The 105,738-nt window shown below is 44.1% G+C and overlaps 12 non-coding genes across 12 annotated transcripts; all 12 read right to left on the bottom strand.

The window, feature by feature from the left end:
• Window positions 1–2,296: 2,296 nt before the first annotated feature.
• Window positions 2,297–2,415, bottom strand: LOC138361736 (5S ribosomal RNA). The gene has a single exon (XR_011227145.1). It is a non-coding gene; the product is annotated as a 5S ribosomal RNA (ribosomal RNA).
• An 8,179-nt stretch (window positions 2,416–10,594) lies between these two features.
• LOC138361745 (5S ribosomal RNA) lies at window positions 10,595–10,713 on the bottom strand. The gene has a single exon (XR_011227153.1). It is a non-coding gene; the product is annotated as a 5S ribosomal RNA (ribosomal RNA).
• Window positions 10,714–18,823: 8,110 nt separating this feature from the next.
• Window positions 18,824–18,942, bottom strand: LOC138361746 (5S ribosomal RNA). Its single transcript, XR_011227154.1, has one exon. It is a non-coding gene; the product is annotated as a 5S ribosomal RNA (ribosomal RNA).
• Window positions 18,943–27,211: 8,269 nt separating this feature from the next.
• LOC138361747 (5S ribosomal RNA) lies at window positions 27,212–27,330 on the bottom strand. Its single transcript, XR_011227155.1, has one exon. It is a non-coding gene; the product is annotated as a 5S ribosomal RNA (ribosomal RNA).
• A 10,465-nt stretch (window positions 27,331–37,795) lies between these two features.
• On the bottom strand, window positions 37,796–37,914 carry LOC138361748 (5S ribosomal RNA). Its single transcript, XR_011227157.1, has one exon. It is a non-coding gene; the product is annotated as a 5S ribosomal RNA (ribosomal RNA).
• An 8,290-nt stretch (window positions 37,915–46,204) lies between these two features.
• Window positions 46,205–46,323, bottom strand: LOC138361737 (5S ribosomal RNA). Its single transcript, XR_011227146.1, has one exon. It is a non-coding gene; the product is annotated as a 5S ribosomal RNA (ribosomal RNA).
• A 13,396-nt stretch (window positions 46,324–59,719) lies between these two features.
• LOC138361738 (5S ribosomal RNA) lies at window positions 59,720–59,838 on the bottom strand. The gene has a single exon (XR_011227147.1). It is a non-coding gene; the product is annotated as a 5S ribosomal RNA (ribosomal RNA).
• A 10,439-nt stretch (window positions 59,839–70,277) lies between these two features.
• Window positions 70,278–70,396, bottom strand: LOC138361739 (5S ribosomal RNA). Its single transcript, XR_011227148.1, has one exon. It is a non-coding gene; the product is annotated as a 5S ribosomal RNA (ribosomal RNA).
• An 8,258-nt stretch (window positions 70,397–78,654) lies between these two features.
• On the bottom strand, window positions 78,655–78,773 carry LOC138361740 (5S ribosomal RNA). Its single transcript, XR_011227149.1, has one exon. It is a non-coding gene; the product is annotated as a 5S ribosomal RNA (ribosomal RNA).
• An 8,251-nt stretch (window positions 78,774–87,024) lies between these two features.
• Window positions 87,025–87,143, bottom strand: LOC138361741 (5S ribosomal RNA). Its single transcript, XR_011227150.1, has one exon. It is a non-coding gene; the product is annotated as a 5S ribosomal RNA (ribosomal RNA).
• An 8,229-nt stretch (window positions 87,144–95,372) lies between these two features.
• On the bottom strand, window positions 95,373–95,491 carry LOC138361743 (5S ribosomal RNA). Its single transcript, XR_011227151.1, has one exon. It is a non-coding gene; the product is annotated as a 5S ribosomal RNA (ribosomal RNA).
• An 8,259-nt stretch (window positions 95,492–103,750) lies between these two features.
• On the bottom strand, window positions 103,751–103,869 carry LOC138361744 (5S ribosomal RNA). The gene has a single exon (XR_011227152.1). It is a non-coding gene; the product is annotated as a 5S ribosomal RNA (ribosomal RNA).
• Between the last annotated feature and the right edge of the window lie 1,869 nt (window positions 103,870–105,738).

Raw genomic sequence — 105,738 nt, forward strand, 5'->3', positions numbered from 1 at the left:
TCTTTCACTAGACGTATGAATGAATAAATGATCAAGGTTTTAATGTGTTTCATGAATATATATATATATATATATATATATATATATATATATATATATATATATATATTATATATATATATATATATATATATATTAATACTTGTGAACCAGAATATGTTTGAGCAGCAGCGATCGTGCCTGCCATTGGCCGAAGTGCAACAATTCAAATAATTTAAAGGGCCTGCTCGGGTATATAAGAGAGGCTGGGAGACTGGGGCCGGTGGTGGGTGATGGGTGATGAGTGATGGTGTGGTGTGGTGTGGTGTTGTTAAGAGTTGATTTACGGCCAGCCAGCCAGCCAGCCAGCCAGCCAGCTGCAGCCAAGGCAGGGCAGGGCAAGGCAAGGCAAGGCAAGGCAAGGCAAGGCAAGGCAAGGCAAGGCAAGGCAAGGCAAGGCAAGGCAAGGCAGGCAGGCAGGCAGGCAGGCAGCCAGGCAGCCAGGCAGCCAGACAGGCAGGCAGGCAGGCAGGCAGGCAGGCAGGCAGCAGGCAGGCAGGCAGGCAGGCAGGCAGGCAGGCAGGCAGGCAGGCAGCAGGCAGCCAGGCAGGCAGGCAGGCAGGCAGGCAGGCAGGCAGGCAGGCAGGCAGGCAGGCAGGCAGCAGGCAGCCAGCCAGCCAGCCAGCCAGCCAGCCAGCCAGCCAGCCAGCCAGCCAGCCAGCCAGCCAGCCAGCCAGCCAGCCACTCCCACTTTGTATTTATATGCATTCAATTTATATTCAAACATTATATATGTTAAGGGCCTTGTTTTAGTGTTTATTTTAAAAATGACAAACATCGAGTCATTTTACCAGTCCTTTAGCGTTAACGGTGATGCATTTTAAAACTGAACATAAATCGCCTTTTCTGGATATATCAAATATCGAATCCGCTTAATGTGCCTACAATTCAATCATTCAAAAAATACATAATTTACATCAAGCCTTTTCATAGAACAGACAATAAGATTTGTACATGCAAAAAAAAAAAAAATCCTTTAAGTTATCAATACAATGTGAGAAAACTTTACTTTTATAACTAAAGTTGCACAATTATACCAACTCTATGGTGGCTGGGTTGTAAGGTGTGTGGCTGGTGTTTTGGAAGTCGCGAGTTCAAACGACCCAATGGGAATAATACTTTTTTTTTTTGCCATACAATCTTCCTAATACTATTATGTAGGTTTGTGTGTGTTTTTTTATTCATTCTTTGGTTTTATAGATGACATACATATTGACTCCTTTTACCGGTCCTTAATTAGGCTCTGGGGAAGCAATGGTGGTGGTGGTGGTGGTGGTGGTGCATTTAAAACTAAACCAAAAATCACCAGTTCTGGACGCGTCAAATATCATATCCGCTTAATGTGTCTACAACCTAATTACTTAAAACTACACTATTTAATTCATTCATATCATGTGCATATTGGTCATTATGCTCATACAACCGACATCAAAATTTATTTTCATTATTAGAATCATACATTTCATCAAGTAATACAGATACAAAGAGATTTTCTTTCTGAGAAGACCGTTAGTATTGGCTTGCAGGCAGGCAGGCAGGCAGGCATTTGAGGGTTATTATTTCGCCTGTTGATTGGGGGGAGGGTTGATGTGTTAGGGGGTTTTCGGTTAGATGTGGTGGTGGTGATTGGTGGTGGTGATTGGTGGTGATTGGTGGTGATTGGTGGTGGTGGTGTGGTGGTGGTGGTAGTAGGTGGGAGTTGGGGTGGGGGGGGGGGGGGGGGGGGGGGGGGAGGGAAGGGGAGGGGAATGATGGTCTGTGGATTCCTTCTCCGTACCCTTTACATATAAGCAAAAATATGCCTTCTTGTGGGTATAGAAACATTAACACAAATTATATCAGTAACTGATATTGTAGCCTTTTAAACAGAAAAGATTTGTACATACAAATACTTTTTAATTATCATTTATTTGTGGAAATGGCATTTACGTCATTAAATTGATACCTCAGCATCAAGCTAGTGTCCTGCAGCAGTGGTCCAGTGGTAAAGTGTATATAAGTGATGCGTATTCTTGGAGTTGCGAGTTCAAACCCGGATTAAGCTATATATATATATATATACAACATGTTTTGTTTTGGTTGTTTGTTTTTGTATAAAGCCTCACACAATATCTATATTAAGCGAGTTTGTTTTAAACATGACATACATATTAATTCATTTTACCAGGCCTTATTCCACACAACCGTGAATTTCCCGTGGAGCCAGCCATTCAAACAAAAACAAACGAAACAAAACAAAACAAAACAAAAACATTATTGCCAACAGCATTTGGTGTTCCCAGGCGGTCACCCATCCAAGTACTAACCAAACCCAACGTTGCTTAACTTCGCTGATCGGACGAGAAGCGGTGTTCTCAACGTGGTATGGCCGTTGGCATGAGACTGCCTACACATTGTGGCTAATAACCAACTCTTTTAAGTCATCGCGGCAGGATACGGACCTGCTTGTGGTGTCTTAATGGTAATTGTATCCTAACATATTTTTGTCTCCTTGGCATGGATATTTAACATCGTTTATTCAGTCTTGGGTTTATGTTCTTTCGCCATTTACAGACATTTTACATCTACCTACTTCCTCAGCCTGCCCTGCCAATTTCTAATGAATTTGTGGATTTTCTTTTGTAATACAAACATGTGTGTGCTCATCTGCTCTTCAGTTTTTATGATATTTGTCTCATCTGTCCTGCTTTATGATACTTTTACAAAGAACATGAACAAATGCTTCTATTTTAGAGAAGATATGGGATCCAGGTTTCGGAGCCGTAAAACCAACCGTCGTGATTGGTGGACGAGTTGCCAGGTTGCAGCTTCTGTACCGTGCCGGCACATAAATAGGTTCGGCTCAAGCGGCGGCAGCATCATTCCCCCGTGACTGTCTGAGCGTCTCTCATCACCTTGGTTGGTTCATCATCATCATGGTAGAAGCAAAGCCTACCAAGAAGGCTGCGGCTGCTGCTGCTGTGGTGGCCACCACCAGGAAACCTCGCGTCCAGGTTGCTCACCCGAAAACTAGTCAAATGGTTCTAGCCGCGGTCGCAGCACTCAAAGACCGTAAGGGCTCGTCTCTACAAGCAATCAAGAAGTACGTTGTTGCCAACAACAAAGTCGAGGCTGCCAAGATCGCCATTTACATCCGAAGATTTCTCAAGAAAGCAGTGGCTGACGGCATTCTTGTTCAGACCAAGGGAAGTGGAGCTAGTGGATCATTCAAGCTGGCCGTAGCAGAGAAGAGGGCCGTTCTAACTCCCAAGAAAGCCACCACAACCAAGAAACCATCTACAGCAGCAAAGAAGGCCGTGGTAACTCCCAAGAAAGCCGCCACAAGCAACAAACCACCTACAGCCTTGAAAAAGAAGCAGCAGCAGCAGCAGCAGCTTGTTGTTGGGAACAAAAAGCCCAAAATAAAGAGAGCTTCAAAATCTCCCAAACCACCCAAGGCAAAGAAAGCTGTCAAAAAAACAACAAAGGCAAAATAAACGACGACATGCAAGCAGCATGAATACACATGACAATAAACATCCAGGCCTCCCCCCTCAGTGGAGGGGCCTCATATGATTCCAAAAAAGAGTTTAGTTTTGTAGACAAATAAATCATTACTTTTGGGGTAGATTTACTCTGTATATATATATATATATATATATATATATATATATATATATAATATATATATATATATATATATATATATTATATATATATTATTACATCTATATTATATATATATTATATATATATATATATATATAATATATATATATATATTATAATATACATCTATATTATATATATATATATAATATACATATATATATATATATATATATATATATATATATATATATATATATATATATTATATACATGGGTGAGGTGATATGGTACCAAAGTTTTGGGTAAGGTGATTGACATTTACACAAGATAAAACACGAACCAATGGGAATAAAAACATAAGAATGGAAGTAACTGCAGAAGGCCTATTGGCCCATAACACAAGCACTTCCTCTTGATGCTTCTATATTGGTTCAGAGTCTTGAAGCTATAATAATAATAATAATATATATATATTATATATATATATATATATATATATATATATATATATATATATATATATATATATATACACACAAAACTAAATAGTCTTGTTAGACAAATTGCCCCTATTAGAGGCAAGTTGACTAACAAGCCGAATGACTGGCAATTGTTTTGAATTTGAGTTAAATCTAACATAGAAATGTAATCAAACCTAACCTAACCTATGCTAACCCAAGCTAAGCTAACCTAACCTAACCTAAGCTAACCCAAGCTAAGCTAAGCTAACCTAACCTAAGCTAAGCTAACCTAACCTAACCCAGCAATTCATGATCTTAATATAATACTGTTAATTGGATAAACCAATTTGGAAAGAAATGTTCGAAAATAACAAAATTAACTGTGCTTGTTAGGAAAATTGGGCCTTGCATACTTGTCCCAATAGTGTGGTTCTCGCTTTTAGGTACGACATAAACGTATACCTAAGTTGAGAGAGAAAAAGATTCTCACTCAAACATGCATATCGATTGCCAGTCCTGAATTCTGGGTAGATATTCGTGTCCTCCCTTTTCATTTACCATCATTTGGATACTATCAAAACAGCTCTGAGAAGGATAAAATGAATAAAACGGGTAGCTCACTCATGTAAAAAGGAAGAGTTGGGAAAGATCTCTCTCTCTCTCTCTCCCCCTCACACCCCCCCCCCCCCCCACCAATGATCCTGCTCTGCTAGTATATAACGTAACAAACCTTCCCCCCCCCCCCCCCCAATCAGAGTCCCTTTAAGCATGCGAGGATAAAAAATAGATTTCATAAGACCCAATGTGCTAGCTGATATCAAAACAATTTATGTTATCGTCTATTAAGCCCTTCAGTAAAAAAGTATAGGGACCTAATTAGGTCCCGTTTTGAGGTGGTGGTGGGTGGAATCGATGGATTAGCCAAGCTCTTATCCGCCGAATCCGTAGAGGGTACGACCCTGGCGCTTCAGAGCGTACACCACGTCCATGGCAGTGACGGTCTTCCTCTTGGCGTGTTCCGTGTAGGTTACAGCATCACGGATGACGTTCTCGAGGAACACCTTCAGGACGCCACGGGTCTCTTCGTAGATGAGACCCGAAATACGCTTGACGCCGCCACGACGAGCTAAGCGACGAATAGCGGGCTTGGTGATGCCCTGGATGTTGTCACGTAGCACCTTACGATGACGCTTGGCGCCACCCTTTCCGAGTCCCTTGCCTCCCTTGCCGCGTCCAGTCATGGTGTTGTAGTTGTGTGAATCGAATTGACGAATGCCCGCACGATTTCCCGACTATATCCCATCAAGCGGACGTACTAGTAGCATTGCAACTCCTGCCTGCCCTTACTTTACGCTTGTGGTCGAATAGACACGGCTTTCTCACAACGCTTTCAAAACTGCAGTTGCCTACTCGTCTGTTTCACGTCCCTGTGAAATGACTTTTGCACAAATCCAAAAAATAGAGCAAAATCAGCGATAATAGTGATTGAGGTGAGCCGCCTGTTGGCTGCAGCCAGAGGAAGGAGGGGAGGGGCAACGGGGTGACGTAGGCGAGTCGAGCAGCCAATGGCGCTCGAGCAAGCGCCTCGAGACGGCGTATATAAGCAAAAATTTTTCGGCGCCGGCCATCACAAACCACAGTTGTTCACCATGGCTCGCACCAAGCAGACTGCTCGCAAGTCCACGGGAGGCAAGGCTCCTCGTAAGCAGCTGGCCACCAAGGCAGCACGCAAGTCTGCTCCTGCCACAGGGGGTGTGAAGAAGCCTCACCGTTACAGGCCCGGAACGGTCGCCCTGCGTGAGATCCGTCGTTACCAGAAGAGCACCGAGTTGCTCATCAGGAAACTTCCCTTCCAGCGTCTGGTGCGCGAGATTGCCCAGGACTTCAAGACCGATCTTCGCTTCCAGTCGTCTGCCGTCATGGCTTTACAGGAGGCATCCGAGGCTTACCTGGTCGGTCTCTTCGAGGACACTAACCTCTGTGCCATCCACGCCAAGCGTGTCACCATCATGCCAAAGGACATTCAGCTTGCTCGCCGTATCCGTGGAGAGCGTGCATAAGCTAAATCGACCACCCTAGTATACACCAAACTCGGCCCTTCTCAGGGCCAAAATATCCTTCTAAGGAGATTTCAGACATTCCTAGCATCAGTCATATGAATTAACCTTCATCTACACATATAATAAATAAATAAATAAATAAATAAACAAATACACTAATTTAGGTGTCATACATACACGTGATATCAATAAATCAAGTCATTTGTAGTACAACCTGTTCTCTTACAAACAAAACGCCGTCGCTTTTCGCTCTTATGCACTGTCAAGGATCACCCACCCCCCCCACCCCCCCAAAATAAAAATTGTCATACTGTACTAGAAATAAAAGCAGCTTGTATAAGTGACATACTGTCCAGTCCTGTTTTATTCTGTTTTCGGTCCTCTGGCTTAATCTGTTAAGTTAGGAGATGACATTTTAAATTAACCGTTTTCTTGACATTTTCAAACCTAAGAGGGTGGCCTGCATAGTAATCCTAATGTGGAACATAACAATGAATCTCTAATCTCTAGAAAAAAGATACCGAGTGCTTATATGTGTTGAGAGAGAGAGAGAGAGAGAGAGAGAGAGAGAGAGAGAGAGAGAGAGAGAGAGAGAGAGAGAGAGAGGAGAGAGAGAGAGAGAGAGAGACACAGACAGACAGACAGACAGACAGACAGACAGACAGACAAGACAGACAGACAGACAGACAGACAGACAGACAGACAGACAGACAGACAGACAGACTGAGAGAGAGAAACACACACAGACAGTTTCATAAATATTCTCATTTTATAGCTATTTGCTTTCAGTGACAGAGGTTTTTGTTATAATAGTATTGGTGTCTAACACTCACAATCTCTTTAGAAATTAAAGTGTGGCTCCAATGGAGCCGAGTTTGTTGGTTTGAGGCCAAGCCACCACCACAGGGCAGTAAGTAAGCCGTTTACTTGGAGGAGGTGTACTTGGTGACGGCCTTAGTGCCCTCAGAGACGGCGTGCTTGGCCAGTTCTCCGGGCAACAGGAGCCTTACAGCCGTCTGGATCTCCCGACTGGTAATGGTGGAACGCTTGTTGTAGTGGGCCAGGCGAGAAGCCTCGGCGGCGATGCGCTCGAAGATGTCGTTCACGAACGAGTTCATGATCGACATGGCTTTGGAAGAGATACCAGTGTCGGGGTGGACCTGCTTCAGCACTTTGTAGATGTAGATGCTGTAGCTCTCCTTCCTCCTGCGCTTCTTTTTCTTATCGCCCTTGGCAATGGCCTTCTGGGCCTTTCCGGCCTTCTTGGCAGCCTTTCCAGATGCCTTGGGTGGCATGATGATGCTCGTGCTGGCTGGCGTTGCGATACAATAATGAACTTTTGCGCGAGTCGAGCTTTCCTTTTATATCCCGCTCGCGACTCAGCTCAGAGCGGGTCGCGTGGCGGAGCGCGCTGATTGGTCAGTGGCGGACTCCCTTGATCCTGAGCGGGGTATATAACACGAAGCTCGATCTGCGGGGACGGCATTAAAACACCAAAACAAACCCACAACAGCAGCAGCAATGTCAGGACGCGGCAAGGGAGGCAAAGTGAAGGGCAAGTCAAAGTCTCGCTCCAGCAGGGCCGGACTTCAGTTCCCCGTGGGCAGAATTCACCGTCTGCGCGTAAGGGGCAACTACGCCGAACGCGTCGGTGCTGGCGCTCCTGTCTACCTGGCAGCCGTCATGGAATACCTCGCTGCCGAAGTTCTCGAGCTCGCCGGTAACGCCGCACGTGACAACAAGAAGACCCGTATCATCCCACGTCACTTGCAGTTGGCCATCCGCAACGACGAAGAACTCAACAAACTTCTGTCTGGCGTAACCATTGCACAGGGAGGTGTTCTTCCAAACATTCAGGCAGTTCTTTTGCCAAAGAAGACAGAGAAGAAGTAAGCACTTCTGCCACCCACCAGCGACAAATACCATAACCAGGCTCCATCCGGAGCCACACACACTTTAATAGAGAGATTCAAGTAGACAATCAACTTTCAAACATTAATAATAACATTTATATTGATTTCATTTGGAATGTGTACATAACAAACAAACAAAACAAAATTATAGGGGATATTCAGCATCACTTGGAATATTAACCAATCATATAAATCCAATATATATTTTATATTTTACTTAAGCGAGGAATTCATATTCTATCCATTTTTAATCATACAAATGAACAAAAGCAATTCTCACTAGACGTAATGATGAATAAATGATCAAGGTTTAATGTGTTTCATGAATATATATATATATATATATATATATATATATATATATATATATATATATATATATATATATATATATATATATTAATACTTGTGAACCAGAATATGTTTGAGCAGCAGCGATCGTGCCTGCCATTGGCCGAAGTGCAACAATTCAAATAATTTAAAGGGCCTGCTCGGGTATATAAGAGAGGCTGGGAGACTGGGGCCGGTGGTGGTTGATGGGTGATGAGTGATGGTGTGGTGTGGTGTGGTGTTGTTAAGAGTTGATTTACGGCCAGCCAGCCAGCCAGCCAGCCAGCCAGCTGCAGCCAAGGCAGGGCAGGGCAAGCAAGGCAGGCAAGCAAGGCAAGGCAAGGCCAAGGCAAGGCAAGGCAAGGCAAGGCAGCAGGCAGGCAGGCAGGCAGCCAGGCAGCCAGGCAGCCAGACAGGCAGGCAGGCAGGCAGGCAGGCAGGCAGGCAGGCAGGCAGGCAGGCGGCAGGCAGGCAAGGCAGGCAGGCAGGCAGGCAGGCCAGGCAGGCAGGCAGGCAGGCAGGCAGGCAGGCAGGCAGGCAGGCAGGCAGCAGGCAGCCAGCCAGCCAGCCAGCCAGCCAGCCAGCCAGCCAGCCAGCCAGCCAGCAGCCAGCCAGCCAGCCAGCCACCACTCCCACTTTGTATTTATATGCATTCAATTTATATTCAAACATTATATATGTTAAGGGCCTTGTTTTAGTGTTTATTTTAAAAATGACAACATCGAGGTCATTTTACCAGTCCTTTAGCGTTAACGGTGATGCATTTTAAAACTGAACATAAATCGCCTTTTCTGGATATATCAAATATCGAATCCGCTTAATGTGCCTACAATTCAATCATTCAAAAAATACATAGATTTACATCAAGCCTTTTCATAGAACAGACAATAAGATTTGTACATGCAAAAAAAAAAAAAAATCCTTTAAGTTATCAATACAATGTGAGAAAACTTTACTTTTATAACTAAAGTTGCACAATTATACCAACTCTATGGTGGCTGGGTTGTAAGGTGTGTGGCTGGTGTTTTGGAAGTCGCGAGTTCAAACGACCCAATGGGAATAATACTTTTTTTTTTGCCATACAATCTTCCTAATACTATTATGTAGGTTTGTGTGTGTGTTTTTTTATTCATTCTTTGGTTTTATAGATGACATACATATTGACTCCTTTACCGGTCCTTATTAGGCTCTGGGGAAGCAATGGTGGTGGTGGTGGTGGTGGTGGTGCATTTAAAACTAAACCAAAAATCACCAGTTCTGGACGCGTCAAATATCATATCCGCTTAATGTGTCTACAACCTAATTACTTAAAAACTACACTATTTAATTCATTCATATCATGTGCATATTGGTCATTATGCTCATACAACCGACATCAAAATTTATTTTCATTATTAGAATCATACATTTCATCAAGTAATACAGATACAAAGAGATTTTCTTTCTGAGAAGACCGTTAGTATTGGCTTGCAGGCAGGCAGGCAGGCAGGCATTTGAGGGTTATTATTTCGCCTGTTGATTGGGGGGAGGGTTGATGTGTTAGGGGGTTTTCGGTTAGATGTGGTGGTGGTGATTGGTGGTGATTGGTGGTGATTGGTGGTGATTGGTGGTGGTTGGTGGTGGTGGTGGTGTGTGTGGTAGTAGGTGGGAGTGGGGGGGGGGGGGGGGGGGGGGGGAGGGAAGGGGAGGGGAATGATGGTCTGTGGATTCCTTCTCCGTACCCTTACATATAAGCAAAAATATGCCTTCTTGTGGGTATAGAAACATTAACACAAATTATATCAGTAACTGATATTGTAGCCTTTTAAACAGAAAAGATTTGTACATACAAATACTTTTAATTATCATTTATTTGTGGAAATGGCATTTACGTCATTAAATTGATACCTCAGCATCAAGCTAGTGTCCTGCAGCAGTGGTCCAGTGGTAAAGTGTATATAAGTGATGCGTATTCTTGGAGTTGCGAGTTCAAACCCGGATTAAGCTATATATATATATATACAACATGTTTTGTTTTGGTTGTTTGTTTTTGTATAAAGCCTCACACAATATCTATATTAAGCGAGTTTGTTTTAAACATGACATACATATTAATTCATTTTACCAGGCCTTATTCCACACAACTCCGTGAATTTCCCGTGGAGCCAGCCATTCAAACAAAAACAAACGAAACAAAACAAAACAAAACAAAAAACATTATTGCCAACAGCATTTGGTGTTCCCAGGCGGTCACCCATCCAAGTACTAACCAAACCCAACGTTGCTTAACTTCGCTGATCGGACGAGAAGCGGTGTTCTCAACGTGGTATGGCCGTTGGCATGAGACTGCCTACACATTGTGGCTAATAACCAACTCTTTTAAGTCATCGCGGCAGGATACGGACCTGCTTGTGGTGTCTTAATGGTAATTGTATCCTAACATATTTTTGTCTCCTTGGCATGGATATTTAACATCGTTTATTTCAGTCTTGGGTTTATGTTCTTTCGCCATTTACAGACATTTTACATCTACCTACTTCCTCAGCCTGCCCTGCCAATTTCTAATGAATTTGTGGATTTTCTTTTGTAATACAAACATGTGTGTGCTCATCTGCTCTTCAGTTTTTATGATATTTGTCTCATCTGTCCTGCTTTATGATACTTTTACAAAGAACATGAACAAATGCTTCTATTTTAGAGAAGATATGGGATCCAGGTTTCGGAGCCGTAAAACCAACCGTCGTGATTGGTGGACGAGTTGCCAGGTTGCAGCTTCTGTACCGTGCCGGCACATAAATAGGTTCGGCTCAAGCGGCGGCAGCATCATTCCCCCGTGACTGTCTGAGCGTCTCTCATCACCTTGGTTGGTCTCATCATCATCATGGTAGAAGCAAAGCCTACCAAGAAGGCTGCGGCTGCTGCTGCTGTGGTGGCCACCACCAGGAAACCTCGCGTCCAGGTTGCTCACCCGAAAACTAGTCAAATGGTTCTAGCCGCGGTCGCAGCACTCAAAGACCGTAAGGGCTCGTCTCTACAAGCAATCAAGAAGTACGTTGTTGCCAACAACAAAGTCGAGGCTGCCAAGATCGCCATTTACATCCGAAGATTTCTCAAGAAAGCAGTGGCTGACGGCATTCTTGTTCAGACCAAGGGAAGTGGAGCTAGTGGATCATTCAAGCTGGCCGTAGCAGAGAAGAGGGCCGTTCTAACTCCCAAGAAAGCCACCACAACCAAGAAACCATCTACAGCAGCAAAGAAGGCCGTGGTAACTCCCAAGAAAGCCGCCACAAGCAACAAACCACCTACAGCCTTGAAAAAGAAGCAGCAGCAGCAGCAGCTTGTTGTTGGGAACAAAAAGCCCAAAATAAAGAGAGCTTCAAAATCTCCCAAACCACCCAAGGCAAAGAAAGCTGTCAAGAAAACAACAAAGGCAAAATAAACGACGACATGCAAGCAGCATGAATACACATGACAATAAACATCCAGGCCTCCCCCCTCAGTGGAGGGCCTCATATGATTCCAAAAAGAGTTTAGTTTTGTAGACAAATAAATCATTACTTTTGGGGTAGATTTACTCTGTATATTATATATTATATATATATATTATATATATATATATTATATATATATATATATATATATATATATATATTATATATATATATATATTATATATACACATGGGTGAGGTGATATGGTACCAAAGTTTTGGGTAAGGTGATTGACATTTACACAAGATAAAACACGAACCAATGGGAATAAAACATAAGAATGGAAGTAACTGCAGAAGGCCTATTGGCCCATAACACAAGCACTTCCTCTTGATGCTTCTATATTGGTTCGGAGTCTTGAAGCTATAATAATATATATATATATATATATATATATATATATTATATATATATATATATATATATATATATATATATATATATATATATATATATATACACACAAAACTAAATAGTCTTGTTAGACAAATTGCCCCTATTAGAGGCAAGTTGACTAACAAGCCGAATGACTGCAATTGTTTTGAATTTGAGTTAAATCTAACATAGAAATGTAATCAAACCTAACCTAACCTATGCTAACCCAAGCTAAGCTAACCTAACCTAACCTAAGCTAACCAAGCTAAGCTAAGCTAACCTAACCTAACCTAAGCTAAGCTAACCCTAACCTAACCCAGCAATTCATGATCTTAATATAATACTGTTAATTGGATAAACCAATTTGGAAAGAAATGTTCGAAAATAACAAAATTAACTGTGCTTGTTAGGAAAATTGGGCCTTGCATACTTGTCCCAATAGTGTGGTTCTCGCTTTTAGGTACGACATAAACGTATACCTAAGTTGAGAGAGAAAAAGATTCGCACTCAAACATGCATATCGATTGCCAGTCCTGAATTCTGGGTAGATATTCGTGTCCTCCCTTTTCATTTACCATCATTTGGATACTATCAAAACAGCTCTGAGAAGGATAAAATGAATAAAACGGGTAGCTCACTCATGTAAAAAGGAAGAGTTGGGAAAGATCTCTCTCTCTCTCTCTCTCCTCCCTCACACCCCCCCCCCCCCCCCACCAATGATCCTGCTCTGCTAGTATATAACGTAACAAACCTTCCCCCCCCCCCCCCCCAATCAGAGTCCCTTTAAGCATGCGAGGATAAAAAATAGATTTCATAAGACCCAATGTGCTAGCTGATATCAAAACAATTTATGTTATCGTCTATTAAGCCCTTCAGTAAAAAAGTATAGGGACCTAATTAGGTCCCGTTTTGAGGTGGTGGTGGGTGGAATCGATGGATTAGCCAAGCTCTTATCCGCCGAATCCGTAGAGGGTACGACCCTGGCGCTTCAGAGCGTACACCACGTCCATGGCAGTGACGGTCTTCCTCTTGGCGTGTTCCGTGTAGGTTACAGCATCACGGATGACGTTCTCGAGGAACACCTTCAGGACGCCACGGGTCTCTTCGTAGATGAGACCCGAAATACGCTTGACGCCGCCACGACGAGCTAAGCGACGAATAGCGGGCTTGGTGATGCCCTGGATGTTGTCACGTAGCACCTTACGATGACGCTTGGCGCCACCCTTTCCGAGTCCCTTGCCTCCCTTGCCGCGTCCAGTCATGGTGTTGAAGTTGTGTGAATCGAATTGACGAATGCCCGCACGATTTCCCGACTATATCCCATCAAGCGGACGTACTAGTAGCATTGCAACTCCTGCCTGCCCTTACTTTACGCTTGTGGTCGAATAGACACGGCTTTCTCACAACGCTTTCAAAACTGCAGTTGCCTACTCGTCTGTTTCACGTCCCTGTGAAATGACTTTTGCACAAATCCAAAAAATAGAGCAAAATCAGCGATAATAGTGATTGAGGTGAGCCGCCTGTTGGCTGCAGCCAGAGGAAGGAGGGGAGGGGCAACGGGGTGACGTAGGCGAGTCGAGCAGCCAATGGCGCTCGAGCAAGCGCCTCGAGACGGCGTATATAAGCAAAAATTTTTCGGCGCCGGCCATCACAAACCACAGTTGTTCACCATGGCTCGCACCAAGCAGACTGCTCGCAAGTCCACGGGAGGCAAGGCTCCTCGTAAGCAGCTGGCCACCAAGGCAGCACGCAAGTCTGCTCCTGCCACAGGGGGTGTGAAGAAGCCTCACCGTTACAGGCCCGGAACGGTCGCCCTGCGTGAGATCCGTCGTTACCAGAAGAGCACCGAGTTGCTCATCAGGAAACTTCCCTTCCAGCGTCTGGTGCGCGAGATTGCCCAGGACTTCAAGACCGATCTTCGCTTCCAGTCGTCTGCCGTCATGGCTTTACAGGAGGCATCCGAGGCTTACCTGGTCGGTCTCTTCGAGGACACTAACCTCTGTGCCATCCACGCCAAGCGTGTCACCATCATGCCAAAGGACATTCAGCTTGCTCGCCGTATCCGTGGAGAGCGTGCATAAGCTAAATCGACCACCCTAGTATACACCAAACTCGGCCCTTCTCAGGGCCAAAATATCCTTCTAAGGAGATTTCAGACATTCCTAGCATCAGTCATATGAATTAACCTTCATCTACACATATAATAAATAAATAAATAAATAAATAAACAAATACACTAATTTAGGTGTCATACATACACGTGATATCAATAAATCAAGTCATTTGTAGTACAACCTGTTCTCTTACAAACAAAACGCCGTCGCTTTTCGCTCTTATGCACTGTCAAGGATCACCCACCCCCCCCACCCCCCCCAAAATAAAAATTGTCATACTGTACTAGAAATAAAAGCAGCTTGTATAAGTGACATACTGTCCAGTCCTGTTTTATTCTGTTTTCGGTCCTCTGGCTTAATCTGTTAAGTTAGGAGATGACATTTTAAATTAACCGTTTTCTTGACATTTTCAAACCTAAGAGGGTGGCCTGCATAGTAATCCTAATGTGGAACATAACAATGAATCTCTAATCTCTAGAAAAAAGATACCGAGTGCTTATATGTGTTGAGAGAGAGAGAGAGAGAGAGAGAGAGAGAGAGAGAGAGAGAGAGAGAGAGAGAGAGAGAGAGAGAGAGAGAGAGAGAGAGAGAGAGAGAGAGAGAGACACAGACAGACAGACAGACAGACAGACAGACAGACAGACAAGACAGACAGACAGACAGACAGACAGACAGACAGACAGACAGACAGACAGACAGAGACTGAGAGAGAGAAACACACACAGACAGTTTCATAAATATTCTCATTTTATAGCTATTTGCTTTCAGTGACAGAGGTTTTTGTTATAATAGTATTGGTGTCTAACACTCACAATCTCTTTAGAAATTAAAGTGTGGCTCCAATGGAGCCGAGTTTGTTGGTTTGAGGCCAAGCCACCACCACAGGGCAGTAAGTAAGCCGTTTACTTGGAGGAGGTGTACTTGGTGACGGCCTTAGTGCCCTCAGAGACGGCGTGCTTGGCCAGTTCTCCGGGCAACAGGAGCCTTACAGCCGTCTGGATCTCCCGACTGGTAATGGTGGAACGCTTGTTGTAGTGGGCCAGGCGAGAAGCCTCGGCGGCGATGCGCTCGAAGATGTCGTTCACGAACGAGTTCATGATCGACATGGCTTTGGAAGAGATACCAGTGTCGGGGTGGACCTGCTTCAGCACTTTGTAGATGTAGATGCTGTAGCTCTCCTTCCTCCTGCGCTTCTTTTTCTTATCGCCCTTGGCAATGGCCTTCTGGGCCTTTCCGGCCTTCTTGGCAGCCTTTCCAGATGCCTTGGGTGGCATGATGATGCTCGTGCTGGCTGGCGTTGCGATACAATAATGAACTTTTGCGCGAGTCGAGCTTTCCTTTTATATCCCGCTCGCGACTCAGCTCAGAGCGGGTCGCGTGGCGGAGCGCGCTGATTGGTCAGTGGCGGACTCCCTTGATCCTGAGCGGGGTATATAACACGAAGCTCGATCTGCGGGCCGGCATTAAAACACCACAAACCCACAACAGCAGCAGCAATGTCAGGACGCGGCAAGGGAGGCAAAGTGAAGGGCAAGTCAAAGTCTCGCTCCAGCAGGGCCGGACTTCAGTTCCCCGTGGGCAGAATTCACCGTCTGCTGCGTAAGGGCAACTACGCCGAACGCGTCGGTGCTGGCGCTCCTGTCTACCTGGCAGCCGTCATGGAATACCTCGCTGCCGAAGTTCTCGAGCTCGCCGGTAACGCCGCACGTGACAACAAGAAGACCCGTATCATCCCACGTCACTTGCAGTTGGCCATCCGCAACGACGAAGAACTCAACAAACTTCTGTCTGGCGTAACCATTGCACAGGGAGGTGTTCTTCCAAACATTCAGGCAGTTCTTTTGCCAAAGAAGACAGAGAAGAAGTAAGCACTTCTGCCACCCACCGCGACAAATACCATAACCAGGCTCCATCCGGAGCCACACACACTTTAATAGAGAGATTCAAGTAGACAATCAACTTTCAAACATTAATAATAACATTTATATTGATTTCATTTGGAATGTGTACATAACAAACAAACAAAACAAAATTATAGGGGATATTCAGCATCACTTGGAATATTAACCAATCATATAAATCCAATATATATTTTATATTTTACTTTAAGCGAGGAATTCATATTCTATCCATTTTTAATCATACAAATGAACAAAAGCAATTCTTCACTAGACGTAATGAATGAATAAATGATCAAGGTTTTAATGTGTTTCATGAATATATATATATATATATATATATATATATATATATATATATATATATATATATATATATATATATATATATATATATATATATATATTAATACTTGTGAACCAGAATATGTTTGAGCAGCAGCGATCGTGCCTGCCATTGGCCGAAGTGCAACAATTCAAATAATTTAAAGGGCCTGCTCGGGTATATAAGAGAGGCTGGGAGACTGGGGCCGGTGGTGGGTGATGGGTGATGAGTGATGGTGTGGTGTGGTGTGGTGTTGTTAAGAGTTGATTTACGGCCAGCCAGCCAGCCAGCCAGCCAGCCAGCTGCAGCCAAGGCAGGGCAGGGCAAGGCAAGGCAAGGCAAGGCAAGGCAAGGCAAGGCAAGGCAAGGCAAGGCAAGGCAAGGCAAGGCAAGGCAGGCAGGCAGGCAGGCAGGCAGGCAGCCAGGCAGCCAGGCAGCCAGACAGGCAGGCAGGCAGGCAGGCAGGCAGGCAGGCAGGCAGGCAGGCAGGCAGGCAGGCAGGCAGGCAGGCAGGCAGGCAGCCAGGCAGGCAGGCAGGCAGGCAGGCAGGCAGGCAGGCAGGCAGGCAGGCAGGCAGGCAGCCAGGCAGCCAGCCAGCCAGCCAGCCAGCCAGCCAGCCAGCCAGCCAGCCAGCCAGCCAGCCAGCCAGCCAGCCAGCCACTCCCACTTTGTATTTATATGCATTCAATTTATATTCAAACATTATATATGTTAAGGGCCTTGTTTTAGTGTTTATTTTAAAAATGACAAACATCGAGTCATTTTACCAGTCCTTTAGCGTTAACGGTGATGCATTTTAAAACTGAACATAAATCGCCTTTTCTGGATATATCAAATATCGAATCCGCTTAATGTGCCTACAATTCAATCATTCAAAAAATACATAATTTACATCAAGCCTTTTCATAGAACAGACAATAAGATTTGTACATGCAAAAAAAAAAAAAAATCCTTTAAGTTATCAATACAATGTGAGAAAACTTTACTTTTATAACTAAAGTTGCACAATTATACCAACTCTATGGTGGCTGGGTTGTAAGGTGTGTGGCTGGTGTTTTGGAAGTCGCGAGTTCAAACGACCCAATGGGAATAATACTTTTTTTTTTTTGCCATACAATCTTCCTAATACTATTATGTAGGTTTGTGTGTGTTTTTTTATTCATTCTTTGGTTTTATAGATGACATACATATTGACTCCTTTTACCGGTCCTTAATTAGGCTCTGGGGAAGCAATGGTGGTGGTGGTGGTGGTGGTGGTGGTGCATTTAAAACTAAACCAAAAATCACCAGTTCTGGACGCGTCAAATATCATATCCGCTTAATGTGTCTACAACCTAATTACTTAAAACTACACTATTTAATTCATTCATATCATGTGCATATTGGTCATTATGCTCATACAACCGACATCAAAATTTATTTTCATTATTAGAATCATACATTTCATCAAGTAATACAGATACAAAGAGATTTTCTTTCTGAGAAGACCGTTAGTATTGGCTTGCAGGCAGGCAGGCAGGCAGGCATTTGAGGGTTATTATTTCGCCTGTTGATTGGGGGGAGGGTTGATGTGTTAGGGGGTTTTCGGTTAGATGTGGTGGTGGTGATTGGTGGTGGTGATTGGTGGTGATTGGTGGTGATTGGTGGTGGTGGTGGTGGTGGTGGTGGTAGTAGGTGGGAGTTGGGGGTGGGGGGGGGGGGGGGGGGGGGGGGGGGGAGGGAAGGGGAGGGGAATGATGGTCTGTGGATTCCTTCTCCGTACCCTTTACATATAAGCAAAAATATGCCTTCTTGTGGGTATAGAAACATTAACACAAATTATATCAGTAACTGATATTGTAGCCTTTTAAACAGAAAAGATTTGTACATACAAATACTTTTTAATTATCATTTATTTGTGGAAATGGCATTTACGTCATTAAATTGATACCTCAGCATCAAGCTAGTGTCCTGCAGCAGTGGTCCAGTGGTAAAGTGTATATAAGTGATGCGTATTCTTGGAGTTGCGAGTTCAAACCCGGATTAAGCTATATATATATATATATATACAACATGTTTTGTTTTGGTTGTTTGTTTTTGTATAAAGCCTCACACAATATCTATATTAAGCGAGTTTGTTTTAAACATGACATACATATTAATTCATTTTACCAGGCCTTATTCCACACAACTCCGTGAATTTCCCGTGGAGCCAGCCATTCAAACAAAAACAAACGAAACAAAACAAAACAAAACAAAAAACATTATTGCCAACAGCATTTGGTGTTCCCAGGCGGTCACCCATCCAAGTACTAACCAAACCCAACGTTGCTTAACTTCGCTGATCGGACGAGAAGCGGTGTTCTCAACGTGGTATGGCCGTTGGCATGAGACTGCCTACACATTGTGGCTAATAACCAACTCTTTTAAGTCATCGCGGCAGGATACGGACCTGCTTGTGGTGTCTTAATGGTAATTGTATCCTAACATATTTTTGTCTCCTTGGCATGGATATTTAACATCGTTTATTCAGTCTTGGGTTTATGTTCTTTCGCCATTTACAGACATTTTACATCTACCTACTTCCTCAGCCTGCCCTGCCAATTTCTAATGAATTTGTGGATTTTCTTTTGTAATACAAACATGTGTGTGCTCATCTGCTCTTCAGTTTTTATGATATTTGTCTCATCTGTCCTGCTTTATGATACTTTTACAAAGAACATGAACAAATGCTTCTATTTTAGAGAAGATATGGGATCCAGGTTTCGGAGCCGTAAAACCAACCGTCGTGATTGGTGGACGAGTTGCCAGGTTGCAGCTTCTGTACCGTGCCGGCACATAAATAGGTTCGGCTCAAGCGGCGGCAGCATCATTCCCCCGTGACTGTCTGAGCGTCTCTCATCACCTTGGTTGGTTCATCATCATCATGGTAGAAGCAAAGCCTACCAAGAAGGCTGCGGCTGCTGCTGCTGTGGTGGCCACCACCAGGAAACCTCGCGTCCAGGTTGCTCACCCGAAAACTAGTCAAATGGTTCTAGCCGCGGTCGCAGCACTCAAAGACCGTAAGGGCTCGTCTCTACAAGCAATCAAGAAGTACGTTGTTGCCAACAACAAAGTCGAGGCTGCCAAGATCGCCATTTACATCCGAAGATTTCTCAAGAAAGCAGTGGCTGACGGCATTCTTGTTCAGACCAAGGGAAGTGGAGCTAGTGGATCATTCAAGCTGGCCGTAGCAGAGAAGAGGGCCGTTCTAACTCCCAAGAAAGCCACCACAACCAAGAAACCATCTACAGCAGCAAAGAAGGCCGTGGTAACTCCCAAGAAAGCCGCCACAAGCAACAAACCACCTACAGCCTTGAAAAAGAAGCAGCAGCAGCAGCAGCAGCTTGTTGTTGGGAACAAAAAGCCCAAAATAAAGAGAGCTTCAAAATCTCCCAAACCACCCAAGGCAAAGAAAGCTGTCAAAAAAACAACAAAGGCAAAATAAACGACGACATGCAAGCAGCATGAATACACATGACAATAAACATCCAGGCCTCCCCCCTCAGTGGAGGGGCCTCATATGATTCCAAAAAAGAGTTTAGTTTTGTAGACAAATAAATCATTACTTTTGGGGTAGATTTACTCTGTATATTATATATATATATATATATATATATATATATATATATATATATATATATATATATATATATATATATATATATATATATATATATATATATATCTATATATATATATATATATATATATATATATATATATATATTATATATATATAATATACATCTATATTATATATATATATATAATATACATATATATATATATATATATATATATATATATATATATATATATATATATATATATATATATACATGGGTGAGGTGATATGGTACCAAAGTTTTGGGTAAGGTGATTGACATTTACACAAGATAAAACACGAACCAATGGGAATAAAAACATAAGAATGGAAGTAACTGCAGAAGGCCTATTGGCCCATAACACAAGCACTTCCTCTTGATGCTTCTATATTGGTTCAGAGTCTTGAAGCTATAATAATAATAATATATATATATATATATATATATATATATATATATATATATATATATATATATATATATATATATATATATATATATATATATATATATACACACAAAACTAAATAGTCTTGTTAGACAAATTGCCCCTATTAGAGGCAAGTTGACTAACAAGCCGAATGACTGGCAATTGTTTTGAATTTGAGTTAAATCTAACATAGAAATGTAATCAAACCTAACCTAACCTATGCTAACCCAAGCTAAGCTAACCTAACCTAACCTAAGCTAACCCAAGCTAAGCTAAGCTAACCTAACCTAACCTAAGCTAAGCTAACCTAACCTAACCCAGCAATTCATGATCTTAATATAATACTGTTAATTGGATAAACCAATTTGGAAAGAAATGTTCGAAAATAACAAAATTAACTGTGCTTGTTAGGAAAATTGGGCCTTGCATACTTGTCCCAATAGTGTGGTTCTCGCTTTTAGGTACGACATAAACGTATACCTAAGTTGAGAGAGAAAAAGATTCTCACTCAAACATGCATATCGATTGCCAGTCCTGAATTCTGGGTAGATATTCGTGTCCTCCCTTTTCATTTACCATCATTTGGATACTATCAAAACAGCTCTGAGAAGGATAAAATGAATAAAACGGGTAGCTCACTCATGTAAAAAGGAAGAGTTGGGAAAGATCTCTCTCTCTCTCTCTCCCCCTCACACCCCCCCCCCCCCCCCCACCAATGATCCTGCTCTGCTAGTATATAACGTAACAAACCTTCCCCCCCCCCCCCCCCCAATCAGAGTCCCTTTAAGCATGCGAGGATAAAAAATAGATTTCATAAGACCCAATGTGCTAGCTGATATCAAAACAATTTATGTTATCGTCTATTAAGCCCTTCAGTAAAAAAGTATAGGGACCTAATTAGGTCCCGTTTTGAGGTGGTGGTGGGTGGAATCGATGGATTAGCCAAGCTCTTATCCGCCGAATCCGTAGAGGGTACGACCCTGGCGCTTCAGAGCGTACACCACGTCCATGGCAGTGACGGTCTTCCTCTTGGCGTGTTCCGTGTAGGTTACAGCATCACGGATGACGTTCTCGAGGAACACCTTCAGGACGCCACGGGTCTCTTCGTAGATGAGACCCGAAATACGCTTGACGCCGCCACGACGAGCTAAGCGACGAATAGCGGGCTTGGTGATGCCCTGGATGTTGTCACGTAGCACCTTACGATGACGCTTGGCGCCACCCTTTCCGAGTCCCTTGCCTCCCTTGCCGCGTCCAGTCATGGTGTTGTAGTTGTGTGAATCGAATTGACGAATGCCCGCACGATTTCCCGACTATATCCCATCAAGCGGACGTACTAGTAGCATTGCAACTCCTGCCTGCCCTTACTTTACGCTTGTGGTCGAATAGACACGGCTTTCTCACAACGCTTTCAAAACTGCAGTTGCCTACTCGTCTGTTTCACGTCCCTGTGAAATGACTTTTGCACAAATCCAAAAAATAGAGCAAAATCAGCGATAATAGTGATTGAGGTGAGCCGCCTGTTGGCTGCAGCCAGAGGAAGGAGGGGAGGGGCAACGGGGTGACGTAGGCGAGTCGAGCAGCCAATGGCGCTCGAGCAAGCGCCTCGAGACGGCGTATATAAGCAAAAATTTTTCGGCGCCGGCCATCACAAACCACAGTTGTTCACCATGGCTCGCACCAAGCAGACTGCTCGCAAGTCCACGGGAGGCAAGGCTCCTCGTAAGCAGCTGGCCACCAAGGCAGCACGCAAGTCTGCTCCTGCCACAGGGGGTGTGAAGAAGCCTCACCGTTACAGGCCCGGAACGGTCGCCCTGCGTGAGATCCGTCGTTACCAGAAGAGCACCGAGTTGCTCATCAGGAAACTTCCCTTCCAGCGTCTGGTGCGCGAGATTGCCCAGGACTTCAAGACCGATCTTCGCTTCCAGTCGTCTGCCGTCATGGCTTTACAGGAGGCATCCGAGGCTTACCTGGTCGGTCTCTTCGAGGACACTAACCTCTGTGCCATCCACGCCAAGCGTGTCACCATCATGCCAAAGGACATTCAGCTTGCTCGCCGTATCCGTGGAGAGCGTGCATAAGCTAAATCGACCACCCTAGTATACACCAAACTCGGCCCTTCTCAGGGCCAAAATATCCTTCTAAGGAGATTTCAGACATTCCTAGCATCAGTCATATGAATTAACCTTCATCTACACATATAATAAATAAATAAATAAATAAATAAACAAATACACTAATTTAGGTGTCATACATACACGTGATATCAATAAATCAAGTCATTTGTAGTACAACCTGTTCTCTTACAAACAAAACGCCGTCGCTTTTCGCTCTTATGCACTGTCAAGGATCACCCACCCCCCCCACCCCCCCAAAATAAAAATTGTCATACTGTACTAGAAATAAAAGCAGCTTGTATAAGTGACATACTGTCCAGTCCTGTTTTATTCTGTTTTCGGTCCTCTGGCTTAATCTGTTAAGTTAGGAGATGACATTTTAAATTAACCGTTTTCTTGACATTTTCAAACCTAAGAGGGTGGCCTGCATAGTAATCCTAATGTGGAACATAACAATGAATCTCTAATCTCTAGAAAAAAGATACCGAGTGCTTATATGTGTTGAGAGAGAGAGAGAGAGAGAGAGAGAGAGAGAGAGAGAGAGAGAGAGAGAGAGAGAGAGAGAGAGAGAGAGAGAGAGAGAGAGAGAGAGAGAGAGAGAGAGACACAGACAGACAGACAGACAGACAGACAGACAGACAGACAAGACAGACAGACAGACAGACAGACAGACAGACAGACAGACAGACAGACAGACAGAGACTGAGAGAGAGAAACACACACAGACAGTTTCATAAATATTCTCATTTTATAGCTATTTGCTTTCAGTGACAGAGGTTTTTGTTATAATAGTATTGGTGTCTAACACTCACAATCTCTTTAGAAATTAAAGTGTGGCTCCAATGGAGCCGAGTTTGTTGGTTTGAGGCCAAGCCACCACCACAGGGCAGTAAGTAAGCCGTTTACTTGGAGGAGGTGTACTTGGTGACGGCCTTAGTGCCCTCAGAGACGGCGTGCTTGGCCAGTTCTCCGGGCAACAGGAGCCTTACAGCCGTCTGGATCTCCCGACTGGTAATGGTGGAACGCTTGTTGTAGTGGGCCAGGCGAGAAGCCTCGGCGGCGATGCGCTCGAAGATGTCGTTCACGAACGAGTTCATGATCGACATGGCTTTGGAAGAGATACCAGTGTCGGGGTGGACCTGCTTCAGCACTTTGTAGATGTAGATGCTGTAGCTCTCCTTCCTCCTGCGCTTCTTTTTCTTATCGCCCTTGGCAATGGCCTTCTGGGCCTTTCCGGCCTTCTTGGCAGCCTTTCCAGATGCCTTGGGTGGCATGATGATGCTCGTGCTGGCTGGCGTTGCGATACAATAATGAACTTTTGCGCGAGTCGAGCTTTCCTTTTATATCCCGCTCGCGACTCAGCTCAGAGCGGGTCGCGTGGCGGAGCGCGCTGATTGGTCAGTGGCGGACTCCCTTGATCCTGAGCGGGGTATATAACACGAAGCTCGATCTGCGGGCCGGCATTAAAACACCACAAACCCACAACAGCAGCAGCAATGTCAGGACGCGGCAAGGGAGGCAAAGTGAAGGGCAAGTCAAAGTCTCGCTCCAGCAGGGCCGGACTTCAGTTCCCCGTGGGCAGAATTCACCGTCTGCTGCGTAAGGGCAACTACGCCGAACGCGTCGGTGCTGGCGCTCCTGTCTACCTGGCAGCCGTCATGGAATACCTCGCTGCCGAAGTTCTCGAGCTCGCCGGTAACGCCGCACGTGACAACAAGAAGACCCGTATCATCCCACGTCACTTGCAGTTGGCCATCCGCAACGACGAAGAACTCAACAAACTTCTGTCTGGCGTAACCATTGCACAGGGAGGTGTTCTTCCAAACATTCAGGCAGTTCTTTTGCCAAAGAAGACAGAGAAGAAGTAAGCACTTCTGCCACCCACCGCGACAAATACCATAACCAGGCTCCATCCGGAGCCACACACACTTTAATAGAGAGATTCAAGTAGACAATCAACTTTCAAACATTAATAATAACATTTATATTGATTTCATTTGGAATGTGTACATAACAAACAAACAAAACAAAATTATAGGGGATATTCAGCATCACTTGGAATATTAACCAATCATATAAATCCAATATATATTTTATATTTTACTTTAAGCGAGGAATTCATATTCTATCCATTTTTAATCATACAAATGAACAAAAGCAATTCTTCACTAGACGTAATGAATGAATAAATGATCAAGGTTTTAATGTGTTTCATGAATATATATATATATATATATATATATATATATATATATATATATATATATATATATATATATATATATATATATATATATATATATTAATACTTGTGAACCAGAATATGTTTGAGCAGCAGCGATCGTGCCTGCCATTGGCCGAAGTGCAACAATTCAAATAATTTAAAGGGCCTGCTCGGGTATATAAGAGAGGCTGGGAGACTGGGGCCGGTGGTGGGTGATGGGTGATGAGTGATGGTGTGGTGTGGTGTGGTGTTGTTAAGAGTTGATTTACGGCCAGCCAGCCAGCCAGCCAGCCAGCCAGCTGCAGCCAAGGCAGGGCAGGGCAAGGCAAGGCAAGGCAAGGCAAGGCAAGGCAAGGCAAGGCAAGGCAAGGCAAGGCAAGGCAAGGCAAGGCAGGCAGGCAGGCAGGCAGGCAGCCAGGCAGCCAGGCAGCCAGACAGGCAGGCAGGCAGGCAGGCAGGCAGGCAGGCAGGCAGGCAGGCAGGCAGGCAGGCAGGCAGGCAGGCAGGCAGGCAGCCAGGCAGGCAGGCAGGCAGGCAGGCAGGCAGGCAGGCAGGCAGGCAGGCAGGCAGGCAGCCAGGCAGCCAGCCAGCCAGCCAGCCAGCCAGCCAGCCAGCCAGCCAGCCAGCCAGCCAGCCAGCCAGCCAGCCAGCCAGCCACTCCCACTTTGTATTTATATGCATTCAATTTATATTCAAACATTATATATGTTAAGGGCCTTGTTTTAGTGTTTATTTTAAAAATGACAAACATCGAGTCATTTTACCAGTCCTTTAGCGTTAACGGTGATGCATTTTAAAACTGAACATAAATCGCCTTTTCTGGATATATCAAATATCGAATCCGCTTAATGTGCCTACAATTCAATCATTCAAAAAATACATAATTTACATCAAGCCTTTTCATAGAACAGACAATAAGATTTGTACATGCAAAAAAAAAAAAAAATCCTTTAAGTTATCAATACAATGTGAGAAAACTTTACTTTTATAACTAAAGTTGCACAATTATACCAACTCTATGGTGGCTGGGTTGTAAGGTGTGTGGCTGGTGTTTTGGAAGTCGCGAGTTCAAACGACCCAATGGGAATAATACTTTTTTTTTTTTGCCATACAATCTTCCTAATACTATTATGTAGGTTTGTGTGTGTTTTTTTATTCATTCTTTGGTTTTATAGATGACATACATATTGACTCCTTTTACCGGTCCTTAATTAGGCTCTGGGGAAGCAATGGTGGTGGTGGTGGTGGTGGTGGTGGTGCATTTAAAACTAAACCAAAAATCACCAGTTCTGGACGCGTCAAATATCATATCCGCTTAATGTGTCTACAACCTAATTACTTAAAACTACACTATTTAATTCATTCATATCATGTGCATATTGGTCATTATGCTCATACAACCGACATCAAAATTTATTTTCATTATTAGAATCATACATTTCATCAAGTAATACAGATACAAAGAGATTTTCTTTCTGAGAAGACCGTTAGTATTGGCTTGCAGGCAGGCAGGCAGGCAGGCATTTGAGGGTTATTATTTCGCCTGTTGATTGGGGGGAGGGTTGATGTGTTAGGGGGTTTTCGGTTAGATGTGGTGGTGGTGATTGGTGGTGGTGATTGGTGGTGATTGGTGGTGATTGGTGGTGGTGGTGGTGGTGGTGGTGGTAGTAGGTGGGAGTTGGGGGTGGGGGGGGGGGGGGGGGGGGGGAGGGAAGGGGAGGGGAATGATGGTCTGTGGATTCCTTCTCCGTACCCTTTACATATAAGCAAAAATATGCCTTCTTGTGGGTATAGAAACATTAACACAAATTATATCAGTAACTGATATTGTAGCCTTTTAAACAGAAAAGATTTGTACATACAAATACTTTTTAATTATCATTTATTTGTGGAAATGGCATTTACGTCATTAAATTGATACCTCAGCATCAAGCTAGTGTCCTGCAGCAGTGGTCCAGTGGTAAAGTGTATATAAGTGATGCGTATTCTTGGAGTTGCGAGTTCAAACCCGGATTAAGCTATATATATATATATATATACAACATGTTTTGTTTTGGTTGTTTGTTTTTGTATAAAGCCTCACACAATATCTATATTAAGCGAGTTTGTTTTAAACATGACATACATATTAATTCATTTTACCAGGCCTTATTCCACACAACTCCGTGAATTTCCCGTGGAGCCAGCCATTCAAACAAAAACAAACGAAACAAAACAAAACAAAACAAAAAACATTATTGCCAACAGCATTTGGTGTTCCCAGGCGGTCACCCATCCAAGTACTAACCAAACCCAACGTTGCTTAACTTCGCTGATCGGACGAGAAGCGGTGTTCTCAACGTGGTATGGCCGTTGGCATGAGACTGCCTACACATTGTGGCTAATAACCAACTCTTTTAAGTCATCGCGGCAGGATACGGACCTGCTTGTGGTGTCTTAATGGTAATTGTATCCTAACATATTTTTGTCTCCTTGGCATGGATATTTAACATCGTTTATTCAGTCTTGGGTTTATGTTCTTTCGCCATTTACAGACATTTTACATCTACCTACTTCCTCAGCCTGCCCTGCCAATTTCTAATGAATTTGTGGATTTTCTTTTGTAATACAAACATGTGTGTGCTCATCTGCTCTTCAGTTTTTATGATATTTGTCTCATCTGTCCTGCTTTATGATACTTTTACAAAGAACATGAACAAATGCTTCTATTTTAGAGAAGATATGGGATCCAGGTTTCGGAGCCGTAAAACCAACCGTCGTGATTGGTGGACGAGTTGCCAGGTTGCAGCTTCTGTACCGTGCCGGCACATAAATAGGTTCGGCTCAAGCGGCGGCAGCATCATTCCCCCGTGACTGTCTGAGCGTCTCTCATCACCTTGGTTGGTTCATCATCATCATGGTAGAAGCAAAGCCTACCAAGAAGGCTGCGGCTGCTGCTGCTGTGGTGGCCACCACCAGGAAACCTCGCGTCCAGGTTGCTCACCCGAAAACTAGTCAAATGGTTCTAGCCGCGGTCGCAGCACTCAAAGACCGTAAGGGCTCGTCTCTACAAGCAATCAAGAAGTACGTTGTTGCCAACAACAAAGTCGAGGCTGCCAAGATCGCCATTTACATCCGAAGATTTCTCAAGAAAGCAGTGGCTGACGGCATTCTTGTTCAGACCAAGGGAAGTGGAGCTAGTGGATCATTCAAGCTGGCCGTAGCAGAGAAGAGGGCCGTTCTAACTCCCAAGAAAGCCACCACAACCAAGAAACCATCTACAGCAGCAAAGAAGGCCGTGGTAACTCCCAAGAAAGCCGCCACAAGCAACAAACCACCTACAGCCTTGAAAAAGAAGCAGCAGCAGCAGCAGCAGCTTGTTGTTGGGAACAAAAAGCCCAAAATAAAGAGAGCTTCAAAATCTCCCAAACCACCCAAGGCAAAGAAAGCTGTCAAAAAAACAACAAAGGCAAAATAAACGACGACATGCAAGCAGCATGAATACACATGACAATAAACATCCAGGCCTCCCCCCTCAGTGGAGGGGCCTCATATGATTCCAAAAAAGAGTTTAGTTTTGTAGACAAATAAATCATTACTTTTGGGGTAGATTTACTCTGTATATTATATATATATATATATATATATATATATATATATATATATATATATATATATATATATATATATATATATATATAATATACATCTATATTATATATATATATATATATATATATATATATATATATATATATATATATATATATATATATAATATACATCTATATTATATATATATATATAATATACATATATATATATATATATATATATATATATATATATATATATATATATATATATATACATGGGTGAGGTGATATGGTACCAAAGTTTTGGGTAAGGTGATTGACATTTACACAAGATAAAACACGAACCAATGGGAATAAAAACATAAGAATGGAAGTAACTGCAGAAGGCCTATTGGCCCATAACACAAGCACTTCCTCTTGATGCTTCTATATTGGTTCAGAGTCTTGAAGCTATAATAATAATAATATATATATATATATATATATATATATATATATATATATATATATATATATATATATATATATATATATATATATATATATATATATATACACACAAAACTAAATAGTCTTGTTAGACAAATTGCCCCTATTAGAGGCAAGTTGACTAACAAGCCGAATGACTGGCAATTGTTTTGAATTTGAGTTAAATCTAACATAGAAATGTAATCAAACCTAACCTAACCTATGCTAACCCAAGCTAAGCTAACCTAACCTAACCTAAGCTAACCCAAGCTAAGCTAAGCTAACCTAACCTAAGCTAAGCTAACCTAACCTAACCCAGCAATTCATGATCTTAATATAATACTGTTAATTGGATAAACCAATTTGGAAAGAAATGTTCGAAAATAACAAAATTAACTGTGCTTGTTAGGAAAATTGGGCCTTGCATACTTGTCCCAATAGTGTGGTTCTCGCTTTTAGGTACGACATAAACGTATACCTAAGTTGAGAGAGAAAAAGATTCTCACTCAAACATGCATATCGATTGCCAGTCCTGAATTCTGGGTAGATATTCGTGTCCTCCCTTTTCATTTACCATCATTTGGATACTATCAAAACAGCTCTGAGAAGGATAAAATGAATAAAACGGGTAGCTCACTCATGTAAAAAGGAAGAGTTGGGAAAGATCTCTCTCTCTCTCTCTCCCCCTCACACCCCCCCCCCCCCCCCACCAATGATCCTGCTCTGCTAGTATATAACGTAACAAACCTTCCCCCCCCCCCCCCCCCCAATCAGAGTCCCTTTAAGCATGCGAGGATAAAAAATAGATTTCATAAGACCCAATGTGCTAGCTGATATCAAAACAATTTATGTTATCGTCTATTAAGCCCTTCAGTAAAAAAGTATAGGGACCTAATTAGGTCCCGTTTTGAGGTGGTGGTGGGTGGAATCGATGGATTAGCCAAGCTCTTATCCGCCGAATCCGTAGAGGGTACGACCCTGGCGCTTCAGAGCGTACACCACGTCCATGGCAGTGACGGTCTTCCTCTTGGCGTGTTCCGTGTAGGTTACAGCATCACGGATGACGTTCTCGAGGAACACCTTCAGGACGCCACGGGTCTCTTCGTAGATGAGACCCGAAATACGCTTGACGCCGCCACGACGAGCTAAGCGACGAATAGCGGGCTTGGTGATGCCCTGGATGTTGTCACGTAGCACCTTACGATGACGCTTGGCGCCACCCTTTCCGAGTCCCTTGCCTCCCTTGCCGCGTCCAGTCATGGTGTTGTAGTTGTGTGAATCGAATTGACGAATGCCCGCACGATTTCCCGACTATATCCCATCAAGCGGACGTACTAGTAGCATTGCAACTCCTGCCTGCCCTTACTTTACGCTTGTGGTCGAATAGACACGGCTTTCTCACAACGCTTTCAAAACTGCAGTTGCCTACTCGTCTGTTTCACGTCCCTGTGAAATGACTTTTGCACAAATCCAAAAAATAGAGCAAAATCAGCGATAATAGTGATTGAGGTGAGCCGCCTGTTGGCTGCAGCCAGAGGAAGGAGGGGAGGGGCAACGGGGTGACGTAGGCGAGTCGAGCAGCCAATGGCGCTCGAGCAAGCGCCTCGAGACGGCGTATATAAGCAAAAATTTTTCGGCGCCGGCCATCAGATCACGCATCACGAGATCACATCAGATCACGAGCAACCGTCGCGGTCGGACGTGCTCGCGTTGCTCCAGCTCTTCTCTCTCGCACCTAGTACTGCAGGGTGGATAAACAATTGGCAGCAGACTTGCGTCTCTCTAGATGGTCAGACCCCACTCCTAACTTGGTATTTTATGCCGGGTAGAGACGGGAGGCCATCTTCAGTGACGTGTAGTCTTTGAGAGAGATCCATCGGCCTCCAGGAAGCTCATTATGCGTCACAAACGCTTCAAGATCAGGGGTACGCCCCTCAACGAACATCCATTCTCCAAGACATCTCTCCTGAAGCTCTTTAAAGACGTTGCAGGAGTAACACCCAACGACATCAAGCAGGAAGGCACGGACATCCTTTTCTTCTTTTATAGTGAGGAGGAAGTCGACAAACTTCTGTCTTACAGCGCTAACTTCTCCAACCAACACCTTCGTCTCAACTTCCCACGCCAGTACCTGGCTGAACACTCTGTCGTTATTCACGATCTCAGTCAATGGATCGTGGAACAAGATGACGCTGATGATAGTGCGTTCATGCACGACTTCAAGGCATCAAACCCGGACCTACGGCTTCACCAAGCTCAATTCTTCAATTCAAGTCGCTCCCTGAAGCTGACCTTCGAGACGGTAGCTTCGGCTACTATGGCTACCAGAAATGGAGTTTACAGCTTTGGAATTCACATTCCGCCTTTCCGTGTGAAGATGGAACGTTTTCACATCGTCAACCAGTGCCTCCGATGCTACGAGTACACCCACTCCACCAGCAAATGTACCCAGCGGATTCAGAAGTGTAGCCTCTGCTCAGCTGACCACCATTACTCCATCTGCAAGTCTGAAACACTATGCTGCTTGCTGTGCAAAGGCGATCATCCAGCAATCTCCATACATTGTCCTCACAGACAAAACGCTATTAAAAACATGGAGAAATCCACATCTTCAACCGGAGCCAGTACCTCTGAAGCAACAAGCCAATCAGCGACCACCTCTACTTCAGGTTTCAACGCCCAAGCCGCCATCTTCCCGGAGCTCCCGGGAGGACGTCCCACTGCTACTACCAGCCAATGGGGAGCCAGCTCCCAAACGCCAACCAGCGATTCGTCGAGCCAGCCATCGCCACCGGCCCAACCAAAGACAAAGCTAATTGGGCAGAGCACAGTAAAAGCTCTGATATCAACAGCCAGAATTACTGCTGGCAATAACCCCCGAGAATTCGTGAGGCTTCTGAAAATTCTGTACAAGGCGAACGGTCTCCCTACCTTCATTGTTCCTGAGGAAGTTTTCAACGCTCCGCGTTCATCTCCAACAACTGACCCTGTAGAGGAGGATGCTGACTCTACATCCGACGACGACGATTCCGCCACTGCAATGCAGCCCTCAGATCCTGTTCGGGTACCTACAGCTCACAAGACTCTGCCTCATGTGACCCCCACTTCTGCATCAGTTCCCGTTACCAACCATGACATCACTGTGAACGCAGCCACGCTTTCTGACATACTGTCAGCTCCTGCTCCACACGCTTCTCCAGCTGCTGCTGTCCCTTCACCCGTCTCAGTGGCGAATTTCGCTGCTATCGACCCTTGGTGTGACCCTATAGAGGGTACCGACTATGCAGCACCTTCTGCTGCAGTACCTACCGCTGTTACACACCCTCCGAGAACTCTACCTTCAAGACATCAACCCTCAAGAACCCAACCTTCAAGAAATCTACCCCAGCGTGTCAACACCCCTGCTCCTCACTCATCTGATGAATCGGATGAGGACGTATCTGTCGGTACACCATCACCCCCAAGGAAAGATCACCTTCAAGCATCAACACGAACCGTGACCACCAAGACCGACAAGCCCAAAAAAAAGAACAACGATCAAAGTTTGGTGAAATCAACAAGAAAGAAGACTCCTAACGAACTGACTTAACATCATCTGACATCAAACCTCCACTGCCAGCTGCTTGCGTTCCCGGCCTCTGTGTGTATTGCAAATGACACCCCACTCAATTCTACTTTCATCTGATCAAGCTCAAATCCACGGTGGTTGGGCCACCGATCTTTCATCTCCCCTCTTCACCTCATCTCCAGATCCTTGCTCAAGATTTCTGCAACCTCGCCCCGTTCTTCCATCCCCTGCTTGCCAGCTCTATGGACTTTTTAATCCGTTAATCCGGCCATCACAAACCACAGTTGTTCACCATGGCTCGCACCAAGCAGACTGCTCGCAAGTCCACGGGAGGCAAGGCTCCTCGTAAGCAGCTGGCCACCAAGGCAGCACGCAAGTCTGCTCCTGCCACAGGGGGTGTGAAGAAGCCTCACCGTTACAGGCCCGGAACGGTCGCCCTGCGTGAGATCCGTCGTTACCAGAAGAGCACCGAGTTGCTCATCAGGAAACTTCCCTTCCAGCGTCTGGTGCGCGAGATTGCCCAGGACTTCAAGACCGATCTTCGCTTCCAGTCGTCTGCCGTCATGGCTTTACAGGAGGCATCCGAGGCTTACCTGGTCGGTCTCTTCGAGGACACTAACCTCTGTGCCATCCACGCCAAGCGTGTCACCATCATGCCAAAGGACATTCAGCTTGCTCGCCGTATCCGTGGAGAGCGTGCATAAGCTAAATCGACCACCCTAGTATACACCAAACTCGGCCCTTCTCAGGGCCAAAATATCCTTCTAAGGAGATTTCAGACATTCCTAGCATCAGTCATATGAATTAACCTTCATCTACACATATAATAAATAAATAAATAAATAAATAAACAAATACACTAATTTAGGTGTCATACATACACGTGATATCAATAAATCAAGTCATTTGTAGTACAACCTGTTCTCTTACAAACAAAACGCCGTCGCTTTTCGCTCTTATGCACTGTCAAGGATCACCCACCCCCCCCACCCCCCCAAAATAAAAATTGTCATACTGTACTAGAAATAAAAGCAGCTTGTATAAGTGACATACTGTCCAGTCCTGTTTTATTCTGTTTTCGGTCCTCTGGCTTAATCTGTTAAGTTAGGAGATGACATTTTAAATTAACCGTTTTCTTGACATTTTCAAACCTAAGAGGGTGGCCTGCATAGTAATCCTAATGTGGAACATAACAATGAATCTCTAATCTCTAGAAAAAAGATACCGAGTGCTTATATGTGTTGAGAGAGAGAGAGAGAGAGAGAGAGAGAGAGAGAGAGAGAGAGAGAGAGAGAGAGAGAGAGAGAGAGAGAGAGAGAGAGAGAGAGAGAGAGAGAGACACAGACAGACAGACAGACAGACAGACAGACAGACAGACAAGACAGACAGACAGACAGACAGACAGACAGACAGACAGACAGACAGACAGACAGAGACTGAGAGAGAGAAACACACACAGACAGTTTCATAAATATTCTCATTTTATAGCTATTTGCTTTCAGTGACAGAGGTTTTTGTTATAATAGTATTGGTGTCTAACACTCACAATCTCTTTAGAAATTAAAGTGTGGCTCCAATGGAGCCGAGTTTGTTGGTTTGAGGCCAAGCCACCACCACAGGGCAGTAAGTAAGCCGTTTACTTGGAGGAGGTGTACTTGGTGACGGCCTTAGTGCCCTCAGAGACGGCGTGCTTGGCCAGTTCTCCGGGCAACAGGAGCCTTACAGCCGTCTGGATCTCCCGACTGGTAATGGTGGAACGCTTGTTGTAGTGGGCCAGGCGAGAAGCCTCGGCGGCGATGCGCTCGAAGATGTCGTTCACGAACGAGTTCATGATCGACATGGCTTTGGAAGAGATACCAGTGTCGGGGTGGACCTGCTTCAGCACTTTGTAGATGTAGATGCTGTAGCTCTCCTTCCTCCTGCGCTTCTTTTTCTTATCGCCCTTGGCAATGGCCTTCTGGGCCTTTCCGGCCTTCTTGGCAGCCTTTCCAGATGCCTTGGGTGGCATGATGATGCTCGTGCTGGCTGGCGTTGCGATACAATAATGAACTTTTGCGCGAGTCGAGCTTTCCTTTTATATCCCGCTCGCGACTCAGCTCAGAGCGGGTCGCGTGGCGGAGCGCGCTGATTGGTCAGTGGCGGACTCCCTTGATCCTGAGCGGGGTATATAACACGAAGCTCGATCTGCGGGCCGGCATTAAAACACCACAAACCCACAACAGCAGCAGCAATGTCAGGACGCGGCAAGGGAGGCAAAGTGAAGGGCAAGTCAAAGTCTCGCTCCAGCAGGGCCGGACTTCAGTTCCCCGTGGGCAGAATTCACCGTCTGCTGCGTAAGGGCAACTACGCCGAACGCGTCGGTGCTGGCGCTCCTGTCTACCTGGCAGCCGTCATGGAATACCTCGCTGCCGAAGTTCTCGAGCTCGCCGGTAACGCCGCACGTGACAACAAGAAGACCCGTATCATCCCACGTCACTTGCAGTTGGCCATCCGCAACGACGAAGAACTCAACAAACTTCTGTCTGGCGTAACCATTGCACAGGGAGGTGTTCTTCCAAACATTCAGGCAGTTCTTTTGCCAAAGAAGACAGAGAAGAAGTAAGCACTTCTGCCACCCACCGCGACAAATACCATAACCAGGCTCCATCCGGAGCCACACACACTTTAATAGAGAGATTCAAGTAGACAATCAACTTTCAAACATTAATAATAACATTTATATTGATTTCATTTGGAATGTGTACATAACAAACAAACAAAACAAAATTATAGGGGATATTCAGCATCACTTGGAATATTAACCAATCATATAAATCCAATATATATTTTATATTTTACTTTAAGCGAGGAATTCATATTCTATCCATTTTTAATCATACAAATGAACAAAAGCAATTCTTCACTAGACGTAATGAATGAATAAATGATCAAGGTTTTAATGTGTTTCATGAATATATATATATATATATATATATATATATATATATATATATATATATATATATATATATATATATATATATATATATATATATATATTAATACTTGTGAACCAGAATATGTTTGAGCAGCAGCGATCGTGCCTGCCATTGGCCGAAGTGCAACAATTCAAATAATTTAAAGGGCCTGCTCGGGTATATAAGAGAGGCTGGGAGACTGGGGCCGGTGGTGGGTGATGGGTGATGAGTGATGGTGTGGTGTGGTGTGGTGTTGTTAAGAGTTGATTTACGGCCAGCCAGCCAGCCAGCCAGCCAGCCAGCTGCAGCCAAGGCAGGGCAGGGCAAGGCAAGGCAAGGCAAGGCAAGGCAAGGCAAGGCAAGGCAAGGCAAGGCAAGGCAAGGCAAGGCAAGGCAGGCAGGCAGGCAGGCAGGCAGCCAGGCAGCCAGGCAGCCAGACAGGCAGGCAGGCAGGCAGGCAGGCAGGCAGGCAGGCAGGCAGGCAGGCAGGCAGGCAGGCAGGCAGGCAGGCAGGCAGGCAGGCAGGCAGCCAGGCAGGCAGGCAGGCAGGCAGGCAGGCAGGCAGGCAGGCAGGCAGGCAGGCAGGCAGCCAGGCAGCCAGCCAGCCAGCCAGCCAGCCAGCCAGCCAGCCAGCCAGCCAGCCAGCCAGCCAGCCAGCCAGCCAGCCAGCCACTCCCACTTTGTATTTATATGCATTCAATTTATATTCAAACATTATATATGTTAAGGGCCTTGTTTTAGTGTTTATTTTAAAAATGACAAACATCGAGTCATTTTACCAGTCCTTTAGCGTTAACGGTGATGCATTTTAAAACTGAACATAAATCGCCTTTTCTGGATATATCAAATATCGAATCCGCTTAATGTGCCTACAATTCAATCATTCAAAAAATACATAATTTACATCAAGCCTTTTCATAGAACAGACAATAAGATTTGTACATGCAAAAAAAAAAAAAAATCCTTTAAGTTATCAATACAATGTGAGAAAACTTTACTTTTATAACTAAAGTTGCACAATTATACCAACTCTATGGTGGCTGGGTTGTAAGGTGTGTGGCTGGTGTTTTGGAAGTCGCGAGTTCAAACGACCCAATGGGAATAATACTTTTTTTTTTTTGCCATACAATCTTCCTAATACTATTATGTAGGTTTGTGTGTGTTTTTTTATTCATTCTTTGGTTTTATAGATGACATACATATTGACTCCTTTTACCGGTCCTTAATTAGGCTCTGGGGAAGCAATGGTGGTGGTGGTGGTGGTGGTGGTGGTGCATTTAAAACTAAACCAAAAATCACCAGTTCTGGACGCGTCAAATATCATATCCGCTTAATGTGTCTACAACCTAATTACTTAAAACTACACTATTTAATTCATTCATATCATGTGCATATTGGTCATTATGCTCATACAACCGACATCAAAATTTATTTTCATTATTAGAATCATACATTTCATCAAGTAATACAGATACAAAGAGATTTTCTTTCTGAGAAGACCGTTAGTATTGGCTTGCAGGCAGGCAGGCAGGCAGGCATTTGAGGGTTATTATTTCGCCTGTTGATTGGGGGGAGGGTTGATGTGTTAGGGGGTTTTCGGTTAGATGTGGTGGTGGTGATTGGTGGTGGTGATTGGTGGTGATTGGTGGTGATTGGTGGTGGTGGTGGTGGTGGTGGTGGTAGTAGGTGGGAGTTGGGGGTGGGGGGGGGGGGGGGGGGGGGAGGGAAGGGGAGGGGAATGATGGTCTGTGGATTCCTTCTCCGTACCCTTTACATATAAGCAAAAATATGCCTTCTTGTGGGTATAGAAACATTAACACAAATTATATCAGTAACTGATATTGTAGCCTTTTAAACAGAAAAGATTTGTACATACAAATACTTTTTAATTATCATTTATTTGTGGAAATGGCATTTACGTCATTAAATTGATACCTCAGCATCAAGCTAGTGTCCTGCAGCAGTGGTCCAGTGGTAAAGTGTATATAAGTGATGCGTATTCTTGGAGTTGCGAGTTCAAACCCGGATTAAGCTATATATATATATATATATATACAACATGTTTTGTTTTGGTTGTTTGTTTTTGTATAAAGCCTCACACAATATCTATATTAAGCGAGTTTGTTTTAAACATGACATACATATTAATTCATTTTACCAGGCCTTATTCCACACAACTCCGTGAATTTCCCGTGGAGCCAGCCATTCAAACAAAAACAAACGAAACAAAACAAAACAAAACAAAAAACATTATTGCCAACAGCATTTGGTGTTCCCAGGCGGTCACCCATCCAAGTACTAACCAAACCCAACGTTGCTTAACTTCGCTGATCGGACGAGAAGCGGTGTTCTCAACGTGGTATGGCCGTTGGCATGAGACTGCCTACACATTGTGGCTAATAACCAACTCTTTTAAGTCATCGCGGCAGGATACGGACCTGCTTGTGGTGTCTTAATGGTAATTGTATCCTAACATATTTTTGTCTCCTTGGCATGGATATTTAACATCGTTTATTCAGTCTTGGGTTTATGTTCTTTCGCCATTTACAGACATTTTACATCTACCTACTTCCTCAGCCTGCCCTGCCAATTTCTAATGAATTTGTGGATTTTCTTTTGTAATACAAACATGTGTGTGCTCATCTGCTCTTCAGTTTTTATGATATTTGTCTCATCTGTCCTGCTTTATGATACTTTTACAAAGAACATGAACAAATGCTTCTATTTTAGAGAAGATATGGGATCCAGGTTTCGGAGCCGTAAAACCAACCGTCGTGATTGGTGGACGAGTTGCCAGGTTGCAGCTTCTGTACCGTGCCGGCACATAAATAGGTTCGGCTCAAGCGGCGGCAGCATCATTCCCCCGTGACTGTCTGAGCGTCTCTCATCACCTTGGTTGGTTCATCATCATCATGGTAGAAGCAAAGCCTACCAAGAAGGCTGCGGCTGCTGCTGCTGTGGTGGCCACCACCAGGAAACCTCGCGTCCAGGTTGCTCACCCGAAAACTAGTCAAATGGTTCTAGCCGCGGTCGCAGCACTCAAAGACCGTAAGGGCTCGTCTCTACAAGCAATCAAGAAGTACGTTGTTGCCAACAACAAAGTCGAGGCTGCCAAGATCGCCATTTACATCCGAAGATTTCTCAAGAAAGCAGTGGCTGACGGCATTCTTGTTCAGACCAAGGGAAGTGGAGCTAGTGGATCATTCAAGCTGGCCGTAGCAGAGAAGAGGGCCGTTCTAACTCCCAAGAAAGCCACCACAACCAAGAAACCATCTACAGCAGCAAAGAAGGCCGTGGTAACTCCCAAGAAAGCCGCCACAAGCAACAAACCACCTACAGCCTTGAAAAAGAAGCAGCAGCAGCAGCAGCAGCTTGTTGTTGGGAACAAAAAGCCCAAAATAAAGAGAGCTTCAAAATCTCCCAAACCACCCAAGGCAAAGAAAGCTGTCAAAAAAACAACAAAGGCAAAATAAACGACGACATGCAAGCAGCATGAATACACATGACAATAAACATCCAGGCCTCCCCCCTCAGTGGAGGGGCCTCATATGATTCCAAAAAAGAGTTTAGTTTTGTAGACAAATAAATCATTACTTTTGGGGTAGATTTACTCTGTATATTATATATATATATATATATATATATATATATATATATATATATATATATATATATATATATATATATATATATATATAATATACATCTATATTATATATATATATATATATATATATATATATATATATATATATATATATATATATAATATACATCTATATTATATATATATATATAATATACATATATATATATATATATATATATATATATATATATATATATATATATATATATATACATGGGTGAGGTGATATGGTACCAAAGTTTTGGGTAAGGTGATTGACATTTACACAAGATAAAACACGAACCAATGGGAATAAAAACATAAGAATGGAAGTAACTGCAGAAGGCCTATTGGCCCATAACACAAGCACTTCCTCTTGATGCTTCTATATTGGTTCAGAGTCTTGAAGCTATAATAATAATAATATATATATATATATATATATATATATATATATATATATATATATATATATATATATATATATATATATATATATATATATATATATATATATATACACACAAAACTAAATAGTCTTGTTAGACAAATTGCCCCTATTAGAGGCAAGTTGACTAACAAGCCGAATGACTGGCAATTGTTTTGAATTTGAGTTAAATCTAACATAGAAATGTAATCAAACCTAACCTAACCTATGCTAACCCAAGCTAAGCTAACCTAACCTAACCTAAGCTAACCCAAGCTAAGCTAAGCTAACCTAACCTAACCTAAGCTAAGCTAACCTAACCTAACCCAGCAATTCATGATCTTAATATAATACTGTTAATTGGATAAACCAATTTGGAAAGAAATGTTCGAAAATAACAAAATTAACTGTGCTTGTTAGGAAAATTGGGCCTTGCATACTTGTCCCAATAGTGTGGTTCTCGCTTTTAGGTACGACATAAACGTATACCTAAGTTGAGAGAGAAAAAGATTCTCACTCAAACATGCATATCGATTGCCAGTCCTGAATTCTGGGTAGATATTCGTGTCCTCCCTTTTCATTTACCATCATTTGGATACTATCAAAACAGCTCTGAGAAGGATAAAATGAATAAAACGGGTAGCTCACTCATGTAAAAAGGAAGAGTTGGGAAAGATCTCTCTCTCTCTCTCTCCCCCTCACACCCCCCCCCCCCCCCACCAATGATCCTGCTCTGCTAGTATATAACGTAACAAACCTTCCCCCCCCCCCCCCCCCCAATCAGAGTCCCTTTAAGCATGCGAGGATAAAAAATAGATTTCATAAGACCCAATGTGCTAGCTGATATCAAAACAATTTATGTTATCGTCTATTAAGCCCTTCAGTAAAAAAGTATAGGGACCTAATTAGGTCCCGTTTTGAGGTGGTGGTGGGTGGAATCGATGGATTAGCCAAGCTCTTATCCGCCGAATCCGTAGAGGGTACGACCCTGGCGCTTCAGAGCGTACACCACGTCCATGGCAGTGACGGTCTTCCTCTTGGCGTGTTCCGTGTAGGTTACAGCATCACGGATGACGTTCTCGAGGAACACCTTCAGGACGCCACGGGTCTCTTCGTAGATGAGACCCGAAATACGCTTGACGCCGCCACGACGAGCTAAGCGACGAATAGCGGGCTTGGTGATGCCCTGGATGTTGTCACGTAGCACCTTACGATGACGCTTGGCGCCACCCTTTCCGAGTCCCTTGCCTCCCTTGCCGCGTCCAGTCATGGTGTTGTAGTTGTGTGAATCGAATTGACGAATGCCCGCACGATTTCCCGACTATATCCCATCAAGCGGACGTACTAGTAGCATTGCAACTCCTGCCTGCCCTTACTTTACGCTTGTGGTCGAATAGACACGGCTTTCTCACAACGCTTTCAAAACTGCAGTTGCCTACTCGTCTGTTTCACGTCCCTGTGAAATGACTTTTGCACAAATCCAAAAAATAGAGCAAAATCAGCGATAATAGTGATTGAGGTGAGCCGCCTGTTGGCTGCAGCCAGAGGAAGGAGGGGAGGGGCAACGGGGTGACGTAGGCGAGTCGAGCAGCCAATGGCGCTCGAGCAAGCGCCTCGAGACGGCGTATATAAGCAAAAATTTTTCGGCGCCGGCCATCACAAACCACAGTTGTTCACCATGGCTCGCACCAAGCAGACTGCTCGCAAGTCCACGGGAGGCAAGGCTCCTCGTAAGCAGCTGGCCACCAAGGCAGCACGCAAGTCTGCTCCTGCCACAGGGGGTGTGAAGAAGCCTCACCGTTACAGGCCCGGAACGGTCGCCCTGCGTGAGATCCGTCGTTACCAGAAGAGCACCGAGTTGCTCATCAGGAAACTTCCCTTCCAGCGTCTGGTGCGCGAGATTGCCCAGGACTTCAAGACCGATCTTCGCTTCCAGTCGTCTGCCGTCATGGCTTTACAGGAGGCATCCGAGGCTTACCTGGTCGGTCTCTTCGAGGACACTAACCTCTGTGCCATCCACGCCAAGCGTGTCACCATCATGCCAAAGGACATTCAGCTTGCTCGCCGTATCCGTGGAGAGCGTGCATAAGCTAAATCGACCACCCTAGTATACACCAAACTCGGCCCTTCTCAGGGCCAAAATATCCTTCTAAGGAGATTTCAGACATTCCTAGCATCAGTCATATGAATTAACCTTCATCTACACATATAATAAATAAATAAATAAATAAATAAACAAATACACTAATTTAGGTGTCATACATACACGTGATATCAATAAATCAAGTCATTTGTAGTACAACCTGTTCTCTTACAAACAAAACGCCGTCGCTTTTCGCTCTTATGCACTGTCAAGGATCACCCACCCCCCCCACCCCCCCAAAATAAAAATTGTCATACTGTACTAGAAATAAAAGCAGCTTGTATAAGTGACATACTGTCCAGTCCTGTTTTATTCTGTTTTCGGTCCTCTGGCTTAATCTGTTAAGTTAGGAGATGACATTTTAAATTAACCGTTTTCTTGACATTTTCAAACCTAAGAGGGTGGCCTGCATAGTAATCCTAATGTGGAACATAACAATGAATCTCTAATCTCTAGAAAAAAGATACCGAGTGCTTATATGTGTTGAGAGAGAGAGAGAGAGAGAGAGAGAGAGAGAGAGAGAGAGAGAGAGAGAGAGAGAGAGAGAGAGAGAGAGAGAGAGAGAGAGAGAGAGAGAGAGACACAGACAGACAGACAGACAGACAGACAGACAGACAGACAAGACAGACAGACAGACAGACAGACAGACAGACAGACAGACAGACAGACAGACAGAGACTGAGAGAGAGAAACACACACAGACAGTTTCATAAATATTCTCATTTTATAGCTATTTGCTTTCAGTGACAGAGGTTTTTGTTATAATAGTATTGGTGTCTAACACTCACAATCTCTTTAGAAATTAAAGTGTGGCTCCAATGGAGCCGAGTTTGTTGGTTTGAGGCCAAGCCACCACCACAGGGCAGTAAGTAAGCCGTTTACTTGGAGGAGGTGTACTTGGTGACGGCCTTAGTGCCCTCAGAGACGGCGTGCTTGGCCAGTTCTCCGGGCAACAGGAGCCTTACAGCCGTCTGGATCTCCCGACTGGTAATGGTGGAACGCTTGTTGTAGTGGGCCAGGCGAGAAGCCTCGGCGGCGATGCGCTCGAAGATGTCGTTCACGAACGAGTTCATGATCGACATGGCTTTGGAAGAGATACCAGTGTCGGGGTGGACCTGCTTCAGCACTTTGTAGATGTAGATGCTGTAGCTCTCCTTCCTCCTGCGCTTCTTTTTCTTATCGCCCTTGGCAATGGCCTTCTGGGCCTTTCCGGCCTTCTTGGCAGCCTTTCCAGATGCCTTGGGTGGCATGATGATGCTCGTGCTGGCTGGCGTTGCGATACAATAATGAACTTTTGCGCGAGTCGAGCTTTCCTTTTATATCCCGCTCGCGACTCAGCTCAGAGCGGGTCGCGTGGCGGAGCGCGCTGATTGGTCAGTGGCGGACTCCCTTGATCCTGAGCGGGGTATATAACACGAAGCTCGATCTGCGGGCCGGCATTAAAACACCACAAACCCACAACAGCAGCAGCAATGTCAGGACGCGGCAAGGGAGGCAAAGTGAAGGGCAAGTCAAAGTCTCGCTCCAGCAGGGCCGGACTTCAGTTCCCCGTGGGCAGAATTCACCGTCTGCTGCGTAAGGGCAACTACGCCGAACGCGTCGGTGCTGGCGCTCCTGTCTACCTGGCAGCCGTCATGGAATACCTCGCTGCCGAAGTTCTCGAGCTCGCCGGTAACGCCGCACGTGACAACAAGAAGACCCGTATCATCCCACGTCACTTGCAGTTGGCCATCCGCAACGACGAAGAACTCAACAAACTTCTGTCTGGCGTAACCATTGCACAGGGAGGTGTTCTTCCAAACATTCAGGCAGTTCTTTTGCCAAAGAAGACAGAGAAGAAGTAAGCACTTCTGCCACCCACCGCGACAAATACCATAACCAGGCTCCATCCGGAGCCACACACACTTTAATAGAGAGATTCAAGTAGACAATCAACTTTCAAACATTAATAATAACATTTATATTGATTTCATTTGGAATGTGTACATAACAAACAAACAAAACAAAATTATAGGGGATATTCAGCATCACTTGGAATATTAACCAATCATATAAATCCAATATATATTTTATATTTTACTTTAAGCGAGGAATTCATATTCTATCCATTTTTAATCATACAAATGAACAAAAGCAATTCTTCACTAGACGTAATGAATGAATAAATGATCAAGGTTTTAATGTGTTTCATGAATATATATATATATATATATATATATATATATATATATATATATATATATATATATATATATATATATATATATATATATATATATATTAATACTTGTGAACCAGAATATGTTTGAGCAGCAGCGATCGTGCCTGCCATTGGCCGAAGTGCAACAATTCAAATAATTTAAAGGGCCTGCTCGGGTATATAAGAGAGGCTGGGAGACTGGGGCCGGTGGTGGGTGATGGGTGATGAGTGATGGTGTGGTGTGGTGTGGTGTTGTTAAGAGTTGATTTACGGCCAGCCAGCCAGCCAGCCAGCCAGCCAGCTGCAGCCAAGGCAGGGCAGGGCAAGGCAAGGCAAGGCAAGGCAAGGCAAGGCAAGGCAAGGCAAGGCAAGGCAAGGCAAGGCAAGGCAAGGCAGGCAGGCAGGCAGGCAGGCAGCCAGGCAGCCAGGCAGCCAGACAGGCAGGCAGGCAGGCAGGCAGGCAGGCAGGCAGGCAGGCAGGCAGGCAGGCAGGCAGGCAGGCAGGCAGGCAGGCAGGCAGCCAGGCAGGCAGGCAGGCAGGCAGGCAGGCAGGCAGGCAGGCAGGCAGGCAGGCAGGCAGCCAGGCAGCCAGCCAGCCAGCCAGCCAGCCAGCCAGCCAGCCAGCCAGCCAGCCAGCCAGCCAGCCAGCCAGCCAGCCAGCCAGCCAGCCAGCCACTCCCACTTTGTATTTATATGCATTCAATTTATATTCAAACATTATATATGTTAAGGGCCTTGTTTTAGTGTTTATTTTAAAAATGACAAACATCGAGTCATTTTACCAGTCCTTTAGCGTTAACGGTGATGCATTTTAAAACTGAACATAAATCGCCTTTTCTGGATATATCAAATATCGAATCCGCTTAATGTGCCTACAATTCAATCATTCAAAAAATACATAATTTACATCAAGCCTTTTCATAGAACAGACAATAAGATTTGTACATGCAAAAAAAAAAAAAAAAATCCTTTAAGTTATCAATACAATGTGAGAAAACTTTACTTTTATAACTAAAGTTGCACAATTATACCAACTCTATGGTGGCTGGGTTGTAAGGTGTGTGGCTGGTGTTTTGGAAGTCGCGAGTTCAAACGACCCAATGGGAATAATACTTTTTTTTTTTTGCCATACAATCTTCCTAATACTATTATGTAGGTTTGTGTGTGTTTTTTTATTCATTCTTTGGTTTTATAGATGACATACATATTGACTCCTTTTACCGGTCCTTAATTAGGCTCTGGGGAAGCAATGGTGGTGGTGGTGGTGGTGGTGGTGGTGCATTTAAAACTAAACCAAAAATCACCAGTTCTGGACGCGTCAAATATCATATCCGCTTAATGTGTCTACAACCTAATTACTTAAAACTACACTATTTAATTCATTCATATCATGTGCATATTGGTCATTATGCTCATACAACCGACATCAAAATTTATTTTCATTATTAGAATCATACATTTCATCAAGTAATACAGATACAAAGAGATTTTCTTTCTGAGAAGACCGTTAGTATTGGCTTGCAGGCAGGCAGGCAGGCAGGCATTTGAGGGTTATTATTTCGCCTGTTGATTGGGGGGAGGGTTGATGTGTTAGGGGGTTTTCGGTTAGATGTGGTGGTGGTGATTGGTGGTGGTGATTGGTGGTGATTGGTGGTGATTGGTGGTGGTGGTGGTGGTGGTGGTGGTAGTAGGTGGGAGTTGGGGGTGGGGGGGGGGGGGGGGGGGGGGGGGGGGGAGGGAAGGGGAGGGGAATGATGGTCTGTGGATTCCTTCTCCGTACCCTTTACATATAAGCAAAAATATGCCTTCTTGTGGGTATAGAAACATTAACACAAATTATATCAGTAACTGATATTGTAGCCTTTTAAACAGAAAAGATTTGTACATACAAATACTTTTTAATTATCATTTATTTGTGGAAATGGCATTTACGTCATTAAATTGATACCTCAGCATCAAGCTAGTGTCCTGCAGCAGTGGTCCAGTGGTAAAGTGTATATAAGTGATGCGTATTCTTGGAGTTGCGAGTTCAAACCCGGATTAAGCTATATATATATATATATATACAACATGTTTTGTTTTGGTTGTTTGTTTTTGTATAAAGCCTCACACAATATCTATATTAAGCGAGTTTGTTTTAAACATGACATACATATTAATTCATTTTACCAGGCCTTATTCCACACAACTCCGTGAATTTCCCGTGGAGCCAGCCATTCAAACAAAAACAAACGAAACAAAACAAAACAAAACAAAAAACATTATTGCCAACAGCATTTGGTGTTCCCAGGCGGTCACCCATCCAAGTACTAACCAAACCCAACGTTGCTTAACTTCGCTGATCGGACGAGAAGCGGTGTTCTCAACGTGGTATGGCCGTTGGCATGAGACTGCCTACACATTGTGGCTAATAACCAACTCTTTTAAGTCATCGCGGCAGGATACGGACCTGCTTGTGGTGTCTTAATGGTAATTGTATCCTAACATATTTTTGTCTCCTTGGCATGGATATTTAACATCGTTTATTCAGTCTTGGGTTTATGTTCTTTCGCCATTTACAGACATTTTACATCTACCTACTTCCTCAGCCTGCCCTGCCAATTTCTAATGAATTTGTGGATTTTCTTTTGTAATACAAACATGTGTGTGCTCATCTGCTCTTCAGTTTTTATGATATTTGTCTCATCTGTCCTGCTTTATGATACTTTTACAAAGAACATGAACAAATGCTTCTATTTTAGAGAAGATATGGGATCCAGGTTTCGGAGCCGTAAAACCAACCGTCGTGATTGGTGGACGAGTTGCCAGGTTGCAGCTTCTGTACCGTGCCGGCACATAAATAGGTTCGGCTCAAGCGGCGGCAGCATCATTCCCCCGTGACTGTCTGAGCGTCTCTCATCACCTTGGTTGGTTCATCATCATCATGGTAGAAGCAAAGCCTACCAAGAAGGCTGCGGCTGCTGCTGCTGTGGTGGCCACCACCAGGAAACCTCGCGTCCAGGTTGCTCACCCGAAAACTAGTCAAATGGTTCTAGCCGCGGTCGCAGCACTCAAAGACCGTAAGGGCTCGTCTCTACAAGCAATCAAGAAGTACGTTGTTGCCAACAACAAAGTCGAGGCTGCCAAGATCGCCATTTACATCCGAAGATTTCTCAAGAAAGCAGTGGCTGACGGCATTCTTGTTCAGACCAAGGGAAGTGGAGCTAGTGGATCATTCAAGCTGGCCGTAGCAGAGAAGAGGGCCGTTCTAACTCCCAAGAAAGCCACCACAACCAAGAAACCATCTACAGCAGCAAAGAAGGCCGTGGTAACTCCCAAGAAAGCCGCCACAAGCAACAAACCACCTACAGCCTTGAAAAAGAAGCAGCAGCAGCAGCAGCAGCTTGTTGTTGGGAACAAAAAGCCCAAAATAAAGAGAGCTTCAAAATCTCCCAAACCACCCAAGGCAAAGAAAGCTGTCAAAAAAACAACAAAGGCAAAATAAACGACGACATGCAAGCAGCATGAATACACATGACAATAAACATCCAGGCCTCCCCCCTCAGTGGAGGGGCCTCATATGATTCCAAAAAAGAGTTTAGTTTTGTAGACAAATAAATCATTACTTTTGGGGTAGATTTACTCTGTATATTATATATATATATATATATATATATATATATATATATATATATATATATATATATATATATATATATATATATAATATACATCTATATTATATATATATATATATATATATATATATATATATATATATATATATATATATATAATATACATCTATATTATATATATATATATAATATACATATATATATATATATATATATATATATATATATATATATATATATATATATATATACATGGGTGAGGTGATATGGTACCAAAGTTTTGGGTAAGGTGATTGACATTTACACAAGATAAAACACGAACCAATGGGAATAAAAACATAAGAATGGAAGTAACTGCAGAAGGCCTATTGGCCCATAACACAAGCACTTCCTCTTGATGCTTCTATATTGGTTCAGAGTCTTGAAGCTATAATAATAATAATATATATATATATATATATATATATATATATATATATATATATATATATATATATATATATATATATATATATATATATATATATATACACACAAAACTAAATAGTCTTGTTAGACAAATTGCCCCTATTAGAGGCAAGTTGACTAACAAGCCGAATGACTGGCAATTGTTTTGAATTTGAGTTAAATCTAACATAGAAATGTAATCAAACCTAACCTAACCTATGCTAACCCAAGCTAAGCTAACCTAACCTAACCTAAGCTAACCCAAGCTAAGCTAAGCTAACCTAACCTAACCTAAGCTAAGCTAACCTAACCTAACCCAGCAATTCATGATCTTAATATAATACTGTTAATTGGATAAACCAATTTGGAAAGAAATGTTCGAAAATAACAAAATTAACTGTGCTTGTTAGGAAAATTGGGCCTTGCATACTTGTCCCAATAGTGTGGTTCTCGCTTTTAGGTACGACATAAACGTATACCTAAGTTGAGAGAGAAAAAGATTCTCACTCAAACATGCATATCGATTGCCAGTCCTGAATTCTGGGTAGATATTCGTGTCCTCCCTTTTCATTTACCATCATTTGGATACTATCAAAACAGCTCTGAGAAGGATAAAATGAATAAAACGGGTAGCTCACTCATGTAAAAAGGAAGAGTTGGGAAAGATCTCTCTCTCTCTCTCTCCCCCTCACACCCCCCCCCCCCCACCAATGATCCTGCTCTGCTAGTATATAACGTAACAAACCTTCCCCCCCCCCCCCCCCCAATCAGAGTCCCTTTAAGCATGCGAGGATAAAAAATAGATTTCATAAGACCCAATGTGCTAGCTGATATCAAAACAATTTATGTTATCGTCTATTAAGCCCTTCAGTAAAAAAGTATAGGGACCTAATTAGGTCCCGTTTTGAGGTGGTGGTGGGTGGAATCGATGGATTAGCCAAGCTCTTATCCGCCGAATCCGTAGAGGGTACGACCCTGGCGCTTCAGAGCGTACACCACGTCCATGGCAGTGACGGTCTTCCTCTTGGCGTGTTCCGTGTAGGTTACAGCATCACGGATGACGTTCTCGAGGAACACCTTCAGGACGCCACGGGTCTCTTCGTAGATGAGACCCGAAATACGCTTGACGCCGCCACGACGAGCTAAGCGACGAATAGCGGGCTTGGTGATGCCCTGGATGTTGTCACGTAGCACCTTACGATGACGCTTGGCGCCACCCTTTCCGAGTCCCTTGCCTCCCTTGCCGCGTCCAGTCATGGTGTTGTAGTTGTGTGAATCGAATTGACGAATGCCCGCACGATTTCCCGACTATATCCCATCAAGCGGACGTACTAGTAGCATTGCAACTCCTGCCTGCCCTTACTTTACGCTTGTGGTCGAATAGACACGGCTTTCTCACAACGCTTTCAAAACTGCAGTTGCCTACTCGTCTGTTTCACGTCCCTGTGAAATGACTTTTGCACAAATCCAAAAAATAGAGCAAAATCAGCGATAATAGTGATTGAGGTGAGCCGCCTGTTGGCTGCAGCCAGAGGAAGGAGGGGAGGGGCAACGGGGTGACGTAGGCGAGTCGAGCAGCCAATGGCGCTCGAGCAAGCGCCTCGAGACGGCGTATATAAGCAAAAATTTTTCGGCGCCGGCCATCACAAACCACAGTTGTTCACCATGGCTCGCACCAAGCAGACTGCTCGCAAGTCCACGGGAGGCAAGGCTCCTCGTAAGCAGCTGGCCACCAAGGCAGCACGCAAGTCTGCTCCTGCCACAGGGGGTGTGAAGAAGCCTCACCGTTACAGGCCCGGAACGGTCGCCCTGCGTGAGATCCGTCGTTACCAGAAGAGCACCGAGTTGCTCATCAGGAAACTTCCCTTCCAGCGTCTGGTGCGCGAGATTGCCCAGGACTTCAAGACCGATCTTCGCTTCCAGTCGTCTGCCGTCATGGCTTTACAGGAGGCATCCGAGGCTTACCTGGTCGGTCTCTTCGAGGACACTAACCTCTGTGCCATCCACGCCAAGCGTGTCACCATCATGCCAAAGGACATTCAGCTTGCTCGCCGTATCCGTGGAGAGCGTGCATAAGCTAAATCGACCACCCTAGTATACACCAAACTCGGCCCTTCTCAGGGCCAAAATATCCTTCTAAGGAGATTTCAGACATTCCTAGCATCAGTCATATGAATTAACCTTCATCTACACATATAATAAATAAATAAATAAATAAATAAACAAATACACTAATTTAGGTGTCATACATACACGTGATATCAATAAATCAAGTCATTTGTAGTACAACCTGTTCTCTTACAAACAAAACGCCGTCGCTTTTCGCTCTTATGCACTGTCAAGGATCACCCACCCCCCCCACCCCCCCAAAATAAAAATTGTCATACTGTACTAGAAATAAAAGCAGCTTGTATAAGTGACATACTGTCCAGTCCTGTTTTATTCTGTTTTCGGTCCTCTGGCTTAATCTGTTAAGTTAGGAGATGACATTTTAAATTAACCGTTTTCTTGACATTTTCAAACCTAAGAGGGTGGCCTGCATAGTAATCCTAATGTGGAACATAACAATGAATCTCTAATCTCTAGAAAAAAGATACCGAGTGCTTATATGTGTTGAGAGAGAGAGAGAGAGAGAGAGAGAGAGAGAGAGAGAGAGAGAGAGAGAGAGAGAGAGAGAGAGAGAGAGAGAGAGAGAGAGAGAGAGAGAGAGAGACACAGACAGACAGACAGACAGACAGACAGACAGACAAGACAGACAGACAGACAGACAGACAGACAGACAGACAGACAGACAGACAGACAGAGACTGAGAGAGAGAAACACACACAGACAGTTTCATAAATATTCTCATTTTATAGCTATTTGCTTTCAGTGACAGAGGTTTTTGTTATAATAGTATTGGTGTCTAACACTCACAATCTCTTTAGAAATTAAAGTGTGGCTCCAATGGAGCCGAGTTTGTTGGTTTGAGGCCAAGCCACCACCACAGGGCAGTAAGTAAGCCGTTTACTTGGAGGAGGTGTACTTGGTGACGGCCTTAGTGCCCTCAGAGACGGCGTGCTTGGCCAGTTCTCCGGGCAACAGGAGCCTTACAGCCGTCTGGATCTCCCGACTGGTAATGGTGGAACGCTTGTTGTAGTGGGCCAGGCGAGAAGCCTCGGCGGCGATGCGCTCGAAGATGTCGTTCACGAACGAGTTCATGATCGACATGGCTTTGGAAGAGATACCAGTGTCGGGGTGGACCTGCTTCAGCACTTTGTAGATGTAGATGCTGTAGCTCTCCTTCCTCCTGCGCTTCTTTTTCTTATCGCCCTTGGCAATGGCCTTCTGGGCCTTTCCGGCCTTCTTGGCAGCCTTTCCAGATGCCTTGGGTGGCATGATGATGCTCGTGCTGGCTGGCGTTGCGATACAATAATGAACTTTTGCGCGAGTCGAGCTTTCCTTTTATATCCCGCTCGCGACTCAGCTCAGAGCGGGTCGCGTGGCGGAGCGCGCTGATTGGTCAGTGGCGGACTCCCTTGATCCTGAGCGGGGTATATAACACGAAGCTCGATCTGCGGGCCGGCATCCACTTAGTCTACCTGGACACTTCACAGCACCCACCATAGTATAGATTAGATTAGGCTGCCTGGCCCACCAAGCTATGGCGACCAAAGTCAGATTCACAGACGAATCTGGCCGGGGCCGTACCCCAGCCCAACTACTTGAGGTGGTCTACGAGGTCACCCAGATTACCTACAAAAATGTGTTCAAAATAACGAATGGAGCCATCCTGTTGGTGCCCAATGCAAACCTCCCAGACCTCCTTTCGTCAGACACCATGAACAAACTAAGGGAGAAGAATATCACTGTCTACCCCCCTGCCGAATTCCAAGCCCAACGCACCATCTTTGTACATAGGATCCATGACATCATCATGGATCACTCAAATGATGAAATAATTGCAGAAATAGAGAGGAAAAACAGGGATGTCAAAATACTTCAGGCCCACAGATTCACAACCCAACGCAACAACCAAGTACTGAAACTTACTCTGGCTTCACCGGAGCAAGCAACGCAAGTCTGCACACAAGGCCTTTCTGCATTTGGCATCATGGCTGAACCTGACAAAATCAACCCACAGAGGTTTTACAAGCTCAAGCAATGCTTCAAATGCTTTCAGTATGACCACTATTCCAATGCATGTAACAATGGAACCCCCAAGTGCAGCAGGTGCACAGGGGAACACAGCTACCGGGAATGCACAAACCCAACACCCAAATGTGCTCTATGCAACGGTCCACACATTGCAATCTCGCATCTTTGTCCTCGCAGGCAAGAGGCAATCAAGCAATTGCATGAAACGGAGACAGCAGCCCGCCAACAGGCAGCTATTACCATCCCTGCCCCTCCTCCACCAGTAAATGCCTGGGGCATCCCTAACCAGCAACAGGCCCAGTCGGGGGCCCAAGGGGGACACCAAAGCACCCAACACCCCCATAACCCCACGGTTATACCAGAGCAAACCCAGAATCAAACACAACAGGCCCCAACACCTAACTCTCTTGCACCAAACCCCGATCCCAAGCCCAGCTTAGGGGCCGAACTTCTAACATTTGCTCAAATACAGTTTCCAGACAACCCAGTGAAGCTCCTAGGTTTCTGGAACTCACTTAGGAAAGACAATGGCCTACCCCCTGTCCATATGTCCGAGGACTCGCTTGCCTACTTGACTCCTAACATCACAACAACCGCCGGCCAGGCCCAAGCACAACCCAACAACCCCAACCCTAGTACTCCTCGCCCCCAGGCCTCTACCAACGCCCAGGAGACTCCAAACTCCCTGAACAACCCCGGCCCCTCCACCCCGACATTCTGGGAAACACCTATGTCCACCCTTCCTGGAACACTCCCACATCAGATCGCCCTCCAAGCTCTCACAAACTCCCTTGCCATACGGAACCCCATCCGCCCTAGGAAATTTCGCTTCAAACATCGCAGCCCCACAACAATATATTCCACACAACGCTGTACCAAGAGGCCTAGGCCGAACAGCCGAACCCCATCCCCTGTGGACGGAGCAAGGGCAAGCAACCCCCACAACTCTTCACCAGAGAGCGACTCTAGCACCACGGATGTCGACATCATGAACAGCAGTGACACCGAGGACCCCCCAATGGCACAGCAACGTATGGTAAACCCCAAACCCAACCAATCCCCGACCGGAACCAGGAACAAGACACCTGGCTCAACAGCTTTACCCCCCTCCTCCACAAACAGAAGCGACCAAACCGAATGTAACAACATTGGCACTACAGCCAAACAAACACTTCCGTCTCATAGTCAATAATGGGGATCACAATCCTTCAGGCGAACATCAGACACTTCTTCAACAACAGATACCTTCTCACTCTGGAAGTAGCCAGACTTAACCCAGATGTAATCTTACTCAATGAAACAGCGGCCAGACAGGACCAGCACATCTCCATCTGGGGATATTCCACCAGGGAAGTCAACAGGGGTAGGTTCAGTGGGGTGGCAATACTAATAAGAAGAGGACTCTCCTACCGCCCCATCCTCGTAGAAGACGACAACTTTCTTGCAATAGAACTCACCACTTCACACGGCCCCCTCATCATCTGCACCGCATATCTACCACCTAGACTGGCCTACCTCCCCTCCATCCCTCTGAACAAGCTGCTCGACAGGAATCTCCCCACTATCATCGCAGGAGACCTGAATGCCCACCATCAGGCCTTATTCAACGCACCTGCCAGGCCAGACCTCAAGGGCAGGCAGCTCTTCAATCTAATGCAAAACCGGGACCTCTCCTTCCAAGGCCCCCACTTTAAGACGTTCTTTGCGGGCAACCAGAGGGGCACCCCTGACATAGTGCTGACCAACAGAGATTGTGACCTGTTCCACTGCAGAGTAACCCCAGGCAAGAACGTGGGGTCGGACCACATCCCTGTGGTCACATCCCTCCAAGCAGCCCCCTTCAGATATGTGGCACCACCCAGGCCCAGACTGGGAACCATACGTGCCCGTGAATATGACACCTTCCTTGCTGACGACCCTATCATTGAGTTCGAGAACCTCCCAACCCAAACAATCGACCAAGCAGTAAACACCATCCACAACCGGATCCAGCTTGCAACCGAGGCCACTTGTGAAATATCCACCACAAGGACTTACCACCAATATAAGCCGACCCGAGAAATCAGAGGCAAAATGAATGAGTACCAGCGAGCCTGCCAAAGCCACTACCAAACTGGCCAGCCACCAGCGTTGACCCTACAAACACTCAGAAGGGAAACCATAGACCTTACGCTGACCCACAAGAGCCACATTTGGGGAACCCTGGTGAGACAGGCCAACCAGTACAAAAGGGAGCCGGCTACTTTCTGGCGCAAGATCAGACAGCTCCTGGGATCAGTTAACCCCAGCCTCACCCACCTTGTACACACATTCCTTGACGAAGATGAAGAGGAGCAGCAAGAAAAAATAGAAGACCCACAGGATCAGGCTGACCTCATGGGCGCAGTCTGGAAAAAGACACTCACAGCTTCAAACAGCAGAGCCTTCAACAACACTCACTTTGAACGTGTCAACCAATGGACAACAGAAAATGCCGCCTCCCTTAACAGCACCCCTCTGATTGACCTGACAACCCTAGAAGACGACCACCCTCTAACAAGACCCATAACTATGCTAGAGATGAGAGGAGTCATCAAAAGCACCAGAGATAAGGCCCCTGGACCATCAGGGATCAAAGCGCTGCAGATCAAACTTCTACCAGGCAATCTTATGCAATCCATACTCAACCTATTCAACGCTATGCTGGCATCGGGTCACATTCCTGTAGCATTCAAGTCAGCCAAGATGATATTCATTCCCAAACCCAAGAAAGACCCCCACCAACCTGGCAACTACCGACCAATCTCCCTCTTAGACACGATAGGCAAGTGCTTTGAAAAAATCATGTCAAACCGTCTTAACTACTACATGGAGTACAACAACCTCTTCACAGAAAAGCAGTTTGGCTTTCGAGCACATAGATCAACCCAGCACGCAATTAACATCATCTACGACGCCGTAAGCTCAATTCGAAAGCAAAAACAGGTAGCTTTGATTGCAACGAGGGACGTACACAAGGCCTTCGACAGCCTGTGGCACGATGGTCTTGTGTACAAATTAGCAGACTTACCAGCGCAAAACTGGACCCTCCTCAGGCTGATCAGAAATTTCCTTAAGAATAGGCAAGTTACCCCCAGCTTCAAGGCAAAAGAGGCCGCAGCCTTCACCCCAACAGCTGGAGTCCCCCAAGGATCATGCTTGAGCCCGGTTCTCTTCAACATCTTTGTAAATGATCTACCCCAACCAGAGTATAGGGACACCATTATCGTACAATTTGCGGACGACGTAACACACGTAATAACATCTAACCCTAGCATCCAAGCGGCCAAGCATGCAACTGTAACCCGTAAGGCAAACGTAGAACTAGCAAGGACTGCTAACTGGGAAAGGAAATGGAGGATCACCACTAACCCAGAAAAGATCCAATTAAGCACTGTCGGCTGTATGGCCTTCTCTATTGAAAATGAGGGGGGAATAAGAATCAGGGGTGATCCCATAGCCATCTCAAACTCCAACACAGTGCTCGGTTACAACTTCAACAGGCTACTCAACTCCTCCCAGTACGTATCCCAGAAGACAGCGATGGCCCGGGGCTCACTGGAGAGGCTCTTCCGTTTCAACCAAGCCCCATCCCACATCAAGCTCCACCTGTACAGAATGATCATAAGGCCTAGCTTGGAATACCCCTACGTTCCCCTGAACCTCACCAACAAATCCAACATGTTGAAGATTCAACGAGTACAAAACAAAGCACTTCGCTTTGCTGAGGGCCTGACTCTGAGGGACAGGGTAAGAACTGACCTGATCCATGAGACGCTCAACATGAAGCCAATGAACGTTAGGCTCAGCTACCTGGCCAGAAGACAGCTGTACCGTATGATGAACATGTATGTCCCAGACCCAGAAGATCCCTTCGTAGCAGAAAACACCACCAGCGACTACGAGATCCACGAACCACCACACAGAACCAGAAGAATCACTCTCCAACAAAAAGTGATCAGACATATCCATGATGAGGCCTTCCCAAGCCCTCAGATACTAAGCGGTCTGCCAGACGATCCAGATGAGTGGCCCATCCCGGACCCAATCTACACCAAATGAAGAATAAAGAAAGAAAGAAAAAAAAAAAAAAAAAATAAATAAATAAATAAATAAAAAAAAAAAAAAAAAAAAAAAAAAAAAAAAAAAAAAAAAAAAATAATAATAAAAAAAAAAAAAAAAAAAAAAAAAAAAATATATATAAATAAATAAAACACCTACAAAAAAATATAAAACCAAAAAACCATTTGTCGTGGCGGCAGAAGTGTAACTACCCTGATGTTTCTAAGATTAGCCTCCTTCAGCCAACTCCATCGGCTCTAGTGCTTTAGGACACCAACAAGGTCACAAACACTAGCCCCCCCAGCCAATGTACTGACAACCCAACATAACACATACGCAAACAAACAACACATACAAAAATGTCAACCCATGGTGGACAGGCCACCGAACTTTCAAACCTCCTCTCTCTCTACACCCGCATCCTCTTCCTGAATTTCATCTCCCCATCCCTCTACCTCCCCCATCCTTTCCATTCCCTATGGACATCAAACCGGCACCGGCATTAAAACACCACAAACCCACAACAGCAGCAGCAATGTCAGGACGCGGCAAGGGAGGCAAAGTGAAGGGCAAGTCAAAGTCTCGCTCCAGCAGGGCCGGACTTCAGTTCCCCGTGGGCAGAATTCACCGTCTGCTGCGTAAGGGCAACTACGCCGAACGCGTCGGTGCTGGCGCTCCTGTCTACCTGGCAGCCGTCATGGAATACCTCGCTGCCGAAGTTCTCGAGCTCGCCGGTAACGCCGCACGTGACAACAAGAAGACCCGTATCATCCCACGTCACTTGCAGTTGGCCATCCGCAACGACGAAGAACTCAACAAACTTCTGTCTGGCGTAACCATTGCACAGGGAGGTGTTCTTCCAAACATTCAGGCAGTTCTTTTGCCAAAGAAGACAGAGAAGAAGTAAGCACTTCTGCCACCCACCGCGACAAATACCATAACCAGGCTCCATCCGGAGCCACACACACTTTAATAGAGAGATTCAAGTAGACAATCAACTTTCAAACATTAATAATAACATTTATATTGATTTCATTTGGAATGTGTACATAACAAACAAACAAAACAAAATTATAGGGGATATTCAGCATCACTTGGAATATTAACCAATCATATAAATCCAATATATATTTTATATTTTACTTTAAGCGAGGAATTCATATTCTATCCATTTTTAATCATACAAATGAACAAAAGCAATTCTTCACTAGACGTAATGAATGAATAAATGATCAAGGTTTTAATGTGTTTCATGAATATATATATATATATATATATATATATATATATATATATATATATATATATATATATATATATATATATATATATATATTAATACTTGTGAACCAGAATATGTTTGAGCAGCAGCGATCGTGCCTGCCATTGGCCGAAGTGCAACAATTCAAATAATTTAAAGGGCCTGCTCGGGTATATAAGAGAGGCTGGGAGACTGGGGCCGGTGGTGGGTGATGGGTGATGAGTGATGGTGTGGTGTGGTGTGGTGTTGTTAAGAGTTGATTTACGGCCAGCCAGCCAGCCAGCCAGCCAGCCAGCTGCAGCCAAGGCAGGGCAGGGCAAGGCAAGGCAAGGCAAGGCAAGGCAAGGCAAGGCAAGGCAAGGCAAGGCAAGGCAAGGCAAGGCAAGGCAGGCAGGCAGGCAGGCAGGCAGCCAGGCAGCCAGGCAGCCAGACAGGCAGGCAGGCAGGCAGGCAGGCAGGCAGGCAGGCAGGCAGGCAGGCAGGCAGGCAGGCAGGCAGGCAGGCAGGCAGGCAGGCAGCCAGGCAGGCAGGCAGGCAGGCAGGCAGGCAGGCAGGCAGGCAGGCAGGCAGGCAGGCAGCCAGGCAGCCAGCCAGCCAGCCAGCCAGCCAGCCAGCCAGCCAGCCAGCCAGCCAGCCAGCCAGCCAGCCAGCCAGCCAGCCACTCCCACTTTGTATTTATATGCATTCAATTTATATTCAAACATTATATATGTTAAGGGCCTTGTTTTAGTGTTTATTTTAAAAATGACAAACATCGAGTCATTTTACCAGTCCTTTAGCGTTAACGGTGATGCATTTTAAAACTGAACATAAATCGCCTTTTCTGGATATATCAAATATCGAATCCGCTTAATGTGCCTACAATTCAATCATTCAAAAAATACATAATTTACATCAAGCCTTTTCATAGAACAGACAATAAGATTTGTACATGCAAAAAAAAAAAAAAATCCTTTAAGTTATCAATACAATGTGAGAAAACTTTACTTTTATAACTAAAGTTGCACAATTATACCAACTCTATGGTGGCTGGGTTGTAAGGTGTGTGGCTGGTGTTTTGGAAGTCGCGAGTTCAAACGACCCAATGGGAATAATACTTTTTTTTTTTTGCCATACAATCTTCCTAATACTATTATGTAGGTTTGTGTGTGTTTTTTTATTCATTCTTTGGTTTTATAGATGACATACATATTGACTCCTTTTACCGGTCCTTAATTAGGCTCTGGGGAAGCAATGGTGGTGGTGGTGGTGGTGGTGGTGGTGCATTTAAAACTAAACCAAAAATCACCAGTTCTGGACGCGTCAAATATCATATCCGCTTAATGTGTCTACAACCTAATTACTTAAAACTACACTATTTAATTCATTCATATCATGTGCATATTGGTCATTATGCTCATACAACCGACATCAAAATTTATTTTCATTATTAGAATCATACATTTCATCAAGTAATACAGATACAAAGAGATTTTCTTTCTGAGAAGACCGTTAGTATTGGCTTGCAGGCAGGCAGGCAGGCAGGCATTTGAGGGTTATTATTTCGCCTGTTGATTGGGGGGAGGGTTGATGTGTTAGGGGGTTTTCGGTTAGATGTGGTGGTGGTGATTGGTGGTGGTGATTGGTGGTGATTGGTGGTGATTGGTGGTGGTGGTGGTGGTGGTGGTGGTAGTAGGTGGGAGTTGGGGGTGGGGGGGGGGGGGGGGGGAGGGAAGGGGAGGGGAATGATGGTCTGTGGATTCCTTCTCCGTACCCTTTACATATAAGCAAAAATATGCCTTCTTGTGGGTATAGAAACATTAACACAAATTATATCAGTAACTGATATTGTAGCCTTTTAAACAGAAAAGATTTGTACATACAAATACTTTTTAATTATCATTTATTTGTGGAAATGGCATTTACGTCATTAAATTGATACCTCAGCATCAAGCTAGTGTCCTGCAGCAGTGGTCCAGTGGTAAAGTGTATATAAGTGATGCGTATTCTTGGAGTTGCGAGTTCAAACCCGGATTAAGCTATATATATATATATATATACAACATGTTTTGTTTTGGTTGTTTGTTTTTGTATAAAGCCTCACACAATATCTATATTAAGCGAGTTTGTTTTAAACATGACATACATATTAATTCATTTTACCAGGCCTTATTCCACACAACTCCGTGAATTTCCCGTGGAGCCAGCCATTCAAACAAAAACAAACGAAACAAAACAAAACAAAACAAAAAACATTATTGCCAACAGCATTTGGTGTTCCCAGGCGGTCACCCATCCAAGTACTAACCAAACCCAACGTTGCTTAACTTCGCTGATCGGACGAGAAGCGGTGTTCTCAACGTGGTATGGCCGTTGGCATGAGACTGCCTACACATTGTGGCTAATAACCAACTCTTTTAAGTCATCGCGGCAGGATACGGACCTGCTTGTGGTGTCTTAATGGTAATTGTATCCTAACATATTTTTGTCTCCTTGGCATGGATATTTAACATCGTTTATTCAGTCTTGGGTTTATGTTCTTTCGCCATTTACAGACATTTTACATCTACCTACTTCCTCAGCCTGCCCTGCCAATTTCTAATGAATTTGTGGATTTTCTTTTGTAATACAAACATGTGTGTGCTCATCTGCTCTTCAGTTTTTATGATATTTGTCTCATCTGTCCTGCTTTATGATACTTTTACAAAGAACATGAACAAATGCTTCTATTTTAGAGAAGATATGGGATCCAGGTTTCGGAGCCGTAAAACCAACCGTCGTGATTGGTGGACGAGTTGCCAGGTTGCAGCTTCTGTACCGTGCCGGCACATAAATAGGTTCGGCTCAAGCGGCGGCAGCATCATTCCCCCGTGACTGTCTGAGCGTCTCTCATCACCTTGGTTGGTTCATCATCATCATGGTAGAAGCAAAGCCTACCAAGAAGGCTGCGGCTGCTGCTGCTGTGGTGGCCACCACCAGGAAACCTCGCGTCCAGGTTGCTCACCCGAAAACTAGTCAAATGGTTCTAGCCGCGGTCGCAGCACTCAAAGACCGTAAGGGCTCGTCTCTACAAGCAATCAAGAAGTACGTTGTTGCCAACAACAAAGTCGAGGCTGCCAAGATCGCCATTTACATCCGAAGATTTCTCAAGAAAGCAGTGGCTGACGGCATTCTTGTTCAGACCAAGGGAAGTGGAGCTAGTGGATCATTCAAGCTGGCCGTAGCAGAGAAGAGGGCCGTTCTAACTCCCAAGAAAGCCACCACAACCAAGAAACCATCTACAGCAGCAAAGAAGGCCGTGGTAACTCCCAAGAAAGCCGCCACAAGCAACAAACCACCTACAGCCTTGAAAAAGAAGCAGCAGCAGCAGCAGCAGCTTGTTGTTGGGAACAAAAAGCCCAAAATAAAGAGAGCTTCAAAATCTCCCAAACCACCCAAGGCAAAGAAAGCTGTCAAAAAAACAACAAAGGCAAAATAAACGACGACATGCAAGCAGCATGAATACACATGACAATAAACATCCAGGCCTCCCCCCTCAGTGGAGGGGCCTCATATGATTCCAAAAAAGAGTTTAGTTTTGTAGACAAATAAATCATTACTTTTGGGGTAGATTTACTCTGTATATTATATATATATATATATATATATATATATATATATATATATATATATATATATATATATATATATATATATATATAATATACATCTATATTATATATATATATATATATATATATATATATATATATATATATATATATATATATATATATATAATATACATCTATATTATATATATATATATAATATACATATATATATATATATATATATATATATATATATATATATATATATATATATATATATACATGGGTGAGGTGATATGGTACCAAAGTTTTGGGTAAGGTGATTGACATTTACACAAGATAAAACACGAACCAATGGGAATAAAAACATAAGAATGGAAGTAACTGCAGAAGGCCTATTGGCCCATAACACAAGCACTTCCTCTTGATGCTTCTATATTGGTTCAGAGTCTTGAAGCTATAATAATAATAATATATATATATATATATATATATATATATATATATATATATATATATATATATATATATATATATATATATATATATATATATATATATATACACACAAAACTAAATAGTCTTGTTAGACAAATTGCCCCTATTAGAGGCAAGTTGACTAACAAGCCGAATGACTGGCAATTGTTTTGAATTTGAGTTAAATCTAACATAGAAATGTAATCAAACCTAACCTAACCTATGCTAACCCAAGCTAAGCTAACCTAACCTAACCTAAGCTAACCCAAGCTAAGCTAAGCTAACCTAACCTAACCTAAGCTAAGCTAACCTAACCTAACCCAGCAATTCATGATCTTAATATAATACTGTTAATTGGATAAACCAATTTGGAAAGAAATGTTCGAAAATAACAAAATTAACTGTGCTTGTTAGGAAAATTGGGCCTTGCATACTTGTCCCAATAGTGTGGTTCTCGCTTTTAGGTACGACATAAACGTATACCTAAGTTGAGAGAGAAAAAGATTCTCACTCAAACATGCATATCGATTGCCAGTCCTGAATTCTGGGTAGATATTCGTGTCCTCCCTTTTCATTTACCATCATTTGGATACTATCAAAACAGCTCTGAGAAGGATAAAATGAATAAAACGGGTAGCTCACTCATGTAAAAAGGAAGAGTTGGGAAAGATCTCTCTCTCTCTCTCTCCCCCTCACACCCCCCCCCCCCCCCACCAATGATCCTGCTCTGCTAGTATATAACGTAACAAACCTTCCCCCCCCCCCCCCCCCCCAATCAGAGTCCCTTTAAGCATGCGAGGATAAAAAATAGATTTCATAAGACCCAATGTGCTAGCTGATATCAAAACAATTTATGTTATCGTCTATTAAGCCCTTCAGTAAAAAAGTATAGGGACCTAATTAGGTCCCGTTTTGAGGTGGTGGTGGGTGGAATCGATGGATTAGCCAAGCTCTTATCCGCCGAATCCGTAGAGGGTACGACCCTGGCGCTTCAGAGCGTACACCACGTCCATGGCAGTGACGGTCTTCCTCTTGGCGTGTTCCGTGTAGGTTACAGCATCACGGATGACGTTCTCGAGGAACACCTTCAGGACGCCACGGGTCTCTTCGTAGATGAGACCCGAAATACGCTTGACGCCGCCACGACGAGCTAAGCGACGAATAGCGGGCTTGGTGATGCCCTGGATGTTGTCACGTAGCACCTTACGATGACGCTTGGCGCCACCCTTTCCGAGTCCCTTGCCTCCCTTGCCGCGTCCAGTCATGGTGTTGTAGTTGTGTGAATCGAATTGACGAATGCCCGCACGATTTCCCGACTATATCCCATCAAGCGGACGTACTAGTAGCATTGCAACTCCTGCCTGCCCTTACTTTACGCTTGTGGTCGAATAGACACGGCTTTCTCACAACGCTTTCAAAACTGCAGTTGCCTACTCGTCTGTTTCACGTCCCTGTGAAATGACTTTTGCACAAATCCAAAAAATAGAGCAAAATCAGCGATAATAGTGATTGAGGTGAGCCGCCTGTTGGCTGCAGCCAGAGGAAGGAGGGGAGGGGCAACGGGGTGACGTAGGCGAGTCGAGCAGCCAATGGCGCTCGAGCAAGCGCCTCGAGACGGCGTATATAAGCAAAAATTTTTCGGCGCCGGCCATCACAGATCACGGACTCAGCAGCTAGCAACCGTCGCGGTCGGACGTGCTCGCGTTGCTCCAGCTCTTCTCTCTCGCACCCAGTACTGCAGGGTGGATAAACAATTGGCAGCAGACTTGCGTCTCTCTAGATGGTCAGACCCCACTCCTAACTTGGTATTTTATGCCGGGTAGAGACGGGAGGCCATCTTCAGTGACGTGTAGTCTTTGAGAGAGATCCATCGGCCTCCAGGAAGCTCATCATGCGTCACAAACGCTTCAAGATCAGGGGTACGCCCCTCAACGAACAACCATTCTCCAAGACATCTCTCCTGAAGCTCTTTAAAGACGTTGCAGGAGTAACACCCAACGACATCAAGCAGGAAGGCACGGACATCCTTTTCTTCTTTTATAGTGAGGAGGAAGTCGACAAACTTCTGTCTTACAGCGCTAACTTCTCCAACCAACACCTTCGTCTCAACTTCCCACGCCAGTACCTGGCTGAACACTCTGTCGTTATTCACGATCTCAGTCAATGGATCGTGGAACAAGATGACGCTGATGATAGTGCGTTCATGCACGACTTCAAGGCATCAAACCCGGACCTACGGCTTCACCAAGCTCAATTCTTCAATTCAAGTCGCTCCCTGAAGCTGACCTTCGAGACGGTAGCTTCGGCTACTATGGCTACCAGAAATGGAGTTTACAGCTTTGGAATTCACATTCCGCCTTTCCGTGTGAAGATGGAACGTTTTCACATCGTCAACCAGTGCCTCCGATGCTACGAGTACACCCACTCCACCAGCAAATGTACCCAGCGGATTCAGAAGTGTAGCCTCTGCTCAGCTGACCACCATTACTCCATCTGCAAGTCTGAAACACTATGCTGCTTGCTGTGCAAAGGCGATCATCCAGCAATCTCCATACATTGTCCTCACAGACAAAACGCTATTAAAAACATGGAGAAATCCACATCTTCAACCGGAGCCAGTACCTCTGAAGCAACAAGCCAATCAGCGACCACCTCTACTTCAGGTTTCAACGCCCAAGCCGCCATCTTCCCGGAGCTCCCGGGAGGACGTCCCACTGCTACTACCAGCCAATGGGGAGCCAGCTCCCAAACGCCAACCAGCGATTCGTCGAGCCAGCCATCGCCACCGGCCCAACCAAAGACAAAGCTAATTGGGCAGAGCACAGTAAAAGCTCTGATATCAACAGCCAGAATTACTGCTGGCAATAACCCCCGAGAATTCGTGAGGCTTCTGAAAATTCTGTACAAGGCGAACGGTCTCCCTACCTTCATTGTTCCTGAGGAAGTTTTCAACGCTCCGCGTTCATCTCCAACAACTGACCCTGTAGAGGAGGATGCTGACTCTACATCCGACGACGACGATTCCGCCACTGCAATGCAGCCCTCAGATCCTGTTCGGGTACCTACAGCTCACAAGACTCTGCCTCATGTGACCCCCACTTCTGCATCAGTTCCCGTTACCAACCATGACATCACTGTGAACGCAGCCACGCTTTCTGACATACTGTCAGCTCCTGCTCCACACGCTTCTCCAGCTGCTGCTGTCCCTTCACCCGTCTCAGTGGCGAATTTCGCTGCTATCGACCCTTGGTGTGACCCTATAGAGGGTACCGACTATGCAGCACCTTCTGCTGCAGTACCTACCGCTGTTACACACCCTCCGAGAACTCTACCTTCAAGACATCAACCCTCAAGAACCCAACCTTCAAGAAATCTACCCCAGCGTGTCAACACCCCTGCTCCTCACTCATCTGATGAATCGGATGAGGACGTATCTGTCGGTACACCATCACCCCCAAGGAAAGATCACCTTCAAGCATCAACACGAACCGTGACCACCAAGACCGACAAGCCCAAAAAAAAGAACAACGATCAAAGTTTGGTGAAATCAACAAGAAAGAAGACTCCTAACGAACTGACTTAACATCATCTGACATCAAACCTCCACTGCCAGCTGCTTGCGTTCCCGGCCTCTGTGTGTATTGCAAATGACACCCCACTCAATTCTACTTTCATCTGATCAAGCTCAAATCCACGGTGGTTGGGCCACCGATCTTTCATCTCCCCTCTTCACCTCATCTCCAGATCCTTGCTCAAGATTTCTGCAACCTCGCCCCGTTCTTCCATCCCCTGCTTGCCAGCTCTATGGACTTTTTAATCCGTTAATCCGGCCATCACAAACCACAGTTGTTCACCATGGCTCGCACCAAGCAGACTGCTCGCAAGTCCACGGGAGGCAAGGCTCCTCGTAAGCAGCTGGCCACCAAGGCAGCACGCAAGTCTGCTCCTGCCACAGGGGGTGTGAAGAAGCCTCACCGTTACAGGCCCGGAACGGTCGCCCTGCGTGAGATCCGTCGTTACCAGAAGAGCACCGAGTTGCTCATCAGGAAACTTCCCTTCCAGCGTCTGGTGCGCGAGATTGCCCAGGACTTCAAGACCGATCTTCGCTTCCAGTCGTCTGCCGTCATGGCTTTACAGGAGGCATCCGAGGCTTACCTGGTCGGTCTCTTCGAGGACACTAACCTCTGTGCCATCCACGCCAAGCGTGTCACCATCATGCCAAAGGACATTCAGCTTGCTCGCCGTATCCGTGGAGAGCGTGCATAAGCTAAATCGACCACCCTAGTATACACCAAACTCGGCCCTTCTCAGGGCCAAAATATCCTTCTAAGGAGATTTCAGACATTCCTAGCATCAGTCATATGAATTAACCTTCATCTACACATATAATAAATAAATAAATAAATAAATAAACAAATACACTAATTTAGGTGTCATACATACACGTGATATCAATAAATCAAGTCATTTGTAGTACAACCTGTTCTCTTACAAACAAAACGCCGTCGCTTTTCGCTCTTATGCACTGTCAAGGATCACCCACCCCCCCCACCCCCCCAAAATAAAAATTGTCATACTGTACTAGAAATAAAAGCAGCTTGTATAAGTGACATACTGTCCAGTCCTGTTTTATTCTGTTTTCGGTCCTCTGGCTTAATCTGTTAAGTTAGGAGATGACATTTTAAATTAACCGTTTTCTTGACATTTTCAAACCTAAGAGGGTGGCCTGCATAGTAATCCTAATGTGGAACATAACAATGAATCTCTAATCTCTAGAAAAAAGATACCGAGTGCTTATATGTGTTGAGAGAGAGAGAGAGAGAGAGAGAGAGAGAGAGAGAGAGAGAGAGAGAGAGAGAGAGAGAGAGAGAGAGAGAGAGAGAGAGAGAGAGAGACACAGACAGACAGACAGACAGACAGACAGACAGACAGACAAGACAGACAGACAGACAGACAGACAGACAGACAGACAGACAGACAGACAGACAGAGACTGAGAGAGAGAAACACACACAGACAGTTTCATAAATATTCTCATTTTATAGCTATTTGCTTTCAGTGACAGAGGTTTTTGTTATAATAGTATTGGTGTCTAACACTCACAATCTCTTTAGAAATTAAAGTGTGGCTCCAATGGAGCCGAGTTTGTTGGTTTGAGGCCAAGCCACCACCACAGGGCAGTAAGTAAGCCGTTTACTTGGAGGAGGTGTACTTGGTGACGGCCTTAGTGCCCTCAGAGACGGCGTGCTTGGCCAGTTCTCCGGGCAACAGGAGCCTTACAGCCGTCTGGATCTCCCGACTGGTAATGGTGGAACGCTTGTTGTAGTGGGCCAGGCGAGAAGCCTCGGCGGCGATGCGCTCGAAGATGTCGTTCACGAACGAGTTCATGATCGACATGGCTTTGGAAGAGATACCAGTGTCGGGGTGGACCTGCTTCAGCACTTTGTAGATGTAGATGCTGTAGCTCTCCTTCCTCCTGCGCTTCTTTTTCTTATCGCCCTTGGCAATGGCCTTCTGGGCCTTTCCGGCCTTCTTGGCAGCCTTTCCAGATGCCTTGGGTGGCATGATGATGCTCGTGCTGGCTGGCGTTGCGATACAATAATGAACTTTTGCGCGAGTCGAGCTTTCCTTTTATATCCCGCTCGCGACTCAGCTCAGAGCGGGTCGCGTGGCGGAGCGCGCTGATTGGTCAGTGGCGGACTCCCTTGATCCTGAGCGGGGTATATAACACGAAGCTCGATCTGCGGGCCGGCATTAAAACACCACAAACCCACAACAGCAGCAGCAATGTCAGGACGCGGCAAGGGAGGCAAAGTGAAGGGCAAGTCAAAGTCTCGCTCCAGCAGGGCCGGACTTCAGTTCCCCGTGGGCAGAATTCACCGTCTGCTGCGTAAGGGCAACTACGCCGAACGCGTCGGTGCTGGCGCTCCTGTCTACCTGGCAGCCGTCATGGAATACCTCGCTGCCGAAGTTCTCGAGCTCGCCGGTAACGCCGCACGTGACAACAAGAAGACCCGTATCATCCCACGTCACTTGCAGTTGGCCATCCGCAACGACGAAGAACTCAACAAACTTCTGTCTGGCGTAACCATTGCACAGGGAGGTGTTCTTCCAAACATTCAGGCAGTTCTTTTGCCAAAGAAGACAGAGAAGAAGTAAGCACTTCTGCCACCCACCGCGACAAATACCATAACCAGGCTCCATCCGGAGCCACACACACTTTAATAGAGAGATTCAAGTAGACAATCAACTTTCAAACATTAATAATAACATTTATATTGATTTCATTTGGAATGTGTACATAACAAACAAACAAAACAAAATTATAGGGGATATTCAGCATCACTTGGAATATTAACCAATCATATAAATCCAATATATATTTTATATTTTACTTTAAGCGAGGAATTCATATTCTATCCATTTTTAATCATACAAATGAACAAAAGCAATTCTTCACTAGACGTAATGAATGAATAAATGATCAAGGTTTTAATGTGTTTCATGAATATATATATATATATATATATATATATATATATATATATATATATATATATATATATATATATATATATATATATATATATATATATATTAATACTTGTGAACCAGAATATGTTTGAGCAGCAGCGATCGTGCCTGCCATTGGCCGAAGTGCAACAATTCAAATAATTTAAAGGGCCTGCTCGGGTATATAAGAGAGGCTGGGAGACTGGGGCCGGTGGTGGGTGATGGGTGATGAGTGATGGTGTGGTGTGGTGTGGTGTGGTGTTGTTAAGAGTTGATTTACGGCCAGCCAGCCAGCCAGCCAGCCAGCCAGCTGCAGCCAAGGCAGGGCAGGGCAAGGCAAGGCAAGGCAAGGCAAGGCAAGGCAAGGCAAGGCAAGGCAAGGCAAGGCAAGGCAGGCAGGCAGGCAGGCAGGCAGCCAGGCAGCCAGGCAGCCAGACAGGCAGGCAGGCAGGCAGGCAGGCAGGCAGGCAGGCAGGCAGGCAGGCAGGCAGGCAGGCAGGCAGGCAGGCAGGCAGGCAGCAGGCAGGCAGGCAGGCAGGCAGGCAGGCAGGCAGGCAGGCAGGCAGGCAGGCAGCCAGCCAGCCAGCCAGCCAGCCAGCCAGCCAGCCAGCCAGCCAGCCAGCCAGCCAGCCAGCCAGCCAGCCAGCCAGCCAGCCACTCCCACTTTGTATTTATATGCATTCAATTTATATTCAAACATTATATATGTTAAGGGCCTTGTTTTAGTGTTTATTTTAAAAATGACAAACATCGAGTCATTTTACCAGTCCTTTAGCGTTAACGGTGATGCATTTTAAAACTGAACATAAATCGCCTTTTCTGGATATATCAAATATCGAATCCGCTTAATGTGCCTACAATTCAATCATTCAAAAAATACATAATTTACATCAAGCCTTTTCATAGAACAGACAATAAGATTTGTACATGCAAAAAAAAAAAAAATCCTTTAAGTTATCAATACAATGTGAGAAAACTTTACTTTTATAACTAAAGTTGCACAATTATACCAACTCTATGGTGGCTGGGTTGTAAGGTGTGTGGCTGGTGTTTTGGAAGTCGCGAGTTCAAACGACCCAATGGGAATAATACTTTTTTTTTTTGCCATACAATCTTCCTAATACTATTATGTAGGTTTGTGTGTGTTTTTTTATTCATTCTTTGGTTTTATAGATGACATACATATTGACTCCTTTTACCGGTCCTTAATTAGGCTCTGGGGAAGCAATGGTGGTGGTGGTGGTGGTGGTGGTGGTGCATTTAAAACTAAACCAAAAATCACCAGTTCTGGACGCGTCAAATATCATATCCGCTTAATGTGTCTACAACCTAATTACTTAAAACTACACTATTTAATTCATTCATATCATGTGCATATTGGTCATTATGCTCATACAACCGACATCAAAATTTATTTTCATTATTAGAATCATACATTTCATCAAGTAATACAGATACAAAGAGATTTTCTTTCTGAGAAGACCGTTAGTATTGGCTTGCAGGCAGGCAGGCAGGCAGGCATTTGAGGGTTATTATTTCGCCTGTTGATTGGGGGGAGGGTTGATGTGTTAGGGGGTTTTCGGTTAGATGTGGTGGTGGTGATTGGTGGTGGTGATTGGTGGTGATTGGTGGTGATTGGTGGTGGTGGTGGTGGTGGTGGTGGTAGTAGGTGGGAGTTGGGGGTGGGGGGGGGGGGGGGGGGGGGAGGGAAGGGGAGGGGAATGATGGTCTGTGGATTCCTTCTCCGTACCCTTTACATATAAGCAAAAATATGCCTTCTTGTGGGTATAGAAACATTAACACAAATTATATCAGTAACTGATATTGTAGCCTTTTAAACAGAAAAGATTTGTACATACAAATACTTTTTAATTATCATTTATTTGTGGAAATGGCATTTACGTCATTAAATTGATACCTCAGCATCAAGCTAGTGTCCTGCAGCAGTGGTCCAGTGGTAAAGTGTATATAAGTGATGCGTATTCTTGGAGTTGCGAGTTCAAACCCGGATTAAGCTATATATATATATATATATACAACATGTTTTGTTTTGGTTGTTTGTTTTTGTATAAAGCCTCACACAATATCTATATTAAGCGAGTTTGTTTTAAACATGACATACATATTAATTCATTTTACCAGGCCTTATTCCACACAACTCCGTGAATTTCCCGTGGAGCCAGCCATTCAAACAAAAACAAACGAAACAAAACAAAACAAAACAAAAAACATTATTGCCAACAGCATTTGGTGTTCCCAGGCGGTCACCCATCCAAGTACTAACCAAACCCAACGTTGCTTAACTTCGCTGATCGGACGAGAAGCGGTGTTCTCAACGTGGTATGGCCGTTGGCATGAGACTGCCTACACATTGTGGCTAATAACCAACTCTTTTAAGTCATCGCGGCAGGATACGGACCTGCTTGTGGTGTCTTAATGGTAATTGTATCCTAACATATTTTTGTCTCCTTGGCATGGATATTTAACATCGTTTATTCAGTCTTGGGTTTATGTTCTTTCGCCATTTACAGACATTTTACATCTACCTACTTCCTCAGCCTGCCCTGCCAATTTCTAATGAATTTGTGGATTTTCTTTTGTAATACAAACATGTGTGTGCTCATCTGCTCTTCAGTTTTTATGATATTTGTCTCATCTGTCCTGCTTTATGATACTTTTACAAAGAACATGAACAAATGCTTCTATTTTAGAGAAGATATGGGATCCAGGTTTCGGAGCCGTAAAACCAACCGTCGTGATTGGTGGACGAGTTGCCAGGTTGCAGCTTCTGTACCGTGCCGGCACATAAATAGGTTCGGCTCAAGCGGCGGCAGCATCATTCCCCCGTGACTGTCTGAGCGTCTCTCATCACCTTGGTTGGTTCATCATCATCATGGTAGAAGCAAAGCCTACCAAGAAGGCTGCGGCTGCTGCTGCTGCTGTGGTGGCCACCACCAGGAAACCTCGCGTCCAGGTTGCTCACCCGAAAACTAGTCAAATGGTTCTAGCCGCGGTCGCAGCACTCAAAGACCGTAAGGGCTCGTCTCTACAAGCAATCAAGAAGTACGTTGTTGCCAACAACAAAGTCGAGGCTGCCAAGATCGCCATTTACATCCGAAGATTTCTCAAGAAAGCAGTGGCTGACGGCATTCTTGTTCAGACCAAGGGAAGTGGAGCTAGTGGATCATTCAAGCTGGCCGTAGCAGAGAAGAGGGCCGTTCTAACTCCCAAGAAAGCCACCACAACCAAGAAACCATCTACAGCAGCAAAGAAGGCCGTGGTAACTCCCAAGAAAGCCGCCACAAGCAACAAACCACCTACAGCCTTGAAAAAGAAGCAGCAGCAGCAGCAGCAGCTTGTTGTTGGGAACAAAAAGCCCAAAATAAAGAGAGCTTCAAAATCTCCCAAACCACCCAAGGCAAAGAAAGCTGTCAAAAAAACAACAAAGGCAAAATAAACGACGACATGCAAGCAGCATGAATACACATGACAATAAACATCCAGGCCTCCCCCCTCAGTGGAGGGGCCTCATATGATTCCAAAAAAGAGTTTAGTTTTGTAGACAAATAAATCATTACTTTTGGGGTAGATTTACTCTGTATATTATATATATATATATATATATATATATATATATATATATATATATATATATATATATATATATATATATATATATAATATACATCTATATTATATATATATATATATATATATATATATATATATATATATATATATATATATATAATATACATCTATATTATATATATATATATAATATACATATATATATATATATATATATATATATATATATATATATATATATATATATATATATATATATATACATGGGTGAGGTGATATGGTACCAAAGTTTTGGGTAAGGTGATTGACATTTACACAAGATAAAACACGAACCAATGGGAATAAAAACATAAGAATGGAAGTAACTGCAGAAGGCCTATTGGCCCATAACACAAGCACTTCCTCTTGATGCTTCTATATTGGTTCAGAGTCTTGAAGCTATAATAATAATAATATATATATATATATATATATATATATATATATATATATATATATATATATATATATATATATATATATATATATATATATATATATATATACACACAAAACTAAATAGTCTTGTTAGACAAATTGCCCCTATTAGAGGCAAGTTGACTAACAAGCCGAATGACTGGCAATTGTTTTGAATTTGAGTTAAATCTAACATAGAAATGTAATCAAACCTAACCTAACCTATGCTAACCCAAGCTAAGCTAACCTAACCTAACCTAAGCTAACCCAAGCTAAGCTAAGCTAACCTAACCTAACCTAAGCTAAGCTAACCTAACCTAACCCAGCAATTCATGATCTTAATATAATACTGTTAATTGGATAAACCAATTTGGAAAGAAATGTTCGAAAATAACAAAATTAACTGTGCTTGTTAGGAAAATTGGGCCTTGCATACTTGTCCCAATAGTGTGGTTCTCGCTTTTAGGTACGACATAAACGTATACCTAAGTTGAGAGAGAAAAAGATTCTCACTCAAACATGCATATCGATTGCCAGTCCTGAATTCTGGGTAGATATTCGTGTCCTCCCTTTTCATTTACCATCATTTGGATACTATCAAAACAGCTCTGAGAAGGATAAAATGAATAAAACGGGTAGCTCACTCATGTAAAAAGGAAGAGTTGGGAAAGATCTCTCTCTCTCTCTCTCCCCCTCACACCCCCCCCCCCCCCCACCAATGATCCTGCTCTGCTAGTATATAACGTAACAAACCTTCCCCCCCCCCCCCCCCCAATCAGAGTCCCTTTAAGCATGCGAGGATAAAAAATAGATTTCATAAGACCCAATGTGCTAGCTGATATCAAAACAATTTATGTTATCGTCTATTAAGCCCTTCAGTAAAAAAGTATAGGGACCTAATTAGGTCCCGTTTTGAGGTGGTGGTGGGTGGAATCGATGGATTAGCCAAGCTCTTATCCGCCGAATCCGTAGAGGGTACGACCCTGGCGCTTCAGAGCGTACACCACGTCCATGGCAGTGACGGTCTTCCTCTTGGCGTGTTCCGTGTAGGTTACAGCATCACGGATGACGTTCTCGAGGAACACCTTCAGGACGCCACGGGTCTCTTCGTAGATGAGACCCGAAATACGCTTGACGCCGCCACGACGAGCTAAGCGACGAATAGCGGGCTTGGTGATGCCCTGGATGTTGTCACGTAGCACCTTACGATGACGCTTGGCGCCACCCTTTCCGAGTCCCTTGCCTCCCTTGCCGCGTCCAGTCATGGTGTTGTAGTTGTGTGAATCGAATTGACGAATGCCCGCACGATTTCCCGACTATATCCCATCAAGCGGACGTACTAGTAGCATTGCAACTCCTGCCTGCCCTTACTTTACGCTTGTGGTCGAATAGACACGGCTTTCTCACAACGCTTTCAAAACTGCAGTTGCCTACTCGTCTGTTTCACGTCCCTGTGAAATGACTTTTGCACAAATCCAAAAAATAGAGCAAAATCAGCGATAATAGTGATTGAGGTGAGCCGCCTGTTGGCTGCAGCCAGAGGAAGGAGGGGAGGGGCAACGGGGTGACGTAGGCGAGTCGAGCAGCCAATGGCGCTCGAGCAAGCGCCTCGAGACGGCGTATATAAGCAAAAATTTTTCGGCGCCGGCCATCACAAACCACAGTTGTTCACCATGGCTCGCACCAAGCAGACTGCTCGCAAGTCCACGGGAGGCAAGGCTCCTCGTAAGCAGCTGGCCACCAAGGCAGCACGCAAGTCTGCTCCTGCCACAGGGGGTGTGAAGAAGCCTCACCGTTACAGGCCCGGAACGGTCGCCCTGCGTGAGATCCGTCGTTACCAGAAGAGCACCGAGTTGCTCATCAGGAAACTTCCCTTCCAGCGTCTGGTGCGCGAGATTGCCCAGGACTTCAAGACCGATCTTCGCTTCCAGTCGTCTGCCGTCATGGCTTTACAGGAGGCATCCGAGGCTTACCTGGTCGGTCTCTTCGAGGACACTAACCTCTGTGCCATCCACGCCAAGCGTGTCACCATCATGCCAAAGGACATTCAGCTTGCTCGCCGTATCCGTGGAGAGCGTGCATAAGCTAAATCGACCACCCTAGTATACACCAAACTCGGCCCTTCTCAGGGCCAAAATATCCTTCTAAGGAGATTTCAGACATTCCTAGCATCAGTCATATGAATTAACCTTCATCTACACATATAATAAATAAATAAATAAATAAATAAACAAATACACTAATTTAGGTGTCATACATACACGTGATATCAATAAATCAAGTCATTTGTAGTACAACCTGTTCTCTTACAAACAAAACGCCGTCGCTTTTCGCTCTTATGCACTGTCAAGGATCACCCACCCCCCCCACCCCCCCAAAATAAAAATTGTCATACTGTACTAGAAATAAAAGCAGCTTGTATAAGTGACATACTGTCCAGTCCTGTTTTATTCTGTTTTCGGTCCTCTGGCTTAATCTGTTAAGTTAGGAGATGACATTTTAAATTAACCGTTTTCTTGACATTTTCAAACCTAAGAGGGTGGCCTGCATAGTAATCCTAATGTGGAACATAACAATGAATCTCTAATCTCTAGAAAAAAGATACCGAGTGCTTATATGTGTTGAGAGAGAGAGAGAGAGAGAGAGAGAGAGAGAGAGAGAGAGAGAGAGAGAGAGAGAGAGAGAGAGAGAGAGAGAGAGAGAGAGAGAGAGAGAGAGAGACACAGACAGACAGACAGACAGACAGACAGACAGACAAGACAGACAGACAGACAGACAGACAGACAGACAGACAGACAGACAGACAGACAGAGACTGAGAGAGAGAAACACACACAGACAGTTTCATAAATATTCTCATTTTATAGCTATTTGCTTTCAGTGACAGAGGTTTTTGTTATAATAGTATTGGTGTCTAACACTCACAATCTCTTTAGAAATTAAAGTGTGGCTCCAATGGAGCCGAGTTTGTTGGTTTGAGGCCAAGCCACCACCACAGGGCAGTAAGTAAGCCGTTTACTTGGAGGAGGTGTACTTGGTGACGGCCTTAGTGCCCTCAGAGACGGCGTGCTTGGCCAGTTCTCCGGGCAACAGGAGCCTTACAGCCGTCTGGATCTCCCGACTGGTAATGGTGGAACGCTTGTTGTAGTGGGCCAGGCGAGAAGCCTCGGCGGCGATGCGCTCGAAGATGTCGTTCACGAACGAGTTCATGATCGACATGGCTTTGGAAGAGATACCAGTGTCGGGGTGGACCTGCTTCAGCACTTTGTAGATGTAGATGCTGTAGCTCTCCTTCCTCCTGCGCTTCTTTTTCTTATCGCCCTTGGCAATGGCCTTCTGGGCCTTTCCGGCCTTCTTGGCAGCCTTTCCAGATGCCTTGGGTGGCATGATGATGCTCGTGCTGGCTGGCGTTGCGATACAATAATGAACTTTTGCGCGAGTCGAGCTTTCCTTTTATATCCCGCTCGCGACTCAGCTCAGAGCGGGTCGCGTGGCGGAGCGCGCTGATTGGTCAGTGGCGGACTCCCTTGATCCTGAGCGGGGTATATAACACGAAGCTCGATCTGCGGGCCGGCATTAAAACACCACAAACCCACAACAGCAGCAGCAATGTCAGGACGCGGCAAGGGAGGCAAAGTGAAGGGCAAGTCAAAGTCTCGCTCCAGCAGGGCCGGACTTCAGTTCCCCGTGGGCAGAATTCACCGTCTGCTGCGTAAGGGCAACTACGCCGAACGCGTCGGTGCTGGCGCTCCTGTCTACCTGGCAGCCGTCATGGAATACCTCGCTGCCGAAGTTCTCGGAGCTCGCCGGTAACGCCGCACGTGACAACAAGAAGACCCGTATCATCCCACGTCACTTGCAGTTGGCCATCCGCAACGACGAAGAACTCAACAAACTTCTGTCTGGCGTAACCATTGCACAGGGAGGTGTTCTTCCAAACATTCAGGCAGTTCTTTTGCCAAAGAAGACAGAGAAGAAGTAAGCACTTCTGCCACCCACCGCGACAAATACCATAACCAGGCTCCATCCGGAGCCACACACACTTTAATAGAGAGATTCAAGTAGACAATCAACTTTCAAACATTAATAATAACATTTATATTGATTTCATTTGGAATGTGTACATAACAAACAAACAAAACAAAATTATAGGGGATATTCAGCATCACTTGGAATATTAACCAATCATATAAATCCAATATATATTTTATATTTTACTTTAAGCGAGGAATTCATATTCTATCCATTTTTAATCATACAAATGAACAAAAGCAATTCTTCACTAGACGTAATGAATGAATAAATGATCAAGGTTTTAATGTGTTTCATGAATATATATATATATATATATATATATATATATATATATATATATATATATATATATATATATATATATATATATATATATTAATACTTGTGAACCAGAATATGTTTGAGCAGCAGCGATCGTGCCTGCCATTGGCCGAAGTGCAACAATTCAAATAATTTAAAGGGCCTGCTCGGGTATATAAGAGAGGCTGGGAGACTGGGGCCGGTGGTGGGTGATGGGTGATGAGTGATGGTGTGGTGTGGTGTGGTGTTGTTAAGAGTTGATTTACGGCCAGCCAGCCAGCCAGCCAGCCAGCCAGCTGCAGCCAAGGCAGGGCAGGGCAAGGCAAGGCAAGGCAAGGCAAGGCAAGGCAAGGCAAGGCAAGGCAAGGCAAGGCAAGGCAAGGCAAGGCAGGCAGGCAGGCAGGCAGGCAGGCAGCCAGGCAGCCAGGCAGCCAGACAGGCAGGCAGGCAGGCAGGCAGGCAGGCAGGCAGGCAGGCAGGCAGGCAGGCAGGCAGGCAGGCAGGCAGGCAGCCAGGCAGGCAGGCAGGCAGGCAGGCAGGCAGGCAGGCAGGCAGGCAGGCAGGCAGGCAGCCAGGCAGCCAGCCAGCCAGCCAGCCAGCCAGCCAGCCAGCCAGCCAGCCAGCCAGCCAGCCAGCCAGCCAGCCAGCCACTCCCACTTTGTATTTATATGCATTCAATTTATATTCAAACATTATATATGTTAAGGGCCTTGTTTTAGTGTTTATTTTAAAAATGACAAACATCGAGTCATTTTACCAGTCCTTTAGCGTTAACGGTGATGCATTTTAAAACTGAACATAAATCGCCTTTTCTGGATATATCAAATATCGAATCCGCTTAATGTGCCTACAATTCAATCATTCAAAAAATACATAATTTACATCAAGCCTTTTCATAGAACAGACAATAAGATTTGTACATGCAAAAAAAAAAAAAAATCCTTTAAGTTATCAATACAATGTGAGAAAACTTTACTTTTATAACTAAAGTTGCACAATTATACCAACTCTATGGTGGCTGGGTTGTAAGGTGTGTGGCTGGTGTTTTGGAAGTCGCGAGTTCAAACGACCCAATGGGAATAATACTTTTTTTTTTTGCCATACAATCTTCCTAATACTATTATGTAGGTTTGTGTGTGTTTTTTTATTCATTCTTTGGTTTTATAGATGACATACATATTGACTCCTTTTACCGGTCCTTAATTAGGCTCTGGGGAAGCAATGGTGGTGGTGGTGGTGGTGGTGGTGGTGCATTTAAAACTAAACCAAAAATCACCAGTTCTGGACGCGTCAAATATCATATCCGCTTAATGTGTCTACAACCTAATTACTTAAAACTACACTATTTAATTCATTCATATCATGTGCATATTGGTCATTATGCTCATACAACCGACATCAAAATTTATTTTCATTATTAGAATCATACATTTCATCAAGTAATACAGATACAAAGAGATTTTCTTTCTGAGAAGACCGTTAGTATTGGCTTGCAGGCAGGCAGGCAGGCAGGCATTTGAGGGTTATTATTTCGCCTGTTGATTGGGGGGAGGGTTGATGTGTTAGGGGGTTTTCGGTTAGATGTGGTGGTGGTGATTGGTGGTGGTGATTGGTGGTGATTGGTGGTGATTGGTGGTGGTGGTGGTGGTGGTGGTGGTAGTAGGTGGGAGTTGGGGTTGGGGGGGGGGGGGGGGGGGGGGGAGGGAAGGGGAGGGGAATGATGGTCTGTGGATTCCTTCTCCGTACCCTTTACATATAAGCAAAAATATGCCTTCTTGTGGGTATAGAAACATTAACACAAATTATATCAGTAACTGATATTGTAGCCTTTTAAACAGAAAAGATTTGTACATACAAATACTTTTTAATTATCATTTATTTGTGGAAATGGCATTTACGTCATTAAATTGATACCTCAGCATCAAGCTAGTGTCCTGCAGCAGTGGTCCAGTGGTAAAGTGTATATAAGTGATGCGTATTCTTGGAGTTGCGAGTTCAAACCCGGATTAAGCTATATATATATATATATATACAACATGTTTTGTTTTGGTTGTTTGTTTTTGTATAAAGCCTCACACAATATCTATATTAAGCGAGTTTGTTTTAAACATGACATACATATTAATTCATTTTACCAGGCCTTATTCCACACAACTCCGTGAATTTCCCGTGGAGCCAGCCATTCAAACAAAAACAAACGAAACAAAACAAAACAAAACAAAAAACATTATTGCCAACAGCATTTGGTGTTCCCAGGCGGTCACCCATCCAAGTACTAACCAAACCCAACGTTGCTTAACTTCGCTGATCGGACGAGAAGCGGTGTTCTCAACGTGGTATGGCCGTTGGCATGAGACTGCCTACACATTGTGGCTAATAACCAACTCTTTTTAAGTCATCGCGGCAGGATACGGACCTGCTTGTGGTGTCTTAATGGTAATTGTATCCTAACATATTTTTGTCTCCTTGGCATGGATATTTAACATCGTTTATTCAGTCTTGGGTTTATGTTCTTTCGCCATTTACAGACATTTTACATCTACCTACTTCCTCAGCCTGCCCTGCCAATTTCTAATGAATTTGTGGATTTTCTTTTGTAATACAAACATGTGTGTGCTCATCTGCTCTTCAGTTTTTATGATATTTGTCTCATCTGTCCTGCTTTATGATACTTTTACAAAGAACATGAACAAATGCTTCTATTTTAGAGAAGATATGGGATCCAGGTTTCGGAGCCGTAAAACCAACCGTCGTGATTGGTGGACGAGTTGCCAGGTTGCAGCTTCTGTACCGTGCCGGCACATAAATAGGTTCGGCTCAAGCGGCGGCAGCATCATTCCCCCGTGACTGTCTGAGCGTCTCTCATCACCTTGGTTGGTTCATCATCATCATGGTAGAAGCAAAGCCTACCAAGAAGGCTGCGGCTGCTGCTGCTGCTGTGGTGGCCACCACCAGGAAACCTCGCGTCCAGGTTGCTCACCCGAAAACTAGTCAAATGGTTCTAGCCGCGGTCGCAGCACTCAAAGACCGTAAGGGCTCGTCTCTACAAGCAATCAAGAAGTACGTTGTTGCCAACAACAAAGTCGAGGCTGCCAAGATCGCCATTTACATCCGAAGATTTCTCAAGAAAGCAGTGGCTGACGGCATTCTTGTTCAGACCAAGGGAAGTGGAGCTAGTGGATCATTCAAGCTGGCCGTAGCAGAGAAGAGGGCCGTTCTAACTCCCAAGAAAGCCACCACAACCAAGAAACCATCTACAGCAGCAAAGAAGGCCGTGGTAACTCCCAAGAAAGCCGCCACAAGCAACAAACCACCTACAGCCTTGAAAAAGAAGCAGCAGCAGCAGCAGCAGCTTGTTGTTGGGAACAAAAAGCCCAAAATAAAGAGAGCTTCAAAATCTCCCAAACCACCCAAGGCAAAGAAAGCTGTCAAAAAAACAACAAAGGCAAAATAAACGACGACATGCAAGCAGCATGAATACACATGACAATAAACATCCAGGCCTCCCCCCTCAGTGGAGGGGCCTCATATGATTCCAAAAAAGAGTTTAGTTTTGTAGACAAATAAATCATTACTTTTGGGGTAGATTTACTCTGTATATTATATATATATATATATATATATATATATATATATATATATATATATATATATATATATATATATATATATATATAATATACATCTATATATATATATATATATATATATATATATATATATATATATATATATATATATATATATATATATATATATATATATATATATATATACATATATATATATATATATATATATATATATATATATATATATATATATATATACATGGGTGAGGTGATATGGTACCAAAGTTTTGGGTAAGGTGATTGACATTTACACAAGATAAAACACGAACCAATGGGAATAAAAACATAAGAATGGAAGTAACTGCAGAAGGCCTATTGGCCCATAACACAAGCACTTCCTCTTGATGCTTCTATATTGGTTCAGAGTCTTGAAGCTATAATAATAATAATATATATATATATATATATATATATATATATATATATATATATATATATATATATATATATATATATATATATATATATATATATATATACACACAAAACTAAATAGTCTTGTTAGACAAATTGCCCCTATTAGAGGCAAGTTGACTAACAAGCCGAATGACTGGCAATTGTTTTGAATTTGAGTTAAATCTAACATAGAAATGTAATCAAACCTAACCTAACCTATGCTAACCCAAGCTAAGCTAACCTAACCTAACCTAAGCTAACCCAAGCTAAGCTAAGCTAACCTAACCTAACCTAAGCTAAGCTAACCTAACCTAACCCAGCAATTCATGATCTTAATATAATACTGTTAATTGGATAAACCAATTTGGAAAGAAATGTTCGAAAATAACAAAATTAACTGTGCTTGTTAGGAAAATTGGGCCTTGCATACTTGTCCCAATAGTGTGGTTCTCGCTTTTAGGTACGACATAAACGTATACCTAAGTTGAGAGAGAAAAAGATTCTCACTCAAACATGCATATCGATTGCCAGTCCTGAATTCTGGGTAGATATTCGTGTCCTCCCTTTTCATTTACCATCATTTGGATACTATCAAAACAGCTCTGAGAAGGATAAAATGAATAAAACGGGTAGCTCACTCATGTAAAAAGGAAGAGTTGGGAAAGATCTCTCTCTCTCTCTCTCCCCCTCACACCCCCCCCCCCCCCCACCAATGATCCTGCTCTGCTAGTATATAACGTAACAAACCTTCCCCCCCCCCCCCCCCAATCAGAGTCCCTTTAAGCATGCGAGGATAAAAAATAGATTTCATAAGACCCAATGTGCTAGCTGATATCAAAACAATTTATGTTATCGTCTATTAAGCCCTTCAGTAAAAAAGTATAGGGACCTAATTAGGTCCCGTTTTGAGGTGGTGGTGGGTGGAATCGATGGATTAGCCAAGCTCTTATCCGCCGAATCCGTAGAGGGTACGACCCTGGCGCTTCAGAGCGTACACCACGTCCATGGCAGTGACGGTCTTCCTCTTGGCGTGTTCCGTGTAGGTTACAGCATCACGGATGACGTTCTCGAGGAACACCTTCAGGACGCCACGGGTCTCTTCGTAGATGAGACCCGAAATACGCTTGACGCCGCCACGACGAGCTAAGCGACGAATAGCGGGCTTGGTGATGCCCTGGATGTTGTCACGTAGCACCTTACGATGACGCTTGGCGCCACCCTTTCCGAGTCCCTTGCCTCCCTTGCCGCGTCCAGTCATGGTGTTGTAGTTGTGTGAATCGAATTGACGAATGCCCGCACGATTTCCCGACTATATCCCATCAAGCGGACGTACTAGTAGCATTGCAACTCCTGCCTGCCCTTACTTTACGCTTGTGGTCGAATAGACACGGCTTTCTCACAACGCTTTCAAAACTGCAGTTGCCTACTCGTCTGTTTCACGTCCCTGTGAAATGACTTTTGCACAAATCCAAAAAATAGAGCAAAATCAGCGATAATAGTGATTGAGGTGAGCCGCCTGTTGGCTGCAGCCAGAGGAAGGAGGGGAGGGGCAACGGGGTGACGTAGGCGAGTCGAGCAGCCAATGGCGCTCGAGCAAGCGCCTCGAGACGGCGTATATAAGCAAAAATTTTTCGGCGCCGGCCATCACAAACCACAGTTGTTCACCATGGCTCGCACCAAGCAGACTGCTCGCAAGTCCACGGGAGGCAAGGCTCCTCGTAAGCAGCTGGCCACCAAGGCAGCACGCAAGTCTGCTCCTGCCACAGGGGGTGTGAAGAAGCCTCACCGTTACAGGCCCGGAACGGTCGCCCTGCGTGAGATCCGTCGTTACCAGAAGAGCACCGAGTTGCTCATCAGGAAACTTCCCTTCCAGCGTCTGGTGCGCGAGATTGCCCAGGACTTCAAGACCGATCTTCGCTTCCAGTCGTCTGCCGTCATGGCTTTACAGGAGGCATCCGAGGCTTACCTGGTCGGTCTCTTCGAGGACACTAACCTCTGTGCCATCCACGCCAAGCGTGTCACCATCATGCCAAAGGACATTCAGCTTGCTCGCCGTATCCGTGGAGAGCGTGCATAAGCTAAATCGACCACCCTAGTATACACCAAACTCGGCCCTTCTCAGGGCCAAAATATCCTTCTAAGGAGATTTCAGACATTCCTAGCATCAGTCATATGAATTAACCTTCATCTACACATATAATAAATAAATAAATAAATAAATAAACAAATACACTAATTTAGGTGTCATACATACACGTGATATCAATAAATCAAGTCATTTGTAGTACAACCTGTTCTCTTACAAACAAAACGCCGTCGCTTTTCGCTCTTATGCACTGTCAAGGATCACCCACCCCCCCCACCCCCCCAAAATAAAAATTGTCATACTGTACTAGAAATAAAAGCAGCTTGTATAAGTGACATACTGTCCAGTCCTGTTTTATTCTGTTTTCGGTCCTCTGGCTTAATCTGTTAAGTTAGGAGATGACATTTTAAATTAACCGTTTTCTTGACATTTTCAAACCTAAGAGGGTGGCCTGCATAGTAATCCTAATGTGGAACATAACAATGAATCTCTAATCTCTAGAAAAAAGATACCGAGTGCTTATATGTGTTGAGAGAGAGAGAGAGAGAGAGAGAGAGAGAGAGAGAGAGAGAGAGAGAGAGAGAGAGAGAGAGAGAGAGAGAGAGAGAGAGAGAGAGAGAGAGACACAGACAGACAGACAGACAGACAGACAGACAGACAGACAAGACAGACAGACAGACAGACAGACAGACAGACAGACAGACAGACAGACAGACAGAGACTGAGAGAGAGAAACACACACAGACAGTTTCATAAATATTCTCATTTTATAGCTATTTGCTTTCAGTGACAGAGGTTTTTGTTATAATAGTATTGGTGTCTAACACTCACAATCTCTTTAGAAATTAAAGTGTGGCTCCAATGGAGCCGAGTTTGTTGGTTTGAGGCCAAGCCACCACCACAGGGCAGTAAGTAAGCCGTTTACTTGGAGGAGGTGTACTTGGTGACGGCCTTAGTGCCCTCAGAGACGGCGTGCTTGGCCAGTTCTCCGGGCAACAGGAGCCTTACAGCCGTCTGGATCTCCCGACTGGTAATGGTGGAACGCTTGTTGTAGTGGGCCAGGCGAGAAGCCTCGGCGGCGATGCGCTCGAAGATGTCGTTCACGAACGAGTTCATGATCGACATGGCTTTGGAAGAGATACCAGTGTCGGGGTGGACCTGCTTCAGCACTTTGTAGATGTAGATGCTGTAGCTCTCCTTCCTCCTGCGCTTCTTTTTCTTATCGCCCTTGGCAATGGCCTTCTGGGCCTTTCCGGCCTTCTTGGCAGCCTTTCCAGATGCCTTGGGTGGCATGATGATGCTCGTGCTGGCTGGCGTTGCGATACAATAATGAACTTTTGCGCGAGTCGAGCTTTCCTTTTATATCCCGCTCGCGACTCAGCTCAGAGCGGGTCGCGTGGCGGAGCGCGCTGATTGGTCAGTGGCGGACTCCCTTGATCCTGAGCGGGGTATATAACACGAAGCTCGATCTGCGGGCCGGCATTAAAACACCACAAACCCACAACAGCAGCAGCAATGTCAGGACGCGGCAAGGGAGGCAAAGTGAAGGGCAAGTCAAAGTCTCGCTCCAGCAGGGCCGGACTTCAGTTCCCCGTGGGCAGAATTCACCGTCTGCTGCGTAAGGGCAACTACGCCGAACGCGTCGGTGCTGGCGCTCCTGTCTACCTGGCAGCCGTCATGGAATACCTCGCTGCCGAAGTTCTCGAGCTCGCCGGTAACGCCGCACGTGACAACAAGAAGACCCGTATCATCCCACGTCACTTGCAGTTGGCCATCCGCAACGACGAAGAACTCAACAAACTTCTGTCTGGCGTAACCATTGCACAGGGAGGTGTTCTTCCAAACATTCAGGCAGTTCTTTTGCCAAAGAAGACAGAGAAGAAGTAAGCACTTCTGCCACCCACCGCGACAAATACCATAACCAGGCTCCATCCGGAGCCACACACACTTTAATAGAGAGATTCAAGTAGACAATCAACTTTCAAACATTAATAATAACATTTATATTGATTTCATTTGGAATGTGTACATAACAAACAAACAAAACAAAATTATAGGGGATATTCAGCATCACTTGGAATATTAACCAATCATATAAATCCAATATATATTTTATATTTTACTTTAAGCGAGGAATTCATATTCTATCCATTTTTAATCATACAAATGAACAAAAGCAATTCTTCACTAGACGTAATGAATGAATAAATGATCAAGGTTTTAATGTGTTTCATGAATATATATATATATATATATATATATATATATATATATATATATATATATATATATATATATATATATATATATATATATATATATATTAATACTTGTGAACCAGAATATGTTTGAGCAGCAGCGATCGTGCCTGCCATTGGCCGAAGTGCAACAATTCAAATAATTTAAAGGGCCTGCTCGGGTATATAAGAGAGGCTGGGAGACTGGGGCCGGTGGTGGGTGATGGGTGATGAGTGATGGTGTGGTGTGGTGTGGTGTTGTTAAGAGTTGATTTACGGCCAGCCAGCCAGCCAGCCAGCCAGCCAGCTGCAGCCAAGGCAGGGCAGGGCAAGGCAAGGCAAGGCAAGGCAAGGCAAGGCAAGGCAAGGCAAGGCAAGGCAAGGCAAGGCAAGGCAAGGCAGGCAGGCAGGCAGGCAGGCAGCCAGGCAGCCAGGCAGCCAGACAGGCAGGCAGGCAGGCAGGCAGGCAGGCAGGCAGGCAGGCAGGCAGGCAGGCAGGCAGGCAGGCAGGCAGGCAGGCAGGCAGCCAGGCAGGCAGGCAGGCAGGCAGGCAGGCAGGCAGGCAGGCAGGCAGGCAGGCAGGCAGCCAGGCAGCCAGCCAGCCAGCCAGCCAGCCAGCCAGCCAGCCAGCCAGCCAGCCAGCCAGCCAGCCAGCCAGCCAGCCACTCCCACTTTGTATTTATATGCATTCAATTTATATTCAAACATTATATATGTTAAGGGCCTTGTTTTAGTGTTTATTTTAAAAATGACAAACATCGAGTCATTTTACCAGTCCTTTAGCGTTAACGGTGATGCATTTTAAAACTGAACATAAATCGCCTTTTCTGGATATATCAAATATCGAATCCGCTTAATGTGCCTACAATTCAATCATTCAAAAAATACATAATTTACATCAAGCCTTTTCATAGAACAGACAATAAGATTTGTACATGCAAAAAAAAAAAAAAATCCTTTAAGTTATCAATACAATGTGAGAAAACTTTACTTTTATAACTAAAGTTGCACAATTATACCAACTCTATGGTGGCTGGGTTGTAAGGTGTGTGGCTGGTGTTTTGGAAGTCGCGAGTTCAAACGACCCAATGGGAATAATACTTTTTTTTTTTGCCATACAATCTTCCTAATACTATTATGTAGGTTTGTGTGTGTTTTTTTATTCATTCTTTGGTTTTATAGATGACATACATATTGACTCCTTTTACCGGTCCTTAATTAGGCTCTGGGGAAGCAATGGTGGTGGTGGTGGTGGTGGTGGTGCATTTAAAACTAAACCAAAAATCACCAGTTCTGGACGCGTCAAATATCATATCCGCTTAATGTGTCTACAACCTAATTACTTAAAACTACACTATTTAATTCATTCATATCATGTGCATATTGGTCATTATGCTCATACAACCGACATCAAAATTTATTTTCATTATTAGAATCATACATTTCATCAAGTAATACAGATACAAAGAGATTTTCTTTCTGAGAAGACCGTTAGTATTGGCTTGCAGGCAGGCAGGCAGGCAGGCATTTGAGGGTTATTATTTCGCCTGTTGATTGGGGGGAGGGTTGATGTGTTAGGGGGTTTTCGGTTAGATGTGGTGGTGGTGATTGGTGGTGGTGATTGGTGGTGATTGGTGGTGATTGGTGGTGGTGGTGGTGGTGGTGGTGGTAGTAGGTGGGAGTTGGGGGGGGGGGGGGGGGGGGGGGGGGGGGGGGGGGGAGGGAAGGGGAGGGGAATGATGGTCTGTGGATTCCTTCTCCGTACCCTTTACATATAAGCAAAAATATGCCTTCTTGTGGGTATAGAAACATTAACACAAATTATATCAGTAACTGATATTGTAGCCTTTTAAACAGAAAAGATTTGTACATACAAATACTTTTTAATTATCATTTATTTGTGGAAATGGCATTTACGTCATTAAATTGATACCTCAGCATCAAGCTAGTGTCCTGCAGCAGTGGTCCAGTGGTAAAGTGTATATAAGTGATGCGTATTCTTGGAGTTGCGAGTTCAAACCCGGATTAAGCTATATATATATATATATATACAACATGTTTTGTTTTGGTTGTTTGTTTTTGTATAAAGCCTCACACAATATCTATATTAAGCGAGTTTGTTTTAAACATGACATACATATTAATTCATTTTACCAGGCCTTATTCCACACAACTCCGTGAATTTCCCGTGGAGCCAGCCATTCAAACAAAAACAAACGAAACAAAACAAAACAAAACAAAAAACATTATTGCCAACAGCATTTGGTGTTCCCAGGCGGTCACCCATCCAAGTACTAACCAAACCCAACGTTGCTTAACTTCGCTGATCGGACGAGAAGCGGTGTTCTCAACGTGGTATGGCCGTTGGCATGAGACTGCCTACACATTGTGGCTAATAACCAACTCTTTTAAGTCATCGCGGCAGGATACGGACCTGCTTGTGGTGTCTTAATGGTAATTGTATCCTAACATATTTTTGTCTCCTTGGCATGGATATTTAACATCGTTTATTCAGTCTTGGGTTTATGTTCTTTCGCCATTTACAGACATTTTACATCTACCTACTTCCTCAGCCTGCCCTGCCAATTTCTAATGAATTTGTGGATTTTCTTTTGTAATACAAACATGTGTGTGCTCATCTGCTCTTCAGTTTTTATGATATTTGTCTCATCTGTCCTGCTTTATGATACTTTTACAAAGAACATGAACAAATGCTTCTATTTTAGAGAAGATATGGGATCCAGGTTTCGGAGCCGTAAAACCAACCGTCGTGATTGGTGGACGAGTTGCCAGGTTGCAGCTTCTGTACCGTGCCGGCACATAAATAGGTTCGGCTCAAGCGGCGGCAGCATCATTCCCCCGTGACTGTCTGAGCGTCTCTCATCACCTTGGTTGGTTCATCATCATCATGGTAGAAGCAAAGCCTACCAAGAAGGCTGCGGCTGCTGCTGCTGTGGTGGCCACCACCAGGAAACCTCGCGTCCAGGTTGCTCACCCGAAAACTAGTCAAATGGTTCTAGCCGCGGTCGCAGCACTCAAAGACCGTAAGGGCTCGTCTCTACAAGCAATCAAGAAGTACGTTGTTGCCAACAACAAAGTCGAGGCTGCCAAGATCGCCATTTACATCCGAAGATTTCTCAAGAAAGCAGTGGCTGACGGCATTCTTGTTCAGACCAAGGGAAGTGGAGCTAGTGGATCATTCAAGCTGGCCGTAGCAGAGAAGAGGGCCGTTCTAACTCCCAAGAAAGCCACCACAACCAAGAAACCATCTACAGCAGCAAAGAAGGCCGTGGTAACTCCCAAGAAAGCCGCCACAAGCAACAAACCACCTACAGCCTTGAAAAAGAAGCAGCAGCAGCAGCAGCAGCTTGTTGTTGGGAACAAAAAGCCCAAAATAAAGAGAGCTTCAAAATCTCCCAAACCACCCAAGGCAAAGAAAGCTGTCAAAAAAACAACAAAGGCAAAATAAACGACGACATGCAAGCAGCATGAATACACATGACAATAAACATCCAGGCCTCCCCCCTCAGTGGAGGGGCCTCATATGATTCCAAAAAAGAGTTTAGTTTTGTAGACAAATAAATCATTACTTTTGGGGTAGATTTACTCTGTATATTATATATATATATATATATATATATATATATATATATATATATATATATATATATATATATATATATATATATAATATACATCTATATTATATATATATATATATATATATATATATATATATATATATATATATATATATATATATATAATATACATCTATATTATATATATATATATAATATACATATATATATATATATATATATATATATATATATATATATATATATATATATATATATACATGGGTGAGGTGATATGGTACCAAAGTTTTGGGTAAGGTGATTGACATTTACACAAGATAAAACACGAACCAATGGGAATAAAAACATAAGAATGGAAGTAACTGCAGAAGGCCTATTGGCCCATAACACAAGCACTTCCTCTTGATGCTTCTATATTGGTTCAGAGTCTTGAAGCTATAATAATAATATATATATATATATATATATATATATATATATATATATATATATATATATATATATATATATATATATATATATATATATATATATATATACACACAAAACTAAATAGTCTTGTTAGACAAATTGCCCCTATTAGAGGCAAGTTGACTAACAAGCCGAATGACTGGCAATTGTTTTGAATTTGAGTTAAATCTAACATAGAAATGTAATCAAACCTAACCTAACCTATGCTAACCCAAGCTAAGCTAACCTAACCTAACCTAAGCTAACCCAAGCTAAGCTAAGCTAACCTAACCTAACCTAAGCTAAGCTAACCTAACCTAACCCAGCAATTCATGATCTTAATATAATACTGTTAATTGGATAAACCAATTTGGAAAGAAATGTTCGAAAATAACAAAATTAACTGTGCTTGTTAGGAAAATTGGGCCTTGCATACTTGTCCCAATAGTGTGGTTCTCGCTTTTAGGTACGACATAAACGTATACCTAAGTTGAGAGAGAAAAAGATTCTCACTCAAACATGCATATCGATTGCCAGTCCTGAATTCTGGGTAGATATTCGTGTCCTCCCTTTTCATTTACCATCATTTGGATACTATCAAAACAGCTCTGAGAAGGATAAAATGAATAAAACGGGTAGCTCACTCATGTAAAAAGGAAGAGTTGGGAAAGATCTCTCTCTCTCTCTCTCCCCCTCACACCCCCCCCCCCCCCCACCAATGATCCTGCTCTGCTAGTATATAACGTAACAAACCTTCCCCCCCCCCCCCCCCAATCAGAGTCCCTTTAAGCATGCGAGGATAAAAAATAGATTTCATAAGACCCAATGTGCTAGCTGATATCAAAACAATTTATGTTATCGTCTATTAAGCCCTTCAGTAAAAAAGTATAGGGACCTAATTAGGTCCCGTTTTGAGGTGGTGGTGGGTGGAATCGATGGATTAGCCAAGCTCTTATCCGCCGAATCCGTAGAGGGTACGACCCTGGCGCTTCAGAGCGTACACCACGTCCATGGCAGTGACGGTCTTCCTCTTGGCGTGTTCCGTGTAGGTTACAGCATCACGGATGACGTTCTCGAGGAACACCTTCAGGACGCCACGGGTCTCTTCGTAGATGAGACCCGAAATACGCTTGACGCCGCCACGACGAGCTAAGCGACGAATAGCGGGCTTGGTGATGCCCTGGATGTTGTCACGTAGCACCTTACGATGACGCTTGGCGCCACCCTTTCCGAGTCCCTTGCCTCCCTTGCCGCGTCCAGTCATGGTGTTGTAGTTGTGTGAATCGAATTGACGAATGCCCGCACGATTTCCCGACTATATCCCATCAAGCGGACGTACTAGTAGCATTGCAACTCCTGCCTGCCCTTACTTTACGCTTGTGGTCGAATAGACACGGCTTTCTCACAACGCTTTCAAAACTGCAGTTGCCTACTCGTCTGTTTCACGTCCCTGTGAAATGACTTTTGCACAAATCCAAAAAATAGAGCAAAATCAGCGATAATAGTGATTGAGGTGAGCCGCCTGTTGGCTGCAGCCAGAGGAAGGAGGGGAGGGGCAACGGGGTGACGTAGGCGAGTCGAGCAGCCAATGGCGCTCGAGCAAGCGCCTCGAGACGGCGTATATAAGCAAAAATTTTTCGGCGCCGGCCATCACAAACCACAGTTGTTCACCATGGCTCGCACCAAGCAGACTGCTCGCAAGTCCACGGGAGGCAAGGCTCCTCGTAAGCAGCTGGCCACCAAGGCAGCACGCAAGTCTGCTCCTGCCACAGGGGGTGTGAAGAAGCCTCACCGTTACAGGCCCGGAACGGTCGCCCTGCGTGAGATCCGTCGTTACCAGAAGAGCACCGAGTTGCTCATCAGGAAACTTCCCTTCCAGCGTCTGGTGCGCGAGATTGCCCAGGACTTCAAGACCGATCTTCGCTTCCAGTCGTCTGCCGTCATGGCTTTACAGGAGGCATCCGAGGCTTACCTGGTCGGTCTCTTCGAGGACACTAACCTCTGTGCCATCCACGCCAAGCGTGTCACCATCATGCCAAAGGACATTCAGCTTGCTCGCCGTATCCGTGGAGAGCGTGCATAAGCTAAATCGACCACCCTAGTATACACCAAACTCGGCCCTTCTCAGGGCCAAAATATCCTTCTAAGGAGATTTCAGACATTCCTAGCATCAGTCATATGAATTAACCTTCATCTACACATATAATAAATAAATAAATAAATAAAATAAACAAATACACTAATTTAGGTGTCATACATACACGTGATATCAATAAATCAAGTCATTTGTAGTACAACCTGTTCTCTTACAAACAAAACGCCGTCGCTTTTCGCTCTTATGCACTGTCAAGGATCACCCACCCCCCCACCCCCCCAAAATAAAAATTGTCATACTGTACTAGAAATAAAAGCAGCTTGTATAAGTGACATACTGTCCAGTCCTGTTTTATTCTGTTTTCGGTCCTCTGGCTTAATCTGTTAAGTTAGGAGATGACATTTTAAATTAACCGTTTTCTTGACATTTTCAAACCTAAGAGGGTGGCCTGCATAGTAATCCTAATGTGGAACATAACAATGAATCTCTAATCTCTAGAAAAAAGATACCGAGTGCTTATATGTGTTGAGAGAGAGAGAGAGAGAGAGAGAGAGAGAGAGAGAGAGAGAGAGAGAGAGAGAGAGAGAGAGAGAGAGAGAGAGAGAGAGAGAGAGAGAGAGACACAGACAGACAGACAGACAGACAGACAGACAGACAGACAAGACAGACAGACAGACAGACAGACAGACAGACAGACAGACAGACAGACAGACAGAGACTGAGAGAGAGAAACACACACAGACAGTTTCATAAATATTCTCATTTTATAGCTATTTGCTTTCAGTGACAGAGGTTTTTGTTATAATAGTATTGGTGTCTAACACTCACAATCTCTTTAGAAATTAAAGTGTGGCTCCAATGGAGCCGAGTTTGTTGGTTTGAGGCCAAGCCACCACCACAGGGCAGTAAGTAAGCCGTTTACTTGGAGGAGGTGTACTTGGTGACGGCCTTAGTGCCCTCAGAGACGGCGTGCTTGGCCAGTTCTCCGGGCAACAGGAGCCTTACAGCCGTCTGGATCTCCCGACTGGTAATGGTGGAACGCTTGTTGTAGTGGGCCAGGCGAGAAGCCTCGGCGGCGATGCGCTCGAAGATGTCGTTCACGAACGAGTTCATGATCGACATGGCTTTGGAAGAGATACCAGTGTCGGGGTGGACCTGCTTCAGCACTTTGTAGATGTAGATGCTGTAGCTCTCCTTCCTCCTGCGCTTCTTTTTCTTATCGCCCTTGGCAATGGCCTTCTGGGCCTTTCCGGCCTTCTTGGCAGCCTTTCCAGATGCCTTGGGTGGCATGATGATGCTCGTGCTGGCTGGCGTTGCGATACAATAATGAACTTTTGCGCGAGTCGAGCTTTCCTTTTATATCCCGCTCGCGACTCAGCTCAGAGCGGGTCGCGTGGCGGAGCGCGCTGATTGGTCAGTGGCGGACTCCCTTGATCCTGAGCGGGGTATATAACACGAAGCTCGATCTGCGGGCCGGCATTAAAACACCACAAACCCACAACAGCAGCAGCAATGTCAGGACGCGGCAAGGGAGGCAAAGTGAAGGGCAAGTCAAAGTCTCGCTCCAGCAGGGCCGGACTTCAGTTCCCCGTGGGCAGAATTCACCGTCTGCTGCGTAAGGGCAACTACGCCGAACGCGTCGGTGCTGGCGCTCCTGTCTACCTAGCAGCCGTCATGGAATACCTCGCTGCCGAAGTTCTCGGAGCTCGCCGGTAACGCCGCACGTGACAACAAGAAGACCCGTATCATCCCACGTCACTTGCAGTTGGCCATCCGCAACGACGAAGAACTCAACAAACTTCTGTCTGGCGTAACCATTGCACAGGGAGGTGTTCTTCCAAACATTCAGGCAGTTCTTTTGCCAAAGAAGACAGAGAAGAAGTAAGCACTTCTGCCACCCACCACGACAAATACCATAACCAGGCTCCATCCGGAGCCACACACACTTTAATAGAGAGATTCAAGTAGACAATCAACTTTCAAACATTAATAATAACATTTATATTGATTTCATTTGGAATGTGTACATAACAAACAAACAAAACAAAATTATAGGGGATATTCAGCATCACTTGGAATATTAACCAATCATATAAATCCAATATATATTTTATATTTTACTTTAAGCGAGGAATTCATATTCTATCCATTTTTAATCATACAAATGAACAAAAGCAATTCTTCACTAGACGTAATGAATGAATAAATGATCAAGGTTTTAATGTGTTTCATGAATATATATATATATATATATATATATATATATATATATATATATATATATATATATATATATATATATATATATAATATATATATTAATACTTGTGAACCAGAATATGTTTGAGCAGCAGCGATCGTGCCCATTGGCCGAAGTGCAACAATTCAAATAATTTAAAGGGCCTGCTCGGGTATATAAGAGAGGCTGGGAGACTGGGGCCGGTGGTGGGTGATGGGTGATGAGTGATGGTGTGGTGTGGTGTGGTGTTGTTAAGAGTTGATTTACGGCCGGCCAGCCAGCCAGCCAGCCAGCCAGCCAGCTGCAGCCAGGCAGGGCAGGGCAAGGCAAGGCAAGCCAGCAAGGCAAGGCAAGGCAAGGCCAAGGCAGGGCAAGGCAAGGCAAGGCAGCAGGCAGGCAGGCAGGCAGCAGGCCAGGCAGCCAGGCAAGGCCAAGGCAAGGCAAGGCAGGCAGGCAGGCAGGCAGGCAGGCAGGCAGGCAGGCAGGCAGGCAGGCAGGCAGGCAGGCAGCCAGGCAGGCAGGCAGGCAGGCAGGCAGGCAGGCAGGCAGGCAGGCAGGCAGGCAGCCAGGCAGCCAGCCAGCCAGCCAGCCAGCCAGCCAGCCAGCCAGCCAGCCAGCCAGCCAGCCAGCCAGCCAGCCAGCCACTCCCACTTTGTATTTATATGCATTCAATTTATATTCAAACATTATATATGTTAAGGGCCTTGTTTTAGTGTTTATTTTAAAAATGACAAACATCGAGTCATTTTACCAGTCCTTTAGCGTTAACGGTGATGCATTTTAAAACTGAACATAAATCGCCTTTTCTGGATATATCAAATATCGAATCCGCTTAATGTGCCTACAATTCAATCATTCAAAAAATACATAATTTACATCAAGCCTTTTCATAGAACAGACAATAAGATTTGTAGCATGCAAAAAAAAAAAAAAATCCTTTAAGTTATCAATACAATGTGAGAAAACTTTACTTTTATAACTAAAGTTGCACAATTATACCAATTCTATGGTGGCTGGGTGGTAAGGTGTGTGGCTGGTGTTTTGGAAGTCGCGAGTTCAAACGACCCAATGGGAATAATACTTTTTTTTTTGCCATACAATCTTCCTAATACTATTATGTAGGTTTGTGTGTGTTTTTTTTATTCATTCTTTGGTTTTATAGATGACATACATATTGACTCCTTTTACCGGTCCTTAATTAGGCTCTGGGGAAGCAATGGTGGTGGTGGTGTGTGGTGGTGGTGCATTTAAAACTAAACCAAAAATCACCAGTTCTGGACGCGTCAAATATCATATCCGCTTAATGTGTCTACAACCTAATTACTTAAAACTACACTATTTAATTCATTCATATCATGTGCATATTGGTCATTATGCTCATACAACCGACATCAAAATTTATTTTCATTATTAGAATCATACATTTCATCAAGTAATACAGATACAAAGAGATTTTCTTTCTGAGAAGACCGTTAGTATTGGCTTGCTGAGGCAGGCAGGCAGGCAGGCATTTGAGGGTTATTATTTCGCCTGTTGATTGGGGGGAGGGTTGATGTGTTAGGGGGTTTTCGGTTAGGATGTGGTGGTGGTGATTGGGTGGTGATTGTGGTGAGTGGTGGTGATTGGTGGTGGTGTGGTGGTGGTGGTAGTAGGTGGGAGTTGGGGTGGGGGGGGGGGGGAGGGAGGGAAGGGGAGGGGAATGATGGTCTGTGGATTCCTTCTCCGTACCCTTTACATATAAGCAAAAATATGCCTTCCTGTGGGTATAGAAACATTAACACAAATTATATCAGTAACTGATATTGTAGCCTTTTAAACAGAAAAGATTTGTACATACAAATACTTTTTAATTATCATTTATTTGTGGAAATGGCATTTACGTCATTAAATTGATACCTCAGCATCAAGCTAGTGTCCTGCAGCAGTGGTCCAGTGGTAAAGTGTATATAAAGTGATGCGTATTCTTGGAGTTGCGAGTTCAAACCCGGATTAAGCTATATATATATATATATACAACATGTTTTGTTTTGGTTGTTTGTTTTTGTATAAAGCCTCACACAATATCTATATTAAGCGAGTTTGTTTTAAACATGACATACATATTAATTCATTTTACCAGGCCTTATTCCACACAACTCCGTGAATTTCCCGTGGAGCCAGCCATTCAAACAAAAACAAACGAAACAAAACAAAACAAAACAAAAAACATTATTGCCAACAGCATTTGGTGTTCCCAGGCGGTCACCCATCCAAGTACTAACCAAACCCAACGTTGCTTAACTTCGCTGATCGGACGAGAAGCGGTGTTCTCAACGTGGTATGGCCGTTGGCATGAGACTGCCTACACATTGTGGCTAATAACCAACTCTTTTTAAGTCATCGCGGCAGGATACGGACCTGCTTGTGGTGTCTTAATGGTAATTGTATCCTAACATATTTTTGTCTCCTTGGCATGGATATTTAACATCGTTTATTCAGTCTTGGGTTTATGTTTCTTTCGCCATTTACAGACATTTTACATCTACCTACTTCCTCAGCCTGCCCTGCCAATTTCTAATGAATTTGTGGATTTTCTTTTGTAATACAAACATGTGTGTGCTCATCTGCTCTTCAGTTTTTATGATATTTGTCTCATCTGTCCTGCTTTATGATACTTTTACAAAGAACATGAACAAATGCTTCTATTTTAGAGAAGATATGGGATCCAGGTTTCGGAGCCGTAAAACCAACCGTCGTGATTGGTGGACGAGTTGCCAGGTTGCAGCTTCTGTACCGTGCCGGCACATAAATAGGTTCGGCTCAAGCGGCGGCAGCATCATTCCCCCGTGACTGTCTGAGCGTCTCTCATCACCTTGGTTGGTTCATCATCATCATCATGGTAGAAGCAAAGCCTACCAAGAAGGCTGCGGCTGCTGCTGCTGCTGTGGTGGCCACCACCAGGAAACCTCGCGTCCAGGTTGCTCACCCGAAAACTAGTCAAATGGTTCTAGCCGCGGTCGCAGCACTCAAAGACCGTAAGGGCTCGTCTCTACAAGCAATCAAGAAGTACGTTGTTGCCAACAACAAAGTCGAGGCTGCCAAGATCGCCATTTACATCCGAAGATTTCTCAAGAAAGCAGTGGCTGACGGCATTCTTGTTCAGACCAAGGGAAGTGGAGCTAGTGGATCATTCAAGCTGGCCGTAGCAGAGAGAGGGCCGTTCTAACTCCCAAGAAAGCCACCACAACCAAGAAACCATCTACAGCAGCAAAGAAGGCCGTGGTAACTCCCAAGAAAGCCGCCACAAGCAACAAACCACCTACAGCCTTGAAAAAGAAGCAGCAGCAGCAGCAGCAGCTTGTTGTTGGGAACAAAAAGCCCAAAATAAAGAGAGCTTCAAAATCTCCCAAACCACCCAAGGCAAAGAAAGCTGTCAAGAAAACAACAAAGGCAAAATAAACGACGACATGCAAGCAGCATGAATACACATGACAATAAACATCCAGGCCTCCCCCCTCAGTGGAGGGGCCTCATATGATTCCAAAAAAGAGTTTAGTTTTGTAGACAAATAAATCATTACTTTTGGGGTAGATTTACTCTGTATATTATATATATATATATATATATATATATATATATATATATATATATATATATATATATATATATATATATATATAATATACATCTATATTATATATATATATATATATATATATATATATATATATATATATATATATATATATAATATACATCTATATTATATATATATATATAATATACATATATATATATATATATATTATATATATATATATATTATATATATATATATATACATGGGTGAGGTGATATGGTACCAAAGTTTTGGGTAAGGTGATTGACATTTACACAAGATAAAACACGAACCAATGGGAATAAAAACATAAGAATGGAAGTAACTGCAGAAGGCCTATTGGCCCATAACACAAGCACTTCCTCTTGATGCTTCTATATTGGTTCAGAGTCTTGAAGCTATAATAATAATAATATATATATATATATATATATATATATATATATATATATATATATATATATATATATATATATATATATATATATATATATATATATATATAGCACACAAAACTAAATAGTCTTGTTAGACAAATTGCCCCTATTAGAGGCAAGTTGACTAACAAGCCGAATGACTGCAATTGTTTTGAATTTGAGTTAAATCTAACATAGAAATGTAATCAAACCTAACCTAACCTATGCTAACCCAAGCTAAGCTAAGCTAACCTAACCTAAGCTAACCCAGCTAAGCTAAGCTAACCTAACCTAACCTAACCTAACCTAACCTAACCCAGCAATTCATGATCTTAATATAATACTGTTAATTGGATAAACCAATTTGGAAAGAAATGTTCGAAAATAACAAAATTAACTGTGCTTGTTAGGAAAATTGGGCCTTGCATACTTGTCCCAATAGTGTGGTTCTCGCTTTTAGGTACGACATAAACGTATACCTAAGTTGAGAGAGAAAAAGATTCGCACTCAAACATGCATATCGATTGCCAGTCCTGAATTCTGGGTAGATATTCGTGTCCTCCCTTTTCATTTACCATCATTTGGATACTATCAAAACAGCTCTGAGAAGGATAAAATGAATAAAACGGGTAGCTCACTCATGTAAAAAGGAAGAGTTGGGAAAGATCTCTCTCTCTCTCTCTCTCCCTCCCTCACACCCCCCCCCCTCCCCACCAATGATCCTGCTCTGCTAGTATATAACGTAACAAACCTTCCCCCCCCCCCCCCCCCAATCAGAGTCCCTTTAAGCATGCGAGGATAAAAAATAGATTTCATAAGACCCAATGTGCTAGCTGATATCAAAACAATTTATGTTATCGTCTATTAAGCCCTTCAGTAAAAAAGTATAGGGACCTAATTAGGTCCCGTTTTGAGGTGGTGGTGGGTGGAATCGATGGATTAGCCAAGCTCTTATCCGCCGAATCCGTAGAGGGTACGACCCTGGCGCTTCAGAGCGTACACCACGTCCATGGCAGTGACGGTCTTCCTCTTGGCGTGTTCCGTGTAGGTTACAGCATCACGGATGACGTTCTCGAGGAACACCTTCAGGACGCCACGGGTCTCTTCGTAGATGAGACCCGAAATACGCTTGACGCCGCCACGACGAGCTAAGCGACGAATAGCGGGCTTGGTGATGCCCTGGATGTTGTCACGTAGCACCTTACGATGACGCTTGGCGCCACCCTTTCCGAGTCCCTTGCCTCCCTTGCCGCGTCCAGTCATGGTGTTGTAGTTGTGTGAATCGAATTGACGAATGCCCGCACGATTTCCCGACTATATCCCATCAAGCGGACGTACTAGTAGCATTGCAACTCCTGCCTGCCCTTACTTTACGCTTGTGGTCGAGTAGACACGGCTTTCTCACAACGCTTTCAAAACTGCAGTTGCCTACTCGTCTGTTTCACGTCCCTGTGAAATGACTTTTGCACAAATCCAAAAAATAGAGCAAAATCAGCGATAATAGTGATTGAGGTGAGCCGCCTGTTGGCTGCAGCCAGAGGAAGGAGGGGAGGGGCAACGGGGTGACGTAGGCGAGTCGAGCAGCCAATGGCGCTCGAGCAAGCGCCTCGAGACGGCGTATATAAGCAAAAATTTTTCGGCGCCGGCCATCACAAACCACAGTTGTTCACCATGGCTCGCACCAAGCAGACTGCTCGCAAGTCCACGGGAGGCAAGGCTCCTCGTAAGCAGCTGGCCACCAAGGCAGCACGCAAGTCTGCTCCTGCCACAGGGGGTGTGAAGAAGCCTCACCGTTACAGGCCCGGAACGGTCGCCCTGCGTGAGATCCGTCGTTACCAGAAGAGCACCGAGTTGCTCATCAGGAAACTTCCCTTCCAGCGTCTGGTGCGCGAGATTGCCCAGGACTTCAAGACCGATCTTCGCTTCCAGTCGTCTGCCGTCATGGCTTTACAGGAGGCATCCGAGGCTTACCTGGTCGGTCTCTTCGAGGACACTAACCTCTGTGCCATCCACGCCAAGCGTGTCACCATCATGCCAAAGGACATTCAGCTTGCTCGCCGTATCCGTGGAGAGCGTGCATAAGCTAAAATCGACCACCCTAGTATACACCAAACTCGGCCCTTCTCAGGGCCAAAATATCCTTCTAAGGAGATTTCAGACATTCCTAGCATCAGTCATATGAATTAACCTTCATCTACACATATAATAAATAAATAAAATAAATAAAATAAACAAATACACTAATTTAGGTGTCATACATACACGTGATATCAATAAATCAAGTCATTTGTAGTACAACCTGTTCTCTTACAAACAAAACGCCGTCGCTTTTCGCTCTTATGCACTGTCAAGGATCACCCACCCCCCCCACCCCCCCAAAATAAAAATTGTCATACTGTACTAGAAATAAAAAGCAGCTTGTATAAGGTGACATACTGTCCAGTCCTGTTTTATTCTGTTTTCGGTCCTCTGGCTTAATCTGTTAAGTTAGGAGATGACATTTTAAATTAACCGTTTTCTTGACATTTTCAAACCTAAGAGGGTGGCCTGCATAGTAATCCTAATGTGGAACATAACAATGAATCTCTAATCTCTAGAAAAAAGATACCGAGTGCTTATATGTGTTGAGAGAGAGAGAGAGAGAGAGAGAGAGAGGAGAGGAGAGAGAGAGAGAGAGATGAGAGAGAGAGAGAGAGAGAGAGAGAGAGAGAGAGAGAGAGAGACACAGACAGACAGACAGACAGACAGACAGACAGACAGACAGACAGACAGACAGACAGACAGACAGACAGACAGACAGACAGACAGACAGAGACTGAGAGAGAGAAACACACACAGACAGTTTCATAAATATTCTCATTTTATAGCTATTTGCTTTCAGTGACAGAGGTTTTTGTTATAATAGTATTGGTGTCTAACACTCACAATCTCTTTAGAAATTAAAGTGTGGCTCCAATGGAGCCGAGTTTGTTGGTTTGAGGCCAAGCCACCACCACAGGCAGTAAGTAAGCCGTTTACTTGGAGGAGGTGTACTTGGTGACGGCCTTAGTGCCCTCAGAGACGGCGTGCTTGGCCAGTTTCTCCGGGCAACAGGAGCCTTACAGCCGTCTGGATCTCCCGACTGGTAATGGTGGAACGCTTGTTTGTAGTGGGCCAGGCGAGAAAGCCTCGGCGGCGATGCGCTCGAAGATGTCGTTCACGAACGAGTTCATGATCGACATGGCTTTGGAAGAGATACCAGTGTCGGGGTGGACCTGCTTCAGCACTTTGTAGATGTAGATGCTGTAGCTCTCCTTCCTCCTGCGCTTCTTTTTCTTATCGCCCTTGGCAATGGCCTTCTGGGCCTTTCCGGCCTTCTTGGCAGCCTTTCCAGATGCCTTGGGTGGCATGATGATGCTCGTGCTGGCTGGCGTTGCGATACAATAATGAACTTTTGCGCGAGTCGAGCTTTCCTTTTATATCCCGCTCGCGACTCAGCTCAGAGCGGTGTCGCGTGGCGGAGCGCGCTGATTGGTCAGTGGCGGACTCCCTTGATCCTGAGCGGGGTATATAACACGAAGCTCGATCTGCGGGCCGGCATTAAAACACCACAAACCCACAACAGCAGCAGCAATGTCAGGACGCGGCAAGGGAGGCAAAGTGAAGGGCAAGTCAAAGTCTCGCTCCAGCAGGGCCGGACTTCGTTCCCCGTGGGCAGAATTCACCGTCTGCTGCGTAAGGGCAACTACGCCGAACGCGTCGGTGCTGGCGCTCCTGTCCTACCCTGGCAGCCGTCATGGAATACCTCGCTGCCGAAGTTCTGCGAGCTCGCCGTAACGCCGCACGTGACAACAAGAAGACCCGTATCATCCCACGTCACTTGCAGTTGGCCATCCGCAACGACGAAGAACTCAACAAACTTCTGTCTGGCGTAACATTGCACAGGGAGGTGTTCTTCCAAACATTCAGGCAGTTCTTTTGCCAAAAGAGACAGAGAAGAAGTAAGCACTTCTGCCACCCACGCGCGACAAATACCATAACCAGGCTCCATCCGGAGCCACACACACTTTAATAGAGAGATTCAAGTAGACAATCAACTTTCAAAACATTAATAATAACATTTATATTGATTTCATTTGGAATGTGTACATAACAAACAAACAAAACAAAATTATAGGGGATATTCAGCATCACTTGGAATATTAACCAATCATATAAATCCAATATATATTTTATATTTTACTTTAAGCGAGGATTCATATTCTATCCATTTTTAATCATCAAATGAACAAAAGCAATTCTTCACTAGACGTAATGAATGAATAAATGATCAAGGTTTTAATGTGTTTCATGAATATATAATATATTATATATATATATATATATAGTATATATTATATATATATATATATAGATATATATATATATATATATATAATATATATATTATTAATACTTGTGAACCAGAATAGTGTTTGAGCAGCAGCGATTCGTGCCTGCCATTGGCCGAAGTGCAACAATTCAATAATTTTAAAGGGCCTGCTCGGGTATATAAGAGAGGCTGGGAGACTGGGCCGGTGGTGGGTGATGGGTGATGAGTGCATGGTGTGGTGTGGTGTGGTGTTTGTTAAGAGTTGATTTACGGCCAGCCAGCCAGCCAGCCAGCCAGCCAGCTGCAGCCAAGGCAGGGCAGGGCAAGGCAAGGCAAGGCAAGGCAAGGCAAGGCAGGCAAGGCAAGGCAAGGGCAAGGCAGGCAAGGCAGGCAGGCAGCAGGGCAGGCAGCCAGGCAGCCAGGCAGCCAGACAGGCCAGGCAGGCGGCAGAGCAGGCATCAGTCAGGCAGCAGGAAGCAGGCAGGCAGGCAGGCAGGCAGGCAGGCCGCAGGCAGGGCCAGGCGCGAGCAGGCAGGCAGGCAGGGCAGGCAGGCAGCAGGCAGGCAGCCAGGCAGCCAGCCAGCCACCAGCCCAGCCATCCAGCAGCCAGCCAGCCAGCCAGCCAGCCAGCCAGCCAGCCCAGCCAGCCACTCCCACTTTGTATTTATATGCATTCATTTATATTCAAACATTATATATGTTAAGGGCCTTGTTTTAGTGTTTATTTTAAAAATGACAAACATCGAGTCATTTTACCAGTCCTTTAGCGTTAACGGTGATGCATTTTAAAACTGAACATAAATCGCCTTTCTGGATATTATCAAATATCGAATCCGCTTAATGTGGCCTACAATTCAATCATTCAAAAAATACATAATTTACATCAAGCCTTTTCATAGAACAGACATAAGATTTGTACATGCAAAAAAAAAAAAAATCCTTATAAGTTATCAATACAATGTGAGAAAACTTTACTTTTTATAACTAAAGTTGCACAATTATACCAACTCTATGGTGGCTGGGTTGTAAGGTGTGGTGGCTGGTGTTTGGAAGTCGCGAGTTCAAACGACCCAATGGGAATAATACTTTTTTTTTTTTTGCCATACAATCTTCCTAATACTATTATGTAGGTTTGTGTGTGTTTTTTTATTCATTCTTGGTTTTATAGATGACATACATAGTGACTCCTTTTACCGGTCCTTAAAGTAGGCTCTGGGGAAGCAATGGTGGTGGTGGTGGTGGTGGTGGTGGTGCATTTAAAACTAAACCAAAAATCACCAGTTCTGGACGCGTCAAATATCATATCCGCTTAATGTGTCTACAACCTAATTACTTAAAACTACACTATTTAATTCATTCATATCATGTGCATATTGGTCATTATGCTCATACAACCGACATCAAAATTTATTTTCATTATTAGAATCATACATTTCATCAAGTAATACAGATACAAAGAGATTTTCTTTCTGAGAAGACCGTTAGTATTGGCTTGCAGGCAGGCAGGCAGGCAGGCATTTGAGGGTTATTATTTCGCCTGTTGATTGGGGGGAGGGTTGATGTGTTAGGGGGTTTTCGGTTAGATGTGGTGGTGGTGATTGGTGGTGGTGATTGGTGGTGATTGGTGGTGATTGGTGGTGGTGGTGGTGGTGGTGGTGGTAGTAGGTGGGAGTTGGGGGTGGGGGGGGGGGGGGGGGGAGGAAGGGGAGGGGAATGATGGTCTGTGGATTCCTTCTCCGTACCCTTTACATATAAGCAAAAATATGCCTTCTTGTGGGTATAGAAACATTAACACAAATTATATCAGTAACTGATATTGTAGCCTTTTAAACAGAAAAGATTTGTACATACAAATACTTTTTAATTATCATTTATTTGTGGAAATGGCATTTACGTCATTAAATTGATACCTCAGCATCAAGCTAGTGTCCTGCAGCAGTGGTCCAGTGGTAAAGTGTATATAAGTGATGCGTATTCTTGGAGTTGCGAGTTCAAACCCGGATTAAGCTATATATATATATATATACAACATGTTTTGTTTTGGTTGTTTGTTTTTGTATAAAGCCTCACACAATATCTATATTAAGCGAGTTTGTTTTAAACATGACATACATATTAATTCATTTTACCAGGCCTTATTCCACACAACTCCGTGAATTTCCCGTGGAGCCAGCCATTCAAACAAAAACAAACGAAACAAAACAAAACAAAACAAAAAACATTATTGCCAACAGCATTTGGTGTTCCCAGGCGGTCACCCATCCAAGTACTAACCAAACCCAACGTTGCTTAACTTCGCTGATCGGACGAGAAGCGGTGTTCTCAACGTGGTATGGCCGTTGGCATGAGACTGCCTACACATTGTGGCTAATAACCAACTCTTTTAAGTCATCGCGGCAGGATACGGACCTGCTTGTGGTGTCTTAATGGTAATTGTATCCTAACATATTTTTGTCTCCTTGGCATGGATATTTAACATCGTTTATTCAGTCTTGGGTTTATGTTCTTTCGCCATTTACAGACATTTTACATCTACCTACTTCCTCAGCCTGCCCTGCCAATTTCTAATGAATTTGTGGATTTTCTTTTGTAATACAAACATGTGTGTGCTCATCTGCTCTTCAGTTTTTATGATATTTGTCTCATCTGTCCTGCTTTATGATACTTTTACAAAGAACATGAACAAATGCTTCTATTTTAGAGAAGATATGGGATCCAGGTTTCGGAGCCGTAAAACCAACCGTCGTGATTGGTGGACGAGTTGCCAGGTTGCAGCTTCTGTACCGTGCCGGCACATAAATAGGTTCGGCTCAAGCGGCGGCAGCATCATTCCCCCGTGACTGTCTGAGCGTCTCTCATCACCTTGGTTGGTTCATCATCATCATGGTAGAAGCAAAGCCTACCAAGAAGGCTGCGGCTGCTGCTGCTGTGGTGGCCACCACCAGGAAACCTCGCGTCCAGGTTGCTCACCCGAAAACTAGTCAAATGGTTCTAGCCGCGGTCGCAGCACTCAAAGACCGTAAGGGCTCGTCTCTACAAGCAATCAAGAAGTACGTTGTTGCCAACAACAAAGTCGAGGCTGCCAAGATCGCCATTTACATCCGAAGATTTCTCAAGAAAGCAGTGGCTGACGGCATTCTTGTTCAGACCAAGGGAAGTGGAGCTAGTGGATCATTCAAGCTGGCCGTAGCAGAGAAGAGGGCCGTTCTAACTCCCAAGAAAGCCACCACAACCAAGAAACCATCTACAGCAGCAAAGAAGGCCGTGGTAACTCCCAAGAAAGCCGCCACAAGCAACAAACCACCTACAGCCTTGAAAAAGAAGCAGCAGCAGCAGCAGCAGCTTGTTGTTGGGAACAAAAAGCCCAAAATAAAGAGAGCTTCAAAATCTCCCAAACCACCCAAGGCAAAGAAAGCTGTCAAAAAAACAACAAAGGCAAAATAAACGACGACATGCAAGCAGCATGAATACACATGACAATAAACATCCAGGCCTCCCCCCTCAGTGGAGGGGCCTCATATGATTCCAAAAAAGAGTTTAGTTTTGTAGACAAATAAATCATTACTTTTGGGGTAGATTTACTCTGTATATATATATATATATATATATATATATATATATATATATATATATATATATATATATATATATATATATATATAATATACATCTATATTATATATATATTATATATATATATATATATATATATATATATTATTATATATATAATAATATACATCTATATTATATATATATATATATATATATATATATATATATATATATATATATATTATATATATATATATATATATATACATGGGTGAGGTGATATGGTACCAAAGTTTTGGGTAAGGTGATTGACATTTACACAAGATAAAACACGAACCAATGGGAATAAAAACATAAGAATGGAAGTAACTGCAGAAGGCCTATTGGCCCATAACACAAGCACTTCCTCTTGATGCTTCTATATTGGTTCAGAGTCTTGAAGCTATAATAATAATAATATATATATATTATATTATATATATATATATATATATATATATATATATATATATATATATATATATATATACACACAAAACTAAATAGTCTTGTTAGACAAATTGCCCCTATTAGAGGCAAGTTGACTAACAAGCCGAATGACTGGCAATTGTTTTGAATTTGAGTTAAATCTAACATAGAAATGTAATCAAACCTAACC

This window comes from Procambarus clarkii, unplaced genomic scaffold (genome assembly GCF_040958095.1).
Source record: "Procambarus clarkii isolate CNS0578487 unplaced genomic scaffold, FALCON_Pclarkii_2.0 HiC_scaffold_675, whole genome shotgun sequence".
NCBI classification, from domain to species: domain Eukaryota; kingdom Metazoa; phylum Arthropoda; class Malacostraca; order Decapoda; family Cambaridae; genus Procambarus; species Procambarus clarkii.